This window comes from Phyllobates terribilis, unplaced genomic scaffold, assembly GCF_046119375.1.
Source record: "Phyllobates terribilis strain yellow unplaced genomic scaffold, ASM4611937v1 Scaffold_3__8_contigs__length_932513732, whole genome shotgun sequence".
In the NCBI taxonomy this organism is placed as follows: Eukaryota; Metazoa; Chordata; class Amphibia; order Anura; family Dendrobatidae; genus Phyllobates; species Phyllobates terribilis.
This window is the reverse complement of record NW_027362763.1, coordinates 769,830,198-769,974,376: the sequence shown is the minus strand read 5'-3', so window position 1 is coordinate 769,974,376 and position 144,179 is coordinate 769,830,198. Positions and strand designations below refer to the sequence as shown.

Sequence of the window (144,179 nt, the reverse complement as noted above, 5' to 3'; positions counted from 1 at the left end):
TGCAGCCTGCCACCCACCCACCCCCAGGCTGCAATACCATACTGCTTGCTTGCTTCCACTTTAAATTGGGCCTTTTAGGCATGTGGAGGCGGAATCTGGCCACCATGCCATGGCTGTGTCAGCGGCCTGGTATCCATACTCAGTCCCCAGCCGCCTGGTGGCCAGGTGTCCCCGCATGCTCCCCAGCCTCCAGGGGGTGGCCGGGTGTCCATACTCGGTCCCCAGCCACCCCTATTTGTCCCGGTAACCTTTCCCACACTTTTCTTAGCCTGGCCTGCTTTAGGGCAGCATTGACCGAGCCCACCGGACTATCAGACTCCTCCGGTGGGCCCTGGCTTCTCCATCAGGGGAGTTGAGAGTGCCAAGGTGAGGAGCATGATGAGGATGATAGAAGTTAGCATCTGCTTTGTTTTGTTGTAATGCAAGCGCATGTATGTAGTAGCGGCTAGGCCTGAGGTGGTCAGCGTTTTGGCGCATATCCTACCTCCTCCGAGGATTGCTGGATGTTTTCCTGCTACTATCCAAGTTCTATGACTCCCGTTAAAACAAAGCTTCAGGTGATAAATGATGGATGAGGTAGTGGCAAAGGAGAAAGAGCAGGAGGAACAGGGACCATTCACATCAATATCAGGCCAGTCAACCAGATATGTCTTGTAGGATATGTTTCTGTAACAAAAGGAGCGGTTCGGCTACACAGTTATAGGGCATACAGTGAGTGCAATGCCTACCAAAAATTTTGAGCCACTCCAATGCCCCTTGGAAATGACATGGAGGTCAGAGGGCGTTAACTAAACCTTTTTTTCCATTTATAGCAACTGGGTCTCCTGTGCACTGTTGGCCTAAGCAGTGAATGGAAGGCTTTCCAAAAATTATGAGGAACTGCAATGCCCCTTACAAGAGCCATGTGTGGCACCCCAGGGGTCTGGTCACCACAGTAATAGAGATATTACGTCGGAGAGCAAGTGGGAGGTTTCCTGGTCAGGATCCCTTAAACATGCAACATCCTCCTGCCCCAATCCTGGGAGGGGAGAATTCTGCCCTTATAAACTGGATCTGGGGCGGGGTTGAGTGAGTCAGAGAACAGTCAGAGTCAGAGTGAGAGCAAGGGAAAGTAACAGCAAGGAGCTCTGTAGGAGCTAGGAGCTAAAGACCAGGGGCTGGAAGCTGAGCAGAGCTCGCCCTGGAAGAAGACAATAGGAACCGGACACAGGAGTCCGAAGCTGTGAGGACTTATATATCCAGCAGCAGAAACCAGCCGGCAGGGGATTTCAGGTCCTCTGGCCATAGAAGCCCGGAGGCTCAGTCACAAGCAAGGGACCAGCACCGCTGTCGTGGAGCAGAGGCTAACAGAAGGCCCCAAGTCACCAGCCATACGGGTGAGCACTACACGGTACACTCAGGGACGTGGCCTACTTCTACCCGCTTACAGCAAGGTAGCCAGGAAGAGTGCAGACAGACGGGGTGGCCTACAACTCCACCTGGACAGGGGAACTCCTGCTTGCTCACAGACTGACCAGGCCTCTTATGCTAGCCAGTACTCCCGGGAGGGTCTACCTTATAATCATCAGAAAAGACGCTGAACTGCACTGCAAAGACTCTGAGTCATTCCTGCTGCGCTCGTGCACCATCACCCCCAACATCCACACTCACTGCCCTGAGGCTATACTCCTCCCGAGGGGAGATATCCCATTCTATGCTGCCCACACAACACCAGCCTCCGCAGTCTGCCTCGCAGCGGTGGTACTCCCTGAACGCAATCCACGGGTGGCGCAGTCAGACAATTAACCTCAAAACCTAAGAAAGACTGCCACTGGTTTGACCAGCCTGAGCCACGGGACCGGGTCACCGCCACGGAGACTACAGACCCCAGAGACCCGGCACCAGGTATCCCACACACGTGTACACACGGCCCAGGGGGCGCGTCACATGCAGTACAGCATATTACAAACATAAGTCCCATTATTGGGGAGTGGGTGTCCCATAGTATTTGCTTATGCTTTCCCAGCAAAAGCTGCCAAAAATTAGGACGGAGCAACTTGCAATGCCCCTTACAAGAGCCATGCAGTACAGCATATTACAAACATAAGTCCCATTATTGGGGAGTGGGTGTCCCATAGTATTTGCTTATGCTTTCCCAGCAAAAGCTGCCAAAAATTAGGACGGAGCAACTTGCAATGCCCCTTACAAGAGCCATGCAGTACAGCATATTACAAACATAAGTCCCATTATTGGGGAGTGGGTGTCCCATAGTATTTGCTTATGCTTTCCCAGCAAAAGCTGCCAAAAATTAGGACGGAGCAACTTGCAATGCACCTTACAAGAGCCATGCAGTTACAGCATATTACAAACATAAGTCCCATTATTGGGGAGTGGGTGTCCCATAGTATTTGCTTATGCTTTCCCAGCAAAAGCTGCCAAAAATTAGGACGGAGCAACTTGCAATGCCCCTTACAAGAGCCATGCAGTACAGCATATTACAAACATAAGTCCCATTATTGGGGAGTGGGTGTCCCATAGTATTTGCTTATGCCTTGCAAGCAAAAGCTGCCAAAAATAAGGACGGAGGAACTTGCAATGCTGGCACCCTGGTGGTATAGTGGTGGTGGAGGCTGAGGATAAGGAGAAGAAGATTAAACAGCCAAAACGAGGAAGCGTATACCCATGTGTGTGTGTGAAGCGGTGCATGTGAATACACCTCCCGAAATAACACAGTGGATTTGACTTTATGTTACTCTGCTGTCATTTGGTGGTGATGAGAAGTCTGGCCCAATCCAGCCCTTGTTCATTTTGATAAGGGTCAGCTTGTCAGCATTGTCAGTTGACAGGCGAGTGCGCTTATCAGTTATAATTCCCCCAGCGGCACTAAAAACACGCTCCGATAACACGCTAGCGGCAGGGCAGGCCAGGACCTCCAAGGCGTACAGAGCGAGTTCATTCCAAGTGTCCAGCTTGGATACCCAATAATTAAAAGGCACAGAGGAATCACGGAGGGCGCTGGTACGATCGGCAAGGTACTCCCGCACCATCTTTTGAAACTTTCCACTCCTTGTGAGAGTACCCCACGCCTCAGGGCCTGTAAGCTGGGCGGGTGTCAGAAAACTGTCCCAGAACGTTGACAGTGTTCCCCTGCCTCTGCTGGATTGGAGTTGCATCTCTCTCGCCTGTACGCCTTGGTTGGGCAACGAACTGTGACCTCTGCCGCTAGCGTGTTCAGATGGGAATTTTTTTAAGAGTTCTGCAGCAAGGGCCTTCTGGTATTGCCCCATTTTTGTAGACCTCTCCACCTCAGGAATAAGAGAGTGAAAGTTCTCCTTGTAGCGGGGGTCTACAAGTGTCACCAACCAGTAATGACTGTCACCCAACATTTTGACAACGCGAGGGTCACGGTTAAGGCAGCGTAACATAAGTCAGCAATGCGTGCCAGACTGGTAACGGGCAAGATTTCCGTGTCCTCACCAAGATGACGACTGACCATGCTCTCCTCCTCCTCCTCCTCTTCCTCCTCCCCCCTGTCCTCAGGCCACCCACGCTGAACCGACGGTATGACACTTGTACAGGTACTACCGTCTACAACGCATGATAGCAGCTCCTGTTCTTCCTCCTCCTCCTCCTCCTCCTCCTCCTCTCCCTCATTGTCCCCCAATGCACGTTGGGGTGAGATGGGGCTGGGCTGTGTGTAATCGCCCGCTACGGCTTCTTGATCCATCTCATCATACTCTGGCTGCAAAGCCTCCTCTTTAATTCTCTGCAGAGAGCATTGCAAAAGACAGACAAGTGGGATGCTGACACTAATGATGGCGTCATCGCCACTCACCATCTTGGTGGCCTCCTCAAAGTTTGTCAGGATGGTACATATGTCAGATATCCAGGTCTACTCCTGAGGTCTTATGTGTGGAGTCTGACCTGAATATCGACGGCCTTGTTGCAGCTGGTACTCCACAACTGCTCTCTTCTGCTCACAAATCCTTTGCAACATGTGGAGGGTAGAGTTCCAACGTGTGGGGACATCACAAACCAGTCGGTGTGCCGGAATCTGCAAACGCTGCTGCAACACAGCAAGGGCGGCGGAAGCTGTAGCCAACTTGCGAAAATGAGCTGACAGGCGGCGTACTTTCACGAGCAGATCTGGCAACTCGGGGTACGATTTAAGAAACCGCTGAACCACGAGGTTAAGCACATGAGCCAGGCATGGTACGTGTGTGATCTCACCTCGTCTCAGAGCCGCCACCAGGTTACGGCCATTGTCACACACGACCATGCCGGGATGTAGGTTCAGCGGTCTCAGCCACAGATCTGCCTGCTCTTTCACAGCTGTCCACAACTCACAAGCAGTAGGTTTATCACCTAAGCTTATGAGTTTCAGCACAGCCTGTTGCCGCTTGGCGGAGGCAGTACTGCAATGCTTCCAGCTTGTAACTGATGTGGTGATATCTGAGATGGAGGCTGAACATGAGGAGGAGGAGGAGGAGGATGCGCAGGAGCTGTACACTGTGGGGGCAACTCTGACATAGGGCCCGCAATCCTCGGTGTGGGGAGGATGTGTTCCGTCCCAAGGTCCGACTGGGTCCCGGCTTCCACTATGTTTACCCAGTGTGCCGTCAGAGAGATGTACCGTCCCTGGCCACAAGCACTTGTCCACGTGTCCGTTGTCAGGTGGACTCTCCCAGTAACTGCGTTGTTGAGGGCACGGCAGATGCTTTAGGACACTTGCTTGTGTAGTGCGGGGATGGCACACCGGGCAAAATAGTGTCGACTGGGGACCGAGTACCGAGGGACGGCCACCGCCATAAGATTGCGGAAGGATTCCGTCTCCACCAGCCTAAAAGGCAGCATTTCCAACGCAATCAATCGTGAAATGTGCGAATTTAGGACTGTGGCCTGTGGGGCGTTAGCTGCGAATTTCCGCTTTCGTTCAAAGGTCTGGGATATGGACAATTGAACGCTGCGGTGGGACGTGGACGTGGACGTTGATGCTGTTTCTTGAGAAACTGCCATAACAAGTGAAGACTGAGAGGAGGGGGCATCTTTACATGCAGTATGGACAGGGGATTGCCTTGCACACACAACAGGGGGTTCTATTGCACGCACAACAGTGGAAGAAGCAGTGGTGACACCCGCTGACACTGGTCGTGGACCCTGGGTTTCGCCCCACAAAGTCGGGTGCTTTGCTGCCATGTGCTTGATCATGCTGGTGGTGGTCAGGCTGGTAGTTTTGTCACCCCTGCTGATGCTGGCATGGCAGGTGGAACATATGGCCTTTTTGGGGTTATCAGCAGAGTCTTTAAAAAAATTCCAGACTCTGGAAGACCTACCGCTTGTACTGGCAACGTCCCTCGTGTTGGTGTTACGGGGAACGGTTGCCTGCCTTCTGTCTGCGGCCACCACACTGCTTCTTCCTGCCTGTTGGGGTACTCTGCCTGCCTCCCCCTCTGTGCTGCTGGCCTCACTCTGCATGTCCTCCTTCCACGTTGGGTCAGTTACTAGATCATCCACCACCTCCTCCTCTTCCACTTGCGCACCACGATCCTCCTCCTCACTTCCTGGCAATTGTGTCTCGTCATCGTCCACCTCTTGTGACAGATTGCCAACGTCGACTTCCTGTGGCCGTGGCTGTTCAAATATTTGGGCATCGCAACATGGGATCTCCTCTTCCACCACTTCAAGCGTATCAGGCGAGGGGCCCAAATATGGAAATGGACCAGTGAACAGCTATTCAGAGTGTCCAAGTGTGGGATCACTTGCTGTCTGACGACACTCGGCATGGTGGGAGGAAGGAGCATCAGGGTGAGGAGGAGTATGCGGTCGAGACTCACGGCTACTAAGAGTTGACCGTGTGGAAGACAGACCGGAGGTGGTGGTGCCCAGGTAACTGGAAGTATTATCTGCTATCCAATTAATAACCTGTTCACACTGATCAGTTCTCAATACTGGTGTTGTTCTGTGCTTCCCTAGTATTTCGGTCAAGAAGTGGGAGCGAGAAGATGTGGCTGTTGGTTGTGGCACATTTTCACCTTGGCCACGGCCCCGTCCTCTGCATGAACCATCACCAGAACGTCCACTTCCACGTCCCTTGCCACGCGCCTTGCCCATTGTAAATGAAGTAAAATAGCTTACACTTGCACTATCAATGGAAAAAGGGTAAAAAGAGTAGATTAGAACCGTGGAAGAGGAAAACCACAGTTATTGTTTACTGGGGTATACCACACTTTTTTAAATAGAGATATTTGCAGCTGAACAGTGAGTGACACACTCAAACTGCTTTTTTTTTAGATACCAAAGGCCCAAAACTGGATAGTACAGCGATTTGACCCGTGGAACTGCGAAACCACACTGGGATGTCGGGCCTACACAAGACTATTTTCAACAGATATATTTTTGTGTCACAACAGTCAGGAGACACTACTGTTTTTCTTTACGGAAAAAACTACCAAAACCTGAATAATAGAGATTTTTTACCGTGGGATGGCAAAACCACAGTTATTGATTACTGGGGTATACCACACTTTTTTAAATAGAGATATTTGCGGCTTAACAGTGAGCGACACACTCAAACTGCTTTTTTTTTAGATACCAAAGGCCCAAAACTGGATAGTACAGCGATTTGACCCGTGGAACTGCGAAACCACACTGGGATGTCGGGCCTACACAAGACTATTTTCAACAGATATATTTTTGTGTCACAACAGTCAGGAGACACTACTGTTTTTCTTTACAGAAAAAACGACCAAAACCTGAATAATAGAGATTTTTTACCGTGGGATGGCAAAACCACAGTTATTGTTTACTGGGGTATACCACACTTTTTTAAATAGAGATATTTGCGGCTGAACAGTGAGCGACACACTCAAACTGCTTTTTTTTTAGATACCAAAGGCCCAAAACTGGATAGTACAGCGATTTGACCCGTGGAACTGCGAAACCACACTGGGATGTCGGGCCTACACAAGACTATTTTCAACAGATATATTTTTGTGTCACAACAGTCAGGAGACACTACTGTTTTTCTTTACGGAAAAAACTACCAAAACCTGAATAATAGAGATTTTTTACCATGGGATGGCAAAACCACAGTTATTGTTTACTGGGGTAAACCACACTTTTTTAAATAGAGATATTTGCGGCTGAACAGTGAGCGACACATTCAAACTGCTTTTTTTTTAGATACCAAAGGCCGAAAACTGGATAGTACAGCGATTTGACCCGTGGAACTGCGAAACCACACTGGGATGTCGGGCCTACACAAGACTATTTTCAACAGATATATTTTTGTGTCACAACAGTCAGGAGACACTACTGTTTTTCTTTACGGAAAAAACTACCAAAACCTGAATAATAGAGATTTTTTACCGTGGGATGGCAAAACCACAGTTATTGTTTACTGGGGTATACCACACTTTTTTAAATAGAGATATTTGCGGCTGAACAGTGAGCGACACACTCAAACTGCTTTTTTTTAGATACCAAAGGCTCAAAACTGGATAGTACAGCGATTTGACCCGTGGAACTGCGAAACCACACTGGGATGTCGGGCCGACACAAGACTATTTTCAACAGATATATTTTTGTGTCACAACAGTCAGGAGACACTACTGTTTTTCTTTACGGAAAAAGCTACCAAAAGCTGAATAATAGAGATTTTTTCCGTGGGATGGCAAAACCACAGTTATTGTTTACTGGGGTAAACCACACTTTTTTAAATAGAGATATTTGCGGCTGAACAGTGAGCGACACACTCAAACTGCTTTTTTTTTAGATACCAAAGGCCCAAAACTGGATAGTACAGCAATTTGACCCGTGGAACTGCGAAACCACACTGGGATGTCGGGTCTACACAAGACTATTTTCAACAGATATATTTTTGTGTCACAACAGTCAGGAGACACTACTGTTTTTCTTTACGGAAAAAACTACCAAAACCTGAATAATAGAGATTTTTTACCGTGGGATGGCAAAACCACAGTTATTGTTTACTGGGGTATACCACACTTTTTTAAATAGAGATATTTGCGGCTGAACAGTGAGCGACACACTCAAACTGCTTTTTTTTTAAGATACAAATGGCCCAAAATGGATAATACAGAGGTTTCAACCGTGGAAGTGCAAAACAACACTTCTGTTTCTCTAGCCTACACCAGACTATTTTCAATACTTATATTTGTGTCTGAAAAATCAGAGACACGCTTTTTTTTTTCGGGGGGGGGGGGGGGGACACCAAAAGGTTAATAAGATGGGTATTTGTACAGTGTGAAGGAGGAAAAAAAAAGGAGGATTTAGATGAAAAAAAAAGGATTTTTCCTGGCCCCCGACACCTGGTGCTAAGTCCAGCAATTTCAGCAACAGGAGCACACAGGACTGTAATGCAGCGTTTGCTGGTATAACCACTGTGTCTCCTATACAGCCTGCCTGCCTGGTATCTGGGATGGATATTAGTCCTGAAAAGGACTGTTTGTTTGTTCTGGCAGCCTTTACAGACCCTACACTAACTATTTCGCAGTTTATATCTCTCCCTAAATCAGCAGCGCTGTCCCTACACTGTCTAATCCGGAGCGACTGTGTCCAAGATGGCGGCGCCCCGTTTTAAATACTCGAGGAGACGCTGTGCGGCCAGCCAATCACTGTAATGCCCACAACCAACATGGCTGCAGCATTACAGTGACTGGCTGGCAATCCCTGCATGTTCATTGGCTCTGTAAAGAGCGCCAAACATGCAGGGCGGAGACCCGAGCTCCCGCCCGAGTAACCCGGAAATGCTCGGTGCTCGCCGAACATACCGAGTAGCGTGATGCTCGGGCGAGTACCGAGCAGTGTCGAGCATGTTCGCTCAACACTAGTGTTCACCAAATGGCTTAAATATTGTAAAAGCTTTATAGCCTGGGTATTTCCAGACTAAATTATATAAATTTAGTCTGACGCGCCCCCTGGGTCTAGTGTGGACGTGTGTGGGATACCCGGAGCCGGGTCTCTGGGGGTTGTAGTCTCCGTGGCGGCGACCCGGTCCCGTGGCTCAGAGTGGTCAAACCAGTGGCAGTCTTTTAGGGGTTTTAGGTTAATTGTCCGACTACACCACCCGTGGATTGCGGTCAGGGTGTACCGCCGCTGCGAGGCAGTCCGCTGAGGCTGGTGTGGTGTGCGCAGCAAAAGATGGGATAACTCCCCACGGGAAGAGTATGGCCTCAGGGCAGGGAATGTGGATGATGGGAGTGATAGTGCGCGGGCGTCCCAGTACTAATAGTGCTGTATGTGGTGAGCACGCAGGAACGACTCAGAGTCTTTGCAGTGCAGTTCAGGGTCTTTACTGGTGATATTAAGGCAGACCCTCCCAGGAGTACGGGCTAGCATAAGGGGCCTGGTCAGTCTGCGAGCAAACAGGAGTTCCCCTGGCCAGGTGGAGTTGTAGGCCTCCCCGTCTATCTGCACTCTTCCTGGCTACCTTGCTGTAAGTGGGTAGAAGTAGCCCACGTCCCTGAGTATATCGTGTGGTGCTCACCCATATGGCTGGTGACTTGGGGCCTTATGTTAGCCTCTGCTCCTCGATGGCGGTGCTGGTCCTTTCCTTGTGGCTGAGCCTCCGGGCTTCTATGGCCAGAGGACCTGGAATCCCCTGCCGGCTGGTTTTTGCTGCTGGGTGAATATACGTCCCCACAGCCTCGGACTCCGTTGTCCGGTAGTAGTCTCTTCTGCCAGGGCGAGCTATATCTCTGCTTAGCTTCCAGCCCCTGGTCTTCTGCTCCTAGCTCCTACAGAGCTCCTTGCTGACACTTTCCCTGTGTCTGGAACTGTCTCCAGGCCCTGACTCAACTGACTAATCCCGCCCCAGACCCAGTTTATAAGGGCAGATTCCTCCCCTCCCAGGTCTGGGCAGGAAGTGTTGCATGATTAAGGGCTCCTGACCAGAGAAAACTCCCACCTGCTCTCAGACGTAATATTTCTATTACTGTGGCAACCAGACCCCTGGGGTGCCACATTCCCCCCTAGTAAATTTTAGTACTCCGGGACTAAACACATTTTTAAGAAAACACAAATATAGGGTATAAACAATAATGCAATAACATATATACAAGAAACTTTAGTCTTTAGAGGTCACGGCGTGTCCGTGACAGGGTGTCCATATCACCCAACAAGGTGAAGTCTTGGCACAGAGTAGGGGACCTGTCCAAAGGAAACCCCAAGCGTTGGCCCTGGGCATGGCTGCAAGGCTGAGGCTAGCTACTTTGGGCCACAAGGAGGCCACGCCAGACAGGTTTTCTCTTCCGCGGCCATCTTCGCAAGAGGCACCAAGGTGCAACTATCTACATGTAGTTCCGGTTACTCAGCGTCCATAACCTGTCAGTCCAAATAAACCTGAAGGGTAACTAGAGAAACATAATTAGTAACCAGGTAACAAAAACATAAACCTTTTTCAACATTGGCAATTTACAAGCAAATTCACATTACATTTTAGATTCTCCAGCGAGCGGGCATTTGTCCTCTAGTGCTCCTGGTGGACCTACGTAACCCACTATCTGGTTCTGCACTACAGGGTGTAGGAGGTGTTGCAGGTAGGCCTGGCAGCTTTCTGCATACCCTTTGGCTCACTAGGGGCACGGCAGGCTCACTACTAGCAGAGGGTTGATTCTCCTGGGCTGCTGGTATGGATTCTTCTGCCTCCTGGGCCGGCTGCTCTTCTGACACTACCTGTTCTTCTGTAGGCCCTTGAGGGGCTGGCTGGAGAAAGGTGAGGACGGGTACCACGACTGTGTTGTTGATTTGAGTCCAGGACCGGGGAAAGTCTTCGAGTACGGTACTGATCATTTTTTCCCTTTCCTCTGCGGGTTGAGGGTTCTCTTGATCTTCTTCAGGGCTTTGCAGCTGCTCGGGACACTTCTTCAGGTGGTCTCTGGAGACAATGGCTGTGGTCTCTCCTCCATCCTTACTGATGACACAGACTTTTGGGTTCTCATGGCTTGAGGGCAGTACGGTGTACGGGTCCTTCTCCCACTGGTCGTCCAACTTGTGGAGCCGCCTCTTTCTCTTCAAGACCTGCTCTCCAGGCACCAGGGGAACAGCGGGAGCATACTGGTTATAAGCCTTCTCTTGCCTTTCTCTTGCTTGAGACAGACTTCGCTCGACGCTCTCCTGTACTTTCCGATACTGCTGCTGCTGTTCTGTATCCCAGTCTGCCTCTGGCGAGGTGTCCTCAGGTGTCAGGACTCCCATATCCCGGTCAATAGGCAGCTTACCAGGTCTTGCTCTCTTTAGGTAAGCCGGGGTACAGTTGGTGGAGCCTACGGGGATGTGATTGTACAAGTCCACCAAATCAGGCAGTTTTTCAGGCCACAGACTGCGTTCCTCCAGGGGCAACGTTTTCAGCAAGTCCATCACCACCTGGTTCATTTTCTCACATAGTCCGTTAGTCTGAGGGTGATAGGGCGTTGTTCTTATTTTCCTGCAGCCATACAGATTGCAGAACTCTTGGAAGACCTCCGCTTCGAAGGCTGGTCCTTGGTCCGTCAGCACTTGCTCCGGATACCCGTGTGGACGGCAGAAGTGCAGTTGGAAGGCTCTGGCTGCTGTTTGGGCCATTAAGTCCTTGACAGGGACCACCACTAGGAACCAGGAGTAGTGATCTATGATGGTAAGGGCGTAGACGTACCCAGATTTGCTTGGAGCCAGTTTCACATGGTCCAGGGCTACCAGTTCCAGTGGCTGCCTGGTGATGATGGGCTGCAGGTTACTCTTCTGGCTGGCACGGTCCTTTCTTCTTAGGTTGCACGGGCCACAGTCTCTGCACCACCTCTCGATGGCTCCTCTCATGCCTACCCAGTAGAACCGTTCACACAACAAGAACTCCAGCTTTTTCCATCCGAAGTGTCCGGCTCCGTCGTGGTACGCCTCCAGAACCATATCCGCGTCTCGTCTTGGGACCACTACCTGCCAGGTCAGCTCATGTGTTCTAGAGTTGACCATTCTCCGGCACAGCTTCTCCTTGTAAAGAAACAGTCTGCTTTTCTCCTTCCACAGTTGCTTGGTCTCTTCCGGAGCGTCCGGGTCAAGACGGGCATCAGCCTGTGTCAGCATTTCCTTCACCAGACGGACTGCGGGATCACTGTCTTGTGTCTCTGCCCAGCTGTAGTGGGGTAAGGGATTTAACGTAGCAGAGAGCCTGTCCCTCACACGGTGGGAATACAGGGTAATCCCATGACGGTGGAACGCAGGGAGTTCGATTTCTTCCAGTTCTTCTGGATCTTCCCCGACGTCCGGTAAGTTTGGCATTCTGGACAGGGCATCCGCGTTGGCATTTGAGCGTCCCGCCCGGTATTTGATGGTGAATTCATAGTTGGACAGGCGGGCCATCCCTCTCTGATCCAGGGCACCAAGTTTTGCAGTGTCCAGGTGTGTCAACGGGTTGTTATCCGTGTACACGGTGAACTTGGAAGAGGCAAGGTAATGCTTGAAACGTTCAGTTACTGCCCACACCACCGCCAGGAGCTCTAGCTTGAATGAGCTATAATTCTCAGGGTTTCTTTCTGTGGGCCGTAGTTTTCGGCTGGCGTAAGCGATTACCCGTTCTTTCCCCTGCTGGATCTGGGACAGTACGGCTCCTAGCCCGATGTTGCTCGCGTCCGTGTGGAGGACAAAGGGCTGGCCGTAGTCAGGGTACGCCAGAATTTCATCCCCCGTGAGGGCCATCTTCAGCTGGCAGAAGGACTCCTCTTCCAGCTTTTCCCATCTGAAGGGCGGCTTCTGTTTTTTGGCCTTCCTGGATTGACCTATCAGGAGGTCCTGCATAGGGGCTGCCATTTTGGTGAAACCGGGAATGAATCTTCGGTAGTAGCCTACCAACCCGAGGAACTGCCGCACTTCCTTTATGCTGTAGGGTCTTGGCCAGTCCTTAATCACGGTGATCTTATCGGGGTCGGGAGCCACTCCGTCAGCACTCACCACGTGTCCCAGGTACTGCACCTTTGGTTTCAGGAGGTGACACCTGGAGTGTTTCACCTTTAGGCCGTTGCTTGCCAGGGCGTCAAACACTTCTGCCAGGTGTTTCAGATGGTTCTCGTAGGTTTTGGAATAGACGATGACATCGTCCAGGTATAACAGGACCGTCTCGAAATTCCGGTGTCCCAGACAGCATTCCATCAACCGTTGGAAGGTTCCTGGTGCGTTGCAGAGCCCAAACGGCATACAGTTGAATTCGCTGAGACCAATCGGGGTGGTGAATGCGGTCTTCTCCTTGTCTGCCTCTGCTACAGGAACCTGCCAGTACCCGCTAGTAAGATCCAAAGTGGAGAAGAAGTTAGCAGATTTTAATGCAGCTAAAGATTCTTCTATTCTAGGTAACGGGTACGCATCTTTGTGTGTGATACATTCTCATTGTGTTGTCCTTCTTTTTCACTAGAACTAGTGGAGCTGCCCAGGGGCTACAGCTGTCCCTGATTACCCCAGCCTCCTTCATGTCCCGCATCATCCCCTTTGCATGCTGATAGTGTGCAGGGGGTACAGGTCGGTATCTTTCCTTTATGGGTGGATGGTATCCTGTGGGGATGTGATGTTCTACCCCCTTTACTCGCCCAAAGTCTAGCAGGTATTTACTAAAGACCCTCTCGTACTCCTGAACCACCCGGTAGACTCCCTGTTTTTGGTGTGAGGGAGTGGAGTCAGTACCCAAACGCAGTTGCTGACACCAGTCCTCCATTTGTTTCTTAGAGCCGTTACCTTCCTCTGGTTGAGATGGAGGCAAGGGTTCTACGGCCCTTACAGAATTTTGGTTTATGGTGAACAATTTGGCTAGCGTGGCATACCGGGGCAGGTATACTTCTCTCTCCCCGATATTTATGATGCGGACGGGCACCCTCCCATGGCGTACATCGACCACCCCCCGTGGTGTCAAAATGGTGGGCCTACTGTCTGAGTAGACGGTTTCTACCATTGCTTGGTAGTCTCTACCTCTTAGGCCAATAGCTGCCCGGCACCAGATCATCATTTCACTTTTCGGGGGCATGGCAATAGGGAACGGGAACATATTCTCACGCTACCTATCTCACCACCAGATAATTCCACTTGTTGCCGCTTCATCAGTGCCCGGATCTCTTTTTGGAGAACACGCTGCTGGCTGGAACTGGCGTTCTTGGCAACCTGCTGTAAAATGAGAATCACCTCTGCAAGACAATTTTCAATCACGTTAGTCCCTAAGGTTATTTTAGGGTGACTCTCATGACGGTCAATGTCCACAATAATCAGTCCTTGTGCCGCCAGTTCGACTTTACCAATCTTAATGGTCACCTCCTTGAATCCCACCTGCGGCACGGGCTGACCATTGCTGGCGATGATACTCAACCCGCTACCCAGATGACGACCTATGTCCGAGTCATTCCAGTACCGCTTAAAGAGCACGTACGGGATGGTGGTCACCTGTGACCCAGTGTCCAGTAGGGCACTCATAGGAATGCCATCCAGTACCACAGGCAAGACCGGACGTCCCCCTACGTATTTATCATGCCAGTTCGATGGGCCTGATGATCTTATGCCTGGGGGTTGGCCCTCTACCCCAGGTTGTGCCTGTTTAAATGACAGTACCTTGCCATATGTCCGGGTTGATTGCAGCGGCGGCAGATGGGTTGTCCGTCCTCGTTGTATCTGTCGCTGGGTCTTCCTCTGGACGTTGGGATCCTCCTCTGTCGGCGCCACGGGACGTCCTCCGGTCCGGATGCCAGCTGGATCTTCCCTGGAGGAGAGACCTGTAAAGACTGCACAGTTCTGATTAGCGCGGCTACACTTTTGGTTAGCTCTTGGACCTGATGGTGCAGGTCGGTAGCCGGGTTGGTATCCAAAGCCTGCGCACCAGCTCCTACAGACTCTGTAGACAAGGGCGCCGCCTCCTGGTGATAGGTAATAGCAGGACGCCGGTGGGTTACAGCGCTACCCGGTGCCGGTTCTCGGAGCACCCGGATGGCCCTGTCTTTGAACTTTGCAAAGTCCAAACCAGGGTTCTGCAAGGCCATTGCACGTAACTGGGTTCGGTGGGCATTGGACAGCAGACCCTCAATGAATTGCTCAGTTAACAGTTCATCTGCATTCCGCACACTGTCAGGGTCTGCCTGTTTAATGGCTCCCAGGGCCTCTTGCAAGTTCAAAGCATATACTGTCTTGGGCCCGCTGCTTGCACCCATAAAATTTCATTTTGATCTCTGCTGAGGTGCGGGTATCAAAAGTGTCTCTCAGATGGGTTAAGATCTCTTTTACAGTCTCCTTGTCCCGGACTGACCAGGACTTTACTTCACGTTGTGCTGCCCCGGTTAGCTGGTCTACCGGTATGCTCACTTTTTGGCCCTCTATCAGGGAGTACACCTTAAACAGGCTGTACAGTCTCTCTTTAAAGTCGCTTAGGGTATGCGACTCCCCTGAGTACTGGGGCAGCCAGGCCGCTCCGGGGATATAGGGCATTGTAAATGGCATTACTGCGGCAGCGGCCGCGCTGGTGGTAGAGGGTCCCTCCGTATCCGTCATCTTCCTCCCCCCTAGTTAAGTGTGGCCTACCTTCTGTTGCTTCTTCTCCGTAGGCCGCGGCTCCGCAGACGATCGTCAGGGTGGAGGACCTTGCGTCGCGCTCTGGTGACGTCAGCGTCTCTCTCTCTCCCTTCCAGGACCTTGCGCAGCGTCGGTGCGTAGGGCGGAGCTTCAGGTCTCGCGCGCTTTTGGCGTCCACGCCCCTCTTCTTCCCGCGCGGCGTCCCGAAGATGGCGTCCAATGGCGGGAAAACGACTTCGGATGGCGGGAAAACAGCTGAAGATGGCGGGAACCGACTGAAGATGGCGGGAAACAGCTCCGGATGGCGGGAACCGACTGAAGATGGCGGGAGACGGCTCCGGATGGCGGGGACCTTCACCACGGCAGGTATGACAGTCTTTTGAAGGCGCGCAGTACCCGGTGGTTGCGGGCACGAAATCCTGCCGACTACGCCAAAGCTGACGCGCCCCCTGGGCCTAGTGTGGACGTGTGTGGGATACCCGGAGCCGGGTCTCTGGGGGTTGTAGTCTCCGTGGCGGCGACCCGGTCCCGTGGCTCAGGGTGGTCAAACCAGTGGCAGTCTTTTAGGGGTTTTAGGTTAATTGTCCGACTACACCACCCGTGGATTGCGGTCAGGATGTACCGCCGCTGCGAGGCAGTCCGCTGAGGCTGGTTTGGTGTGCACAGCAAAAGATGGGATAACTCCCCACGGGAAGAGTATGGCCTCAGGGCAGGGAATGTGGATGATGGAAGTGATAGTGCGTGGGCATCCCAGTACTAATAGTGCTGTATGCGGTGAGCACGCAGGAACGACTCAGAGTCTTTGTAGTGCAGTTCAGGGTCTTTACTGGTGATATTAAGGCAGACCCTCCCGGGAGTACTGGCTAGCATAAGGGGCCTGGTCAGTCCGCGAGCAAACAGGAGTTCCCCTGGCCAGGTGGAGTTGTAGGCCTCCCTGTCTATCTGCACTCTTCCTGGCTACCTTGCTGTAAGCGGGTAGAAGTAGCCCACGTCCCTGAGTATACCGTGTGGTGCTCACCCGTATGGCTGGTGACTTGGGGCCTTCTGTTAGCCTCTGCTCCTCGATGGCGGTGCTGGTCCCTTCCTTGTGACTGAGCCTCCGGGCTTCTATGGCCAGAAGACCTGGAATCCCCTGCCGGCTGGTTTCTGCTGCTGGGTGAATATACGTCCCCACAGCCTCGGACTCCATTGTCCGGTAGTAGTCTCTTCTGCCAGGGCGAGCTATATCTCTGCTTAGCTTCCAGCCCCTGGTCTTCTGCTCCTAGCTCCTACAGAGCTCCTTGCTGACACTTTCCCTGTGTCTGGAACTGTCTCCAGGCTCTGACTCAACTGACTAATCCCGCCCCAGACCCAGTTTATAAGGGCAGATTCCTCCCCTCCCAGGTCTGGGCAGGAAGTGTTGCTTGCTTAAGGGCTCCTGACCAGAGAAACCTCCCACCTGCTCTCAGACGTAATATTTCTATTACTGTGGCAACCAGACCCCTGGGGTGCCACAAGTGCACTTTATTTTTAAGGAAAACCTGCATTTTTAATGGCTAAACATTTTTTCAGGGGTTTGTGTTTTATTTTTTTTACATCTGTACATTTTTTTTCACTTTTTCTTATTTGTTTACCGCTATGTGGCTAGAAAACTGAATAGTTTTTTTAGATATATATTTTAGTAGTTAAAACATTTTTGGAACTTTTAAAAAAAACTGTGTTTTGTGTTGCCATTTTCCAAGAACTGCAACTTTTTTACTTTTCTGTTGATAGACCTGCGTCAGAAGATATTTTTGCTTGGTGAGCTGTTGTTTTAATGATACTGTTTCGGACACTTTAATCACTTTTTATTGCATTTTGGAGGGAATTGAAGAGACCAAGAAATTGTAATTCTGATGTTTTTTTTTCTTTACGCCCTTTACTGTAGGGAATAATTTTATATATTCAAAGATCGGACATTTACGAATATCAAAATGTGTTTATTTTCAACTATTTTTAGATGGGGAGAAGAGTGGTGATTGAAACTTTTTTTTATATTTTATATTTTTAACAACATTATTTATTATATTTGACTTACACAAGTGGTCAAAATTGTTGGTACCCCTCATTTAATGGTAGAAAAACCCACAATGGTTACAGAAATAAGTTGAATCTGACAAAAGTAATAATAAATTAACAATCTTTGAAAATGGGGGCGTGGCCTGGCCATGAAGCAGAGCAGTCGCACTTAGAGAGAGCTTGTGCTTTCCAGAGCCCTTACAGCAAAGCATTAGCCAGCACAAGCAGATCCCAGCCTCTAAATGAGAAGAAAATCCGGTCTCCGCTCCCAGGTCATCTCTGGACCCACTGACCCTGGCATCACTCGGTATTTATCAGTCTCAGGCAGCGCGGGAAAACAGATCACACGTGCAGATATGGTTGCTGCTGTGGGAGGACCCAGTGTGCAGAGCCTGAGGGAAGCAAGCTTACCTGCTGCTGAGGCCAGATTATCACGGGGAGGCCGCACTCCGGGGAGACAGACACAGGGAAAGGGGGGATGCAGTTCAAGTGGGATCCGGTGTTAGTGACAGTGGTAATGCAGGCATGCAGAGAGTGCAGAGCTCCGGGTCCCACCCCTTCCCCTCCAAGTCAGCTTCACCATCTACTCAGTTAACCCATTCCTCTACCCCAACTGAATCTTTGAGGAGCGCAGGAGCTACAAGCAGCACAGTTCTGGGACCCCTTGCATTTGACTCTGACACTGGTGTGACTGAGAATAGCAGTATGATTACCAAGGATAGCCCTGGGACCCTTATTAGCTTTGCAAACCTCGGGGATCCCTCGCTCCTGACTATGAACGCTGGGGAATTACGGGCCCATTTAAATGCTATCCCCACTAAGACCGATATGGAGGGTTATATCCAGCGATTGGAGGCCGTATGCAAGGGGGAAATTGGCTCCCTCAAAGAGGATGTTTCTAATATAAACTCTGCCGTCACTGCACTTGAAGCTAAAGTGGATGAACTATCTACCCAGCTCCACACCCAGCAGCATATTTTGGATCAGCACTCCCAGAATTTTGATCTAGTTCTGGATATGCTAGAAGACTCCGAAAACAGAAATCGGAGAAACAACATTAGACTCCAAGGTCTCCCGGAGTCGGTGGCTCCACGGGACCTGAATTCAGCCATACAGCACCTTTTCAACTCATTGCTGAGTAGATCCACGGAGGAACATCTCGAGCTGGACAGAGCTCACCGATCCATCTAGACCTAGAGACGTCATTTGCAGGATCCATTTCTTCCAAATTAAAGAAGACATTATGCGTAAAGCTAGAGAGAACGATGCCACATAGACTTTAATGGCACAATTATTCAACTTCTAGCGCACCTTTCCCCTATAACTCTGGCTAAAGGAAGGGCTCTCCGACCTCTTTTGGAGGCTCTGCGTGCGAAGAACATTACTTACAAATGGGGATACCCCTTTCAGCTTCATGCTTGTGGGGACACTGGCACGGTGACTCTGAGATCACCATTGGATCTTCTGGATTTTTCATCGTCTCTGGGGTTGCCACCAGTCACCCTGGGAGAGTGGCTCCGTTTATCCTCTTTTGGGTTCGGAGGAGCAAGGAGAGGTGGAACAGTGACAATGGGAACTGAGAGGAAGAGGAGAAGATACCCACGCAGTGACTCCACTGGTCCCTCTGGTGACTCCTGAGCCTTAGGAGTCTGTCCTATCGTAGTCACTCGCTCTCTCCACTGTCTTTTTCCTCATGTCGGAGTTTATTAATTTTAATATTAGTAGATTTCTTATGGGGGGCTTTGCAGTCCTTGGGTGGAACCTCACTATGCATTGCATTGGCTTATTATGTCTAGAAAATAGCCCACAGGGATTCCCACCACCTTTTAGTTGCCTCTGGTTTTATGTAGTGTTAAAGGGAATTTCGATAAGTCAGGGGCACTGGATTTGTTTAGTTGCATAAATTAATTAACAATGTATAATTAATTTGCTGTGGGGGCCTGGCTGATTGCTCGTGTTTTAGGGTACAGTCACCTCCCAAATTAGGGTGTGTCTTTGATACTACTTACAGAGATTTCTCTGTTTAATCTTAGTCCATAGGGGTAGCTACCTGTGGTCTAATAAGACGGAATTTCTTTCTCCGTCTGAACCTTTTATTCATGTTCTGTCCTTTCTAATCTTCCTACTGATTTTTCTTCCATTTCTTCTTTCTTAAGGGCTTACTCTTCTACACCCAATACCTCTTTCCCTCATACCACCACTCGGTCCCATCACTGATTCTTGTATTAATTCACGATGTCCACTTTGAAACTTTGTTCTCTGAACATTAGAGGGTTTAATACCCCAGAAAAACGCTCACAGGTACTTTACCATATGCATAAGAAACGGGTTCATATAATACCTCTTCAGGAGACACACTTTAGGCCAGATCGGATACCATCACTCAACCATAAATATTATTCACATTGGTTCCACAGCAGCAACCCAGACTCAAAATCTAAAGGGGTCAGTATTGCCCTACACAAGTCGCTACAGGCTCAAGTACTTGCCTCTAAACCTGATACGCAAGGAAGGTATTTGTTCCTAAAGATTAAAACTATCAGAGATGTATTTACCATCGCTAACTTATCTCCCTAACCAGGATCAGATTAGAACTTGTAAAGCATACTTACGCGACCTTGCAGCATTCGCCGAGGGTGCGGTAATAGTCAGAGGAGACCTCAATTTCACGCTGGATCGGGTCCTGGACTCATCTACGGGTAGGTCGGCCGTCCCCCCTTCCCAGTTGGAGAGCCTGAGAGCTAAACTAACGAAATCTAGATTGGTCGATGTTTGGAGACTGACCCACCCCTCCACACGTGACTATACTTTTTACTCCACTTTTAATGATTCATATAGCAGAATAGATTATTTTTTAATTAGTCACAGACTGCTCTCGTTTCACCCGTTGACACAAATTGACCCAATGATGTGGTCGGACCATGCCCCGGTTTTACTATCCTTGACATTACCAGAACTCTCATCGAGCGAGTGGACTTGGTCCTTGCACCCGGGGCTTCTTAAAGATCCCACTTGCCAAGAGGAAATCAGGACAGCCATCTCAGATTTCTCCAATAATCATAAAGATGACCCCACAGCTTTACTATTTCAGTGGGAGGCCCTAAAGGGAGTCATATGGGGAGTACTCATCCAACAAGGGGCACGATTGAAGAAGGATAGGGCTTCTGCCATTACTAATCTGCTGACGCATATTCAGGCTTTAGAGTTGGATCATAAAAGATCACAAAATCCACAGGTCATGATTGATCTGTTGAAAGCTAGAACTGACTTGAGCTCATTGCTAGATACAGCAACAGCGAGACAGAGAGACCGCTTCCGTAGATATCTATATGAATACTCAGACATGCCTGGTAGAGCTTTAGCACGATTTTTACATCCTTTAATTCCTACTACATATATACCCATCATTAAATCTAAATCAGGTAAATCTCTTCATTCCCCTCTGGAGATTGCAGACTCATTTAGCGATTATTACAACTCCCTTTACAACCTAAGGGGACCTTTGGCAGAGATGGCTGTGTCCGACTTCCAGGAAAGAGTGGATGATTATGTAAATTGCACTCTGATTCCCCCTCTGCCATCCGAGGAAGTGGTGGCCCTTGAGACCCCGTTCTCGGAACAGGAGGTACTGGATACGGTCAAGTCTTTGGCAAATGGCAAAAGCCCCGGCCCGGACGGATTCCCGGCTAATTTTTATGAATTATTTGCACCAAACTTAATATCATTTATGACGAAGCTCTTCAATTCCATCTCTGAGAATTGCCATTTTGCCCCTCAAACCTTAGCTGCCATGATTGTCGTTATTCCGAAACCAGGAATGGACCCCTTGGTATGCGCAAATTATCGGCCTATCTCCCTAATTAACGTAGATGTAAAAGTATATGCCAAAGCCATTGCAAACAGACTAAGCTCACTACTTCCTAGCTCTATTCATGGAGATCAGGCTGGTTTTGTACACCGCAGAGAGGCTAGAGATAATACTATAAAAACATTGCCCCCTCCCATATGCATAAACATAAGATCCCAGCATGTCTATTATCTATTGACGCAGAAAAGGCATTTGATCGCTTGGGGTGGAGCTTTCTGAGGTCTGCCTTGACACAACTTGGGTTGGGTCCGGACATGCTGGGTAGGATTATGGCACTATATCGCGGTCCCACAGCCCGACTTAAAGTTAATGGTATTTTCTAATCCCCTTTTCATATAGCTAATGGCACAAGACAGGGGTGCCCTCTTTCTCCCTTACTCTACATCATTGCAATGGAGCATCTGGCGGTAGCACTGAGGAACGCATCAGATATCAAAGGCGTCAATGTTGGTCAGAATCATTTCAAATTATCCATCTATGCAGATGACCTTTTGATTTACATCACTAATCCGACCATTGCCTTCCCAGTGCTGATGAGAGAGTTCCAACGGTTCGGAGAAGTATCTAATTTTAAAGTTAACTATTCCAAGACAGAGGCCCTAAATATATCTCTCCCTGACGATTTAGTTTGGAGACTTCAAACTTCCTTCCCATTTAAATGGGAGGATAAAGCAATAAAGTACCTGGGAGTTTGGATTCCCAGAGATGGGGTAGACCTGTTTTCATTGAACTATGTCCCACTTTTACACAAAACGTTTTTGGATCTTAAAAAATACAGTAGACCTCAGCTTTCATGGTTCGGCCGTATAAACGTTATTAAAATGGATATTCTCCCTCGTTTCCTTTATCTTTTTCAAACTGCCCCAATAGCAATACCTGATTATTTCTTTAATCGTTTACAATCTGCTATCAATAGTTTTGTTTGGGGCACCCGTAGACCCCGAATTAGGCTCTCGGTTTTGACTAGATCCAAGACACCTGGGGGCACAGGTCTCCCTAATTTCAAACGATACTATCAAGCTATTCTCTTGTCTAGATTGGTTGATTGGAGATATAATGACTTGCACAAAAAGTGGGTGACTATAGAAAAACTCCTCTCCCCTGGCTCTCTGTATTGGGCACCATGGTGTGGTGCCAATTCTAGGCCCCCGATCTCAGACTTTCCACCACTTACGCAGATAGTGCTGAGATTTTGGGATAGAAATCGGGGGGAAACTGAAACTCAGCAATACACCGTGCAGACTGAGCCCCCTCTTCGACAACATTGATTTCCCCCCAGCGGTGGATAGGACTACGTTTTTATGTTGGAGGTCTGATGACCGGGTGAGATTGGGACAGGTGGTGGACAGGCTCTCTGGGCTCTCTGATGTGGGGGAGTTAGGGGACATATGCCGTAGCAGGCCACGGTCTTGGCTTGAATTCACCCAGTTGAAGGACTTCCTCTCAGGTATTTTTTTTAACAGATCGACCCGATTTGAGTCCTTGATGCTGTCTACTGAGGGCCCTACCCACACAGTCTCCTTGCTTTATAATTTGATCCTGGAAACAGTATCTATTGACACCCCTAGCTTTATTACAGCATGGGAGAGAGACTTGCAGACTACCCTCTCTGAAGCTGATTGCTTGAAGATCTTTACCCTTACACACAAGATCTCTGTCTCTTGCAGATCACAAGAGAAAAATTATAAAATTTTAACACATTGGTATAGGTGTCCTGTGCTTCTCCATAAATTCAATCCTGCAATCCCGAATACATGCTGGAGATGCGACAATGAGGAAGGGTCTATGCTTCATATATGGTGGTCTTCTAGGCTTCTGCATCCATTTTGGGGTGCGGTTTTTAATGCCTTTCGCTTGATGATGGGTGTCCACTGTGAACCATCCCCTCAAATTGCCCTCCTTTCATTGATTCCTGGGTCTATAACAACCATAAAGAAAGGAATTCTGAGGTTCTGCTTAGTGGCGGCCAGAACAATTATCCCCCGATACTGGAGAGCAGTGAAGGTTCCATCTGCAGCTGAGTGGGTGTCCGAAATGGATAGATTGGGCAGCATGGAGTCGATGATGGCTCAAGATAGCGACTCTGTGACCATTCAGGGCCAAACATGGTTCCTTTGGGAGACATTCAAGGTGAGATTAGAGTTTCGGGACTGGCTAAGTGAGTCCTCTAACCCCCATATAAGGTAATTGGGACCAAGGATGGTTTAGTCCCTCCCCCCTTTTCCCCACTTCCTATCTTTTTGTCTCTGTTTCCTTTCCTTTCTCTTTACCTGACTTTATCTCTTCTTCACTGTCCTTTTCCTACACCATTTAAGAATGTTTAGTTTAAAATTTACTAAGTGGTGTTTGGGCAAGATGAGTCCAATCTGAGATATCTTGGATTACAAGTTTGATTGTTTCTTTATAAAGTTGCATTATACCTGAATGTGAATTCATATGTATTCATATGTATACTATTTTTCTTGGTTATTTTTCCTGATTGTTGTACCTTATCTTTGACAAAATTTTAATAAATATATTTACAGAAAAAAAAAAAAATCTATGAAAATGAACAAATGAAAGTCGGACATTGCTTTTCAGCCCTGTTTCCACAGAATTTTTAAAAAAAATTAAACTCATGAAATAGGTCTGGACAGAAATGATGGTACTCTTAACTTAATATTTTGTTGAACAACCTTTTGAGGCAATCACTGCAATCAAACGATTCCTGTAACTTTCAATGAGACTTCTGCACCTTTCGACAGATATTTTGGCCCACTCCTCAAGAGCAAACTGCTCCAGTTGTCTCATGTTTGAAGGTTGCCTTTTCCAGAAGGCATGCTTCAGCTCTTTCCAAAGATGCTCAATAGGATTTAGGTCAGGGCTTATAGAAGGCCACTTCAGAATAGTTCAATGTTTTCCTCTTAGCCATTCTTGGGTGTTTTTAGCTGTGTGTTTTGGGTCATTATCCTGTTGCAAGACCCATGGCCTACGACTGAGACCAAGCTTTCTGGTCAGCACATTTCTCTCAAGAATTCCTTGATAGTCTTGAGATTTCATTGTACCCTGCACAGATTCAAGACACCCTGTGCCAGATGCAGCAAAGCAGCTCCCAAACATAACAAAGTCTCCTCCATGTTTCACAGTAGGGACAGTGTTCTTTTCTTGATATGCTTCATTTTTTCGTCTGTGAACATAGAGCTGATATGCCTTGCCAAAAACTTCCATTCTTGTCTCATCTGTCCATAGGACATTCTCGCAGAAGCTTTGTGGCTCGTCAACATGTAGTTCGGTAAATTCCAGTCTGGCATTTTTATGATTTTCTTTCAACAATGGTGTTCTCCTTAGTCGTCTCCCATGAAGTCCACTTTGGATCAAACAACGACGAATGGTGCGATCTGACACTGAAGTTCCTTGATCTTGACGTTCACCTTTAATCTCTTTAGAAGTTATCCTGGGCTCTCTTGTTACCATTCGTATTATCCATCTCTTTGATTTGTCATCAATTTTCCTCCTGCGGCCACATCCAGGGAGGTTGGCTACAGTCCCATAGATCTTAAATTTCTGAATAATATGTGCAACTGAAGTTACAGGAACATCAAGCTGCTTGGAGATGGTCTTATAACCTTTACCTTTAACATGCTTGTCTATAATTTTCTTTCTAATCTCCTGAGACAACTCTTTCCTTTGCTTCCTCTGGTCCATGTTGAGTGTGGTACACACCATGTCACCAAACAGCACAGTGAGAATCTGTAGCCCTATATACAGGCCCACTGACTGATTACAAGATTGTAGACCCCTGTGATGCTAATTAGTGGACACAACCTGATTTAACATGTCCCTTTTGTCACATTATTTTCAGGGGTACCATCATTTCTGTGCAGGCCTATTTCATGAGTTTAATTTTTTTTTTAAATTTGTGGAAGCAGGGTTGAAAATGTCTGACTTTCATTTGTTCATTGTCATAGATTTTTAACTTATTATTACTTATGTCAGATTCAAGTTATTTCTGTGACCATTGTGGGTTTTTCTTTCATTAAATGAGGGGTACCAACAATTTTGACCATGTGTGTATATTTGTAGTCCCTCTAGGGGACTTGAACCTGTGATCGCGTGATAGCTTATACTATTGTAGGGGATCAGCCCTTACCGCACATTGAATGCACTGTGGCTTTAAGAAACCATGCTCCCCGCTGGGTTTTCTGCTTTTGGACTAGTCGCCTCCTCCCTCAGGTTGTGTGCCTGGAGAAATGAAGAACCAGGAAACAGACAGAGAGACTGCTGCGGGTTCCCTGATAAGGAGAGGTTATAAAAAGAAACTGTTAATCTATGAGAGAAAAGAGTATGCACTTTAGCAAGACTTGTTGCCAGGATTGTGTCAAAGAGTAGAGAAATTCATCACTTCTTGAATAACGGTTTCCCTGAAGACTTGTGATCTGATGCAACAGACAACACAGAGTGGCAGTCATTCCTCAATAGTGAAAGTGAAACAAGATTTCCCTGCCTGCAGAGGAAAGAGATCCAATATACAGGAGAAAGGACTCAAGTGAATTGATTCAGGACAGTTACACCAGGAACAAGTGGAGGCCGCCAACTGCGTCTGATCTGCACAATTGTGAGTGACCTACCGGTGTTGAACTGTGGTAGGGTTAAGTGTAGTTTTCCCTTAGAACGCTGTAGCAGTGTGGCTCGAATTGCGGGAAGCCAGATAGCGGATAATTGAGAGTAGTTTGTGAAACTTGATGTGTACTGTTGTATTGAGATTTCATTGCCATAGCTGGAGCATAGTTTTTTGACTCGCTTCAACTACTTTTCCATATGTTCATGTTGTTAGTATTGTCATTGTAAATACTGTTATTCTCATTTCCCGGCGTATATCTATTGATCTCGGTCTGCTCACAGACCACAATGCACAGACTGTATGCGGGTCTCTCGACCTGAGCATGCTTCTTCAAGAGGAACAAGACTTGAATAGTGGAATAGTGATGAGCGAGCACTAAAATGCTTGGATACTCGTTGCTCGGGCGGAGCAAATTGGAATGCTCGAGTGCTCGGTCTGAGCAACAAGCCCAATGTAAGTCTATAGGAAACTCGAGCATTTTCCCGGAAGCCCCTCCCGGTGGTCTGCAGGGGGCCTAAAAATTGCCCAAATCGATGGGAACAGTGGTCAAATGACATGGGAACAGCATGGGGAAGACCCCTGGAAGCATCTCTGACTACCAGGTAACTGCTGTCAACAATGTTGTCACAGTATTACGCCACTTTTACGGACTCACAATAAAACAAAAAAACTAAACCAAAATGGATTTCCCTGGGAAAAATGTTAAGGAACATCCTTTCCAGGGTAATGACTTGTATATAAGGCAAAATAATTATTCAAAAACAAAAATGCTCCTTCACACCTTGGGCTATGTTCACATATAGCGTTTTTGATGCGTTTTTGCACTTTTGCATTGCTTTCAACGGTGAAAAATACATTCACCGGTAAATGTAATTTTAACATTTTACTACCTTATCTTGCCATGTGGTGTGTGAGACATCATCAGACACATTCTGTTTCATTTATGAAGGAGGGTCTTCAAAAGTCACAAACACTATTTTTATAGGGCCATCAGGCGGCCCTTACTATTCTTAAAGGGTCAGCAGTCAGCTATGCTTTGTTGTTCCCATTATTAAAGAGTGGGTCTCCTATACTGTTGTTGCATATGCAGTGACTGCAAGGGTTGCCAAATTTTGGGAAAAACCCCATTAACAATTTAAAGACACATAGAGGTGGGCCACAGTAACGACATATTCCCATTAGAAAGGAGCTGGTCTGCTATACAGTTATAGGGTATACAGTGAGTCCAATGGCTGCCAAAATTTAGAAAAAACCTCAATAACAATTTAAAGACACATTGAGGTGGGCCTCAGTAACGACATGTTCCCATTGGAAAGGAGCGGGTCTGCTATACAATTATAGTTGTTTGTTTTTACCATCTTGTGTTTTGCAGTCACGTGACCAGCTGCCTATATATTCCAGCTCCCCTCTTTTCGCTGTGCTGGACTTCAGTGTTGTTTGACTGTTTTGCTAGCCAGGTGCTTCTGTGCCTATCTCTGTCAGTTTGCTTGGTCCTTCTGGGACCTCTAGTACATTTTTGTCAGTTTATCTTTTTGTGTTCTGCAACAACCTTCTTTGTTCAGGAGGTGTCCCATTTTTGTTCCAGTCCTTAGTTCTTTTAGGGACCCCTTCCTTTATGCTATAGGTCTTCGTTCAGACTAGCCGAGGACTAAGGTGGGTCTGTTTGCAAGGAACAGGCAGCCCGCTACATCGTAGGGATTCAGCTTAGTCTTACTGTAGGGATAGCTCTCCCCTTTCTTTCCTTAGTACTTGTTGCAGATCATAACAGTAAGTCCAGCCCCCAAAAAAACTAAAGGAAAGAAATTCGGGGATCAGTATGGCTTCTGTCCAGGATTTGGCTCAAAGCTTGCAGGGATTGTCTCTGGAGGTGGCCGAGCTCCAGCAACACGTGAGTAGCTGTTCTGGAGCGCATTTTGTGGAACCCAAGGTAGGACTGATGATTTTTATGGTAAACAGCAAGATTTCTTTTCCTTTAAAAATGCTTGTTTGTTATATTTTCGTTTGAGACCAAGGTCCTCTGGGAATGAATCACAGTGCATTGGTTTTATTATGTCACTTTTGCGCAATGAACCACAAGGGTGGGCCTTTTCTCTCCAACCTAATGATCCATGCTTAAGGTCGGTAGAAGAATTTTTTTCTGGTATGGGTCTATTATATGACGATCCTGATTGAATCTCATCTGCTGAGGCAGAACTCAGGTGTTTGAATCAGGGGTCAGGTGATGTTGAAAATTATTGCACACACTTTAGAAGATGGGCTTCAGAAGTCAAATGGAATGATCCTGCTCTGAAATGTCTATTTCTTGCAGGTCTGAGTGAAAGGGTTAAGTATTTGCTAATTGCATTCCCTGCACCTGAGACTCTGCAGGATGCCATGCAATTAGCTGTTCATGTGGATAGGAGGCTGAGATCTAGGCAGAATGAGGTAAAGACTCCTGTAATGCCAGGTCCTAGTCCCCAGAAAATCTGCTCAGACGGCGGAGAACCGATGGAGGTTGGGGCGATGTCGCTCCACTCTCAGGAAAGAGACCGGAGGTTCGCCGAGGGATTGTGTCTTTATTGTGGTAAAGCTGACCATTTGATTAAGTATTGCGAGCTTCATTTAAATAAAGAAAAAAAAAGGTCAGGTACTCCCGTATAGCTTGTTTATGCTCTGCAGGAGTATTTCTTTCAGGGAGTGCTACTTTGCAGGAACATTTGATTGAATTTCAGGTATTTGTGGATTGTGGTTCAACACTTAATGTGATTGATAAAGGGTTTTTGGAAAAACTTAAATTGAAATCCAAACCTTTGTCATCACCTATTTCTGTTATTGCAATTGATAACACTCCCTTGAAAAGTATTACTCACAAGGTTGCTGCATTTTCCCTCACTATCAATGGATTTCATCAAGAAATTTTGGACTTGGTTGTATTAAATAATTTACTCTCTCCGGTCGTTCTAGGATTGCCTTGGTTAAAACTGCACAATCCTTTGCTGGACTGGTCTACTAATATGATAAAGTCTAGGAGTCCGAAGTGCTATGATAAATGTTGTAATGGCCGCATTGCGGCTGTGGAAAAAGGGGAATTACCTGTACCTATTCAAGATTTTTGGAGGGTTTTTTCAGAGGAGGAGTTGCAAGTTTTCCCTCCTCATAGGGATTATGATTGCGCCATTGAGTTTGTTCCGGGAGCTACTCTTCCCAAGAGTCGCTTTTTTAATCTGACTATCCCTGAAAGAAAGTCCTTGGAGGAGTACATACAGACTAGCCTGGCTGCTGGTCACATTAGACCTTCTAAGTCGCCTGTGGCAGTTGGATTTTTCTTTGTTAAAAAAAAAGGACGGGGGTTTATGTCCATGTCTGGATTTTCGTGAAATTAATAAGATTACCGTACGCAATTCCTACCCATTGCCGTTAATGTCTGACTTGTTTAACCAGTTAGTGGGGGCCAAGTGGTTCTCTAACATTGATCTCCAGGGGGCATACAATTTGTTACGAGAGAAGGAGGGTGATGAATGGAAAACTACTGTTAACACTCTGGTAGGTCATTTTGAGAATCTGGTGATGCCTTTTGGTCTTACCAAAGCACGTGCATTTTTTCAGAACCTTATTAATGACATCCTGAGACCTTTGATTGGTAAGAATGTGGTTGTGTATTTAGATGACATTTTGATTTATTCACCAGATCTGGAGTCCCATTGGCAGAGTGTACGTGAAGTTTTGCAGTTATTGAGTGACAATTCACTCTTTGCTAAGCTGGAGAAATGTGAGTTCGCTGAGCAGAAAATTAGTTTTTTTGGGCTACATTGTCTCCAGCGAGGGCTTTGAGATGGACCCGGTGAAGGTTCAGGCTGTCCAGGAATGGCCTAGGCCTATTGGTTTGAAATCTATACAGAGATTTTTGGGTTTTGCCAATTATTACAGGAAATTCATTAAGAATTTCTCTGTAATTGTTAAGCCTCTAACCGATCTCACCAGGAAAGGTGCGAATACGGTCCAATGGACTACTGAGGCCATTGAGGCGTTTAAGCATCTCAAAGAGAGGTTCAGTTCTGCCCCTATCCTTATGCAGCCTGATGAGACCAAGCCTTTTTTGGTCGAGGTCAATACTTCATTGGTGGGGGTCGGAGTAGTTTTGTCTCAGGAGAACAGGGATGGAGTACATCCTTGTGCCTTCTTTTCAAATAAAAATTCGGAAACCGAACTGAATTATGATGTTGGAAATCGGGAGTTGCTGGCTATTAAACTCGCGTTTGAACATTGGCGTCATTTTTTGGAAGGCGCTAGATTTCCTGTTCAGGTTTTCACAGATCATAAGAATTTGATCTATCTGGATGCTGCCAAGCGCTTGAATGCCCGTCAAGCTAGGTGGGCACTTTTTTTTTCTCGGTTCAATTTTTCTGTTACCTATATCCCTGGTACTAAGAATGTTAAAGCCGATGCTTTATCTCGCAGCTTCTCTCCTACGGTCGGTGCCGAGGAGGAGGAGAGCATTTTACAGAAAGGAGTTGTGGTGGCGGCATTGGACTCCGCTCTGGAGAAAGGGATTCTGAAAGCTCAAGATGATGATCCATCTAACACTCCCCATGGGAGGTTGTTCGTACCTAGAACCTTTAGGAGAGATATGTTTGTGGAGTGTCATGAGTCTCGGTTGGCAGGTCATCCAGGAATTTCGGAGACTAAGAGACTTATCAGTCACAGTTTTTGGTGGCCTGGATGGCAGAAAGAAGTCTTCAAGTGAGTGCGTCAATGTACTGTGTGTGCTAGGTCAAAGACTTCACATACTCCTGCAGCGGGGTTGCTTTGCCCTCTGTAGGTTCCTAGTGTGCCTTGGACGTATCTCACAATGTATTTTATGGATTTTATTACTGATCTGCCTGTGTCCGAGGGTTTTACTGTCATCTGGGTGGTCGTGGACCGTTTTAGTAAGATGTGTCATTTGCTTCCATTCATTAAGTTGCCCTGCGCCAAGACACTCGCAAAGGCGTTTATAAAGGAGATTGTCAAGCTTCATGGCGTTCTCACGGATATTGTTTCTGATAGAGGACCTCAGTTTGTGGCTTGCTTTTGGCGAGCTTTTTGTGGCAGGTTGGGAGTCCATTTGTCATGTTCGTCTGGGTATCATCCTGAGTCTAATGGACAGACTGAAAGTAAGAACCAGGATGTAGAACAGTTTTTGCGTTGTTTTGTGGCGGACAATCAAGAGGTGTGGTCTGAGTTTCTGCCTCTCGCAGAATTTGCTCTTAACAGTCATACATCCTCCTCAGCTGGGGGTTCTCCTTTTTTTTGTTGTACTGGGACACAGCCCTTTTGACTGTGCTGGACTTCAGTGTTTGACTGTTTTGCTAGCTAGGTGCTTCTGTGCCTATCTCTGTCAGTTTGCGTGGTCCTTCTGGGACCTCTAGTACCTTTTTGTCAGTTTATCTTTTTGTGTTCTGCAACAACCTTCTCTGTTCAGGAGGTGTCCCATTTTTGTTCCAGTCCTTAGTTCTTTTAGGGACCCCTTTTTTTATGCTATAGGTCTTCGTTCAGACTAGCCGAGGACTAAGGTGGGTCTGTTTGTAAGGAACACGCAGCCCGCTACATCGTAGGGATTCAGCTTAGTCTTACTGTAGGGATAGCTTTCCCCTTTCTTTCCTTAGTACTTGTTGCAGATCATAACATATAGAGTATGCTGTGAGTCCAATGGCTGTCAGAATTTAGGAAAAACCCCAATAACAATTTAAAGACACATAGAGGTGGGCCACAGTATCGACATGTTTCCATTAGAAAGGAGCAGATCTGCTATACAGTTAAAGAGTATGCAGTGAGTACAGCGACTGCCAAAATTTAGGAAAAACCTCAATAACAATTTAAAGACACATAGAGCTGAGCCACAGTAAAGACATGTTCCCATTAGAAAGGAGTGGGTCTCCCATACTGATCTTGCATATGCAGTGACTGCAACGGCTGCCAAAAATTTGGAGGCACTCTAATGCCCCTTGCAAAAGACTTAGAGGTTGGATGGCCTCCTGAAAACAATGTTCCCATTATTAGGAAGTGGGTCTCCCATACTGTTTGCCTATGCAGTGAATGTAACGCCTGCCAAAAATTTGGAGGAACTCCAAAAGACGCTAGCCGCAGGGCAGGCCAGGACCTCCAAGGCGTAGAGAGCCAGTTCATGCCATATGTCCAGCTTGAATACCCAATAATTATAAGGCAAAGAGGAATCACGGAGAACGTTGGTACGGTCGGCAAAGTACGCCCTCAGCATCTGCCAAAACTTTTCCCTCCTTGTGAGAGTACCCCGCGCCTAAGGGTCTGTGTGAAGGGAGGGTCTGACAAAACTGTCCCAGAACTTTGACAGTGTTCCCCTGCCTCTACTAGATTGCATTTGTGTCTCTCTCGCATTTACTCCTTGGTTGACCTCTGCCGCAAGCGTTTTCTGATGGGAATTTTTAAAATAATTCCGCAACAAGGGCCTTCTCGTACTGCCCCATTTTATTAGGCCTGTCTGGCACGGGAATAAGAGACAGAAAGTTCTCCTTCTTGCGTGGGTCTAGAAGTGTCACCAACCAGTAATGACTGTCACCCAAAATTTGGACAACGCAAGGGTCACGGGAAAGGTAGCGTAACATAAACTCAGCCATGTGTGCCAGATTGCTAACAGGCAAGACTTCCGTGTCCTCACCAAGAGGACGACTGACCATGCTCTCCTCCTCCTCCCTGTCCTCAGGCCATCCACGCTGAACAGACGGTATGACAGTTGTGCAGGTAGTACCATCTATAGCGCAGGAAACTAGCTCCTGTTCTTCCTCCTCCTCCTCCTCTTCTTCATTGTCACCCAATCCACGTTGGGATGAGATGAGGCTGGGCTGTGTGGAATCACCCTGTATGGTTCCTTGCTCCATCTCATCATGCTCCGCCTGCAATGCATCCTCTTTGATTGTGAGCATAGAGCGTTTCAGAAGACTAATTATAGCGTCATCGCCGCTCCCCATCTTGGTGGAGTCCTCAAAGTTTTGGAGGATGGTACAGATGTCTGACATCTTTATCCACTCCTGAGGTCTTATGTATGGACTCTGACCTGAATACCAACGGCCTTGTTGATGCTGGTACTCAACAACTGCCCTCTTCTGCTCACAAATCAAATCCTCCCAACATCTGCAATGTAGAGTTCCAACGCGTGGGGAAATTGCGTAACAGTCGGTGAGATGGAAGCTGCAAACGCTGCTGAAGCACGGCAAGGGCGGCAGAAGTTGTAGCTGACTTTTTAAAATGGGCAGACACGCTGTGTACTTTGACAAGCAGATCCGGCAGATCTGGGTAGGTTTTGAGAAACCGCTGAACCACGATATATGGGCCAGGCATAGGACATGTATGAGCTCGCCTCGCCTCAGAGGCGCCACCAGGTTCTGGCCAATGTCACACATGACCATACCTGGCTGTAGGTTCAGCGGTGTCTGCTCTTTCAAAGCTGTCCAAAACTCTTCAGCATTGTGCGGTTTGTCACCTAAGCATATTAGCTTCAGCACAGCCTGTTCCCGCTTGGCCGAGGCAGTGCTGCAGTTCTTCCAGCTTGTGACGGATGTGGTCATTTCGGAGATGGAGGCTGAAGAGGAGAAGGAGGTGCAGGAGCTGTAGAATGTGGGGGCAACCCTGATTGACCCAAGGCCCGCAATCCTCGGCGTCAGGAGGATGTGTTCCATCCCAAGGTCCAACTGGGTCCCGGCATCAACTATATTAACCGAGTGTGCCATCAGTGAGATGTACCGTCCCTGCCCACAAGCACTTGTCCACATGTCCATGGTTAGGTGGACTTTTCCAGTAACTGCGTTGTTGAGGGCACGGCTAATGTTGTGGGACACGTGCTCTTGTAATGCAGGGATGGCACACCGGGAGAAATAGTGGCGGCTGGGGACCGAGTACAGAGAGATGGCCACCACCATCAGGTTGCGGAAAGCTTCCATCTCCAGGAGCCTAAAAGGCAACATTTTGAGAGCAAGCATTGTAGAAATATGTGAATTTAGTAATGTGGCCTTTGGGGCGTTGGCTGTGTATTTGCGCTTTCGTTTCAAGGACTGGGGTAGAGACAACTGAATGCTGCTCTGGGCCAAGGATGTGGACGTGCTTGCTGATGGTGCTAGTTGAGAATGTGCAACGACACGTGCAGGGCGGGAGGCATCTTCGCATACGCCATGGACAGGGGATTGGCGTGCACGCACAAGAGGAAAAGAAGCAGTGGTGTCACCCGCAGACACTGTTTCTGGACCCTGGGGTTCGGTCCACTTAGTCGGGTGCTTTGCTGCCATGTGCTGGTCATGCTGGTGGTGATCAGGCTGTTAGTTTTGCTACCCCTGCTGATGCTGGCCTGGCAGGTGGTGCAAATGGCCTTTTGGGGTTATCTGCAGAGTCTTTAATAAACAACCAGACTCGGGAATACCTAACAATTGTACTGGCAACTTCCGTCGTGCTGGCGTTACAGGAAATTCTTTCCCGCCTTGTGTCTGCAGCCAACACACTGATTCTTCCTGCCTGTTGTGGTGCTGTCCTTGCTCTGCATGTCTCCCTACCAGGTTGGGTCAGTTACTATATCATCCACCACCTCGTCTTCCACTTCCGCACCCTGGTCCTACTCCTGACTTTCAGGCAATTGTGTCTCATCATCATCATCCACCTTTTGCGTCAGTAATTGCACTTTCCCACCGTTGCCTTCGTATGACCGTGGCTGCTCAAATATTTGGGCATCGCTACACGTGTTCTCCTCTTGACTCGCTTGAATCTAGCTGGGAGAGAGGTCCGAATCTACACATGGAAAAGTGAACAGCTCTTCTGAGTGTCCAAGTGTGGGATCAGTTATCTCCGGGCACTCGGCATGGTGGGAGGAAGGAGGATCAGGGTGAGAAATATGCAGTCCAGACTCACAGCTACTGAGACTTGACCGTGTGGAAGACAGGGTGTGGTGGTGGTGGCAAAGTGACTGGAAGCATTATCTGCTATCAAACCAACAACCTTTTGACACTGCTGTTTCAATAGTGGAGTTCTGCAGTCCCCTTGTAATTGGGACAGGAAGGTCGAGCGAGAAGATGTGGGTGTTTGTTGTGGCACAATTTCAGCTTGCCCATGGCCACGGCCTCGGCCTCTGCATGCACCATCACGTCCATTTCCACGTCCCTTGCCACGCACCTTGCCCATTTTAAATGGAGGACAATATTTTCCACGTTCACTAGAAATGGCTGATTTTGGAACGCAGTTATATGTGATACATCTGACAGAGAACCACGGTTTTAAATAGCAGGCCTATAGTTTACGAATACTATTCTTCACAGCGACCTTGTGTGAATAGCTTGACCGACACACTGCAACAAAATGGAAATGGATGCCAATATTTTCCACGTTCAGTCCAAATTTCTGGATTTTTATTGCTGTAATATGGAAAAGATCTGTCTGTATTCTGCAGTGCTAACAAGCAAATGGAGCTCTAAAATGGTGTACTCTGTATTGCTTTTTAGCAAATAATCAGGATTAAGATAAAAAAAAAAATTAGCCCTGGCCCCTGATAACTGGGGCAATGTCTACAAATATTTGTCACAGCAGGGTCAGTCAGAAGTTGAATGTGCAATGGACCCTCTTGTGCTGTATCATGCACTGCAGTCTGTCACATACCCTGCCTGCCTAACTCCTGCTGTCACCTTCACCACTGAAAATATGCAGCTGAATTAGTCCTCATTAGTTCAGATGGAAATACAGTGGGTACGGAAAGTATTCAAACCTCTTTAAATATTTCACTCTTTGTTTCATTGCAGCCATTTGGTAAATTCTAAAAAGTTCATTTTTTTTCTCATTAAAGTACACTCTGCACCCCATCTTGACTGAAAAAAAACAGAAACGTAGAAATTTTTGCAAATTTATTAAAAAAGAAATACTGAAATATCACATGGTCATAAGTATTCAGACCCTTTGCTCAGACCCTCATATTTAAGTCACATGCTGTCCATTTCCTTGTGATACTCCTTGAGATGGTTCTCCTACTCCTTCATTGGAGTCCAGCTGTGTTTAATTAAACTGATAGGACTTGATTTGGAAAGGCACACACCTGTCTATATAAGACCTCACAGCTCAAAGTGCATGTCAGACCAAATGAGAATCATGAGCTCAAAGGAACTGCCCAAGGAGCATAGTGACGCCAGGTCTTATATAGACCTGATGATGCTGTGCGGCCAGCCAATCACTGTAATGTCCACAACCAACATGGCTACAGCATTACGATGCATGGCAAGCAATCCCTGCATGTTCATTGACTCTCTAAAGAGCGCCAAACATGCAGGGCAGAGACCCGAGCTCCCGCCCGAGCAACCCGGAAATACTCGCTGAGCGCCGAGCTTGTCGAGCACCGTGATGCTCGGGCGAGTACCGAGTAGTGGCGAGCATGTTCGCTCATCACTAGATTTGAACTCTAGTGCCAACTTTTGGAAGCAGCAATCCTAAAAGTCAATATCAGCCCTTTATCGAGCCTTGCCACATGACTAATTCCAATAGGTGGCACTAGAGTTTAAGTCCTCTTCCTCTCTGAAGAGTCAATTTGCATATTAAAGGGGACCTGTCCCTTGTCATAAATATGCAGTTCTTTACCTGTCACTGTTCTTCTGAAGCTGGCATTGTTTTTCTCTTGTTCCCGCACCTCTTTAATCCTGAAATATAGTATGGCCCCCTATTCCCTATGTCTAAATCTAGTCTTCTTATCCAACTAGGAATGATCCTCAAGTCTCCCATAGAAAAAATTGGGGCGCTACACCCACAAAAGACTACATTTATATACAGAGAAGAATGGGCTACATCTCAGTAACGGAGACGTACAGGAACAAAAGTAAAACGACACCAGATTTAGGAAAGCTGCAGCATTTACACTAAGCAAATAAAAACAAATTTTTAGCAAGAGATAGATCCTCTTTAAGGCGCAGGTTTATAACATTGTAATTATACAGCTATACTGCTTCCAATAGTAGAGGATTGACCGCTGACTATATGGAGCTGGGAGTCAGAGTTATAGTTATGTTGCCGCGCAGCTCCATGTTAGTTCTCATTTACAGGCTGTACTGATATGTCTGTGTAATTGGTCAGCAGCCAATAGATAATGCCTCCAATGTTCATATATTAGTGCCCAGACACAGGTTGAGTTGGCTTTTTTTTTAATGATAGTATCTGATTAAATGGAGAAGACTATGAAAAAAAAATGAGAACCCCCGACACATTTCCTCAGAAGTACTGACATCTCCAGGCTAGCACAACACAATATCATTAGTGATGAGCGAGATTTACGAGTATGCTCGGGTGTTTTCCGAGTATCTTCAGCGTGCTTCTTAGGCATTCCTCACATGTATTAAAGCTGTCAAACAGTCGCAAATCATGAGCATGGAGTGACTGAAACATAACACCCGAGCACGCTGAAGATACTTGGAAAACACCCGAGCATGCTCGCCGAAATGGTTAACAGAACATACTCGCTCTTCACTATTCATTATCAGTAACTCATGCCATGAAAAATAGCATATATAGCAGTACACAGAGCCGGTACGCAATGGCGCTTTTCACAGAATCATCCAAAACAGAGGCATAATATGGCCGTGTGCATTACCCTGTATGGCACCTGTAACAACACTGCCACTGTGCCGTCTAATAATTGGAAGGATTATAGCTATATTTGCAAAATATACCACTTTTCTTTTGCGTTCTTCATTGTGTTCCTCAAAATCTCAAGAGAAATAAAGATGGAAGCGCTATGCAACCATGTAATCATCAGTCACCATGAATGACCAGGATTACGCAATCTCCTTCCTCGACAGACCATTTACCTCGTCTGACTCTATCTGTTGTTGTTAGAGGCTAAGATTATCTCCATCTCAGCCTCAATAATGGATTACAGTGTGCAGCTTCTATTTTAGAACACTACTGTTGAATAGTGTACTTGTCGCTCAATGACTCAGACGTTTTATTTAAGTCCTTCTGCATCAATTCTGAAGATGGAAGAATGTCAAGAAATGGCAGTCTCCTACATGAAGGGCTAATGAATACCTGACTTTATAAATGTACATAATTGCCCCATAAATTCACCACTGACCAAGTAGAATCTGAGCTTTTAAAATAAATATGTAAATCCCTTATTCAGATTAATTATACAATAAGTATTGACTTCATATGATGCTTAATATGATGCTTAAATTCTTACCTCCATTCAAAATTCTATATATTTTTTTAATGAAAGAATAAAACAGCATTCACTGCCACAATCTCTCCCCTCTGCTCTGAAGTGAAGGCTTTAGTGGTCTTCTGGTTGGATGCTACAGCTGTCACTCAAGAGCAGAAGGGCGGAATAGTAGCCCTTTAGTGACTAGTCCAAGTTTTTCAAATCTGACGTGTCTCTTTATGTGGCAATAACTCTAGAATATTTCAACATATTCCAGTGATTTTGAGATTGTTTTTTCGCGACACATTATTTTTTATGTTAATGGTAAATTTAGGTCGATATTTTTTGCGTTTATTTATAAAAATATCAGAAATTTGACAAAAATTTAATGCGGATAGTCACAGCACAAAATAGTTAATGAATAACATTTGCCTCATGTATGCTTTACATCAGTACCATCTGTAAAATGTTCTTTTATTTTGTTTGGATCTTGGAAGCTTTAAAAATGTAGGAGTAATATTCAATTTTTTTTTCAAGGAAATTTTTTAGGGACCTATACAGTTTGAAATTACTTTTGGGGGCATATATGTAGGAAAAACCCCAGAAGTGATACTATTTTAAAAACATCATCCCTTAACATATTAAAAACTACTGTCAGGTAGTTTATTAACCCTTCAGGTGCTTTGCAGGAATTAACGCAAAGTGGTATAACAGGAAAGAAAAGTGATATTTTTACCACCTAAATGTTGCTAACTTCTGAACAGGTCACTATAGTCGGCAGACTCTAAGGTCGTTATTTGGCTGTGAATTGTCATGGCAAACATCAAGATCACAAAATCATTATCTCAGGGTGCCGATGGAGTTAAAGAGGGAGCCTCCACACTCTGTTAACCATCTAGATGTCATAGTCACTTTTAACAGCAGCATCTAAGCATCTAAGGGGTTAAATGGCCATGGTCATTGTCAACACTGATCATGACTGATGCAGCAGGGTGTCAGCTATGCATTTTCTTCTATTGAGGGATGCTATTCACTTATATCTCAGGTAGTCACTAAGGGGGTAGAGAGCTTTTTGCAGACGTCCGTGCAAATTGGACTGAGTTCGGACTGCAATGTGTAGCAGTACCTGATTAACACGCCGGTCAGGACTCAAATACGGTACAGTAGATGAGGAGGCATAAACAAAACACCGGCTTTATTGAAAGACAGAGGATTACATGCCGGAAAATAAGACTAACAGTTATTGTAATGATAACAGGAATAATAGATGCAAAGAGAGATAGCTGGAGCGTGTCACAAAAGCTGTGCTACCAGATATGGCAATGCAAAGTTCAATACAAACAATATAAACAATTTCTACAAACTACTCTCTTCTAACTTCCTACCTGGCTTCCGATAATCAGGTCGCGCTGCTACAGCGCCCTAGCTAAAGAATCCTGCTCTAAACCCGGACACAGTTGAAGATCTTTATTCAGGGTAACGGATCCGTCTTCTTCCGGATCCTGGCAAGATTCGTTACCACTTTCAATGTTGAGCGATTACTGGTACAACAGAGTTGTTTCCTGTCTCAGGTTACAGGTGCTCGGCGAGAACTTCCCTGGCTGAGGTATGTGCCTCTTTCCTTCTGACACAGTCTTGGTGATCGTTCATGCGGTAACCGGTCACTATCTTCTCCCTTGTTAGGACAGACTTATTGTCCTGTTTGTCTCTCACAGGCACGAGTCTCTCTGTTCACTCCCTGAACCAACACTTCTTGCTTCTTGTTCAACCAACACACAGCAAGCTGCAGGGGAGAAAAGACTAGTCCAAGGGCACACAAATCAGAGGGGAGCATTGTCTCTTAAAGTCAGTGTAATTCAGTTGTTAGCAGGGGCTGACCCCCTACAAATGCATGGACCGGTTGCGGGTCTCCCAACTCAAGCATGATAGCTTTATAAATTTTTATGAAGCTGTCATGCTCGGGTCGAGATACCTGCAGCCAGACCGTTCATTGCTGTCTGCTTTTCTACCGATTTGCAAGGACGTCTGAATGCGCCCGCCCATCCAGCCATATATCCATCATGTACAGTCCTGCTCATCGTTATTGGCACCCATGAAGCTTAAGTACATAATGTGGAATATCTCCTGAAAAAAATTAATCAAGTGTATAGAGCACTCGTGTTAAATAGAAAAGAGCAAATGATAAACAATAATTTAAAACAAAAAATAATGGGAGAGAAAAATAGGAAAAGCTTGCTGTGACACTGGTATTGGCACCATTTACATTAATTTAGTATGGAAACACATTTTGACTCGCCTGTGGTAAATCACAAAAGAGATTCACCTGTGATTAATTGTTGGTGCCCATGTGACATGAATTAGCCAATGAATGATGACTTCAGTGTTTTAAAAAGCCACATGGTAGGCCCTGTTCCTTTGTCACAATAGTGAAGACGAAGGAGCAGTCTGAGGACATCAGAACTGCTATTAGCAAACACAATACTTCCAAAGGGTTTAAGGTCATCTCCAAAGACCTTGGTATCCCTGAAGGCCCGCCTGGAACAATCTGGGGTGGGTTCAACAAGTACCATACGCCGCACACTAAACCAAGCAGAGCTTTATGGGTGAAGGCCAAGGAAGAAACCATTGCTGAAGAAAAGTCATAAAAAGGAACGACTGATCCTTGCCAAAGAGTACCTTGACAAACCACAATCCTTCTGGGAAAATGTTGTGTGGACAGATGAAACAAAAATAGAGCTTTTTTTGCAATGCAATGCAACAGTTTGTTTACAGAAGGTGCAATGAAGCTCATAAGGAAAACAACACCTTACCAACAGTTAAGCATGGTGGAGGATCCATAATGCTGTGGGGTTTCTTTGCTGCGTCTGGTAGTGTGGACCTTGACAGTATCACAGGAATCATGAAATCAGAGAATTATCAACAGATTTTAGAGTGAAATGTCCTACCCAGTGTAAGAAAACTTGGTTTGAATCGAAGATCATGGGTCCTCCAGCAAGACAATGACCCAAAGCACACATCCAAAGGTACACAGGAATGGTTGAAAAAGAATAAAAGGACTGTTTTAAAATGGCCACCAATGAATCCTGACCTCAATCCCATTGAAAATCTTTGGGGTGAGCTGAAATCTGGTATTGGGAAAAAGAACCCTGCAAACATTCAAGACCTTGAGCAAACTGAAAAAGGAAGAGTGGGAGAAAATTTCAGCTGAGAAGTGCAAGAAGCATATAGATGGCTACAAGAAACGTTAGGAGGCTGTCAGCAATGCCAAAGGGAGTGCAACCAAGTATTAACTAGGTGTGCATTTATTGCTGCACATTCTGTTTATTCTGTTGTTTTTTTTTTCTTTGAAATTGCAACATGGAAGTTGAAAAACAATGTTTTATTGTTGTATTACTTTGGACCACTAATTAAAAAATCCCAAGGATATAACTTTGGTACATTTCTATTTATTTCTGAAGATATTGTACAGTCTATAAAAAATGAAGGGGTGCCAATAATGGTGAGCAGCACTGTATTACTGAACTACATGAGAAAAATCTGAAACTAGGGGTTGGCTTACAAATCCTAGGTATAACATGGGGTGTCGCCTCATTAGAACCTCACTGAGAAGGTAATGCTGATTTCAATAATGGTTGTAGGGCATCTGTCCCCAGATTTCACAATACACACTACCTATATTACTAAATAGATCCATTACTCCTGATGAAACTAGTAACTTACTTTGAAAATTCATGTCAGAATGGCTGCATAATTATTTGTAAAAGTTTACTTGTCTCATATCAAAGGGGTTGTCTGGGCCAATTTTTTTTTTACGATGGGCCTAAAAAATAACATACAGTTGATTGCTAACAGAGGCAACTACCTTCTTGTTCTACCCGGTCACCGACTGCTCCTGCCGGCGATTCAGCTGCTCCACATCAACAGAGCAGCTCTTCCTCTTCCGCTCCGTTCTGTCGATGGGGTGTGACTGCCGATGTCATGCTGATTGACAGCTGGTTCCCCAAACTTAGGCAGTGAGGAACCAGCTGTCAATTAGCATGATGTTTGCAGTCATTGCCTGTCGACAGAGCAGAAAGGAATTAAAGCTGCTGCTTTGTGGATGTGACGTCAGCAGAAGCTGCTGAATTGCTGGCAGAAGCGGTCAGTGATCACTCTGTGCAAGCAGAGATCAACGCTTGACACAACAGGCAGATAGTTAGCAACTACCCACCTGTTAATTCTTAGGCCTGTAATAAATAAGCATTTTATGAGTCCAGCTCTAGAAATAGGATTTACACAGCCATATTGACATGAATTTTCAAAAGTACACCAAGCTCATTAGGTGTAATAAATCTATTTAATGAATTTTGCAATCTGTATTGTGAAATCTGGTGACTGATTCACTTTAAAAATTACAAAAAACATTATGAAATTGTACGTAATATTCTAGAATTTACTATAGTGCCGCTCGCTGCACAACTAAAAAAGACACTGAACTGGAAACATAAGTGCAGAAAGTAAGGATTAGTCAGTCAGTAGATTAGAGCTTTGTAGTTCAATCACAAAACCTGATTTCTGCTGATTTATACGAGGGTTTTCATTAATATTTCATAGTTATAAATAGTGTGCAGTTATATAAAGAACAATAAGTTACCATAAAGCTCTAGAAATTGTAATAAAATTGACTACAAAGTCACAGAACCAAATGAAAACTGACATTTATAATAAGGGCCCTCTCAGACGTCCGTTCTTCATGCACGTGATTTTTCCATGCTTTCCACAGAGAGATCACATACCCATTATAATCTATGATGTCCGTTTTTTGCAGACTGAATGGTTCACACTAAAAAAAAACGTAGACACGTCTATTTTTGATCCAAATAATCTTTCATACAAATCTAGGGGTCCATGAAAATCACAGACAGCACATGGATGGCATCAGTGTGAAATTTGTGTGTTGTCCATTTTCAGCATTGTGATGGGTAAGAAAAGCTTTGCAATTTTTTTATTATAATTTTTTTTTACAGTGAGAAAATCACCGATAAAACCTATGATGGCCAAAGCTGACACACTGACCAAACACTGATGAAAATCGGATCCAAAACTCTGATGAGATTTGGTCCGTTTTTCTTAGGTGTAACTGCTCCAAGTGATCTAGCGATGACCTACAGATTCCGTAAAATCTCTGACATACTGGGATTGCAATTGTGCAAATGAATTAATGCAAATTATATTCTGAACACCTTACATAGAGAATAGAAGGTGTTATTCATTTGCATAAAATGCAGATTGAGATCTGGAGGTCAGGAATTTCACCTTCACCACCTTTGGGAAAAAGTGCTCCAAGATCAATGTGGGGAATACTTTATACAATAGCACCTTCATGATACCTGCTAAACTAACCTTTTTATGGGGAATCTGTTGCAAAGTTTTTGTGACCCCATCTTAGAGCTCTGTATAACCCCGTCCACATCACTGATTGGCAGCTTTCTGTGAACCTGTGCATAGGCAGAAAGCTGCCAATCAGTGGTGGGGGCGGGGTTATACAGAGCTCATGAATATGAAGGACTACATGGAAGCAGGTTTACTAGTTGTCTAATGATAATTTCCTGCTAATAAAACTGATTTTATCAAAACTACAGCAAACAGCCCACTAAGTGACACATCACTGGAATAAGGATCTGTGTTCTATGTTATGGTGCTCTTAGATTAGATGGAAAAATCCTGATGACAGATTCCCTTTAAACATGTGGTCCGGGATTTGAAATATTAGACTAACAGCAAAAAGACGCTTAAATTAAAAAAAATCAACATGAGGCCAAATTCACATGTGGCACCCCTGCGGGGGATTACCACAGGATCCATAGGTGCAGGGGGAGATGTACACTTGGGCACACACAACACCTTCCACCCCAGGTCTGAGGGGAGGAGTCAGTTTCCAGGGAGACAGCAAAAGCGGCAGTTAGTCTTGAGACAGGTGAAGGAGGAGGGAGAGACAGAGAGCTGTTGGCTGAGTACCAGTTAAGCCCTGAACTAGGAAATAGGTCTGTGTTGTGAAGCGTCCTAGAGAGAGGGACGGAGGCTAGAAGGAGAAAGAGATAAAACTATTATCCCTTTAGCTCACCCGGACACTGGAGACCGAGATTGCTATTAATTCAGGAATAGCATAGAAAACAGATCTATTCCCCCTGAAGAAGGGGAAAGAGGTGCTAAACTTGACCAAGTATAGGACCAGGGACCCAGAAAGAGAATTGGTAGCCCCAAGGAAAGGTCCTCATTGTCAGTTATGGAGAAGGACCCCAAAGAAAGTAAAAGGTGGCAGGTTCAGCTTAAGGCAGGACTGACCCCAAACAACGCACACATTGTTAGAGGAGGCCTCACAAATCTCCAGAGTGAATATCTCTACCTCCACCGAAAACCTGGTCACCCTCCTGAACTGTACCTGTTACCGGACATCAGTAAAAGAAAGGTACTGAAACAAAGACTTAATGTGTATGTGTGCCTACTTTGACATTACTGCCTATAGCGTTCGTACAAGCCGTATGCCGATCACCTCAGCAACCATGCACAGCGCAGGTCACCGATTTTACCAGTTACCACAGGAGGTGTCAGGACACAATACTCCCATCATCCTCACCCCCATCCCTTTACTGACGGTCCAGGAACCGACCAACCGTGATCTCCACAGAAGTAACCCATCCATCCCGGTATCAAAGTACCCCTACCCTGTCGACCGAATCAGTCTGGCGTCACGAACAGGATCCCGGGCCCGGTAGAACTGGGTACTGTGTGCTTAAATTGGACTTTATTTATTTAAAGTTTCTGTACTGTAAAACGGGCCGTCATTACTGCGTCATAGAGAAATTAAACTGCGTCACAGAGCGGAGAGAGTCGCGGTTGCACGGCTAAAGAAGCGTGAGGATAGCCCCGCCGTTTTGTTTTTTTAGAGTCACCGGTTACTGAAGGAGTTGATCGTAGCGGCTGGCAACGGTTAACTAGGGGGGCACCATCATGAGTGAAGCAAACAATATCCGAGACCTTGAGGGAGGGGATGCCCAAGACTACAGCAGCTTGCACTCCACCAACGGCAGGGAAGGAGCTACCCGGAGCACACACAGTCCCATTCCCTGACACAATGGCTAGACTCATCTCCCTGGAGGCGGTGAAGAGGAAGATCCAGGCTCTCCAGCAGCAGGCCGACGATGCTGAAGACCAAGCGCAGGGGCTGCAGAGGGAACTGGACACTGAACGGGAGATGCGTGAGAAAGCAGAAGGGGAGGTTGCTGCATTAAACCGTCGTATCCAGCTTGTAGAAGAGGAGTTGGATCGCGCTCAGGAGCGTCTAGCTACAGCATTACAGAAACTGGAAGAAGCAGAAAAGGCGGCTGATGAGAGTGTAAGAGGAATGAAGGTAATCGAAAACAGGGCCATGAAGGATGAGGAAAAATGGAAATCCAAGAAATGCAGCTTAAGGAAGCCAAACACATTGCAGAAGAAGCAGACCGTAAATATGAAGAGGTTGCCTGTAAATTGGTCATCCTTGAGGGAGAGTTGGAGAGAGCAGAGGAACGTACAGAAGTATCTGAACTAAAATGCAGTGATCTGGAAGAAGAATTGAAAAATGTGACTAACAACTTAAAATCTTTGGAAGCTCAGTCTGAAAAGTATTCTGAAAAAGAAGATAAATTGCTTGCAGAACAGTTCATGAATGGGTTCATGAATGGGTTGAGATCAGACTTTCACCATCAGCAGGTGCACATGTGGGTCCTAGATCATCCAGATGTGGATTTTAATACCTTAAAGGATCGTGCTATAACTGTACTACGAGACCCATTACCTGCAAAACATGCAATCCCATCCTGGCATGTTAATACCTCTCACATGAACTTAGAGCCTACCCCTAAAGACTCTGTAAAAGCGGTAGGACAAGCTGTCGTACCCGAATCTGCTGATGACCTACGTAATCAAGTGTTACAACTAACCAAAAACATGGACTACGTGCTAAAACTCTTATAAGCCAGACCGGAGGCACAACCACCAAGCAAAACCCAGTTAGCTGAATCCCCTGAGGATGTTCCGTGGATGAGAAGAAAGCTCATGTCGCCCGTGCAGGGGACCAACGCACCATTCCGATGCAGAGCCATGTCGCCCATGGAGGAGATCAACAAGTCGCCCGTTCAGGGGACCAACGCACCATTCCGACGCAGAGCCACCGACCACACAGATTCTTCAGGACAACCCGTTTGCCTTCGTTGCAACAAACCGGGCCACTTTGCAGGAGGATGTCGTTTAAACCCGAGATTCCTGGGTCCACGGGCCAATCCCCAGGAATAAAACGGCAGGGCCCATATGACTGGCATAGTCGGTATGTGGGAGGCCGCCCGTACCTCAACATTACGCTAGAAGGAATCCCCACATCGGCCCTATTGGACACTGGGTCACAAGTCACCACCATCCCACATATCCTTTACAAGCAATTTTGGTCTGATGCTGATGTTAGCCCCCCAGACTCTAGTCTTGTCATTTTAGCAGCTAATGGTCAACCACTGAATCAGGTGGGGTTTAGAGAGGTGACAATAAAGCTGGGGAAGGTGGAGTTGAGAGGCCAAGGGTTATGTGTGCTAGAAGATGACCCCAATAACAAATGTCCTTACATGGTGCTTGGTACTAATGTGATTGAAAACTGCCTTGAACAAGTGCTGTTTTTACTCCAACAGATTACAGAGACTGCTGGCATTGGGCGGAGGAGAGTCCTTCAAAGAGAAATCCGTGCCTTAATTCACAAGCAACAGGTACATCTGTCTGGGGGGGAGATTGGCAGTGCGCGGGTAACAGATCCGTTTCCCATTGTATTACCACCAAACAGTGAAATGATGATATGGTGTCAAGCAGCTATGGGTATCAGAAGAAAGGAATACCAGGCAATTGTAGAACTGGTATATTCAGAGCATAGACCTACACTGCTGACAGCTAGAGGGGTGGTGGATGTACGCAGGGGAAGAGTACCAATCCGTGTGTTGAATTGTGGTGAGGAAGAAGTGAAACTACCCCGGTATGCTACTGTAGCAAACCTGTACACTGTCAGTAATAACAACATACAGACATTAGAGCCCTTGCCCCCGTCAAGTCAGGCGGAGGACAACAACCCCAAGGGACAGCTGGAGGAGTGGTGTCAGCAGTTGCACATAGGGACTGATGCCACTCCCGACCACCAGAAGCAAGGAGTTTACCGGGTAGTACAAGAGTTTAGCCAAGTGTTCAGTAAGCATCCATTAGATTTTGGGAGGATAAAAGGGGTACACCATCACATACCCACAGGAGATCATCCCCCGATTAAAGTGAGACATAGACCCATCCCACCAAACCACTACCAGTGTGCTAAAGAGATGCTGCAGGACTTGAAGGAGGCCGGGGTTATAAGAGATAGCTGTAGTCCCTGGGCGGCCCCCCTTAGTTTTAGTCAGAAAGAAGGATGGCACTATGAGGATGTGTGTGGATTACAGGGAGGTCAATAAGATCACTCACAAAGATGCTTACCCGTTACGCCGGATAGAGGAGTCTCTTGCTGCATTAAAGACTGCTAAGTATTTCTCCACATTAGATCTCACTAGTGGGTATTGGCAGGTCTCCGTTGCAGAAGAAGACCGGGAGAAAACAGCATTCACAACACCAATGGGCCTATGTGAATTCAATAGCATGCCATTTGGGTTATGCAATGCACTGGGGACGTTTCAGAGACTCATGGAGTGCTGCCTGGGACACCGGAATTTTGAGATGGTACTTTTATACCTGGATGACGTCATAGTGTATTCCAAAACCTATGAAGAACATCTGGAACACCTGGTGGAGGTATTTACAGCTCTAACAAAGTATGGAATGAAGCTCAAACCATCTAAATGTTACCTGCTGAAGCCAAAAGTCCAATACCTAGGGCATGTGGTCAGCGCGGATGGCGTAGCACCAGATCCGGAAAAAGTGACAGCTATCCAGGACTGGCAGAGGCCGACCACCGTCAGAGAGGTACGTCAGTTCTTATGTTTGGTTGGGTATTACAGAAGATTTATTAAGGGCTACAGGAAGATGGCAGCGCCCCTACAAGATCTTCTAGTAGGCCAAGCTAAGAAGAGAAGGTCTTCAGAGCCGCCGTTGGAATAGGGAAAGAAACAAGAAGACTCCTTCCAACAAATGAAACAGGCCCTGACCGGTGAGAAAATCTTGGCGTACCCAGATTATAACCTACCATTTGTCCTCTACACGGATGCAAGTAATGTAGGCCTGGGAGCAGTACTGTCGCAAATACAAGAAGGCAAGGAAAGAGTAATTGCCTATGCCAGTAGAAGACTTCGACCTACCGAGAGGAACTGGGAAAATTACAGTTCCTTTAAGTTGGAGTTCCTGGCCTTGGTCTGGGCAGTCACGGAGAAGTTCAAGCATTACTTAGCAGCTTCAAAATTTACCATCTTTACGGACAATAATCTGCTAACACACTTGGATACTGCAAAGCTTGGTGCATTGCAGCAGCACTGGATGGCCCGGCTATCGAATTACGACTTTACCATCGAGTACCGAACAGGCCGTGGAAATGCAAATGCTGATGCCCTCTCCAGAAACCCTCAAGTACATTTGTCTGTGTTGTGAAGCGCCCTAGAGAGAGGGACGGAGGCTAGAAGGAGAAAGAAAGAGAAAAAAGTATTATCCCTTTAGCTCACCCGGACACCGGAGTCCGAGATTGCTATTAATTCAGGAATAGCATACAAAACCCGGACAGATCAGGAAGATCTACTCCCCCTGAAGAAGAAGGGGAAAGAGTTGCCAAACTTGACCAAGTATAGGACCAGTGGCCCAGAAAGAGAATTGGTAGCCCCAAGGAAAGGTCCTCATTGTCAGTTGTGGAGAAGGACCCCAAAGAAAGTAAAAGGTGGCAGGTTCAGCTTAAGGCAGGACTGATCCCAAACATCGCACGCATTGTTAGAGGAGGCCTCACAAATCTCCAGAGTGAATATCTACCTGCACCGAAAACCTGGTCACCCTCCTGAACTGTACCTGTTACCGGACATCAGTAAAAGAAAGGTACTGAAACAAAGACTTAATGTGTGTGTGTGCCTACTTTGACATTACTGCCTATAGCGTTCGTACAAGCCGTATGCCGATCACCTCAGCAACCATACACAGCGCTGGTAACTGATTTTACCAGTTACCACAGGAGGTGTCAGGACACAATACTCCCATCATCCTCACCCCCATCCCTTTACTGACGGTCCAGGGCACGGAACCAGGAACCGACCAACCGTGATCTCCACAGAAGTAACCCATCCATCCCGGTATCCGAGTACCCCTACCCTGTCGACCGAATCACAAATATTAGTTTCTTGTCGTATGTCTGGTTTTGATTTGATTTGATCTGTTGTTCTCGTATGAAAAAAAAAATTGTTGGAGGCTTTCTAAGCTTCTCTTAGCAACCAGACAGTGAAAACAGACAGCACATAGATGCCACATGGATGGAATCTGTGTGCTGTTCTTTTTTTTCCCCTTATCCGTTCACTTAAATGGGTGAATTTCTTCTGTAAATTGGATGTGTCCATTTTCTTTTTGTATACCAATGGTCAACAAAAAAAGCCCATAACCCTCACTCTTAGGGGTCATTAGTACGTCTGTTTTTCATGTACATGTTTTATCCAATTTTGTTTTTTAGATAGAACATATACTCATTATTAGAGGTGAACATAGACAGTAGAGGGCCCTGTGCAAGAACTCTATATGAGCCCCATCTTACCCCAGACCTAATCAGAAAGTTATTATTTCTCTCTAACAATCCACCAGTAATTGAAAGCTATGAAATGTATTAGCTCATACTCATATGTGTAATCTAATTAATAGTTGAACAATGATTTTAAGAAGACAGTATACAAATATTCAGAGGCGGACAGTGCACCAGTGGTATGTAAGCCTCTGACCATTATACTCATTATACAGTATCCGATAGGCAAAAAACTGAGACATAATATTTTTGTCCAATTTGCAAATTATGCTCGCCAATTGGTTGATGGGTCTGCGGAAAAAACAGCATAAAGATGACATCCGAGTGGCATTCTTGTGCTGTGAATTTTCACTGTCTGGTTTCTAAGAGAAGCTTAGAAAACCTCCATCAGTTTTTTACTCATACAATAAAAACGGATGACACATGGATGGCAAAAATGGACACACAAACCAAAAATGGATGAAAATCTCCAGCAGTCCAAATGCCAATGTTCTAGTGGTCCCTGTTGATCTTTACTTTCTTTGATACAGGGATAACTTGCCATAAGTCTGCTGCAGCCAATAACTGCTAATGCTTGCCAGTAATTGCCCGCTCCATATGGATGTAAAGCTTGTCATTACTGAAGCAAAATTAAGAAAAACTGATGGACACGCCTGGTACTAGACATGCTATGAGAGATATAAAATGGGCTGGGAGACTTTTGTGATTATTTTTTTTTATTTTCAATTTTGATGAGTCACCACTCACCAGTACTCAAATATATAACTGGTAGAGGTAGTTTAAAGGAGATTAAGAAAACATGGCTGCATTCTACATCCATAGACGCTAGAGTTCAAGTCCTCTTCCTCTCCAAAGAGACTATTTGCACCAAAAACTACATGGCTCCAGTTTCCACTTCTATGGACCTGAGTTGTAGTACCAGACATAACCTGTCCATGTGATGGTATTTTTTTGAAGAAGGCAACTGTTACGTTGCACGACCTGGGAATCATACAGCATTGTATTGTATTGCCATTGCATTGTTGCTGCTATGCTACAGGTTTGCCTCTTAGAGGTTTGTCCCGTCTCTCTCCCTGTCTGTCTCCCCAAGTCTGATGTCAGTTAACCGTCCCTTCCTCCTGTGTTAGCCATATTTATGTGAGGATCATCTCTATACATCTCTAGTTCAGAATAGTCTTTTTCACCTACTGTAATTGTGCATATCTACAAGAATTCAGCTTGAAAATAAACCTTCTTCTGGAATCTCAATACGTGCGTCCTGCAGTCGAGTTATGAAATCTCTTCGTGAGAGTGCTGGTCCATACAGACATCCATAGAAACGGTGTCTCAAATGCCCTACACTCACATCCTAGTTATGGAGTCAGAATAGCAACCATGTATTCCCAGTCCTGAACAACCCCTATTGGGTGTGTTCTTATCAAGTTTTGACAAGGATTTTTCTGGCTACAAATAAATCATTTCAAAATACATGAAAACTATTTTTTGGGCTTGTATATGGGTCATTTTTTTTCTTCTACTTTACTTAGTGTCCAAATTTATGGCTATGTTCACTCCATTATTCACAGACTAGGAATAAAATGTAAAAAATAAAATGGAAATCATAGGGAATCATAGCTTCAATGCAAATTTGGAAAGATTCCTTAAATCTTTATGGCTACCTTACAATTTCTTGAATATATTTTCCTCTAGAGCAGGGATGTCAAACTCAAAATGATAAACTGAGACAAAGTCGCAGGCCAACCAGTATACAGTAAAATGGGCCCCACATAGTCCTCCATGCAGAATAATGGCCCCACATAGTCCTCCATACAGTATAATGGGCCCCACATAGTCCTGCATACAGAATAATGGGCCCACATAGGCCTCCATACAGAATAATGGGCCCCACATAGTCCTCCATACAGAATAATGGGCCCCACATAGTCCTGCATACAGAATAATGGGCCCACATAGGCCTCCATACAGAATAATGGGCCCCACATAGTCCTCCATACAGAATAATGGGCCCCACATAGTCCTCCATACAGTATAATGGGCCCACATAGTCCTCCATACAGAATAATGGACTCACATAGTCCTCCATACAGAATAATAGGCCCCACATAGTTCTCCATACAGAATAATAGGCCCCACATAGTCCTTCATACAGAATAATTAGCCTCACATAGTCCTTCATACAGAATAATGGGCCCCACATAGTCCTCAATACAGAATAATAGGCCCCACATAGTCCTGCATACAGAATAATGGCCCCACATAGTCCTCCATACAGAATAATGGGCCCCACACAGTCCTCTATACAGAATAATGGGCCCCACACAGTCCTCTATACAGAATAATGGGCCCCACATAGTCCTCCATACAGAATAATGGACTCCACATAGTCCTCCATACAGAATAATGGGCCCCACATAGTCCTCCATACAGTATAATGGGCCCCACATAGTCCTCAATACAGAATTATAGGCCCCACATAGTCCTGCATACAGAATAATGGACTCCACATAGTCCCCCATACAATATAATGGGCCCCACATAGCCCTCCATACAGAATAATGGGCCCCACATAGGGGTGGCAGTTCTGGTGTCGAGGGCCAAATATAACCACCCTGCGGGTCAGAATTGACTCACGGGCCAGAGTTTGACATGTATGATCAAAAGCCATCACCATAAGTTGTTACACTGGCATAGTACAATAACTTTGCTTGTATAAATAGATTAATACAGATAAGATATATTTTCCTTGGCAAAACCCATGAGTATCCTGCTGGGTATTTTGTTTCAAAGTCCCATGTAACAATTTATCTTCCACTGTCCTAAACCAAAGGAATAGATACTAAGCTCCCTTGACAGAGAAGTCAAGATACTAGATTTCAAGGTTTCTTCTTTTAGCAAAATGTAATAATAATGCAGATCTGTTATAAAGAAAAAGACGTTTCAGAATGGTATAAAACCCAGAATAACATATACATAATTAAATGCAGGAGGGGATTTGGAAGTCTCAACAGGAAGCGATGTGTGAGTACTGGAGTAGCATGGCAAATCTGCTGGAAGCTAATTGCTACATTTAACATTGAATAGTTGCGATGTATGGGTCTGCATGAGGTGACTATTGCAGATGGGATAATTGCAGAGCAAATGGAGAGGTAGAAGTAGATGATGCACAACATGGAAAAATATTGTATAAAACAAAAGGACCACAAAACATGAATTAACACATTACTTGCAAAAGATTTAGAGGAATCAGGCATACATGAATAATATTTTCCATTATACAATTTTTCCCATGAAAATTAATTTGTGTTAAGAAAAATAATGTGCATTTGCATTTTACGACAGGTATTGTCACGGACAATAGTAAACTAAAAGCTGAAGCTAACAATTATCACTAATGACTGTGATATAATTAAGATGATAAATGATAGTCACTATGTCTATGGCCGGCTAAACTGATGTCTGTATAACGTGCTTGATAAAATAATTCATAGTTTGGAAGAAGAAAAAAAAACAACAGTTTAGTCAATAAAAAAATGATCTTTTGGGCTCCACGCTGATCGGGACTGGCTGCATCATTCATGTTCTTCGTGTAATATTGTCCTTTCTGCTTTCATTTTTTAGATGCTATTTCTTGTTCAAGGGCTCGCTCACACAAGTGCTATCCGATGTTTTATTGCTTAGCACTCAGACCAATGTTATTCTATAGGGCCGTGATGATCAGCGTTTTTTTGTCATACTAATTAGGCATGAGAATAAAAAATCGCAGCATGCTGTGATTTGCAGCACCCATCAGATGGCACATACTCATTAAAGACTATGGGTGCGTGGAAAACATCAGACTACACTCAGATGACACCCGATTGCAGTCCAATCTCCACACACTTACACAGTGGAGAAGATGGAGAAATTTTGTTCTCCATCTTCTCCTCACCTGTGATACGATTCTCTTCACTGAGAGAATCGGATCACACTAAGCTGACACTCAAACTCGGATTAGAGTTTGATTGGAGTATCATTATCATAATTGACCCAATTCTCTCGCATGAGAGAATCTACCCTCGTGTGACCCTAGCCTAAAACTGAGGACCTCTGTCATATATTCAAACTGTTAGGCTATTTTCACACAAGGTATTTTTTCAGCATTTTTTTTCTGCAGCAAAACCTGATCTCTTGGCAGGAAAGAAGCTGGGTCAAAAATGCAGGTTTTGGTGCGTTTTTTGTTGCATTTTTCAGGATCCCAAAATTCAGCTTTGCTTCCACCACAGAAGCATGAACACAGGTCAGCAATGCAAGACATATGTGAAACCATATTAACCAGAATTACAAATGTAGGACACTATTCATTTTTACACAATGGTCTATCATTGAGTTGTTCAGAGATTGTTAAATATCACACCTCCGTGGGCCACAGGTATTGTTCAGTCTCACACCTAGCTCAGGCAATGTTTACACCATACGCATCTCTAATTTAATTAAACCGTCCTAATCCAAACTGCCATCTCAGGTGAATACTTTTTGTGTCAAAAAACCAATGTGTGTGCATGAGATTTCTGAAATCTCATAGACTTTGCTGGTACTGTAAAACACAGCTTAAAATTTGCATAATAAAAAGCTGAAAAAACACCTTGTGTGAACATGGCCTTAGGTTATATATATATCCCAAATATTGGAAAAATAAACAAAAATAGAGTATTACGCCATGTTCACACTAGCCGTTTTTTCAGCGTTTTTATGCAAATTTTCAGCTGCGTTTTACAGTACCAGCAAAGTTTATGCGATTTCAGAAATCTCATGCACACATTGTTTTTTATGTCATCAGTATTTTGTGCTTCGTATGTTTTTTGCACAATAGAGCATGTCACTTCTTTCAGCATTTTTCAGTGTTTTTACAGCGTTTGTCACCCATTGAAAGTAATGGTGGTGAAAAAATGCTGAAAAAAATGCCTAGTGTGAACATAGCTATCAGATTTTGCTGCATTTTTAGTGAAAAAAAGCAAGTACAGCAGTATGTGAAACTCATTTATTTTTGTAATTTTACCATCTCATCTTGGCCACCTGAGATGGAAGTTTGGATTAGGACAGTTTAATTACATTAGTGATGTGTACACAGTAAACATTGGCTCATCTAGGTGTGAGATTGAACAATGTCACAAAGTAAATCCAGCTCACCACCTGCAGTCCCACACTTCTGGAGCACAGATAGCACCTGGGCAGGGCGCAACAACCAATATAGAAAGCAGAAAAATCCAGCTCACAGATAAAATCCAAAAAAGTGCATTTTATTTTACAAGGTACATGAAGCAAAGATTAAAATTGCGTGTTAATAAAAAAAAGAGAATACAGGCATCTTTTGACACGTTTCAAGCGACAAGCGCTCTTTGTCAAGATACTATCCAAGTGAACTTACAAGATTTAAAAACAATTTAAACATGTGTAAACATCAATTTCCTGATTGTCAAGCAAATAAATTAAATCACATGTGGGAATTCTCTGCAGCTAAACATATATTAGAATTTCCCATGCATTGATACAAAAGATTTAAATGTGTTAATTTCTGTGACACAGAATAACATTATACACAGGGACATTATGATAATAATAGTAAGCTGGTAATTTCTACTTTCTCTATTGACATTGAACAATACCTGTGGACCACGGAGCTGTGAAATTGAACAATCACTGAGCAACTCAATGGCAGACCATAGTGTGAAAATGAATAGTGTCCTACAAACTAAATGCACTGCCAATGTAAACTATTCCTGAACAATTCTCCTCTCCCCACTGTTACATTTGAAATTCTGGTTAATATGGATTCAGATATGTCTTGCATTGGTGATGTTATGATCTGCAACAAGTACTAAGGAAAGATAAAGGAAAACTGTCCCTACAGTAAGACTAAGCTGAATCCCTACGATGTAGCAGGCTGCCTGTTCCTAGCGAACAGACCCGCCTTAGTCCTCAGCTAGTCTGAACAAAGACCTATAGCATAAGGAGAGGGGTCCCTAAAACAACTAAGAACTGTAACAAAAATGGGACACCTCCTAAACAGAGAAGTTGTTGCAGAACACAAAAAGACAAACAGACAAAAAGGTACTAGAGGTCACAGAAGGACCAATCGAACTGACAAAGGCAAAGAAGCACCTGGCTAAAGAAACAGTCAAATACTGAAGTCCAGCACAGCCAAAAGGGCGGAACTGGAATATAAAGGCAGGTGGTCACATGACCGCAAAATACAAGAAGGAAAAAAAAAAAAACAGGAGGGTTCTAACAGTACCCCCTCTTTTATGAGGATCCTCCGGATCCTCCAGGCCTATCTGGAAACCTCCTGTGGAAACCTCTAACAAACCTAGGAGCAGAGACATCATCCACCCTTACCCAGGAATTATCTTTGGGACCGAAACCCTTCCAGGAGATAAGATACTGTAATCTCCCTCTATGCCATCTAGAATTCAAGATACGAGAAATTTCATATTCGCCGTCTTCCACCACGGGAGGAACTGTGACAGTGGAATCCTTATCTGATACATCAGCCTTTTTCAACAAGGAAACAGGAAACACAGGATTAATTTTCCAGGAAGTAGGGACATCCAACCTAACCACAGACGGGTTAACAACCTGAAGCACATTAAATGGACTCACAAACTTAGGACCCAGTTTTTTAGAGGGAATCCTCAACCGCAGGTTCCTTGAGGAAGACCAAACCATGTCACCCACTATAAACAAAACCTCCTTACGTTTCCTGTCAACATACTTCTTGGACTTCTTGTTAGCCTCTTGAAGGTTGCAACGTACATTAGTCCAAACTCTCTCCAAATCACCGGAAAAATTCTCCTCCTCCGACACCGCCGACCCCTATTTGGAGAACGAACCAAAAGACGGATGTCTCCCAGTAGAACAAAAAAAAGAGAACACCCAGCAGAGGAGGATGTATGATTGTTAAGAGAAAATTCTGCGAGAGGCAGAAACTCAGACCACACCTCTTGATTGTCCACCACAAAACAACACCAAAACTATTCAACATCCTGGTTCTTTCTTTTAGTCTGTCCATTAGACTCAGCATGATACCCAGACGAAAATGACAAATGGACTCCCAACCTGTCACAAAAAGCACGCCAAAAGCGAGCCACAAACTGAGGTCCTCTATCAGAAACAATATTCGTGGGAACGCCATGAAGCTTGTCAATCTCCTTAACAAACGCCTTAGCGAGTGTCTTGGCGCAGGGCAACTTAATGAATGGAACCAAATGACACATCTTACTAAACGGTCCACGACAACCCAGATGACAGTAAAACCCTCGGACACAGGAAGATCAGTAATAAAATTCATTGTGAGATGCGTCCAAGGCGCACTAGGAACCTCCAGAGGGCAAAGCAACCCCGCAGCAGGAGTATGTGAAGCCTTTGACCTAGCACACACAGTACATTGACGCACCCACTTGATGACTTCCTTCTGCCCTCCAGGCCACCAAAAACTGCAACTTATAAGTCTCTTAGTCTCCGAAATTCCTGGATGACCTGCTAACCGAGACTCATGACACTCCACAAACAAATCTCTCCTAAAGGCTCTAGGCATGAACAACCTCCCATAGGGAGTGTTATATGGAGCATCATGTTGAGCTTTCAGAATCCCATTCTCCAAAACAGAGTCCAAAGCCGCCACCACAACTCCTTTCCGTAAAATGCTCTCCTCCTCCTCGGCACCGACTGTAGGAGAGAAGCTGCGAGATAAAGCATCGGCTTAACATTATTAGTACCAGGGATATAGGTAACAGAAAAATGAAACCAAGAAAAAAAAGTGCCCACCTAGCTTGACGGGCATTCAAGCGCTTGACAGCATCCAGATAGATCAAACTCTTATGATCTGTGAACACCTGAATAGGAAATCTAGCACCTTCCAAAAAATGACGCCAATGTTCAAACGCGAGTTTAATAGCCAGCAACTCCCGATTACCAACATCATAATTCAGTTCGGTTTCCAAAAATTTTTTCAAAAATAAGGCACAAGGATGTACTCCATCCTTGTTCTCCTGAGACAAAACTGCTCCGACCCCCACCGATGAAGCATCGACCTCGACCAAAAAAGGCTTGGTCTCATCAGGCTGCATAAGGATAGGGGCAGAACTGAACCTCTCTTTGAGATACTCAAACGCTTCAATGGCCTCAGTAGTCTATTGGACAGTATTCGTACCTTTCCTGGTGAGATCGGTCAGAGGCTTAACAATTACAGAGAAATTCTTAATGAATTTTCTGTAATAATTGGCAAAACCCCAAAATCTCTGTATAGATTTCAAACCAATAGGCCTAGGCCATTCCTGCACAGTCTGAACCTTCACTGGGTCCATCTCAAAGCCCTCGCTGGAGACAATGTAGCCCAAAAAACTAATTTTCTGCACAGCGAAATCACATTTCTCCAGCTTAGCAATGAGTGAATTATCACTCAATAACTGCAAAACTTCACGTACACCCTGCCAATGGGACTCCAGATCTGGTGAATAAATCAAAATGTCATCCAAATACACAACCACATTCTTACCAATCAAAGGTCTCACGATGTCATTAATAAGGTTCCGAAAAAATGCAGGTGCATTGGTAAGACCAAAAGGCATCACCAGATTCTCAAAATGACCTACCGGAGAGTTAAAAGCAGTTTTCCATTCATCACCCTCCTTCACTCGTAACAATTTGTATGCCCCCCAGAGATCAATTTTAGAGAACCACTTGGCCCCCACTAACTGGTTAAACAAGTCAGGAATTAATGGCAATGGGTAGGAATTGCGTACAGTAATCTTAGTAATTTCACGAAAATCCAGACATGGACGTAAACTCCCGTCCTTCTTTTTAACAAAGACAAATCCAACTGCCACGGGCAACTTAGAAGGTCTAATGTGACCAGCAACCAGGCTACTCTGTATGTACTCCTCCAAGGTCTTTCTTTCAGGGATAGTCAGATTAAACAAGCGACTCTTGGGAAGAGTAGCTCCAGGAACAAACACAATGGCGCAATCATAATCCTTATGAGGAGGTAAAACTTGCGACTCCTCCTCTGAAAAACCCCTCCAAAAATCTTGAATAGGTACAGGTAATTCCCCTTTTTCCACAGCCGCAATGCGACCATTACAACATTTGTCATAGCACTTCGGACTCCAAGACTTAATCACATTAGTAGACCAGTCCAGCAAAGGATTGTGCAGTTTTAATCAAGGCAAACCTAAAACGACCGGAGAGGGTAAATTATCTAATACAACCAAGTCCAAAATTTCTTGGTGAACTCCGTTGATAGTGAGGGGAAATGCAGCAACCTTGTGAGTAATACATTTCAAGGGAGTGTTATCAATTGCAATCACAGAAATAGGTGATGACAAAGGTTTGGATTTCAATTTAAGGTTTTCCAAAAACCCTCTATCAATCACATTAAGTGTTGAACCACAATCCACAAATACCTGAAATTCAATCAAATTTTCCTGCAAAGTAGTACTCCCAGAAAGAAATACTCCTGCAGAGCGTAAACAAGTTATACGGGTGTAACTGACCTTTTTTTTTTCTTTACTTAAAGGAAGCTCACAATACTTAATCAAATGGTCAGCTTTACCACAATAAAGACACAATCCCTCGGCGAACCTCCGGTCTCTTTCCTGAAAGGGGAGCGATTTCGCCCCAACCTCCATCGGTTCTCTGCCGTCAGAGCAGATTTTTTGGGGACTAGGCATTACAGGAGTCTTTACCTCATTCTGTCTAAATCTCAGTCTCCTATCCACACGAACAGCTAATTGCATGGCATCCTGCAGAGTCTCAGGTGCGGGGAATGCAATTAGCAAATACTTAACCCTTTCACTCAGACCAGCAAGAAATAGACATCTTAGAGCAGGATCATTCCATTTAAGTTCTGAGGTACATCTTCTGAAGTGTGTGCAATAATTTTCAACATCACCTGACCCCTAATTCAAACGCCTGAGTTCTGCCTCAGCAGATGAGATTCGATTAGGATCATCATATAATAGCCCCATAGCAGAAAAAAATTCTTCTACAGACCTTAAACATGGATCATTAGGTTGGAGAGAAAAGGCCCACCCCTGTGGTTCTTTGCGCAAAAGTGACATAATAAAACCAATGCTTTGTGATTTATTCCCAGAGGACTTTGGTCTCAAACGAAAATACAACAAACAAGCATTTTTAAAGGAAAAAAAATCTTGCTGTTTACCATAAAAAACATCAGGCAGTCCTACCTTGGGTTCCACAAAATGCACTTCAGAACAGCTACTCACGTGATGCTGGAACTTGGCTACCTCCAGAGACAATCCCTGCAGGCGTTGAGCCAAATCCTGGACGGTAACGAAACTGATCCCGAATTTCTTTCCTTTTAGGTTTTTTTTTAGCTGGACTTACTGTTATGATCTGCCACAAGTACTAAGGAAAGATAAGGGAAAACTGTCCCTACAGTAAGACTAAGCTGAATCCCTACAATATAACGGGCTGCCTGTTCCTAGCGAACAGACCCACCTTAGTCCTCGGTTGGTCTGAACGAAGACCTATAGCATAAGGTGAGGGGTCCCTAAAAAAACTAAGGACTGGAACAAAAATGGGACACCTCCTAAACAGAGAAGTTGTTGCAGAACACAAAAAGACAAACAGACAAAAAGGTACTAGAGGTCCCAGAAGGACCAAGCGAACTGACAGAGAAAGGCACAGAAGCACCTGGCTAGAGAAACAGTCAAACACTGAAGTCCAGCACAGCAAAAAGGGTGGAGCTGGAATATAAAGGCAGGTGGTCACATTACTGCAAAACACAAGAAGGAGAAAAAAAAACAATGAAGATGGTTCTAACAGGTGACATGTGTTCATGCTTCTGTGGTGGAAGCAAAGCTGTACTTTGGGATCGTGAAAAAAAAGTCCCAAGAACGCAGCAAAAACTGCACCAAAACTTGCATTTTTCACGCAGCTTCTTTCCTGCCAAGAGATCATGTTTTGCTGCAAAAAAAACACTGAAAAAAAGCCTAATGTGAACATATCCTAAGACTCTATTTTCTTGGGGCATTTACAGTATCTTAGAGTGTAAGAAAGTATCACATGTATGCTACTGTAAAAACATAAAATGGTACTTCGCTATGGCACAGGGTATTCGACTACACTAGTCCATACAGTAGATTGTGAGCCCTCGCGGGCAGGATCCTAGCTCCTCCTGTACCAGTCGCTGTCACATTGTGTTCAAGATTATTGTAATTTTTCTTGTATGTATGCCCCCTTTTCACATGTAAAGCGCCATGGAATAAATGGCGCTATAATAATAAATAATAATAATAATACAGCTTAAAAAAAATAGAGATTTATGGATACATTCTGCTTAAATGCTGGCATATGTGAATAGGTACAAAACACTATTCCAAAGACATACAGTACAGACCAAAAGTTTGGACACACCTTCTCATTTAAAGATTTTTCTGTATTTTCATGACTATGAAAATTGTACATTCACACTGAAGGCATCAAAACTATGAATTAACATATGTGGAATTATATACTTAACAAAAAAGTGTGAAACAACTGAAAATATGTCATATTCTTGGTTCTTCAAAGTAGCCACCTTTTGCTTTGATGACTGCTTTGCACACTCTTGGCATTCTCTTGATGAGCTTCAAGAGGTAGTCACCGGAAATGGTTTTCACTTCACAGGTGTGCCCTATCAGGTTTAATAAGTGGGATTTCTTGCCTTATAAATGGGGTTTGGACCATCAGTTGTGTTGTGCAGAAGTCTGGTGGATACACAGCTGATAGTCCTACTGAATAGACTGTTAGAATTTGTATTATGGCAAGAAAAAAGCAGCTAAGTAAAGAAAAACGAGTGGCCATCTGTAACATACCTGGCGGCGTCCTTGCATGGTGGTCCATCTCCCACTGTGCAAGAGGGCGCACTTGATCTCATGTCCAGAATGTCTCTCTGGCTTCCCTCCATGCTGTCTGTTTGTGTCTGTTTCTGCTGCTTAAGGGCGGCGCCCGATCACTTCCTGCCTTTTGTACCTGCTGTGGGTCACACCCCTTGTGCGTCCTCAGCCTATTGATGTCTGTCACTTGGTATATAGCTCAGCAGCTCCCTTATATCCCTGCCTGAGCATAGTGTTTCCTTCAGTGTGTGCTTGCACTCTGAAGGTGCCAGGTCCCGTCTCTTGTCTCCTGCTTTTTGTATCAGTTCCCGTGTCTGAACTGAGTCCTGTATGTCTCCTGCTTTGCGGTATCAGCTCCCGTGTCTGAACTGAGTCCTTTCTGTGTTCTCTTGTCTGTCCTGTCTGAACACGCTCCTAGCCTGTTCCTCCTGCCTTCTAGGGGCCGATTACCTAGACCCGTTCCTGTATCTTGTCTGATCTGTCTGAACACGCTCCTAGCCTGTTCCTCTCGCCTTCTAGTGGCCGATTTCCTAGACCCGCTCCTGTGTCTGGTCTGTCCTGTCTGAACACACTCCTTGCCTGTTCGCTCCGCCTTCTAGTGGCCGATTTCCTAGACCCGCTCCTGTGTCTGGTCTGTCCTGTCTGAACACGCTCCTTGCCTGTTCGTTCCGCCTCTCTGGGGGCCGTATTCCCAGACCCGCTCCTGTATCCCTCTGCAGTGTCGGTCTCCTCCGTACACTCAGTTCCAGTCTGAACTCTCTCCTGTCCTTTACCTGTTTTGCCTCTATGTCCGTTCCCTTCCTTTTTCTGCAGAGTCTGAACTCGTACCTAACTCCTGCTTGTTGTCTCTGCAAGTACTGTGTGAGTATCTGGCTCTGTCTTTCCCTTCCTGTCTGTTCCGTGTGAACAGAGCCCTGTCCTCCCTGCTCAGCCTTGTCTGCACTCTAGCAGTGCTTGCCTGTAACCCTCTGCCTGTATTGTTCCTGAGTCCCGGTGTGTACTGGGTCCTATCCCGCCTGTGTTCCTACCTGCTAGTGCCTCCCTGTCTGCACTCTAGCTGTGCTTGCCTTTACCCCCCTGCCTGCATACCCGCCTGCCTGCATACCAGTCGTGCCTGCCTATACCCACCAGTCTGTGTGCCAGCCTACCAGCCTGTTCCTGTATTCCCCTGTGTGGGTCAACAGCCGTGTCCGGGGTCTGTCCTGGAGTAGCACCTGGTCCCTCTGCTCGGTTCCTCCTTGGTGCACTGGCGTCGTATGCCGTCGTGCGACCCTGGTCGGATCGGGTGAATACTTAGTCACGCCCCTCCAGGCATTCACTCTCCGGCACGGTCCAGTGGAATCACTACCAATCACACGCACACGCCGCTTAGCCTGGGCGTGTGCATAACAGCATGCTCAGGCCATGGTTCCCGTTGAGCCCCACGGCCTTCGCTCTTTGAGAAGTTTTTCCAGCGAATACATGCATTAAAATAAAATAAATAAATTTTTTTCCCCCTTTAGCTGAGTTCCAGGCGAATTACGCACCCGTCCAGATGGATCTATCAGCCCTCGTTCCTGCGGATCCGCCACGTTACTATGGGGATCCAAGACAGTGTCGTGCATTTGTGGAGCAATGCATGCTACACTTTAAGGCCTACCCTCTCTATTTTCCTTCCGATTGGGCTAAAGTGGCCTTTATGATTGACTACCTAGCGGGTGATGCCTTGAAATGGGTCACCCCCCTATGGGAAGCATGGGATCCTGTCATCCTTGACCTGCAGGCCTTCCTGGTGGCCTTTCGTATGGTCTTCGAGGACCCTAACTCTGAAGCCCCTGCTGAAGCTTCACTTCCCAATATCCCGGAGCAGCCCCGACGGGTAATGTGTGTGGGTAGCGCAATAGTCCTCCAGCCCAATGAGACTACTGCCCACCCAGAATCCTCACAGGGTGACTACGCTTTCCGGAATACTTCTCTCAACCTCAAGAGGCAGCCCAGACGTGCTAGACTTAGAGGCAAGCCGTCACGCCAGGGTCTGTCCTCCCTGAGACCTCCTGACCCCAACCTTGAAGTCCCTACTGAAGCTTCATCTCCCTGTATCCCGGAGAAACCCCAATGGGTAATGTGCGTGGGTAGTGCACCAGTTCTCCTGGCCGAAGAGACTTCTGCCCATCCAGACTCCACACAGGAGAACTTCCTGCACCCGGCATCAGATGCTTCTTTCTCTTTAACCGGTGTGCATGTCCAAGGATGCTCCAAAGCTGTGGTTACCTCAGAGTCTGTGCACCTCTACTACCTGGCGGAGGATCCCCTGTTGCCTCCTGAACCCTCCGGGATACCACTCGATGACAAATGGAGAGAGACTTCTCTACACCCGGTACTCAATACTTTGTCCGCTTCGTCCTGTGAGCCTGACAATGGGTACCCCAAAGTGGTAGTTACCTCCGAGTCTCTACACCCCTCCGACCAGGCGGAGGATCTCCAGTTGTCTCCTGAACCCTTCGGGGTGCTACCTGGTAGCGAAAGGACAGAGACTCTCCTATACTCTGTACCTGATACCTCGCTCGCTTCGTCCAGTGAGTCCAACTTAGTGTACTCCGAAGCAGAGGTTACTCCTGAGTCTCTACACCCCTCCGACCAGGCGGAGGACCTCCAGTTGTGTTCAGAATCCTTCGGGGTGCCACCTGGTGGTGAATGGACAGAGGCTTTCCTATATCCTGGATCTGATACCTCGCTTGCTTCGTCCAGTGAGTCCGACCTAGTGTTCTCTGAAGCAGAGGTTACCCGTGAGTCTCTACACCCCTCTGACCAGGCGGAGGACCGCCAGCTGTCTCCAGAACCCTTCGGGGTGCCACCTGGTGGTGAATGGACAGAGACTCTCCTATACTCGGTACCCGATACCTCGCCTGCTTCCTCCAGTGAGTCCGACCTAGTGTACTCTGAAGCAGAGGTTACCCGTGAGTCTCTACACCCCTCTGACCAGGCGGAGGTCCGCCAGCTGTCTCCAGAACCCTTCGGGGTGCCACCTGGTGGTGAATGGACAGAGACTTTCCTATACTCGGTACCCGATACCTCGCCTGCTTCCTCCAGTGAGTCCGACCTAGTGTACTCTGAAGCAGTTGTTTTCTCTGAGCCTCTGCACTCTTCTGACCCGGCGGAGGACCTCCAGTTGTTTCCTGAATCCTCCGGGATACCACCAGATAACAAAGAGACAGTGACTTTTCCTCATTATGTACGTGATAACCCGTCTATTTCTTCCTGTGAGCTTGACAAGATGTACCTCGAAAGAGAGATTACCCTTAAGTCTCTGTCCCCCTCCAACCCAGTGAACGACTGGCCCTCGAATTCCCTGCGGAAGATTCTGGCAGGCCTGAAGAAGAGGGGGCGTAAGGGGGGAGGTACTGTAACATACCTGGCGGCGTCCTTGCATGGTGGTCCATCTCCCACTGTGCAAGAGGGCGCACTTGATCTCCTGTCCAGAATGTCTCTCTGGCTTCCCTCCATGCTGTCTGTTTGTGTCTGTTTCTGCTGCTTAAGGGCGGCGCCCGATCACTTCCTGCCTTTTGTACCTGCTGTGGGTCACACCCCTTGTGCGTCCTCAGCCTATTGCTGTCTGTCACTTGGTATATAGCTCAGCAGCTCCCTTCTATCCCTGCCTGAGCATAGTGTTTCCTTCAGTGTGTGCTTGCACTCTGAAGGTGCCAGGTCCCGTCTCTTGTCTCCTGCTTTTTGTATCAGTTCCCGTGTCTGAACTGAGTCCTGTATGTCTCCTGCTTTGCGGTATCAGCTCCCGTGTCTGAACTGAGTCCTTTCTGTGTTCTCTTGTCTGTCCTGTCTGAACACGCTCCTAGCCTGTTCCTCCTGCCTTCTAGGGGCCGATTACCTAGACCCGTTCCTGTATCTTGTCTGATCTGTCTGAACACGCTCCTAGCCTGTTCCTCTCGCCTTCTAGTGGCCGATTTCCTAGACCCGCTCCTGTGTCTGGTCTGTCCTGTCTGAACACGCTCCTTGCCTGTTCGCTCCGCCTTCTAGTGGCCGATTTCCTAGACCCGCTCCTGTGTCTGGTCTGTCCTGTCTGAACACGCTCCTTGCCTGTTCGTTCCGCCTCTCTGGGGGCCGTATTCCCAGACCCGCTCCTGTATCCCTCTGCAGTGTCGGTCTCCTCCGTACACTCAGTTCCAGTCTGAACTCTCTCCTGTCCTTTACCTGTTTTGCCTCTATGTCCGTTCCCTTCCTTTTTCTGCAGAGTCTGAACTCGTACCTAACTCCTGCTTGTTGTCTCTGCAAGTACTGTGTGAGTATCTGGCTCTGTCTTTCCCTTCCTGTCTGTTCCGTGTGAACAGAGCCCTGTCCTCCCTGCTCAGCCTTGTCTGCACTCTAGCAGTGCTTGCCTGTAACCCTCTGCCTGTATTGTTCCTGAGTCCCGGTGTGTACTGGGTCCTATCCCGCCTGTGTTCCTACCTGCTAGTGCCTCCCTGTCTGCACTCTAGCTGTGCTTGCCTTTACCCCCCTGCCTGCATACCCGCCTGCCTGCATACCAGTCGTGCCTGCCTATACCCACCAGTCTGTGTGCCAGCCTACCAGCCTGTTCCTGTATTCCCCTGTGTGGGTCAACAGCCGTGTCCGGGGTCTGTCCTGGAGTAGCACCTGGTCCCTCTGCTCGGTTCCTCCTTGGTGCACTGGCGTCGTATGCCGTCGTGCGACCCTGGTCGGATCGGGTGAATACTTAGTCACGCCCCTCCAGGCATTCACTCTCCGGCACGGTCCAGTGGAATCACTACCAATCACACGCACACGCCGCTTAGCCCGGGCGTGTGCATAACACCATCATTACTTTAAGAAATGAAGGTCAGTCAGTCCGAAAAATTGGGAAAACTTTGAGAGCGTCCCCAAGTGCAGTTGCAAAAACCATCAAGCGCTACAAAGAAACTGGCTCACATGAGGACCGCCCCAGGAAAGGAAGACCAAGAGTCACCTCTGCTTCTGAGGATAAGTTTATCTGAGTCACCAGCCTCAGAAATCGCAGGTTAACCGAAGCTCAGATTAGAGACCAGGTCAATGCCACACAGAGTTCTAGCAGCAGACACATCTCTACAACAACTGTTAAGAGGAGACTTTGTGCAGCAGGCCTTCATGGTAAAATAGCTGCTAGGAAACCACTGCTAAGGACAGGCAACAAGCAGAAGAGACTTGTTTGGGCTAAAGAACACAAGGAATGGACATTAGACCAGTGGAAGTCTGTGCTTTGGTCTGATGAGTCCAAATTTGAGATCTTTGGTTCCAACCACCGTGTCTTTGTGCGATGCAAAAAAGGTGAACGGATGGACTCTACATGCCTGGTTCCTACCGTGAAGCATGGAGGAGGAGGTCTGATGGTGTGGGGGGGCTTTGCTGGTGACACTGTTGGGGATTTATTCAAAATTGAAGGCATACTGAACCAGCATGGCTACCACAGTGTAACATACCTGGCGGCGTCCTTGCATAGTGGTCCATCTCCCACTGTGCAAGAGCGCGCACTTGATCTCCTGTCCAGAATGTCTCTCTGGCTTCCCTCCATGCTGTCTGTTTGTGTCTGTTTCTGCTGCTTAAGGGCGGCGCCCGATCACTTCCTGCTTTTTGTACCTGCTGTGGGTCACACCCCTTGTGCGTCCTCAGCCTATTGCTGTCTGTCACCTGGTATATAGCTCAGCTGCTCCCATCTATTCCTGCCTGAGCATAGTGTTTCATTCAGTGTGTGCTTGCACTCTGAAGGTGCCAGGTCCCAGGTCCCGTTCTGTGTTCTCTTGTCTGCCTATCCTGGAGGCTGTATTTCCAGGCCTGTCTGAACACGCTCCTAGCCTGTTCCTCCTGCCTTCTAGGGGCCGATTACCTAGACCCGTTCCTGTATCTTGTCTGACCTGTCTGAACACGCTCCTAGCCTGTTCCTCCTGCCTTCTAGGGGCCGATTACCTAGACCTGCTCCTGTATCTTGTCTGTCCTGTCTGAACACGCACCTTGCCTGTTCGTCCTGCCTCTCTGGGGGCCGTATTCCCAGACCCGCTCCTGTATTCCGCTGCAGTGTCGGTCTCCTCCGTACACTCAGTTCCAGTCTGAACTCTCTCCTATCCTTTACCTGTTTTGCCTCTATGTCCGTTCCCTTCCTTTTTCTGCAGAGTCTGAACTCGTACCTAACTCCTGCTTGTTGTCTCTGTACTCCCGTTTGTGAGTTTGTGGTCCACTCGCTACTTCTCTGCTAGTACCCTGTGGGTGTCTGGCTCTGCCTTTCCCTTCCTGTCTGTTCCGTGTGAACAGAGGCCTGTCCCCCCTACTCAGCCTAGCCTGCTCTGACTCCTTTGCTTACCGCTCCGGCGGTTCAAGCCTGCCCTGCTTCTGCCCACTGCTCCGGCAGTCCTGTCCTGCCCTGCTTCTGCCCACTGCTCCCGCAGTCCTGTCCTGCCCTGCTTCTGCCCGCTGCTCCGGCAGTCCTGTCCTGCCCTGCTTCTGCCCGCTGCTCCGGCAGTCCTGTCCTGCCCTGCTTCTGCCCGCTGCTCCGGCAGTCCTGTCCTGCCCTGCTTCTGCCCGCTGCTCCGGCAGTCCTGTCCTGCCCTGCTTCTGCCCGCTGCTCCGGCAGTCCTGTCCTGCCCTGCTTCTGCCCGCTGCTCCGGCAGTCCTGTCCTGCCCTGCTTCTGCCCGCTGCTCCGGCAGTCCTGTCCTGCCCTGCTTCTGCCCGCTGCTCCGGCAGTCCTGTCCTGCCCTGCTTGTGCCCGCTGCTCCTGCAGCCCCGTCCTGCTCTGTTCTTGCCCACCGCTTCGGGCGTTCCCTCTCTGCTGTGGTTGTCTACCGCATCTGCGGTTCTGTGACCCAGTCTGTACTGGGTCTTAACCTTTCTGTGCTCCAGCCCGTCCTTTCGGCCAGTACCTCCCTGCCTGCATACTCGCCTGTATCCACCCATCTGCATACCTGCCGTGTTTGCTTATATCCACCAGTCTGTGCCAGCCTAACCTGCCTGTTCCTGAGTCCCAGTGTGTACTGGGTCCTATCCCGCCTGTGTTACTACCTGCTAGTGCCTCCCTGTCTGCACTCTAGCTGTGCTTGCCTGTACCCCTCTACCTGTATTGTTCCTGAGTAGTGTTGAGCCACCCCCATAGTGTTCGAGTTCGGTTCGGTTCGTCGAACACCCGTGTGTTCGCCGAACTGTTCGTCGAACTGTTCGTCGAACACCTTCGAACACCGTTAAAACCAATGGCAGGCAAACAAAAACACATAGAAACACATAGAAAACACCTTCAAAGGTGTCCAAAAGCTGACAAACTGCTCAGAAGACACAACTAACACATGGAAAAGTGACAAGTACATATAGTCATGCGAAAAGAAAAGAGGTGGAGGAGTAAAAGGAGGGGGAGACACAGATATAGGCATGTCATGCCCTTCTAAAATCCAAAAAGTGAGAAGCCGAGACGGCCAGTCCGCTCCTGCCCGTGCCACCTCCGTGTCGCCGGGTTTGTGCCAGAGCCGCGGTGAACCCTGACGGCCAGCCCCCCTCTCCCAATACTGGTGCCTGTCCGCTGGTGGGTCGAGAGAGCCCCCCTGTGGTGGAGGCAGCTCTAAGCTTTTTAATTTAAATTGTCCCTCTAATTTGAATGAATACACTTTAAATCCATTTACAAGGATCTATTGGAGGGCAAGTCTCATGCCAGCAGCCGCGTAATTCCAGCTCCAGTAGCGTCCACTAAAGCTGCTGCAGTTAAAAAGCTTTTATAAGGATCGAGCTCGGCTGTCCACCGCAAGGCATCCTAGTGCCAGTCCCAGCCCCTATGCCTTGGGGTGCCTCCTGATGCTCTTCACTAAGTATCCCGTGGTCCCGAAGCATTTCCTTTGAAAAAATTAAGTGTCCAAACTACAGGTGGTGTAGCTTGCTTAACAGCCGGGATAATCCGCTGACTAGCAGACACTGCTACTAGGCACAAAGTATTTCCTGGGCTAGATGCAGTTAAAAATTTGTAAGTAGATACTCTCGTTGGATGCTGAGAAAGCATTCCATAGAGTCTCCTGGCACGCCATATATGATTCTCTTAAAAAGCTTGGGGTAGGGGTCTAGGGGACCCTTTTATAGCCAAAATCACGGCCCTGTATCACAATACGTCACCTAGGCTGAAGATAAATGGAACTGTAGCACCGAGGGCTCGGTTGCTACAGACGTATTGCACCTCACCCAGAGGTGTGATATCTCACTCTCAGATAAGGATGGAGTGTGGATCAGGACCCGACACCTGCATGCATTACACCACATTGCCGTGGGGCAGGGCGACCAATATGCCCCTGAGATGGGCACGACAGTCCCTGTCCCTGGCTGGAGTGGGGGGAGGGAACACTGAGGAAGGGGAACCCTGCAGTGCAGGAGCAGGGAGGAAGCAGTTCCTGGGTGCATTGAGAAGGGAGTATAAAAGGTGGGCACCATCTTAGTTCAGTGCAGAGAAGTCTGAGCAGAAGTGGCAGGGAGCAGGGGCTCTGCATGAGCTCTGCTCCGGAGGCGGGCCTAGTAACAGAGGCCCAGGCCTGCAAGAGGGAGAAGGAAGGAAGAGGAGCGGAGAAGGCTCCAGGAACGAGGAATGAAGGGATCCCAGGGGTGCGGACGGGCGAGTCGCCACCACACGCCCGAATCCACCTGCGTGGAGGGGTCAGGCCAAAGGGGGAGACCGGTCCCCGAACTAGTGGAGGCAGGAAACGACCCTCAGCTAGAAACCGGAGGCTCTGACATTTTATGTGGCGCAGCCCCTTGCTCCACCCGCTAGGAAGGCACCACATAGGGTCAGGGAAACTGGCGCCAAGTTTACCAAGAGGAGGCCCGAGGCAGCCGGACAGAAGTGTTGGTAAGAAAGGCCAGACAAAGGACACACAAAGGGGGTCCTGTGAAGCGCTCCAAAGTTATCTGGGAGTTGTCTGAGCCCCTCACCTGGTGAGCACAGTACGACGTGGGCAGCCGTTACCTGCAGACGTGGTCTGGATAATAAGAACTGTGAGTAAAGGCCCTGAACTGCATCACTGACTCCGTGTCGTTACTGCTGCTGCCCTGCACCATCACCCCCATCCTCCGCATACACTGCCCTGAGGCTATACTCCTCCCGTGGGGAGTTATGCTACGCTCTGCTGCACCCACAACACCAGCCTTAGCGGTCTGCCCTGTAGCGGCGGTTCACTCTGACCGCAATCCACGGGTGGCGTAGTCGGACATTTAAACATCAAAACCACATAAATAGTTCCGCCACTGGTTTGACCGCCCTGAGCCACGGAACCGGATCGCCGCCACGAAGACTACAACCACCAGCATCCACCAAAAAGGGTCCGGCTCCGGGTGTCCCAAGGCCCAGGGGGTGCGTCAGAACATTTTCATCACCTTTCACAATCACCAATGGGACAAGGCAGGGATGTCCTCTGTCCCCTCTCTTATACATCCTAGTGACGGAGCACCTGCTCTCATCAATTCGCCATAACCCCAATATTAGGTGGATTGAGGTGGGAGGCACCGAGTACAAGTGCTCCCTATTTGCTGATGATGTCCTAGTATATATCACTCAATCACATATATCCATCCCTGCTGTTATGGCTGAAATAGATCACTTTGTTACATGGTAAAATTTTAAAATCAATGCAGCGAAGTCTGAGGCCCTCGATGTCTCCCTCCCTAAATCCATATAGGATTCCATCCAGTCCAACTTTCCCTTTGCCTGGCCCTCACAGGGTATCAAATACTTAGGAATTCCTATTCATAGAGACCTCTCCCATCTATGTTATCTTAATTTTGGGCCCTTTATTGAACAATTCCATACAGATCACGGTTGGCAAGTTAGAACTGTAAGATTCACTACGTGAACCACTGGTGTTTTGTGGAAAAGCACATGTACACCGCGTTCCAAATTATTATGCAAAAAGTGTTTAGGAGTGATAAGGGAAGAATTTGTTTGTTTGTCAGTTAAACTCATTGATGGTGATGTGTGTCAGGGCTCTTTATATCACTGTAAGCAATTGCAGACACCTGTGCTAATTAGTTTGGCAGGTGTGTCCAATGAAAGGCAAGACTACTTAAGAAGGCTCTCTCACATTATTAAGCAGCCTACATTTTCTGCCAAAATGGGAAAGAAAAAGGATGTGTCGGCTGCTGAGAAGCAACAAATTGTGGAGTGTTTAGGTCAAGGCATGACTACAATCAACATTGTGCGATGATCAGGATGAAGTGTCTTGGCAATCAAGAAGTATGTAGCTGATTCACAGTACACACGTGTGCGTGCTGATAAGGGCAAATTGAGGACTCTTTCCTACAGGCAATTACGTCAGGTTGAAAGAGCAGCGGCAAAAAAGCCTTGTCATAGCAGCAGACAAGTTTTTGAAGCTGCTTGTGCCTCCAACGTCCCCCGAACAACAAGATGCATGGTCCTTCAGAGGTTTGCAGCTGTGCATACGCCATCCTGTCGACCTCCTCTATCCACTTCACACAAGCAGAAACGGCTCCAGTGGGCCAAACATTACATGAAGACTGATTTCAAAACTGTTTTGTTCACGGATGAGTGCCGTGCAGCGCTCGATGGTCCAGATGAATGGAGTGGAGGATGGCTGGTTGATGGACACCCCACGCAAACACGGCTACAGCGCCAACAAGGAGGAGGTGGAGTAATGTTTTGGGCTGGAATCATGGGGAGAGAGATTGTCGGCCCCTTTAGGATCCCTGAAGGCGCTAAAGATGAACTCCATAATGTATGTGGATTTTCTCAAACAGCACTTCCTGCCATGGTTCAAGAAGAAGAACCGTGTATTTCACAGCAAGATCATTTTTCTGCATGATAATGCACCATCTCATGCTGCACATAAAACATCTGCATCTCTGGCTGATATGGGCATAAAAGGGGACAAACTTATGGTGTGATCCCCATGCTCCCCTGACCTCTACCCCATTCAGAACCTTTGGAGCATCATTAAAAGGAGTGTCTATGATGGCGGGAGGCAGTTCACATCTAAGCAACAGCTCTGGGAGGGTATTCTGTCCTCATGCAAAACAATTGAAGCAGAAACCATCCAAAACCTGACAAATTCAATGGACGAGAGAGTTCAGAAGCTCCTTTCGAACAAGGGGTCCTATGTGAAAATGTAACATCACCTAGAATAAAGTTTTGAGTTGAAAACTGTTTGATTTCAGTTTCTAACAACCTGCTAATGCTTATAATTTCAAAAATGACCATTTTTTTGGTCTTTATTAAAATGAAAAGGTTGATCGAAAAGTTTGGGGGATCTAAGAGTGTGGCAACCCAGTAGTCATGATTACTTCGAATTCTGACAATATGAGGGTCATGCTGCAGGTAGTGCAGCAAGAAGGCACTTATGTGTCTTGCGCATCTCGGAGCCCCAAAATTATTTTCCGGGCTAGATGCAGCTAAAAATTATTTTTAATTTTAAATCTGATGAAGCTTATTATAGATGGCCTAATAGGATCAGTGCTGCACACTGCTACAAAGCCCAAATTATTTTCCAGTCAAGATACAGATAAACATGATTAGTAATTTGAAAGCTTAAAACGGTTGGTAGGGTGATTTTAACCAATCATCAAGCTTTTACTCTCCCCAGGATGACACAGGGGTAGAAAAGTCGTTTCGGATCCATGATTTGTTCATCTTTATGAACGTGAGTCTGTCTACATTATCAGTGGAGAGCCGCGTGCGCTTATCTGTCAGCACACCACCAGCAGCGCTGAACACACGTTCAGACAGAACGCTGGCTGCGGGGCATGACAAGATCTCCAAGGCGTAAGTGGCTAGCTCCGGCCATTTATCCAGATTGGAAGCCCAAAAAGAGCAAGGGTCCAGTGACACAGTCGTGGCTTCAATGTTTACTTGGAGATACTCCTGTACCATCGTCTCTAGGCGTTGACTATGTGTCAGACTTCTTGTCTCCTGTGGCCTTGCAAAGGATGGGCTAAAAAAGTGGTGAAATGATTCCGCAAAATTGATGTTACCAGCAGATACTGTGGTTCTGTTACGGTTTGAGTGCTGAACACTTGACGGTCCCACGGTTGGCAAGTTGGAACTGTGAGATTCACTACGTGCACCACTGGTATTTTGTGGAAAAGCACATGTAAGATTCTGCAACAGTCTCTGCTGATACTCCTGCATGCGTGCATCCCTTTCTATGGCAGGAATAATTTCTGCAAATTTACTTTTGTACCGGGGATCTAACAGTGTGGCAACCCAGTAGTCAGGATTATTTCTAATTCTCACAATTCGAGGGTCATGTTGCAGGTAGTGCAGCAAGAAGGCACTCATGTGTGTTGCGCATCCAGGAGCACCAAGTCCCTGTTGTGTTGGTGGCGAGGTAACAATCATGCTTCCTTCCTCTGTCCTCTCCCCCCAACCTCGCACAACAGAAATGTGATCAAGGTCTCCCTCATCTGATGAGTCTTCCATCAGTTCGTCCTCCACTTCTTCCTGGGCTCCTGCACCTTCCTCACTAGTTTGGCTGCTACCATGCGCCCTGGTAAAATCATCTCCCCCACCCTCACATGCCTGCTGCCCTGGTGCTGCCGACCGTCTGGACCTTGCAGATGTTAGCCCTTCCGCATACAACTCCTCCTCCTCTACTTCCTCCACCTCCTCTTGTGCCACCACCTGACTCCGAATTCTGTTTAACATGTGCTCCAGCATGTAAATCACCGGAATAGTCATGCTGATAATGGCATCGTCAGCACTAAACATCTTCGTCGCCATTTCAAAACTGTGCAGAAGGGTGCATAGGTCCCTGATCTGAGACCACTCCTCCAGCGTGATTTGCCCCACCTCTGAATCTCGTTGGCCCAGGCTATACGTCAGAACGTATTGCACCAGGGCTTGTCGGTGCTGCCACAGTCGCTGCAACATGTGCAGAGTTGAATTCCACCGGGTAGGCACATCGCATTTTAGCCGGTGAAGTGGCAGGCCCAACGACTTCTGTAGAGATGTAAGTCGCTGAGCTGCGGGATGCGAACGGCGGAAGTGAGCACACAGCGACCGTGCCCTCTGCAGAAGGCCATCTAGTCTGTGATAGTGGGCTAAAAATTGCTGGACAACCAGGTTCAACACGTGAGCCATACAAGGCACGTGTGTGACATTGCCCCGGCGAAGGGCCGCACCCAGGTTTGCAGCATTGTCGCACACGGCCTTCCCTGGTTTCAGGTCCAGTGGAGACAACCATTCATGAAATTGGTTCTCCAGAGCTGACCACAACTCCTCAGCTGTGTGACTCACATTTCCCAGACATTTCAATGTAAAAACCGCCTGATGACGTTGAGCCCTACTGCCAGCATAGTAAGGAGGTGTGCAGGATCCCTTCTGCGCAGTTAGAAAGCTTGTGGCATGACCAGACAGGCTTTGGGTGCAGGTGGAAGACCGAGAGGAGATTGAGGAGGCAGAAGCAGTGGAGGAAAAATGACATAAAGAGGATTGACGCACAACTCGTGGGGACGGCAAGACTTGGACAGCAGCCCCTTGTCCTGCTGTCACCATAGTTACCCAGTGCCCAGTCAGCGACATGTAACGCCCCTGTCCATGCCTACTCGTCCAAGTGTCTGTGGTGAAATGCACCCTGTCACACACAGAGTTTCTCAAAGAAGCGGTGATGTTGTGTGCGACATGCTGGTGGAGCGCAGGCACACCTTTCTTTGAGAAGTAGTGCCGACTGGGCATCTGGTACTGGGGCACTGCGACGGACATAAGGTCTCGAAAATCCTCTGTGTCCACCAGGCGGAAAGGCAGCATTTCTGTAGCCAAGAGCTTGCAGATGGTGAAATTCAACCTCTTAGCTTTCTCATGGCTAGGAGGAAATGGTCTTTTACTTGTCCACATCTGAGGGACCGAGGGCTGGCTATTGTGCTTAGACGGGGTTGATAAGGGTGTCCCCGGCAAACTGCCGGTCTGTGAGGAAGATGCAGGCGGACATGTTAGGTTGCCTTGATCCAAAGGTGGTGCTATCGATGTCGGACAGCGCTCAAGACCAGCTGGTGTTACCACCTCCAAAGAAAATGATGACCTGCCAATCACGCTGGCTGTTGCGGGTAAAGAGGTGGCAGGTCTGCGCCCCAAAACAGGTGTGACTGCTGTCCCCCCAGTCACAGAGGATGAAGAGGCCGCGGATGCACAAGATATGGCAGACGGTGGTTGGCCCGGCCGGCTAGACCGCATTGTAGCACACTGAGCTTCCCACTGCAACTTATGCTTCATGTCCATGTGCCGGTTCATGCATGAAGTACTCAAACTATGTATTTTTTGGCCTCTACTTAGCTTTTGCTGACAAATGTTACAGATAACACGAGTTGGGTCATCTTTATCGATCTGAAAAAATGCCCAGGCTATGCAAGGCTTAGCACCCATGCGACCTGAAGAGCCACCACGACTTGTGGTGAGAGGCAGAGTTGTGTTTGAGGATGCAGTTGTTGACGTGCTTCCAGTACTACGTCTCTGTCCAGGAAGGCGCAACCTGACCTCGTCGTCACTAGCATCTTCCTCCACCTCCTCTGCTGACCTCATCTCTTGGCTGACTGTGGGTTGACAGTAAGTGGGATCTCCGACCTCATCATCATCACCCTGTGCGTTATCACACCCGTCGTCCTCAGAGCCAACCTGTTCCTGCCCTGACAAAAAACTAAAGTTGTCGCTCCAATCAGGTATTTGAGTCTTATCATCGTCTTCCTCATTGTCTCCACCAACAGGAGTTACAGTTTGGGAATGAGGGTCTACATTATGGTCAGAACCTTCTGCGTCTGGTCCTGGATCCGACTCATAAAGATTCTGGGCATCAGTGCAGATCATTTCCTCGTCTGGATTCACAGAAGCGCTGGAGTCGACCTCTGATTCCCAGGCTATAGTATGAGTAAACAGCTCTGCAGACTCAACCATCTGTTCTACCTCATACTCAGACGGGCAGCTGGAGATTTGGGAGCTGTGAGGAAGCAAGTGCGATTTGGGTGACACCTTTGAGGACTGGAGTATTTGTGATGTTGAAGTTGATGTGGAGGAGAGCCCACTTAAAGGAGCACTTGATATCCGTTGAAGCACCTGCTGTTTTTGTGCCTCATCTGGAATTTGTAGCGATTGGCGTGGCCGTAAGAAAGGGATCTTATCACATTGTCCGCTAAAAGAAGTAGACATTTTAGTTTGGCTGGAAGATGGTCTTTCTTCTGCACCTACCCCACGGACACAACCTTTTTTCCCCTTCCCAACACGCCTATTCCCCTTTCCACCATCAGCAGGCCTTTTTCCACTCATTTTGGTGGTTAACTAATTCACAACTCTGGAGTTGTTTGCACAAAAAAACAATGGATGGTAACCGAGCAGAGCTGAGTGGCCAAACTGTGGTATTAGGCCAAAACTATTGGCTGGGTTAGATGCAGAAAAAAATTATTTTTAATTTGCAACCTGATGGAGGTCAGTATAGATGGACTAATAGACCAAGTCCCACACACCGCTAGAAGCCCAAATATTTTTTCAGAGCTAGATGCAGAAAATTTTTTTATTCAATTTGCAACCTGATGGAGGTCAGTATAGATGGACTAATAGACCAAGTCCCACACACTGCTAGAAGCCCAAATATTTTTTCAGAGCTAGATGCAGAAAAAAATTATTTTTAATTTGCAACCTGATGGAGGTCAGTATAGATGGACTAATAGACCAAGTCCCACACACTGCTAGAAGCCCAAATATTTTTTCAGAGCTAGATGCAGAAAAAAATTATTTTTAATTTGCAACCTGATGGAGGTCAGTATAGATGGACTAATAGACCAAGTCCCACACACCGCTAGAAGCCCAAATATTTTTTCAGAGCTAGATGCAGAAAAAAATTATATTCAATTTGCAACCTGCTGGACATCAGTATAGAAGGACTAATAGAACAAGTCCCACACACTGCTAGAAGCCCAAATATTTTTTCAGAGCTAAATGAAGAAAAAAATTATTTTTAATTTGCAACCTGATGGAGGTCAGTATAGATGGACTAATAGACCAAGTCCCACACACTGCTAGAAGCCCAAATATTTTTTCAGAGCTAGATGCAGAAAAAAATTATTTTTAATTTGCAACCTGATGGAGGTCAGTATAGATGGACTAATAGACCAAGTCCCACACACCGCTAGAAGCCCAAATATTTTTTCAGAGCTAGATGCAGAAAATTTTTTTATTCAATTTGCAACCTGATGGAGGTCAGTATAGATGGACTAATAGACCAAGTCCCACACACTGCTAGAAGCCCAAATATTTTTTCAGAGCTAGATGCAGAAAAAAATTATTTTTAATTAGCAACCTGATGGAGGTCAGTATAGATGGACTAATAGACCAAGTCCCACACACTGCTAGAAGCCCAAATATTTTTTCAGAGCTAGATGCAGAAAAAAATTATTTTTAATTTGCAACCTGATGGAGGTCAGTATAGATGGACTAATAGAACAAGTCCCACACGCTGCTAGAAGCCCAAATATTTTTTCAGAGATAAATGAAGAAAAAAATTATTTTTAATTTGCAACCTGATGGAGGTCAGTATAGATGGACTAATAGACCAAGTCCCACACACTGCTAGAAGCCCAAATATTTTTTCAGAGCTAGATGCAGAAAAAAATTATTTTTAATTTGCAACCTGATGGAGGTCAGTATAGATGGACTAATAGACCAAGTCCCACACACCGCTAGAAGCCCAAATATTTTTTCAGAGCTAGATGCAGAAAAAAATTATATTCAATTTGCAACCTGCTGGAGGTCAGTATAGAAGGACTAATAGAACAAGTCCCACACACTGCTAGAAGCCCAAATATTTTTTCAGAGCTAAATGAAGAAAAAAATTATTTTTAATTTGCAACCTGATGGAGGTCAGTATAGATGGACTAATAGACCAAGTCCCACACACTGCTAGAAGCCCAAATATTTTTTCAGAGCTAGATGCAGAAAAAAATTATATTCAGTTTGCAACCTGATGGAGGTCAGTATAGATGGACTAATAGAATGATGCTATGCCCAAAAGATTTTACTTCACTAGGTGCAGTAAAAAAATTGGTATTCTATACACAGGTGGTATATCTTGCAACACAGATAGGCTACTCCACTGACTAACACACTCTGCAATAGGCCAAAAAGGATTAGCTTTGCTAGATTCAGCCAAATGCTGTGAAAAAAACTTGCACAGCACTGGCACAGACCTGCCTGGCAAAAACTGATAGGAACTGATGTAACCTAGTCCTGAAAAGGACTCCAATTACAATTAGTCTTTACTCCCACAATCTATCTATTTAAGAGCACAGACCTGCCTGATAAAAGTCGTAGGAAATGCTGTAACCTAGTCCTTAAAAGGACTGCAATCACAACTATTCCCTACTCCCAAGCTATCTGTATATTTGTGCGAAAATTGGCTTGAAATTAACAAGGTATAGCGCACACAGCAACAGCGGTGCCGTCTAACACGCAGCTGCAGCAGTGAGAAAATGGTGGCGACGGGGAAAATGGCTTGGTCTTATAGGGCAAGGACATGTGACATACACTGCCAATCACACATGCCCTTGCTTGTGTGAAAAAAAGCACTTCGCTCCGTGTGTGCGCTGCTGATAGGCTGACAGATTGCACCTCCCCACTGCAAATGCGGGAAAGAGAAAAAAAAATGGAGATCTTCATTGTTCCTGCAGAGATCCATCCCCTGCCCCTCCCCCCGCCCCGCTGTACACTCAAACTGCGTATTAACATTAATTTTCATCATTACTGAGAAAAAATCCAGTTATGATTTTGGTGCACGAACAGTTATCGAACATAACCTCGAACAGCCGAATTTTTCTCAAATTGTTCGTGTTCGCCGACCGGCTCGAACACCGCCCATAACAGCTCGAATTTGAGATTGGCGAACAGTTCGAGTAGAACAACGCTCATCTCTATTCCTGAGTCCCAGTGTGTACTGGGTCCTATCCCGCCTGTGTTCCTACCTGCTAGTGCCTCCCTGTCTGCACTCTAGCTGCGCTTGCCTTTACCCGCCTGCCTGCATACCAGTCGTGCCTGCCTATACCCTCCAGTCTGTGCGCCAGCCTAACCTGCCTGATCCAGTAATCCCTGTGTGGGTCAACCCCCGTGTCCGGAGTTTGACCTGGAGTAGCACCTGGTCCCTCTGCCCGGTTTCTCCCTGGGGCACTGGCGTCGTATGCCGTCGTGCCATCTTGGTCGGATCGGCCAGATACTTAGTCACGCCCCTCCAGGCACTCTCCGGTTCATGGTCCAGTGGAATCACTACAATCACACGCACACGCCGCTCAGCCCGGGCGTGTGCATAACAGCATGCTCAGGCCATGGTTCCCGTTGAGTCCCACGGCCTTCGCTCTCTGAGAAGTTTTCCAGCGAATACATGCATTAAAATAAATAAATAAATTTTTTTTTTCCTTTAGCTGAGTTCCAGGCGAATTACGCACCCGTCCAGATGGATCTATCTGCTCTCGTTCCCGCGGATCCGCTACGTTATTATGGGGATCCTAGACAAAGTCGTGCATTTGTGGAGCAATGCATGCTACACTTCAAGTTCTACCCTCTATGTTTTCCCACCGATCGGGTTAAGGTGGCATTCATTATGTCTTACCTGGCGGGTGATGCCTTGGAATGGATCAACCCCCTATATGAAACACAGGATCCGATCCTCCTGGACCTAATGGCCTTCCTGGTGGCCTTTCTAATGGTCTTCGATGATCCTAACCCGGAGGCTCCTGCTGAAGCTTCACTTCCCAATATCCCGGAGCAGCCCCAATGGGTGATGTGTGTGGGTAGCGCAATAGTCCTCCAGCCCAATGAGACTACTGCCCACCCAGAATCCTCACAGGGTGACTACGCTTTCCGGAATACTTCTCCCAACCTCAAGAGGCAGTCCAGACGTGCTAGACGTAGAGGCAAGCCGTCACGCCAGGGTCTGTCCTCCCTGAGACCTCCTGACCCCAACCTTGAAGTCCCTACTGAAGCTTCATCTCCCTGTATCCCGGAGAAGCCCCAACGGGTAATGTGCGTGGGTAGTGCACCAGTTCTCCTGCCCGAAGAGACTTCTGCCCATCCAGACTCCACACAGGAGAACTTCCTGCACCCGGCATCAGATGCTTCACCCACTTTAACCGGTGTGCATGTCCAAGGATGCTCCAAAGCTGTGGTTACCTCAGAGTCTGTGCACCTCTACTACCTGGCGGAGGACCCCCTGTTGCCTCCTGAATCCTCCGGGATACCACTCGATGACAAATGGAGAGAGAATTCTCTACACCCGGTACTCGATACTTTGTCCGCTTCGTCCTGTGAGCCTGACAATGGGTACCCCAAAGTGGTAGTTACCCCCGAGTCTCTACACCCCTCCGACCAGGCGGAGGACCTCCAGTTGTCTCCTGAACCCTTCGGGGTGCTACCTGGTAGCGAAAGGACAGAGACTCTCCTATACTCTGTACCTGATACCTCGCTCGCTTCGTCCAGTGAGTCCAACCTAGTGTACTCCGAAGCAGAGGTTACTCCCGAGTCTCTACACCCCTCCGACCAGGCGGAGGACCTCCAGTTGTCTCCTGAACCCTTCGGGGTGCTACCTGGTAGCAAAAGGACAGAGACTCTCCTATACTCTGTACCTGATACCTCGCTCGCTTCGTCCAGTGAGTCCGACCTAGTGTACTCTGAAGCAGAGGTTACCCGTGAGTCTCTACACCCCTCTGACCAGGCGGAGGACCGCCAGTTGTCTCCAGAACCCTTCGGGGTGCCACCTGGTGGAGAATGGACAGAGACTTTCCTATACTCGGTACCCGATACCTCGTCTGCTTCGTCCAGTGAGTCCGACCTAGTGTACTCTGAAGCAGATGTTTTCTCTGAGCCTCTGCACTCTTCTGACCCGGCGGAGGACCTCCAGTTGTTTCCTGAATCCTCCGGGGTACCACCAGAAAACAAAGAGACAGTGACTTTTCCTCATTATGTACCTGATAACCCGTCTATTTCTTCCTGTGAGCTTGACAAGATGTACCTCGAAGCAGAGATTACCCCCAAGTCTCTGTCCCCCTCCAACCCGGTGGAGGACTTCCAGTTGTCTCCTGTACCCTCTGGGGTGCCACCTGAAAATATGTGGAGAGAGACTTCCTTGTGTGCTGTTCCTGGTACTCCACCCGTTTCGTCTGTTGCTAAGGGTGGCTGGATGGGAGGTAGCATCCTAGCTACCCAGAGGAGACCAGTTTTTCCGGTGGACAGGGGAAGTGATCTCTTCGAAGTGAAGAATTGGCCCTCGAATTCCCTGCGGAAGATTCTGGCAGGCCTGAAGAAGAGGGGGCGTAAGGGGGGGGGTACTGTAACATACCTGGCGGCGTCCTTGCATAGTGGTCCATCTCCCACTGTGCAAGAGCGCGCACTTGATCTCCTGTCCAGAATGTCTCTCTGGCTTCCCTCCATGCTGTCTGTTTGTGTCTGTTTCTGCTGCTTAAGGGCGGCGCCCGATCACTTCCTGCTTTTTGTACCTGCTGTGGGTCACACCCCTTGTGCGTCCTCAGCCTATTGCTGTCTGTCACCTGGTATATAGCTCAGCTGCTCCCATCTATTCCTGCCTGAGCATAGTGTTTCATTCAGTGTGTGCTTGCACTCTGAAGGTGCCAGGTCCCAGGTCCCGTTCTGTGTTCTCTTGTCTGCCTATCCTGGAGGCTGTATTTCCAGGCCTGTCTGAACACGCTCCTAGCCTGTTCCTCCTGCCTTCTAGGGGCCGATTACCTAGACCCGTTCCTGTATCTTGTCTGACCTGTCTGAACACGCTCCTAGCCTGTTCCTCCTGCCTTCTAGGGGCTGATTACCTAGACCTGCTCCTGTATCTTGTCTGTCCTGTCTGAACACGCACCTTGCCTGTTCGTCCTGCCTCTCTGGGGGCCGTATTCCCAGACCCGCTCCTGTATTCCGCTGCAGTGTCGGTCTCCTCCGTACACTCAGTTCCAGTCTGAACTCTCTCCTATCCTTTACCTGTTTTGCCTCTATGTCCGTTCCCTTCCTTTTTCTGCAGAGTCTGAACTCGTACCTAACTCCTGCTTGTTGTCTCTGTACTCCCGTTTGTGAGTTTGTGGTCCACTCGCTACTTCTCTGCTAGTACCCTGTGGGTGTCTGGCTCTGCCTTTCCCTTCCTGTCTGTTCCATGTGAACAGAGGCCTGTCCCCCCTACTCAGCCTAGCCTGCTCTGACTCCTTTGCTTACCGCTCCGGCGGTTCAAGCCTGCCCTGCTTCTGCCCACTGCTCCGGCAGTCCTGTCCTGCCCTGCTTCTGCCCACTGCTCCGGCAGTCCTGTCCTGCCCTGCTTCTGCCCACTGCTCTGGCAGTCCTGTCCTGCCCTGCTTCTGCCCACTGCTCCGGCAGTCCTGTCCTGCCCTGCTTCTGCCCGCTGCTCCGGCAGTCCTGTCCTGCCCTGCTTCTGCCCGCTGCTCCGGCAGTCCTGTCCTGCCCTGCTTCTGCCCGCTGCTCCGGCAGTCCTGTCCTGCCCTGCTTCTGCCCGCTGCTCCGGCAGTCCTGTCCTGCCCTGCTTCTGCCCGCTGCTCCGGCAGTCCTGTCCTGCCCTGCTTCTGCCCGCTGCTCCGGCAGTCCTGTCCTGCCCTGCTTCTGCCCGCTGCTCCGGCAGTCCTGTCCTGCCCTGCTTCTGCCCGCTGCTCCGGCAGTCCTGTCCTGCCCTGCTTGTGCCCGCTGCTCCTGCAGCCCCGTCCTGCTCTGTTCTTGCCCACCGCTTCGGGCGTTCCCTCTCTGCTGTGGTTGTCTACCGCATCTGCGGTTCTGTGACCCAGTCTGTACTGGGTCTTAACCTTTCTGTGCTCCAGCCCGTCCTTTCGGCCAGTACCTCCCTGCCTGCATACTCGCCTGTATCCACCCATCTGCATACCTGCCGTGTTTGCTTATATCCACCAGTCTGTGCCAGCCTAACCTGCCTGTTCCTGAGTCCCAGTGTGTACTGGGTCCTATCCCGCCTGTGTTCCTACCTGCTAGTGCCTCCCTGTCTGCACTCTAGCTGTGCTTGCCTGTACCCCTCTACCTGTATTGTTCCTGAGTCACAGTGTGTACTGGGTCCTATCCCGCCTGTGTTCCTACCTGCTAGTGCCTCCCTGTCTGCATTCTAGCTGCGCTTGCCTTTACCCGCCTGCCTGCATACCAGTCGTGCCTGCCTATACCCTCCAGTCTGTGCGCCAGCCTAACCTGCCTGATCCAGTAATCCCTGTGTGGGTCAACCCCCGTGTCCGGAGTTTGACCTGGAGTAGCACCTGGTCCCTCTGCCCGGTTTCTCCCTGGGGCACTGGCGTCGTATGCCGTCGTGCCATCTTGGTCGGATCGGCCAGATACTTAGTCACGCCCCTCCAGGCACTCTCCGGTTCATGGTCCAGTGGAATCACTACAATCACACGCACACGCCGCTCAGCCCGGGCGTGTGCATAACACACAGCATCTTGCAGCGGCATGCTATTCCATCCGGTTTGCGTTTAGTTGGACCATCATTTATTTTTCAACAGGACAATGACCCCAAACACACCTCCTGGCTGTGTAAGGGCGATTTGACCAAGAAGGAGAGTGATGTGGTGCTACGCCAGATGACCTGGCCTCCACAGTCACCAGACCTGAACCCAATCGAGATGGTTTGGGGTGAGCTGGACCGCAGAGTGAAGGCAAAAGGGACAACAAGTGCTAAGCATCTCTGGGAACTCCTTCAAGATTGTTGGAAGATCATTTCCGGTGACTACCTCTTGAAGCTCATCAAGAGAATGCGAAGAGCGTGCAAAGCAGTCATCAAAGCAAAAGGTGGCTATTTTGAAGAACCTAGAACATAAGACATATTTTCAGTTGTTTCACACTTTTTTGTTAAGTATATAATTCCACATGTGTTAATTCATAGTTTTGATGCTTTCAGTGTGAATGTACAATTTTCATAGTCATGAAAATACAAAAAAATCTTTAAATGAGAAGGTGTGTCCAAACTTTTGGTCTGTACTGAATATGATGCATATTGGCTGGAGATCAACTTGGTCATACCTCCCCATTTAGTAAATATGGACAAAACTTTGCAGTGGATCCCTAATGATACAACCTAAACTTGGAATAAATCCAAATACCACCTGCAATTAATATAACAACGATCTTTATTGAAAATTTTTTTTAAAAAAATTCTTATTACAAAACCACAAATGATTAAAAAAATTCAAGAGGAAAGGATGAATCAAAAGAATGTGGGCACATGTGGACCAGGATACATCCCCGATGTTGAGATCTCATGCATATAAATTAGTAGTCATGGGAGGGGTTTTCTTTCCAATATAGGCCCCACCTCTCTACCCAGTGAACAACATAGGGTGTAAATATGCAAAAAACTTCCCTACATAGGGCTCAGCTCGATATAAACCTTGCTGTTAAATATACTAATACAACTCCTGAAATAATATGAGTCTATGCAAAAGAGTTAGAAGCTAATGCCCTCCCAAATAGGAGCATTGGTTTAAGTTTATCGAACATACCCATCAGGAATGTAAAAATGCCTGGTCCCGCACCACAAGTAACGCCCCGACGCACGTTTCGTACACTCAGTGCTTTCTCAAGGGGAGTGTGTAATGTAAAGAGTCATGCCTCACTGCATTTATACATATCCCCGTCCAATGTCCGCCAATTATTGCACTGCATGTCCGCGCTGTCATAGCGTCTCCGGAAGCACGAGATCCGGCTCTCCTTTCAGGCATGCATCCGGGGAAATCCCCATCTGACGTCATTGGTGCATGCCGGAAATGACAGAGGCTTTTGCCCGTCCATGGACAACCTGTTTCAGCGCGCATGCACCTGCCGGCGCCATTTTACCAGAGTCTCATCTCATCATACATTCCGCTGTGAACTTGGACCACTCATACAAACACAGACAGAAAGCACTCCAGCAAGCATCCGCCCCGGAAAGCACCGCCACAAAGTCAATGCACACAGCGCCCACATACAGAAGAAGATAAGGGCCATTCATTCTATAGATGAAAGCCCACAGTGGGCATACCGCAGAGAAAATAACCAACACGGTGCCCCCCAACACAGATCATAGTATCATCCAAAAGTATTACATAAAAATAAAAATTGAAAAAGATGAAAAAGAGAAGAGGGAGGGGAGATAGACTTGGCTTACAATTAGATAAGTAAGCACACATATGCACATATGTCACATATGTCAATATATACAGATAACAGTCTAGAACAATATACATCAAGACATATATCAAGAAGTGTGCCACATATAATTTATACAAGAGAATCCTTTCCAAATCAAGGAGTGTCCATGACTATAGGAACAATATTTCCATTCTTTTTCCATTCTTTATACGAACTGGAGGGATGACTGCACACCGGAAGGCCACAGCGAGCACACCAAAAAGAATGGGACGTACATCTCCAACGAACTGGCGGACCCAGGTCCCAGCGGGGTGACGGTGAAATAAAGGAAGGTCCTTACTAGGGTGTAGAGGTAAAATTGAAAAGAATTAAAACCACACAGATATAAAATCAGGGTTAAAAATGTAGAGATCATAGGAAAGGTGAGAAACTAAGTTTCTCATTTAATCCGGTTGGTGACATAGTTCCCAAATTAACAATCCATTTAAGCTCAAATTGAGCCAGAGCTTTCTTAGTGTCCCCTCCCCAAAGTCCACAATGAATTCTGTCAATCCCTCTTATTTTAAAACCATGGGGATCAGAGTTGTGAAAGAGCTTAAATTGCTTGGGGATGGTTTTCAGAGACACAAAGTCCTCCACCTCCCTTGCCGCAACAAAGTCCCTAACATGCTCTCGAGTTTGAATACATAGCTCCCTAGATGTGAGCTCAACGTAGATTTTATCACATGGACACACCCCATAGTACACTACATATGATGTGCTGCACGATATGTAGCTGGTGACCGTGAAAGTCCGAGTCTCATCTGCTGAGGTGGAAGAGTTAGCTCTGATAATGTTACCTTTTGTACAGGCAAGGCAATCACCACAGAGAAAGCATCCCCACCTCTGTTTGCTATACCCAAAATAATTTCTCGATTTAACCATGTAGTGGCTCCTTATAAGATGGTCACGAAGAGTTTTACTACGTCTTGCAGTCATGAGTTAGACCTCCGGAATCTCCTTTCTAAGGACTGGATCAGTAAGCAAGACAGGCCAATACCTATTAAGAATATTTCTCATTGAGTCCCACTCACAATTAAAGGTGGAAATAAATCTCACCTTTGGGTTATTTGTTGGTTTCTTTTTTACGTTAGTGAGTAGTTTCTCCCACAGTATTGCCCTTGCTCTGCTGAATCCCTTTTTAATCATTCTGTGACTATAGCCTCTATCCAAAAAACAATCCTGTACATCGCGTGCCTGCTGTTCGAAAGTTGTTATTGTAGAGCAAGTTCTCTTAGCTCTCAAAAATTGGCCAATAGGGAGATCTCTAATGGTCAAAGGGCACATGCCGCACCCATGGCAGTACCGCGCTTCTGCAGGTAAAATCGATCCTTAAAGACAAAAAAGTTATGTTTTAGAATGAATTCCAACAGATCTAATATCAAATTGACCATGGGCCTGTCCAGACTGCTCATCTCCAAGAAGAAGCGGGTTGCTCTAATTCCATCCTCATGATCTATACATGTATAAAGGGACTCCACGTCCGCGGTCACCAGCCACATATCCTCATCCAATGAGATACCATCCAACCTCCCAAGGACGTCCAAAGAGTCCCTTACATAGGAGGGCAGCATCTCAACCAGCGGTTTGAGATAGCAGTCAATAAATTTGCATGCTGGTTCACACAGCCCCCCCATGCCAGAGACTAGTGACCCGCTGGTTGAGACGCTGCCCTCCTATGTCAGGGACTCTTTGGACGTCCTGGGGAGGTTGGATGGTATCTCATTGGATGAGGATATGTGGCTGGCGACCGCGGACGTGGAGTCCCTTTATACATGTATAGATCATGAGAATGGAATTATAGCAACCCACTTCTTCTTGGAGATGAGCAGTCTGGACAGGCCCATGGTCAACTTGATATTAGATCTGTTGGAATTCATTCTAAAACATAACTTTTTCGTCTTTAAGGATCGATTTTACCTGCAGAAGCGAGGTACTGCCATGGGTGCGGCATGTGCCCCGTCGTATGCAAATCTCTTCCTCGGCCTTTGGGAGGGAGATTTTTCGGAGCGAGGGGGCATGTGCCGCTGACCATGTGCAGTACTGGTTCAGATACATCGATGATCTGCTGATCATATGGCAGAGAACTGAAATTGAATTAAATAACTTTATTGAAGATCTAAATATGAATGAATATAACATCAAACTCACACATAAATATAGTAAAAAGATCGATTTCTTAGACATTGCTATGACAGTTGACCAGATGGGCCTGATCCAGACTGATATTCATCGTAAGACTGCATCTGTAAATTCTGTGCTATATGCCTCATCTGCTCACTTACCTTCGACCATTAGAACTCTCCCTATTGGCCAATTCTTGAGAGCTAAGAAAACTTGCTCTACAATAACAACTTTCGAACAGAAGGCACATGATTTACGGGATTGTTTTTTGGATAGAGGCTATAGTCACAGAATGATTAAAAAGGGATTCAGCAGAGCAAGGGCAATACCGCGGGAGAAACTACTCACTAACGTAAAAAAGAAACCAACAAATAACCCAAAGGTGAGATTTATTTCCACCTTTAAGTGTGAGTGGGACTCAATGAGAAATATTCTTAATAGGTATTGGCCTGTCTTGCTTACCAATCCAGTCCTTAGAAAGGAGATTCCGGAGGTCTAACTCATGACTGCAAGACGTAGTAAAAATCTTCGTAGCCATCTTGTAAAGAGCCACTACGTGGCTAAATCAAGAAATTATTTTGGGTATAGCAAACAGAGGTGGGGATGCTTTCCCTGCGGTGATTGCCTTGCATGTACAAAAGGTAACATTAATCAGAGCTAACTCTTTCACCTCAGCAGATGGGACTCGGACCTTCGCGGTCACCAGCTACATATCCTGCAGCACATCATATGTAGTGTACTATAAGGTGTGTCCATGTGATAAAATCTACGTTGGGCTCACATCTAGGGAGCTACGTATTCGAACTCAAGAGCATGCTAGGGACATTGTTGCGGCTATGGAGGTGGAGGACTTGGTGTCTCTGAAAACCATCCCCAAGCATTTTAAGCTCTTCCACAATTCTGATCCCCGTGGTTTTAAAATAAGAAGGATTGACAGAATTCATTGTGGAATTAGGGGAGGGGACACTAAGAAAGCTCTGGCTCTATTATTTGAGCTTAAATGGATTGTTAATTTGGGAACTATGTCACCAACCGGATTAAATGAGAAACTTAGTTTCTCACCTTTCCTGTGATCTCTACATTTTTAACCCTGATTTTATATCTGTGTGGTTTTAATTTCTTTCAATTTTGCCTCTACACCCTAGTAAGGACCTTCCTTTATTTCACCGTCACCCCGCTGGGACCTGGGTCCGTCGGTTCGTTGGAGATGTACGTCCTGTTCTTTTTGGTGTGCTCGCTGTGGCCTTCCGGTGTGCAGTCATCCCTCCAGTTCGTATAAAGAATGGAAAAAGAATGGAAATATTGTTCCTATAGTCATGGACACTCCTTGATTTGGAAAGGATTCTCTTGTATAAATTATATGTGGCACACTTCTTGATATATGTCTTGATGTACATTGTTCTTGACCAGGGGTCTCAAACACGCGGCCCGCGGGCCGCATGCGACCCCTGAGGCTGCTTTATGCGGCCCGCAGGCACAGACCCCTTGATGATCCTGACCAGGTCCAGGAGGAGCCGCCGACAGCAGCGCTGAATTGCCACACAGTGACTGTCTCCCAGCACAGCATTTCCAATGACAGCCAATCAGAGGCCAGCAGCTGATATCTGCGTGTCGGCGCAGCGAGTATGATGTCATTGCCATACGCAGATGTCAGCTGCTGGCCTCTGATTGGCCGGCGGCTGGCATTGGAAATGCTGTGCTGGGAGACAGTCTCTGTGCGGCAATGCAGCGCTGCTGTCGGCGGCTCCTCCTGGACCAGGTCGGGATCGTCAAGGGGTCTGACTCTGTGGTGCCTGCGGGCCACATCTGCAGGAAGGATGCCGAGGGAACGGAGGACAGGTGAGAATCAACTTTTTTTTTCTATTTTATGTGTGTGAAGAACAGCACAGGGGGCACATAGCCACAAGATGGGGACCTGGATGGGGCACATAGCCACAGGATGGGGACCTGGATGGGGCACATAGCCACAAGATGGGGACCTGGATGGGACACATAGCCACAAGATGGGGACCTGGATGGGGCACATAGCCACAAGATAGGGACCTGGATGGGGCACATAGCCACAAGATGGGGACATGGATGGGGCACATAGCCACAAGATGGGGACCTGGATGGGGCACATAGCCACAAGATGGGGACCTGGATGGAGCACATAGCCACAGGATGGGGACCTGAATGGGGCACATAGCCACAAGATGGGGACCTGGATGGGGCACAGAGCCACAAGATGGGGACCTGGATGGGATGCATAGCCACAAGATGGGGACCTGGATGGGCTACATAGCCACAAGATGGGGACCTGGATGGGGCACATAGCCACAAGATGGGGACCTGGATGAGGCACATTAGTACAAGATGGGGGCCAGGATGGGGAACATTGCCACAAGATGGAGACCTGGATGGGGCACATAGCCACAAGATGGGGACCTGGATCGGGAACATTGCCACAGGATGGGGACCTGGATGGGGCACATAACCACAGGATGGGGACCTGGATGGGGCACATAGCCACAGGATGGGGACCTGGATGGGGCACATTAGTACAAGAAGGGGACATTACTACAAGATGTTTGCCATTATTACTATATGATGCTAATTGGAAGAACATTTTACTGTATGTGGCCAATTGGGGGAAACAAAATTGTAAAAATAAAAAAAATAAATAAATAAATAAAGCATGAAAAAATATTGGGCACTAAAAATGCTGTTTCATATGTAAACTAAAGTAAACACAAAAAAGTACACGTTTATTATCGCCACATCCATAACGACCCAAGCTATAAAAAAATAAACACGGCAAAAATGTTCAAAAGGTGTATACAAAAAAAAATGGTATCACTAAAAATGTCACATTGAACAAAGAATGCGGCCCCCCAAATTCAAATTTTTTCCATGTGCGGCCCATATACCCAGCCGAGTTTGAGACCCCTGTTCTAGACTGTTATCTGTATATATTGACACATGTGACATGTGCATATGTTTGCTTACATATCTAATTGTAAGACAAGTCTATTTCTCCTCCCTCTTCTCTTTTACATCTTTTTTCAATTTTTATTTTTATGTAATACTTTTGGATGATGCTATGATCTGTGTTGGGGGGCACCATGTGGGTTATTTTCTCTGCGGTACGCCCACTGTGGGCTTTCATCTATAGAATGAATGGCCCTTACCTTCTTCTGTATGTGGGCTGACTTTGTGGCAGTGCTTTCCGGGGCGGATGCTTGCTGGAGTGCTTTCTGTCTGTGTTTGTATGAGTGGTCCAAGTTCACAGTGGAATGTATGATGAGATGAGACCCTGGTAAAATGGCGCCGGCAGGCGCATGCGCGCTAAAACAGTTTGTCCATGGACGGGCAAAGGCCTCCGTCATTTCCGGCATGCACCAATGACGTCAGATGGGGATTTCCCCGGATGCATGCCTGAAAGGAGAGCTGGATCTCGTGCTTCCGGAGACGCTGTGACAGCGCGGACATGCGGTGCAATAATTGGCGGACATTGGACGGGGATATGTATAAATGCGGTGAGGCATGACTCTTTACATTACACACTCCCCTTGAGAAAGCACTGAGTGTGCGAAACGCGCGTCGGGGCGTTACTTGTGGTGCGGGTCCGGGCATTTTTACATTCCTGATGGGTATGTTCGATAAACTTAAACCGGTGCTCCTATTTGGGAGGGCATTAACTTATAACTCTTTTGCATAGACTCATATTATTTCAGGAGTTTTATTAGTATATTTAACAGCAAGGTTTATATCGAGCTGAGCCCTATGTAGGGACTTTTTTGCATATTTACACCCTATGTTGATCACTGGGTAGAGAGGTGGGGCCTATATTGGAAAGAAAACCCCTCTTATGACTACTAATTTATATGTATGAGATCTCAACATCGGGCATGTATCCTGGTCCACAGGTTCCCACATTCTTTTGATTCATCCTTTCCTCCTGAATTTTTTTAATCATTTGTGGTTTTGTAATTAGAATTTTTTTTAAAAAAAATTTCAATAAAGATTGTTGTTATATTAATTGCAGGTGGTATTTGGATTTATTCCAAGTTTACATATGTGAAAAGGGTCTGATCTACATTCCTCAACATTGAAATTGCAACACCAAGAAGGCAAAGTCATTGAGTTATGGAAATCACAGGATGGATAAAAATGTTAATGTTATGCAAATTATGAAAAAATGGAAATAAATTTTTCAAAACATCTCGATTTATTCAGCATGGTATATGACAGTTATATGCAAAAATACCCTAACTTAAATGCCTCGGTTGCTATCAATAAGGTTATTAATTGTAGTCTGAGGAATGTTCTGCCACTGTAAATGCATTTGCACACACAAATCATCAAGATCTGCTGCTGGCAGCTCCCTTTGCAATTGCCAAACAATGACGTTCCAGATTTGCTTGATGGGAGACAAGTCTGGAGACTCTATAGACCATGGTAGCACATTTCAACCACACAGGCTGCTCACATTAATATGAGCAACATGTGACCTGCACTTGTTCTGTTGAAAAATGGGTCCTGGGTATCTTTGGAGAAATTGGTGTACCACTGGTTCACCGACCAAATCAGTGTAACGCTGAGCTGTTAGTGTATTTGGAATGAAGACTAGAGGGGTCCGGCTACCATACATTATGCCACTCTACAAGTGTTCGAACAACAGCCAACATGCCAAAATGATTGTCTGGTGAGTAATTGATATGATGATGGAAGTCAATTAATAAGATCATAAAGAGTATAAATGAGGATCTCTATGACATTAAGCGTAAGATAGAAATTGTTTCTAAATTGTGCTTGTTCTGTTTGTCAGTAGCTGGCACAAATCCAGTTAATTCCTGGTCCACGTGAGCAAGCCAGCTACTGTACAAAGGAGTGGGAGTGCTTGGCTTCAGATGTCATTAAATGCTGTGTTGTGTTTTCCCTCAAGGTCTCCTTTCCTTGCGGCAGACTGATACATTTATTACACTTCATGAACAGAGTAAATAAAAGCTTCAAACTTTCACAAAAGAGCTGTGAGAGAAAAGAAAATCAGACGTAAAGATGCGGCTTGAATATAACACATATTCAAAAAATTACACTTTTAATCATTGCTATGTGTGTATTACATGATGTATAAAATTGTACATCATACAGGTGAGCATAAGATGTTGTTCGACGTTATTGGATATAGTGGATATGTTATTAGATTTTGTTTTATCTCTTTTTAGTTTCATAAATAAATGTATAAAATGGAAATATTATATCCTAGCGCTGGACAAAAAAAGTGGGACTCCTATTCAAATGAAATTTTAAATTCAAAAAGGCAAATGGCGCTCCTTCCCTTGCGGATCCTGCTGTGCACCCAAACAGTGTTTTTTCCCCATATATGGGGTATCGGCTTACTCAGGAGAAATTACACAAGTTTCATGGTACAATTTCTCCTTTTACCCGTATGAAAGTGCAAAATTGGGGGCTGAAAAACATTTTTTGGGGAAAAATGTGAAAATTTTATTTTTACAGCTCAATGTTATAAACTTTTGTGAAGCACCTGGGGGTTCAAGGTGCTCAGCACACATCTAGATAAGTTCCCTGAGGGGTCTAGTTTTCAAAATGGTGTCACTTTTGGGGGTTTTCCACTGTTTAGGCACATCAGGGGCTCCCTAAATGTGACATGGCATCCACTAATTATTCAATCAAATTTTACTTTCAAAAAGTCAAATGGTGCTCCTTCCCTTCCAAGCCCTGCCGTGCGCCCAAACAGTGTTTTTCCCCCATATATGGGGTATCAGAGTACTCAGGAGAAATTGCACAACAAATTTTGGTGTCAATTTTTTCCTGTTACCCTTGCGAAGATAAGAAAATTTGGGTCTAAAGTAACATTTTTGTGAATAAAAGATAAACGTTCATTGTTTTCTTCCACATTCCAAAAATTCCTGTGAAGCACCTGAAGGGTTAATAAACTTCTTGATTGTCGTTTTGAGCACCTTGAGGGGTGCAGTTTTTGGGTGTCACTTTTGGGTATTTTCTGTCATAAAGGCCCCTCAAAGTGACTTCAAATGTGATGTGGTCCCTAAAAAAAATGGTTTTGTAAATTTTGTTGGAAAAATTAGAAATCGCTGATCAACTTTTAATCCTTATAACTTCCTAACAAAAAAAATTGTGGTTCCAAAATTGTGCTGATGTAAAGTAGACATGTGAGAAATGTTATTTATTAACTATTTTGTGCGACACATCTCTCTGATTTAACGGCATGAAAATTCTAATTTTGAAAATTGCTACATTTTCACCAAATTTCCTATATTTTTACAAATAAATGCAAGTCATATCAAATACATTTTGCCACTATCATGAAGTACAATATGTCATGAAACAACATTCTCAGAATCAAGGGGATCCGTTGAAGCGTTCCAGAGTTCTTACCTCATAAAGTGACATTGGTCAGAACTGTAAAAATTGGCTTGGTCATTAACATGCTAACCACCTTCGGGGGTAAAGGGGTTAAATTAATCTCTGTTTATAGATAGTGTGGATTATTTTATTCCTTCGTTAACACAGTGAAGATCAGTTGATGATACAATTGCTTACTTAGAGAACACAGATGCAAAATAGAAATGTAAAAGTTTGGCCTTCTCAACATCATTTTTGACCACTTCACCCTTTTCATCCTGTAAAAATCCAATAGCAGTCTTTGACTTTTCTTTTGCTTTTGACATACCCCCAAAATCATATTTATTGCTTTTGGTCTCCCTTGCAAGCTTCACTTCATTATTGGCTTTAGCTCTTGTAACGTTTGCCCCGCATTCCCTACAGACAGCATTATATTCTTCTTTAGATATGCTACCCTCTTTCCATTTGATATACATTTCTTTTTTCCATTCTATCAAGTGCTTAAGTTCTGTGTTCATCCATCTTGGTCTCTTTAAATGCTTCCAATTCTTCCTTCTTTCCACGATTGTTGCTGATTGTGCAGTTGGAATTTCATTTAGCAAAAGCTCCCATCCTTCTTGGACATTTGTGTCGTTTAGAACATCCAGCCATTGGACCTTTCCTACCCTCTTTCTGAGTCCATTAAAATCTGTCTTTCTGAAGTCCAACCTTAAAGTTTGAGTCCTCGCAGGCCTTCCTGTTGTAAACGAAAATTCAAGGATAACACAATCGCTGCCTCCTAAATTGCAAGCCACCTTTACTTCCTCAACTATTTCCTCCCTGTTGGTAAGAATTAGGTCCAAGATGGCAGATCCTCTTGCTCTCTCTTTTACCTTTTGAAAGATAAAGTTGTCAACGAGAAAAGATAAGAATTTTCTGGACCCATTACTTTTGTCTGAGATAGATTCCCAACAAATATCTGGATAGTTAAAATCTTCCATGAACACTATATTTACTTTTTTGAGAACAAATACATCTGATATAAAAAGAGTTCATCCATATCTTCAGTCTGTCCAGGTGGCCTATACACTACACTACACTACAGTAGTGTCCTTTCTGTTCTTCTCTACTTGTATTCTTACCCAAACAGTTTCTACAGAGCTACCATTGTCTGAAGCTTGGATCTCTGTGGAGATATACGCTTTTCTAACATACAATGCAACACCTCCTCCCCTCTTGTTAAGCCTGTTTCTAATAAATAAGTTGTAGCCTCCAAGGTTTGTATTCCAATCATGTGTATCATCCCTCCAAGTTTCAGTGATGCCTATGACATCGTATCTCTCTTCCTCTGTTAGCAGCTATAATTCTCCTTGTTTGTTTCCCATGCTCTGTGCATTTGTATAGACACATTTGAATTTGTAGTTGGTTTCTTTTGCTCCTCTATTTTCCTTCTGAATTTGTTGTCTTTGTTCTTTAGTTCCACTTCTAATAGCAGGGTTCTCAAAAGAATTCATTAGCTGCATACTTTTTCCTGGCTGTATATTTCCCATCCCATATTGCTCTAGCTTAAAGCTTTCCTGATGAATGTAGTAAGGAGTCTACCAAATATGTGTTTTCCTGTTTTCGCAAGATGCAACACATCTTTAGCAAGGAGTCCATTATACAGGTAATTCACTCCATGGTCAAGAAACCCAAAACGTTGCTGACGACACTGTGGCACCCCAGGGGTCTGGTTCCCACAGTAATAGCAATATTACGTCTGTGAGCAGGTGGGAGGTTTCCTGGTCAGACATCCTATGCATGCCACACCTCCTGCCCAGTCCTGGGAGGGGAAGAACTTCCCCTATATAAAGCTGGGGCTGAGGCAGGGTTAAAAAAAAAGAGCAGAGAACACAGAGACACAGTCTGGTCTGTAGTGGAGCAGCTATAGGAAAGAAAGATCAGGAGCTCTGTGGGAGCTGTGCTAAAAGAGGTCAGGGGCTGGAAGCTGTAGAGCTCGCCCTGATTGAAGAGTTCTTACCGGACCCGGAGTCCGAGGCTGTGGGCACTAATCCTTACCCCGCAGCAGAAACCGCCCGGCAGGGGATTTCAGGTCCTCTGGCCAAGAAACCCGAAGGCACGGTCACACGCAAGGGACCGGCACCGCGACGTGGAGTGGAAGCTACCAAAAGGCCCCGAGTCACCGGCCATACGGGTGAGCACCACACGGTACACTCAGGGACGTGGGCTACTTTTACCAGCCTCTAGCAAGGTAGCCAGAAGAGTACGATTAGTTGGGGAGGCCTACAACTCCGCCTGGCCAGGGGAGATCCCATCTGCTCGCGGACTGACCAGGCCCCGATCGCTAGCCAGTACTCCGGGAGGGTCTACCTTTGCCACCAGTAAAGACCCTGAACTACACCGCACCGTCTCCGAGTGTTTCATCATCCACGTCCGCTGCCCTGAGGCCATACCCCTCCCGTTGGGGGTTATACCATCCCCGCTGCACAACCGTATCACCGGCCTCAGCGGTCTGCCCTGCAGCGGCGGTCTCATGACCGCATTCAACGGGTGGCGTAGTCGAACATTCTAACATCTACTGCTAAATACTGCCGCTCAGTTTGACTCCCTGGGCACGGACCGGGTCACCGCCACCAAACTACTACCCCTTTCAGATCCGGCTCCGGGTAGGCCCCCGTGTGCGCAACGCTACTCAGCACAGGCCCAGGGGCGCGTCAACTTTGGCGTAGTCGGCAGGATTCCGTGCCCGCAACCACCGGGTACTGCGCGCCTGAAAAAGACACTTTTAAACTTACCTGTGGTGAAGATTCCCGCCATCCGACGCCATCTTCTACCTCCTTCCCGCCATCCGTGGAGTTTTCCCGCCGTTGGACGCCATCTTCTGCCTTCTTCCCGCCATCCGTGGAGTTTTCCCGCCGTTGGACGCCATCTTGAAGACGCCGCGCGGGAAGAAGAGGGGCGTGGACTCCGAAAAGCCCGCGAGAACTGAAGCCCCGCCTCACGTCCGGACGTTGCGTAAGGTCCTGGAAGGAGCCCAGCAGACGCCGACGTCATAGGAGCGCGACGGAAGGTCCTCGACCCTGACGATCCACTGCGGAGCCGCGGCCTACGGAAGAGGATCATCGCAAGGTAGGCCACGGTCCACTAGGGGGGAGGAAGATGTCGGATACGGAGGAGAGCTTCACTGCCGCAGCCACCGCCAGCGCCACCGCTGCTGCGGTCATGCCTTTCACTATGCCCTATATCCCGGGGGCAGCCTGGCTACCCCAGTACTCAGGGGAGTCACATACCCTGAATGACTTTAGAGAAAAGCTGGATAGCCTCTTCCAGGTGTACCCCCTCACAGAAGAGCAAAAAGTGAGCATCCTGGTGGCCCAACTAACCGGGGCAGCCCAAAGGGAGGTAAAGTCCTGGCCACCTGGGAGGAGGACTGTCGCAGGGATATTAACCCGGCTGAAGGACACCTTTGATACCCGCACCTCAGCTGAGATTAAGCTTAGATTCTACGGGTGCAAACAGCGAGCACATGAGAATATAAGAGACTATGCTTTAAACCTACAAGAGGCCCTGAGAGCCATTAAGCAGACCGACCCTGACGGCGTGGGAAACGAGGACAGGCAGTTGACCGAACAATTTATAGAGGGACTATATTGCAATGCCCACCGAACCCAGTTGCGGGCAATGGCCTTACAGGATCCTCATCTGGACTTTGCACAGTTCAAGGACAGAGCCATCCGGGTGCTCCGAGAACCGGCACCGGGTGGCGTTGTGACCCACAGGCGCCCTACTACCGCTTACCACCAGGAGGCGGCGCCCTTGTCGGCAGGGCCTGTGGGAGCTGATGCGCAGGCTTTGAACAATGACCCGGCTCCAGACCTGCACCATCAGGTCCAAGAGCTAGCTAAAAGCGTTGCCGCGCTAACCCGAACTGTGCAGTCATTACAGGTTTCTGCTCCAGGGAAGATCCAGCTGGCATCCGGCCCGGAGGACATCCCGTGGCGTCGACCAAGGAGGACCCCACCGGCCAGAGGAAGACCCAGCGACCGATACAACGAGGACGGACAACCCATTTGCCGCCGCTGCAATCAACCCGGATATATGGCAAGGTACTGTCCTTTATACTGGCACAACCTGGGGTAGAGGGTCAACCCCCAGGAATAAGATCACCAGGCCCATCGAACTGGCGTGACAAATATGTGGGAGGACGTCCAGTCTTGCCTGTGGTACTGGATGGCATTCCTATGAGTGCCCTACTTGACACCGGGTCACAGGTCACCACCATCCCGTACGTGCTCTTCAAGCAGTACTGGAATGACTCGGATATAACCCGCTACCCTGACAACGACTTGAGTATCATCGCCAGCAATGGTCAACCCGTGCCACAGATCGGATTCAAAGAGATGACCATTAAAATCGGTAGAGTCGAACTGGCAGCACAGGGACTGATCATTGTAGACATTGACAAGCGCGAGAGTCACCCAAAGATAACGCTAGGAACTAATGTGATTGAAAATTGTCTTGCAGAGGTGATTTTCATTTTACAGCAGGTTGCCAAGAACGCCAGCTCCGGCCAGCAGCGACTGCTCCAAAAAGAGATCCGGGCACTGATGCGACGGCAATAGGTGGAACTCTCCGGTGGTGAGATTGGAAGCGTGAGAATGTGTGACCCTTTCCCTATTGCCATGCCCCCAAAAAGTGAAATGATGATTTGGTGCCGGGCAGCTATTGGTCTAAGAGGTAGAGACTACCAAGCAATGGTAGAACCCGTCTACTCAGACAGTAGGCCCACCATTTTGACAGCACGGGGGGTGGTTGATGTACGCCATGGGAGGGTGCCCGTTCGCATAATAAACATCGGGAAGAGAGAAGTACACCTGCCCCGGTATGCCACACTAGCTAAATTGTTCACCATAAACCAGAATTCTGTACAGTCCGTGGAACCCTTGCCTCCATCTCAACCAGAGGAAGGTAACGGCTCTAAGAAAACAATAGAGGACTGGTGTCAGCAACTACATTTGGGTACTGACTCCACTCCCTCACACCAGAAAAAGGGAGTCTATCGGGTGGTTCAAGAGTACAAGAGAGTGTTTAGTAAACACCCGTTAGACTTCGGGCGAGTAAAGGGGGTAGAACACCACATCCCCACGGGAGACCATCCTCCCATAAAGGAGAGATACCGACCCGTACCCCCTGCACACTACCAACACGCCAAGGGGATGCTTAGAGACATGAAGGAGGCTGGGGTAATCAGGGATAGCTGTAGCCCCTGGGCAGCTCCACTAGTCTTGGTTAAAAAGAAAGACAACACCATGAGAATGTGTGTAGATTACCGGAAAATCAACCGTATCACACACAAAGATGCGTACCCCTTACCAAGGATAGAGGAGTCTTTGGCTGCTTTAAAATCTGCTAACTTCTTCTCTACTTTGGATCTCACTAGCGGGTACTGGCAGGTTCCTGTAGCAGAGGCGGACCGGGAGAAGACCGCATTCACCACCCCGATGGGACTTAGAGAGTTTACCTGCATGCCGTTCGGACTCTGCAACGCACCCGGAACCTTCCAACGGTTGATGGAATGCTGTCTGGGACACCGAAACTTCGAGACGGTCCTATTATACCTGGACGATGTCATCGTCTACTCCAAGACCTACGAGGACCACCTGAAACACCTGGCAGAAGTGTTCGAAGCCCTGGCAAACTACGGCCTAAAGGTGAAACCCTCCAAGTGTCACCTCCTGAAACCAAAGGTGCAGTACCTGGGACACGTGGTGAGTGCTGACGGAGTGGCTCCCGACCCTGATAAGATCACCGCAATTAAGGAATGGCCAAGCCCCTCCAGCGTAAAGGAAGTGCGGCAGTTCCTCGGGTTGGTAGGCTACTACCGAAGATTCATTCCCGGTTTCACCAAAAAGGCAGCTCCTATGCAGGACCTCCTGATAGGCCAGTCCCGGAAGGCCAAGAACCAGAAGCCACCCTTCAGATGGGAGAAGCTGGAAGAAGAGTCCTTCCGCCAGCTGAAGATGGCCCTCACGGGGGATGAAATCCTGGCGTACCCTGATTACAGCCAGCCCTTTATCTTCTACACCGACGCAAGTAACATCGGGCTAGGAGCCGTACTGTCCCAGATCCAGCAGGGGAAAGAACGGGTAATTGCTTACGCCAGCCGAAAACTGCGACCCACCGAAAGAAACCCTGAGAATTACAGCTCATTCAAGCTAGAGTTCCTGGCAGTGGTGTGTGCAGTCACCGAATGCTTTAGGCACTACCTCGCCTCTTCCCGGTTCACCGTGTACACGGATAACAACCCGTTGACACACCTGGACACAGCAAGACTCGGTGCCCTGGAGCAGAGATGGATGGCCCGCCTGTCCAACTTTGAGTTCACAATCAAATACCGGGCAGGACGCTCCAATACCAACGCGGATGCCTTGTCCAGAATGCCAAACCTACCGGACGTGGGGGAAGATCCAGAGGAACTGGAGGAGGTTGAACTTCCCGTGTTCCACCGGCATGGGACTATCCAGTATTCCCACCGTGTAAGGAGTAAGCAATCCGCTACGTTCAACCCCTTACCTCATTACAACTGGGCGGAAACGCAAGACAGTGACCCCGCCGTCCGGCTGGTGAAGGAGATGCTGACTCAGCCAGATGCCCGCCTTGACCCAGACGCTCCGGAGGAGGCCAAGCAACTGTGGATTGAGAAGAGTCGACTGTTCCTTTACAAGGGGAAGTTGTGCCGCAGAATGGTTAACTCCCGGACGCATGAACTGATCTGGCAAGTAGTGGTGCCAAGAAGAGACGCGGCTATGGTACTGGAGGCATACCACGACGGAGCTGGGCACTTCGGGTGGAAGAAGCTGGAGTTCCTGCTGCGCGGGCGGTTCCACTGGGTAGGCATGAGGGGAACCATCGAGAGGTGGTGCAGAGACTGTGGACCGTGCCACCTAAGAAGGAAGGACCGTGCCAGCCAGAAGACTCCCTTGCAGCCCATCATCACCCGACAGCCACTGGAACTGGTAGCCCTGGACCATGTGAAACTGGCTCCAAGCAGATCTGGGTATGTCTACGCCCTCACAATCGTAGATCATTACTCCCGATTCCTGGTGGTGGTCCCGGTCAAGGACTTAACGGCTCAAACAGCAGCTAGAGCCTTCCAGCAGCACTTCTGCCGTCCACACGGATACCCGGAGCAGGTGCTGACGGACCAGGGACCTGCCTTTGAAGCGGAAGTCTTCCAGGAGTTCTGTACTCTGTATGGCTGCCGGAAGATAAGAACAACACCCTATCATCCGCAAACCAATGGGCTCTGCGAGAAAATGAACCAGGTGGTGATAGATCTTCTGAAAACATTGCCCCTGGAGGAACGCAGTCTGTGGCCTGAGAAACTGCCTGATCTGGTGGACCTATACAACCACATCCCGGTAGGTTCTACCAACTGTACCCCGGCTTACCTAATGAGAGCAAGACCTGGTAAGCTTCCTGTTGATCTGGAGATGGGAGTCCTGACACCCGAGCACACTTCACCAGAAGCAGACTGGGACACAGAAAGGCAGCAGCAGTACCGGAAAGTACAGGAGAGCGTGGAGCGAAGTCTCTGTCAAGCTAGAGAAAGACAGGAGAAGACTTACAACCAGTATGCTCCCGCTGTCCCCCTGGTACCTGGAGAGCAGGTCTTGAAGAGGAAGAGACGCCTCCACAAGTTGGACGACCAGTGGGAGAAGGACCCGTACACCGTACTGCCCTCAAGCCATGAGAACCCGAAAGTCTGCATAATCAGTAAGGATGGAGGAGAAACCACAGCCATTGTATCCCGAGATCACCTGAAGAAGTGTCCCGAACAGCTACGAAGCCCTGAAGAAGAACAAGAAGACCCTCGACGCGCAGAGGAAAGGGAAGATATGGTTAGTACTGTGCTCGGAGACTTCCCTCGGTCTTGGACTCAAGTCAATGGCGCAGTTGTGGTACCCGTCCTCACCTTCCTCCAACCAGCATCTCAAGTACCTACGGAGAAACTGGTAGAGCTGGAAGAGCAGCCGGTCCAGGAGGCAGAAGACCCCACACAAGCAGACCAGGAGGATCAACCCTCTGCTTATAGTGAGCCTGCCGTACCCCTAGTGAGCCAAAGAGCCCGTAGACAGCTGCCCAGTTTATCTTTGACAGTTCCTACACCCCGTAGCTCAGGACCAGTCAGTCAGCTCCGTAGGTCCACTAGAGCCACTAGAGGCCAGTTACCCGTACGTTGGAGGATCTAAGTGTTTAGACTGTTTATTTGTATTTACCTGTTTTCTGTTACTTGTAAATAATTGTGTATTTCTAGTTAGTTTATAGGTGTCGTTTATGGATTATCCGGAATCCTTTGTACATATGTTTGGAGCGTAACCCAGGAATGGACTAAAGACTGTTAAGGACTCGGGGTAGGACAGACCCCTACCTGGTTACGGCTCCCTGTTTCTTGGTGAAATGGACACCTTTGTTTTCTTTAAAAACTGCACCCGGTTGCGGACACGCCGTGACCATCATAATGTGTTTTTCTTTATTGTACTGTTTCTGTTTTTACTTGTTATGTTTTACAAAAATATGTTTAGTCCCGGAGTACTAAATTTCACTAGGGGGGAATGTGGCACCCCAGGGGTCTGGTTCCCACAGTAATAGCAATATTACATCTGTGAGCAGGTGGGAGGTTTCCTGGTCAGACATCCTATGCATGCCACACCTCCTGCCCAGTCCTGGGAGGGGAAGAACTTCCCCTATATAAAGCTGGGGCTGAGGCAGGGTTAAAAAAAAAGAGCAGAGAACACAGACAGAGACACAGTCTGGTCTGTAGTGGAGCAGCTATAGGAAAGAAAGATCAGGAGCTCTGTGGGAGCTGTGCTAAAAGAGGTCAGGGGCTGGAAGCTGTAGAGCTCGCCCTGATTGAAGAGTTCTTACCGGACCCGGAGTCCGAGGCTGTGGGGACTAATCCTTACCCCGCAGCAGAAACCGCCCGGCAGGGGATTTCAGGTCCTCTGGCCAAGAAACCCGAAGGCACGGTCACACGCAAGGGACCGGCACCGCGACGTGGAGCGGAAGCTACCAAAAGGCCCCGAGTCACCGGCCATACGGGTGAGCACCACACGGTACACTCAGGGACGTGGGCTACTTTTACCAGCCTCTAGCAAGGTAGCCAGAAGAGTACGATTAGTTGGGGAGGCCTACAACTCCGCCTGGCCAGGGGAGATCCCATCTGCTCGCGGACTGACCAGGCCCCGATCGCTAGCCAGTACTCCGGGAGGGTCTACCTTTGCCACCAGTAAAGACCCTGAACTACACCGCACCGTCTCCGAGTGTTTCATCATCCACGTCCGCTGCCCTGAGGCCATACCCCTCCCGTTGGGGGTTATACCATCCCCGCTGCACAACCGTATCACCGGCCTCAGCGGTCTGCCCTGCAGCGGCGGTCGCATTCAACGGGTGGCGTAGTCGAACATTCTAACATCTACTGCTAAATACTGCCGCTCAGTTTGACTCCCTGGGCACGGACCGGGTCACCGCCACGAAACTACTACCCCTTTCAGATCCGGCTCCGGGTAGGCCCCCGCGTGCGCAACGCTACTCAGCACAGGCCCAGGGGCGCGTCAACTTTGGCGTAGTCGGCAGGATTCCGTGCCCGCAACCACCGGGTACTGCGCGCCTGAAAAAGAGTTCACATTTACCGTAAAAAGGAGTCTCCCGCCAATTCCGGAGGGTCCCCGCCATCGGACGCCATCTCGGATCGTTTCCCGCCGTTTGCCCGCCATCTGCAGCCTTTTCCCGCCATCCACGGAGTTTCCCGCCATAAGGAGACGATTCCCGCCATCTGAAACGATTTCCCGCCCTGGCAGAGCGGACTCCATTGTGGGCGTGCCAGAGGGTGGCAAGAGGCCACCTCCCATCGTGGGCCAGGTCCAGGAATGGCGCCAAAAGCGGAAACCGCCCCCACCAGCAGAGACTGCAATGATAGAAATGTCCATCAGCGTGAGAGGGCTGCCCCTGGAACTGACAATCACTAAGTTGCCACGGGACCACCCTCAATGGGGGCGGATACAGAACAAAACAGAGAAGATGGGTGCGGCCTGGAGGAGTCTAGACAGATCGCACCCGGGGATGGAGGAAGAGACAAGCGGTACCGACCCCGTGGTCCGGGCCTGCTGCAGGCCGCCACCCCAGAAGGCCTGGTGGAGATCCTGGCACAGCTCCCCAGAAATCGGGAGCGTGCACAGACCGCGCTGGAGGCCTTGGCCCGGAAGATGGCCCGAGTGCAGCAAGAAGCACTGGCCGAGTGGAGGAGAGAGATGGTCCAGCAGGCTGGAACCCGCCAGCAGAGGATGCCACCCGCAACGTGGAGCGTGTCTGCCCCTGAGGATGGTGCAGGAGGAACGGAGGCCGGAGACGACGCCGCGGAGGGAGCCGCAGAGATGGAAGCAGGTAATGGGGACGTCATCACCCCGAGCCCCGTAGCCGTAAGCCTGCCCCAGCTCCCCGTCGCAGAGCCCGAAGTTCCACTCACCGCGCCCGTTGCCGCACCGCCGCTGCTTCCAACTAGGCCTCAAGCGGCAGGAGCCGCGGTCGCACCCTCTGTTACGCCACGCCCCTTGACCCTGAGCGCGGCAAAAGAGGAAGTGCCCCCGGCCTGGTCGCAGGGCCGAGTACCCCAGGGCGCCGCCGTCTCCACAGTACCCTTCACCTTCAGAGTGCCACCGGCCTGGTCGCAAGGCCTGGTGAATCCGGGCGCCGCTGCCCCCACCGCGCCCTCAACCTCCACAGTGCTGCCCCTGGGCGAAGATCTGTTTGCGCAGCATACTAGCCCGGACGGGCTGCCTTTCGTTTGGCCACCGGAGTACGTCAACCCCCGACTCCGAAAGGAATGGCCTCTGTGTGAGCCTCTGATCCCGGCTCCGGCACCCGCCAAAATTGTTCCGCTCCCGCTGGAGGAGGCCCAATTTGTATGGGACCCCACCGGCGAAGACCTCATGGGGTTCACCCAAGAGACCCGGGCGGCCGCAGCCCAACGTGAGGAGTGTTGCCGACAACAACTGGAAGTCTTTCAGAGGGAACGGCGAGAGAGGCGGGTCCGCGAGGAGCGGCTGCAGGTCCAAAGCGCGGAGCAGAAAAGCCGGACCCGACGAAGCCGCCGTGCGGCCCACGGTCCCCGCGCCACCGGGACTGTAATAAAGTTTCAAATGGAGCACGGCTGGGGCTTTATCCGGGATCACCGAACCCCCGGCGACGTCTTTGTCACCCGCAGGGATGTCGAGAGCCACCTGCCGGAGGGACATCGCGGACGTGACCTCTACCCGGGTGATGAGGTCACCTTCACCCGGCATCAGTGTGCCAAAGGACCATACGCCCTTCATGTGCACCGGTTGACGGAGGAGGAGTTGCAGTATGGGGAAGATCAAGAGGACCCGGACGGGTCTGAAGACTACCCTCAGGAGGAGACAAGGAGAGGACATCGCTACTAAAGGGGAGTAGCATAAGCAAAGTACGGTAGATAAGTTACCCGTATGGGTATTTGACATGTTGCTAAATGGAGTGTGGTCCCCGTTGGGACTAGTGTGGGACTGTTAAAGAACTGTTTCCTGTGTGCCCCTATCCATTACCAGGCTGAGGACTGTGAGCAGCCATTCCCCTATCCCCACTGGCCGAGGACTGAGAGCGGCCATACCCTGTAAATAGTTGCGCTTCCTAAAGTGCCCCCTTCTGGTTTTATAAAGAACTGTTTTTCTCTAGTGACTGTTGCACTTACCTGGTCACAAGTTGCACGGTGGCCAGGGATCACGGACGTATTAGTCAAGAATGTTTTATATGAAAAGGTTTTATATTATGCTAAAAAAATTGATATATTTTATATGTAAGTGCACTTTAAAAAAAAAAAAAAATTTTGTATGTTTTGTTTTATTCTTTTACAGCCCGAGGACGTGCTGTGATTTACCAGGGGGGAATGTAGCACCCCGAGGGCTCGGCTGCTACAGGGGTATTGCACCTCGATCCAGAGGTGTGGTATTCCACTCCCGGGTAAGAATGGAGGGTGGGACTGAGCTCAGCTAGTTGCATGCACTACACTCATCCCATTTCCGGGGGACAGAACAACGGTACTCCCACCAGATAGATGTGCAGGTACGACAGCGTCTGTCCCTGGCTGGAGTGGGAGGGGGGGAGGAACATCCCAGTAGTGTAGGAGCAGTCAGGGGAGGGACTCTGGGCATAGGAGGAGCCCATTGGTTGCATTGTGACCTGGGCTCGGGTGTCAGAGGGAGTATATAAGGTGGGCACCATCTTAAGACAGGGTCTGTTCAGCCTGGAGGAGTGGAGAGAGGAGCTCAGCCAGAGAGGGCTGAGGGGGAGCTGTGGCTCCGTCTGGGCCCAGCTCCAGAGCCAGGCCTGAAGCAGAGAGAGGAAGAAAGAGGAACACTAGGAAAGGCCCAGAGACGCAAGCAGAAGGAACCCTGAGATCCCATGAGTGAACTAAAACGGGTGAAGGGTTGGCAGAGAAGGGTACCGGATCCCAAGCTGGTGGAGGCAAATCATCCTTAGCCAGGAACCGGAGGTCGTGGTCAAGCTTTGGCACAACCCCTCGCCACATCCACCAGGAAGGCACGCCACATAGGGTCAGGAAAACCGGAGAGAGGTTTTGCCCCATAAGGCCCGAGGAAGCCGGACATAGGTGGGTCCCTGGTGAGGACGGCCAGTAGGAAGGAAGAGAGGGGAGCTCAGGACCACGCTCTGGAACTGCCTGGGAGTTGGCCGAGTCCCACACCTGGTGGACGCAGCACGGCTCGGGTGGTCACTCTTGGCCGAAGTGACCGGAGCAACACCTGTGAGTAAAAGCCTTGAAACTGCACCACACGTCTCTGAGCTTCCTTGCTGCACCATCACTACCACTATCATCCACATCTGCTGCCCTGAGGCCATACCCCTCCCGTTGGGGGTTATACCATCCACGCTGCACATCCGTACCACCGGCCTCAGCGGACTGTCCTGCAGCGGCGGCTTCATAGCCGCATTCAACGGGTGGCGTAGTCGAACATTCTAACATCTACTGCTAAATACTGCCGCTCAGTTTGACTCCCTGGGCACGGACCGGGTCACCGCCACGAAACTACTACCCCTCTCTGATCCGGCTCCGGGTAAGCCCCCGTGCGCGCGATGCCGCACGACACAGCAGGCCCAGGGGCGCGTCAACACCATCGACGTAGACAGTTGATCACCTGCAGAATCCTGTCCATCTATGTAGTCGGTTATCTTGGTACAGCAGAGTTGAGTGTCCAGACTGTGCCATGGAACAGTAAAGTTGTATAGGCAGACAGATACCTTGACATTGCAGAGGTGAGTGTGTGAGCAGCACCTTGGACCCGTAGAACTGTGTTGGCAAGCTGGCATCTTGGTATCAAAGAGCTGAGTGTGCGAACAGCACCCTGGAAGAGTAGAGCTGTATAAGCAGACACCATGTTATTGCAAAGCCAAGTGTACAGATTAGCAGGGGCGTGCTCTTCAGGTGGCTCAGCAAAGGTTAACTGCATGTGGAAGTGGGCTTATTACCTAAATATTCAGGTGGCGCACAGCTGCCTGAGCCAGTCTTAAAAGGCCTAGGAGAGTCACACCAGAGGTGCACGCAGTTTTATCATGGTAACCCAACGTGCACAAAAGCAGAGAGAACCAGCTGCTGTGGAGACTGGAGCTGGAGCCAGGAGAACTAGGTAACACAATGGAAAATGGATTCCGGTGTATTATGGAGCAGAAGGTTGTTAGAAAAGTGACTGAGATAAATTCTGTTTGTGTACAACATGTTGTGATTAATTTCTTCTTTTGTGCATTAACCTTTTACAAGCATCTATGCCTGCTTCTTGTAGATTAACCCTTTAGGTGTAGACAGGTTCTCCTCTTACAGATTAATCCTTTAATGGCTGTATAATACACAAGGACGTCTTAGAATATGGCTGATAACAGTATTCTGTATGTATTGATATTCTAAATTCTGTCAGTAGCTGAGGAAAATTTTCATATGATTTGCATTTTGTTGACTAACTTCCAATTGGGATTAGAGATGAACAATTCAATTTGTGCTGCCGGGATCCAGTCTAGTTCCCTGTGACATTTCCGTGCCCAGCATCCATGGCCTGGAACATTGGACTTTTCTGGCACTTGCTAGGCCTCGCATCCTTCATGATGTCATGTGAGGCCTAAGATTAAGGTCTCACATGATGCCATGGCATAAAATACACATGATGTCTTGATACTGAGGATGTCAGGCATAGTAGTGCAGACCAGCTGCCAATGAGAACCATACAGGACGTCGGACCAGGGCAGCCTGTAATGAATTGCTCTTATATAATTAGCATACGTATTGGAAATAGTCACCAAGTTGGTGAATTTATGAGAAAAAAATATATCAATTAGTTCTCAGAAAGTATTCTCCCAGAGCAGACTTACCATGGTAAAATAAAAAACTGAATCTCAGTAAAACTGCTAAAAATAATCTAATTTGCTAATGATATAATTTGATCCACCTCTTTTAGGGTATGTGCACACATTAAGTATTTGGTGCAGCAATTTCTGCACCATTTCTACATCTCCTGGCAGGAAAAGCACTGGGAAAAAATGTGCGTTTTTTACCTGCAGTTTTGGTGCAGAATTTAGTATAGGTAAAATCTGTAGCAAAACGCTGAAAGAATTGTCATACTGCAGATTTAAATCTGGACCAAATCTGCAAATCACAAATAAGCCATGTGTGTATGAGATCTCAGGATTTTCATTCACTTTGCTGGCATCAGGAAACCCTTCAGGTTTTGTGACAAATCTGCACTGAGAAAACGCAGCAAAAACGCAACGTGTGCACACAGCCTTATGCTTTTTTTTTCCATAACCAACAGGTCTATTATAGAACACAGATTATCAATGAGCGATGTTGTTATGACGTCATCTCAGTGCAACATGGTTTGTAAAGCCAATGAACAGAATATGGAAAACAGAGCATATGTAAATACAAGCACAAGGCAACGGCCTTTTGCAAACACTGAAAACACAAATTGCACATTTTGATCAAAGTGAGTGAGCCCATGTGATAACGACAAGAAAACCTTTTTTAGATGAGAACATATACAATATAGACTGACCTCTCTGTGTATTTAAGTTTCAAGAAACAGATAAAAATAGGATCCAGCTATACTTCGGTTTAGTTGTGGCTGCCTCCATTTTGGTTGTGCACCCTATCCCACATCTGTCCACAGCTGGTTTTAATTAAAGCAAAGTATAGTTGGATTCTATTCTTTTCCAGTCCATTCAAGATCTTAGCACAAAGAAACGTGAGTCTGTTGTGTTTACTATAGGTTTCCATCATCTTGCCTTGTCACTGGTAGAATGGACTCTCAGGCTGAGTTCACACGATGTGTTTTTCATGCATTTCCGCGGCGTTTTTGCAGTTGCGGAAACGCATGAAAAACGCATGGTAGAAGGGAAGCAATGTTCCCCAATTGAAATCCGCATGTGCTGTGCCCATGATGCGGATTTTTCCGCAGCGTAAACGCTGCGGTCAAAAATCCGCAGCATGTCAATTAATTTTGCGGAAACGCTGCTCTTTTGCCGCCATTGACTTGCATTAGACCGCATGGAATCCGCATCACTGTATATGTTGATGCGCTTTTCATGCGGTCTAATGTGCGGATGGTACCCGGGTGTGGAGGAGAGGACTCTCATCCAGACCCAGGTACCATTAAAAAAAAAAGAATAAAATAAAAAATATATATATTCTCACCTTCTGACGGCCCGCGCAGCGCTCCTGCTTGATTCCCCGCACTTCGCGGTTGAATGAAGAAGGACCTTCGCTGACGTCAGAGTCATGTGACGGGTCACGTGACGCTGACGTCAGAAGGTCCTAAAGTCTTCACTGTCGGCAGCCGGGACCGAGCGAAGCAGGACACCGGGGGCCATCAGAGGGTAAAGTATATATTTATTTTTTATTTTTTGACATTCACATACTATATAAATCCATGCCGGTTGCATGGATTTATATAGTGTGAAGTTGACAAGCACTTTCCAAGTGATGCTAAAATCGCTTGGAAAGCGCTTGTCAACCCGCATGCGGAAATGAAAGTGAAGAACGCTTCATTTCCGCATGTCCCTGGCAGGAAACCGCATGTACAATCCGCATGCGTTTTTTCCTGCCAGAGAGATGCAGAAACGCTCAGGAAAAAATCCTGAGCATTTCTGCATCGTGTGCACATACCCTCAAACGCAGATCAAAATATGTGCTAAGAACCTCATATTTTTTGTGTGTAAAAATATTGTTAAATGCATAGTGTTGGTATTTCCATTTGTACTGCAGCCACGGTGTGCATACACCTACGTTCTTGTGAAGGAGATAGTGCAGGTGGTAATTAAATTATGTATTGTCCACCCAACAGCTATCCTGCTGAACTTTAGAGATTGTGAACATGACTCATTCTGAAAACCCTTGCCAAGTGCACCGAGACAGATTCTCTCTTCACTTATTATGACATCATCAAAAGAAAAAATAGCATTGAAAATAGCTTAAAAAAAGAGTTCTCACACTTTTTGGACATCTAAATGAAAATGCAGGTTATTGTGACATCATTACAAACAGGGTGTATAATTAAAAGTTAATGTTACATTGCACTATCACACTAGAAATAGCAGGGGAATGAAGTCTTTCTCCACATCATCACAACCCCAATGTATACATAAAAATGCATTTTATTTTACATTTTCTAAAAATTGAACACATTTTAAAAATGAAGACATAAATCATCATCATAGAATATTGTTATTCTAAGAATAAAGAATAATACTATTGAGATATCACCACAATAAATACAAGTTAGGAATAAATACATATGCAAAAGGGTTAAAAAACAGACGTGTGCACAACTCTTAATGAATCAGGAGAGCCTGAAGAGTGGCATGCACCTCTATGCACATAGGCGTACATAGAAATCATGAGACCCCATAGCAGAAGTTCTAATTGCGCCCCCCCCCCAAAAAAAAATAATAGTAATAATTAATATTTGGCGGGGTAAAGTAATTTTCCTCCTGCTGAAGCCCTAAATTCCCCTTTCATTGCACCCATAAAGTATGATGCTAACAAAAGTGCCTTGCACATGCACAGTATGATGACCCAATGAACCCCACTTCAACTCTCCCAGCAAAGTATGGTGACCCCAACACAGTATGATCCCCTGTGACCTCCACACTACCCTCCATGCAGTATAATTGCCCCACACCTCTCCACACTGCATAATGGCCCACACTAGCCCTCCAAACAGTATAATGCCCCTACACAGCCCTCCGCACAGTACGATGGACCCCACATAAACCTTCATACTGTATAATTGCTTGTATACAGTATAATGGTCCCCATATAGCCCTCTAAATATTATAATGGCCCCCACACAGCCCTCCAAATATTATAATGGCCCCCACATAGCCCTCCAAATATTAAAATGGTCCCCACATAACCTTCCATATAGTATAATGGATCTTACATTTCCCTCTATACAGTATAATTGTCCCCACATTGCCTTCCATATAGTATAATGCACTTCCTATAGTCCTCCATATAGTATAATGCACTCCCCATAGTCCTCCATATAGTATAATGCACCCCATAACCCTTGTAGTAGATGGACTCACTCGGCTTCTTAAAGAAGCAGACACAGGAACCGTTTCTATTTAAAGTGCGGCTGATTTATTGCAGTCCTCATAAATCACGTCCCCAGAAAACGTAAATACAGCCTTTGTCTGGCAGAAGGTAAAACATAAAATAACAAGTCCATACAATAGTGTTGTTTATCCCACCAGGCTTAGAGTCCAGCTTCCATGTCCTTTAACAAAAGGGATTCACACCAGCAGACCTGCAATCTCCATACATCCAGCATGTGTGAAACAACTCAGAGCTTTCACCTCCAGGCCCACCCCACACCAAATGCTCTGAAAGGCTGTGTATTTTATCCTCTGAGTTCCTCCCTTTCTACGAGTGTTCAATCACCCCAGCACCAAGATGGCTGCTTAACCCACTCGTGTGCTGAAACCTTTTTCCTATGCATAATCACCGCAGCTATCAATCTTAGTGCTACATATCTCCCATCTAGTACTTAGCCAGTGACTTTGTCACACCCTCCATATAGTATAATGCATCCCCATTGTTCTCCATACAGTATAATACACCCCTATAGTCCTCCATATAGTATAATGCACTCCCCATTGTCCTCCATATAGTATAATGCACCCCATAGTCCCAAATATAGTATAATGCACCCCATAGTCCTCCATATAGTATATTGCGTCCCATAGTCCTCCATACAGTATAATGCACTCCCCAAAGTCCTCCATATAGCATAATGAATCCCATAGTCCTCCATATACATAATATGATGCACCCCATAGTCCTCTTACAGTATTTTGCACTCCCCATAGTCCTCCATATAGTATAATGCATACCCCATAGTCCTCCATATAGTATCATAGTATGATGCACCCCATAGTCCTCTTATAGTATTTTGCACTCCCCATAGTCCTCCATATAGTATAATGCATACCCCATAGTCCTCCATATAGTATCATGCACTCCCCATGGTCCTCCATATAGTATAATGCACCCCATAGTCCTCCATATAGTATAATGCATCCCATAGTCCTCCATATAGTATAATGCATCCCATAGTCCTCCATATAGTATAATGCATCACATAGTCCTCCATATAGTATAATGCATCCCATAGTCCTCCATATAGTATAATGCATCCCATAGTCCTCCATATAGTATAATGCACCCCATAGTCCTCCATATAGTATAATGCATCCCATAGTCCTCCATATAGTATAATGCATCCCATAGTCCTCCATATAGTATAATGTATCCCATAGTCCTCCATATAGTATAATGCACCCCATAGTCCTCCATATAGTATAATGCACCCCATAGTCCTCCATATAGTATAATGCACCCCCAGTCCTCCATATAGTATAATGCACCCCCCATAGTCCTTAATATAGTATAATGCACCCCATAGTCATCCATATAGTATAATGCACTCCCCATAGCCCTCCATATAGTATAATGCATCTCATAGTCCTCCATATAGATAGTATGATGTACCCCATAGTCCTCCTACAGTATACTGCACTCCCCATAGTCCTCTATATAGTATAATGCACTCCCCATAGTCCTCCATACAGTATTATGGCCACCACAATGAATTCACTGATTAAAAAAAAAATACCCACCTCTCCTCTTCATTCCTCTGCTGCTCCAGTCTCTGCAGCGAGCGTTCTGAAGCGCTGCACATCTCAGCGCAGCAGGCGCCATGTAGTGGGGTCATCGCGCCTGCTGTGCTGAGATGCCAATACAGTTGAATGTGGGCTGATGGACGGACGGGCCCCATAGCAGCCACGTGGCCTGCCGCCTTTGACGGTACACCATTATCCATGCGCCACGCCAGAAATCTTACTTCTGTTCCCAACTGGACTAAGATTTCTGGCATAAGGAATGCTACAGCTTGTCATGGATTAGACAAGCTGTGGCGTCATGCCCCCTTCCCACCCCAGCTCTGTTGATTTCGGAGGAGCTGGGAGAAACTAACGTAAAAGCATCAAAAGTTAGGAGAATTCTGGATAATTTCTTTGATGAATTGAGGCCAACAACTCATTATAAAAGGTACATTTTCTAAATGGGATAAAGTCAGTAGTGGGGCACCGCAGGGATCAATGTTACGCCCAATTCTTTTTAATCTCAATTATTGACATTATGGAGGAAATTGAGAAAGAAGTGTTAGTGTTTGTTGATGTCACAAACACAAAACTTTGTACAAGAGTAAAAATTTAACTAAATTGTATAATTTACAGAAAGAATGGGCAAAAACATGGAAATTTAATTTGAATGAGTTTGATGTTGATAAATGTAAACAAATACACTTAATCCGCAGTAAACGTATTGCTGAATTTACATGGAAATATATTGGGAATTACAGACCAGGAGAAGGACTTAGGTTTTCTGGTTACAAGTAGGCTATGTGCCCACGATGCAGAAATGCTGCATATTTTTTCCGCTTCTCCCTGGCGGGAAAAACGCATGCGGATTTTACATGCGTCTTTCCCGCCAGGTAGAAGCGTTTGTCAAGCGTTTTTGCATGCATTTCTGCATGCGGGTTATCAAGCGCTTTTCCAAGCGATTTTAGCATCACTTGGAAAAGACCTTGACAACTTGGTCACACTATATAAATCCATGCAACTGGCATAGATTTATATAGTGTGACCAAGAAATAGTTTAAAAAAAAGAATAAGAATGGTAAAAAATAAAAAATAAAGATTATACTTACGTTCCGATGGACCCCGGTCTCCTCCGCTCCGTCCGGTGTGTTGGGCGGCTCACGGTTGTGTAAAAGGACCTGCCATGACGTCATTGAGTAATGTGACAGGTCACGCGACCGCGACGTCTGCGGTCGCGTGACCTGTCACATGACTAAATGACGTCATGTCAGGTCCTCACACCACCGCGAGCCGCCCAACACACCGGACGCAGTGGAGAAGGAGACCGGGGGCCATCGGAAGGTAAGTGTAATCTTTATTTTTTTATTTTAAATTCTATTTTTTACAGGTACTTATGGTACCTAGTAGTGTTGAGCCACCCCCGTAGTGTTCGAGTTCGGTTCGGTTCGTCGAACACCCGTGTGTTCGCCGAACTGTTCGTTGAACTGTTCGTCGAACACCTTCGAACACCGTTAAAACCAATGGCAGGCAAACAAAAACACATAGAAACACATAGAAAACACCTTCAAAGGTGTCCAAAAGCTGACAAACTGCTCAGAAGACATAACTAACACATGGAAAAGTGACAAGTACATATAGTCATGCGAAAATAAAAGAGGTGGAGGAGTAAAAGGAGGTGGAGACACAGATATAGGCATGTCATGCCCTTCTAAAATCCAAAAAGTGAGAAGCCGACACGGCCAGTCCGCTCCTGCCCGTGCCACCTCCGTGTCGCCGGGTTTGTGCCAGAGCCGCGGTGAACCCTGACGGCCAGCCCCCCTCTCCCAATACTGGTGCCTGTCCGCTGGTGGGTCGAGCGAGCCCCCCTGTGGTGGAGGCAGCTCTAAGCTTTTTAATTTAAATTGTCTCTCTAATTTGAATGAATACACTTTAAATCCATTTACAAGGATCTATTGGAGGGCAAGTCTCATGCCAGCAGCCGCGGTAATTCCAGCTCCAGTAGCGTCCACTAAAGCTGCTGCAGTTAAAAAGCTTTTATAAGGATCGAGCTCGGCTGTCCACCGCAAGGCATCCTACTGCCAGTCCCAGCCCCTATGCCTTGGGGTGCCTCCTGATGCTCTTCACTAAGTATCCCATGGTCCCGAAGCATTTCCTTTGAAAAAATTAAGTGTCTAAACTACAGGTGGTGCAGCTTGCTTAACAGCCGGGATAATCCACTCACTAGCAGACACTGCTACTAGGCACAAAGTATTTCCTGGGCTAGATGCAGTTAAAAATTTGTAATTAGATACTCTCGTTGGATGCTGAGAAAGCATTCCATAGAGTCTCCTGGCACGCCATATATGATTCTCTTAAAAAGCTTGGAGTAGGGGTCTAGGGGACCCTTTTATAGCCAAAATCACGGCCCTGTATCGCAATACGTCACCTAGGCTGAAGATGAATGGAACTGTAGCACCCTGAGGGCTCGGTTGCTACAGACGTATTGCACCTCACCCAGAGGTGTGATATCTCACTCTCAGGTAAGGATGGAGTGTGGATCAGGACCCGACACCTGCATGCATTACACCACATTGCCGTGGGGCAGGGCGACCAATATGCCCCTGAGATGGGCACGGCAGTCCCTGTCCCTGGCTGGAGTGGTGGGAGGGAACACTGAGGAAGGGGAACCCTGTAGTGCAGGAGCAGGGAGGAAGCAGTTCCTGGGTGCATTGAGAAGGGAGTATAAAAGGTGGGCACCATCTTAGTTCAGTGCAGAGAAGTCTGAGCAGAAGTGGCAGGGAGCAGGGGCTCTGCATGAGCTCTGCTCCGGAGGCGGGCCTAGTAACAGAGGCCCAGGCCTGGAAGAGGGAGAAGGAAGGAAGAGGAGCGGAGAAGGCTCCAGGAACGAGGAATGAAGGGATCCCAGGGGTGCGGACGGGCGAGTCGCCACCGCACGCCCGAATCCACCTGCGTGGAGGGGTCAGGCCAAAGGGGGAGACCGGTCCCCGAACTAGTGGAGGCAGGAAACGACCCTCAGCTAGAAACCGGAGGCTCTGACATTTTATGTGGCGCAGCCCCTCGCTACACCCGCTAGGAAGGCACCACATAGGGTCAGGGAAACTGGCGCCAAGTTTACCAAGAGGAGGCCCGAGGCAGCCGGACAGAAGTGTTGGTAAGAAAGGCCAGACAAAGGACACACAAAGGGGGTCCTGTGAAGTGCTCCAAAGTTATCTGGGAGTTGTCTGAGCCCCTCACCTGGTGAGCACAGTACGACGTGGGCAGCCGTTACCTGCAGACGTGGTCTGGATAATAAGAACTGTGAGTAAAGGCCCTGAACTGCATCACTGACTCCGTGTCGTTACTGCTGCTGCCCTGCACCATCACCCCCATCCTCCGCATACACTGCCCTGAGGCTATACTCCTCCCGTGGGGAGTTATGCTACGCTCTGCTGCACCCACAACACCAGCCTCAGTGGTCTGCCCTGTAGCGGCGGTTCACTCTGACCGCAATCCACGGGTGGCGTAGTCGGACATTTAAACATGAAAACCACATAAATAGTTCCGCCACTGGTTTGACCGCCCTGAGCCACGGAACTGGGTCGCCGCCACGAAGACTACAACCACCAGCATCCACCAAAAAGGGTCCGGCTCCGGGTCTCCCAAGGCCCAGGGGGTGCGTCAGAACATTTTCATCACCTTTCACAATCACCAATGGGACAAGGCAGTGATGTCCTCTGTCCCCTCTCTTATACATCCTAGTGACGGAGCACCTGCTCTCATCAATTCGCCATAACCCCAATATTAGGTGGATTGAGGTGGGAGGCACCGAGTACAAGTGCTCTCTATTTGCTGATGATGTCCTAGTATATATCACTCAATCACATATATCCATCCATGCTGTTATGGCTGAAATAGATCACTTTGTTACATGGTAAAATTTTAAAATCAATGCAGCGAAGTCTGAGGCCCTCGATGTCTCCCTCCCCAAATCCATATAGGATTCCATCCAGTCCAACTTTCCCTTTGCCTGGCCCTCACAGGGTATCAAATACTTAGGAATTCCTATTCATAGAGACCTCTCCCATCTATGTTATCTTAATTTTGGGCCCTTTATTGAACAACTCCATACAGACCACGGTTGGCAAGTTAGAACTGTAAGATTCACTACGTGAACCACTGGTGTTTTGTGGAAAAGCACATGTACACTGCGTTCCAAATTATTATACAAAAAGTGTTTAGGAGTGATAAGGGAAGAATTTGTTTGTTTGTCAGTTAAACTCATTGATGGTGATGTGTGTCAGGGCTCTTTATATCACTGTAAGCAATTGCAGACACCTGTGCTAATTAGTTTGGCAGGTGTGTCCAATGAAAGGCAAGACTACTTAAGAAGGCTCTCTCACATTATTAAGCAGCCTACATTTTCTGCCAAAATGGGAAAGAAAAAGGATGTGTCAGCTGCTGAGAAGCAACAAATTGTGGAGTGTTTAGGTCAAGGCATGACTACAATCAACATTGTGCGATGATCAGGATGAAGTGTCTTGGCAATCAAGAAGTATGTAGCTGATTCACAGTACACACGTGTGCGTGCTGATAAGGGCAAATTGAGGACTCTTTCCTACAGGCAATTACGTCAGGTTGAAAGAGCAGCGGCAAAAAAGCCTTGTCATAGCAGCAGACAAGTTTTTGAAGCTGCTTGTGCCTCCAACGTCCCCCAAACAACAAGATGCAGGGTCCTTCAGAGGTTTACAGCTGTGCATGCGCCATCCTGTCGACCTCCTCTATCCACTTCACACAAGCAGAAACGGCTCCAGTGGGCCAAACATTACATGAAGACTGATTTCAAAACTGTTTTGTTCACGGATGAGTGCCGTGCAGCGCTCGATGGTCCAGATGGATGGAGTGGAGGATGGCTGGTTGATGGACACCCCACGCAAACACGGCTACAGCGCCAACAAGGAGGAGGTGGAGTAATGTTTTGGGCTGGAATCATGGGGAGAGAGATTGTCGGCCCCTTTAGGATCCCTGAAGGCGCTAAAGATGAACTCCATAATGTATGTGGATTTTCTCAAACAGCACTTCCTGCCATGGTTCAAGAAGAAGAACCGTGTATTTCACAGCAAGATCATTTTTCTGCATGATAATGCACCATCTCATGCTGCACATAAAACATCTGCATCTCTGGCTGATATGGGCATAAAAGGGGACAAACTTATGGTGTGACCCCCATGCTCCCCTGACCTCTACCCCATTCAGAACCTTTGGAGCATCATTAAAAGGAGTGTCTATGATGGCGGGAGGCAGTTCTCATCTAAGCAACAGCTCTGGGAGGGTATTCTGTCCTCATGCAAAACAATTGAAGCAGAAACCATCCAAAACCTGACAAATTCAATGGACGAGAGAGTTCAGAAGCTCCTTTCGAACAAGGGGTCCTATGTGAAAATGTAACATCACCTAGAATAAAGTTTTGAGTTGAAAACTGTTTGATTTCAGTTTCTAACAACCTGCTAATGCTTATAATTTCAAAAATGACCATTTTTTTGGTCTTTATTAAAATGAAAAGGTTGATCGAAAAGTTTGGGGGATCTAAGAGTGTGGCAACCCAGTAGTCATGATTACTTCGAATTCTGACAATATGAGGGTCATGCTGCAGGTAGTGCAACAAGAAGGCACTTATGTGCCTTGCGCATCTCGGAGCCCCAAAATTATTTTCCGGGCTAGATGCAGCTAAAAATTATTTTTAATTTTAAATCTGGTGAAGCTTTAGTATAGATGGCCTAATAGGATCAGTGCTGCACACTGCTACAAAGCCCAAATTATTTTCCAGTCAAGATACAGATAAACATGATTAGTAATTTGAAAGCTTAAAACGGTTGGTAGGGTGATTTTAACCAATCATCAAGCTTTTACTCTCCCCAGGATGACACAGGGGTAGAAAAGTCGTTTCGGATCCATGATTTGTTCATCTTTATGAACGTGAGTCTGTCTACATTATCAGTGGAGAGCCGCGTGCGCTTATCTGTCAGCACACCACCAGCAGCGCTGAACACACGTTCAGACAGAACGCTGGCTGCGGGGCATGACAAGATCTCCAAGGCGTAAGTGGCTAGCTCCGGCCATTTATCCAGATTGGAAGCCCAAAAAGAGCAAGGGTCCAGTGACACAGTCGTGGCTTCAATGTTTACTTGGAGATACTCCTGTACCATCGTCTCTAGGCGTTGACTATGTGTCAGACTTCTTGTCTCCTGTGGCCTTGCAAAGGATGGGCTAAAAAAGTGGTGAAATGATTCCGCAAAATTGTTGTTACCAGCAGATACTGTGGTTCTGTTACGGTTTGAGTGCTGAACACTTGACGGTCCCACGGTTGGCAAGTTGGAACTGTGAGATTCACTACGTGCACCACTGGTATTTTGTGGAAAAGCACATGTAAGATTCTGCAACAGTCTCTGCTGATACTCCTGCATGCGTGCATCCCTTTCTATGGCAGGAATAATTTCTGCAAATTTACTTTTGTACCGGGGATCTAACAGTGTGGCAACCCAGTAGTCAGGATTATTTCTAATTCTCACAATTCGAGGGTCATGTTGCAGGTAGTGCAGCAAGAAGGCACTCATGTGTGTTGCGCATCCAGGAGCACCAAGTCCCTGTTGTGTTGGTGGCGAGGTAACAATCATGCTTCCTTCCTCTGTCCTCTCCCCCCAACCTCGCACAACAGAAATGTGATCAAGGTCTCCCTCATCTGATGAGTCTTCCATCAGTTCGTCCTCCACTTCTTCCTGGGCTCCTGCACCTTCCTCACTAGTTTGGCTGCTACCATGCGCCCTGGTAAAACCATCTCCCCCACCCTCACATGCCTGCCGCCTTGGTGCTGCCGACCGTCTGGACCTTGCAGATGTTAGCCCTTCCGCATACAACTCCTCCTCCTCTACTTCCTCCACCTCCTCTTGTGCCACCACCTGACTCCGAATTCTGTTTAACATGTGCTCCAGCATGTAAATCACCGGAATAGTCATGCTGATAATGGCATCGTCAGCACTAAACATCTTCGTCGCCATTTCAAAACTGTGCAGAAGGGTGCATAGGTCCCTGATCTGAGACCACTCCTCCAGCGTGATTTGCCCCACCTCTGAATCTCGTTGGCCCAGGCTATACGTCAGAACGTATTGCACCAGGGCTTGTCGGTGCTGCCACAGTCGCTGCAACATGTGCAGAGTTGAATTCCACCGGGTAGGCACATCGCATTTTAGCCGGTGAAGTGGCAGGCCCAACGACTTCTGTAGAGATGTAAGTCGCTGAGCTGCGGGATGCGAATGGCGGAAGTGAGCACACAGCGACCGTGCCCTCTGCAGAAGGCCATCTAGTCTGGGATAGTGGGCTAAAAATTGCTGGACAACCAGGTTCAACACGTGAGCCATACAAGGCACGTGTGTGACATTGCCCCGGCGAAGGGCCGCACCCAGGTTTGCAGCATTGTCGCACACGGCCTTCCCTGGTTTCAGGTTCAGTGGAGACAACCATTCATGAAATTGGTTCTCCAGAGCTGACCACAACTCCTCAGCTGTGTGACTCACATTTCCCAGACATTTCAATGTAAAAACCGCCTGATGACGTTGAGCCCTACTGCCAGCATAGTAAGGAGGTGTGCAGGATCCCTTCTGCGCAGTTAGAAAGCTTGTGGCATGACCAGACAGGCTTTGGGTGCAGGTGGAAGACCGAGAGGAGGTTGAGGAGGCAGAAGCAGTGGAGGAACTTTGACATAAAGAGGATTGACGCACAACTCGTGGGGACGGCAAGACTTGGACAGCAGCCCCTTGTCCTGCTGTCACCATAGTTACCCAGTGCCCAGTCAGCGACATGTAACGCCCCTGTCCATGTCTACTCGTCCAAGTGTCTGTGGTGAAATGCACCCTGTCACACACAGAGTTTCTCAAAGAAGCGGTGATGTTGTGTGCGACATGCTGGTGGAGCGCAGGCACACCTTTCTTTGAGAAGTAGTGCCGACTGGGCATCTGGTACTGGGGCACTGCGACGGACATAAGGTCTCGAAAATCCTCTGTGTCCACCAGGCGGAAAGGCAGCATTTCTGTAGCCAAGAGCTTGCAGATGGTGAAATTCAACCTCTTAGCTTTCTCATGGCTAGGAGGAAATGGTCTTTTACTTGTCCACATCTGAGGGACCGAGGGCTGGCTATTGTGCTTAGACGGGGTTGATAAGGGTGTCCCCGGCAAACTGCCGGTCTGTGAGGAAGATGCAGGCGGACATGTTAGGTTGCCTTGATCCAAAGGTGGTGCTATCGATGTCGGACAGCGCTGAAGACCAGCTGGTGTTACCACCTCCAAAGAAAATGATGACCTGCCAATCACGCTGGCTGTTGCGGGTAAAGAGGTGGCAGGTCTGCGCCCCAAAACAGGTGTGACTGCTGTCCCCCCAGTCACAGAGGATGAAGAGGCCGCGGATGCACAAGATATGGCAGACGGTGATTGGCCCGGCCGGCTAGGCCGCATTGTAGCACACTGAGCTTCCCACTGCAACTTATGCTTCATGTCCATGTGCCGGTTCATGCATGAAGTACTCAAACTATGTATTTTTTGGCCTCTACTTAGCTTTTGCTGACAAATGTTACAGATAACACGAGTTGGGTCATCTTTATCGATCTGAAAAAATGCCCAGGCTATGCAAGGCTTAGCACCCATGCGACCTGAAGGGCCACCACGACTTGTGGTGAGAGGCAGAGTTGTGTTTGAGGATGCAGTTGTTGACGTGCTTCCAGTATTACGTCTCTGTCCAGGAAGGCGCAACCTGACCTCGTCGTCACTAGCATCTTCCTCCACCTCCTCTGCTGACCTCATCTCTTGGCTGACTGTGGGTTGACAGTAAGTGGGATCTCCGACCTCATCATCATCACCCTGTGCGTTATCACACCCGTCGTCCTCAGAGCCAACCTGTTCCTGCCCTGACAAAAAACTAAAGTTGTCGCTCCAATCAGGTATTTGAGTCTTATCATCGTCTTCCTCATTGTCTCCACCAACAGGAGTTACAGTTTGGGAATGAGGGTCTACATTATGGTCAGAACCTTCTGCGTCTGGTCCTGGATCCGACTCATAAAGATTCTGGGCATCAGTGCAGATCATTTCCTCGTCTGGATTCACAGAAGCGCTGGAGTCGACCTCTGATTCCCAGGCTATAGTATGAGTAAACAGCTCTGCAGACTCAACCATCTGTTCTACCTCATACTCAGACGGGCAGCTGGAGATTTGGGAGCTGTGAGGAAGCAAGTGCGATTTGGGTGACACCTTTGAGGACTGGAGTATTTGTGATGTTGAAGTTGATGTGGAGGAGAGCCCACTTAAAGGAGCACTTGATATCCGTTGAAGCACCTGCTGTTTTTGTGCCTCATCTGGAATTTGTAGCGATTGGCGTGGCCGTAAGAAAGGGATCTTATCACATTGTCCGCTAAAAGAAGTAGACATTTTAGTTTGGCTGGAAGATGGTCTTTCTTCTGCAGATGTTACTGTTGCTTTAACACCTACCCCACGGACACAACCTTTTTTCCCCTTCCCAACACGCCTATTCCCCTTTCCACCAGCAGCAGGCCTTTTTCCACTCATTTTGGTGGTTAACTAATTCACAACTCTGGAGTTGTTTGCACAAAAAAACAATGGATGGTAACCGAGCAGAGCTGAGTGGCCAAACTGTGGTATTAGGCCAAAACTATTGGCTGGGTTAGATGCAGACAAAAATTATTTTGAATTTGCAACCTGATGGAGGTCAGTATAGATGGACTAATACAAATAGTCCCACACACTGCTAGAAGCCCAAATATTTTTTCAGAGCTAGATGCAGAAAAAAATTATTTTTAATTTGCAACCTGATGGAGGTCAGTATAGATGGACTAATAGACCAAGTCCCACACACCGCTAGAAGCCCAACTATTTTTTCAGAGCTAGATGCAGAAAAAAATTATATTCAATTTGCAACCTGCTGGAGGTCAGTATAGAAGGACTAATAGACCAAGTCCCACACACTGCTAGAAGCCCAAATATTTTTTCAGAGCTAGATGCAGAAAAAAATTATATTCAGTTTGCAACCTGATGGAGGTCAGTATAGATGGACTAATAGAATGATGCTATGCCCAAAAGATTTTACTTCACTAGGTGCAGTAAAAAAATTGGTATTCTATACACAGGTGTTATATCTTGCAACACAGATAGGCTACTCCACTGACTAACACACTCTGCAATAGGCCAAAAAGGATTAGCTTTGCTAGATTCAGCCAAATGCTGTGAAAAAAACTTGCACAGCACTGGCACAGACCTGCCTGGCAAAAACTGATAGGAACTCATGTAACCTAGCCCTGAAAAGGACTCCAATTACAATTAGTCTTTACTCCCACAACCTATCTATTTAAGAGCACAGACCTCCCTGATAAAAGTCGTAGGAAATGCTGTAACCTAGTCCTTAAAAGGACTGCAATCACAACTATTCCCTACTCCCAAGCTATCTGTATATTTGTGCGAAAATTGGCTTGAAATTAACAAGGTATAGCGCACACAGCAACAGCGGTGCCGTCTAACACGCAGCTGCAGCAGTGAGAAAATGGTGGCGACGGGGAAAATGGCTTGGTCTTATAGGGCAAGGACATGTGACATACACTGCCAATGACACATGCCCTTGCTTGTGTGAAAAAAAGCACTTCGCTCCGTGTGTGAGCTGCTGATAGGCTGACAGATTGCACCTCCCCACTGCAAATGCGGGAAAGAGAAAAAAAAATGGAGATCTTCATTGTTCCTGCAGAGATCCATCCCCTGCCCCTCCCCCCACCCCGCTGTACACTCAAACTGCGTATTAACATTAATTTTCATCATTACTGAGAAAAAATCCAGTTATGATTTTGGTGCACGAACAGTTATCGAACATAACCTCGAACAGCCGAATTTTTCTCAAATTGTTCGTGTTCGCCGAACGGCTCGAACACCGCCCAAAACAGCTCGAATTTGAGATTGGCGAACAGTTCGAGTAGAACAACGCTCATCTCTAGTACCTAGGTCTGGAGGAGAGTCTCATCTTCTCCAGACCTGAGTACCATCCGCACATTGAATCGCTTCATATCCGCATGTGCACATGTAGTGATGCGGATATCAAGCATTTCAATGCAAGTCAATGGCGGCAATTACGCTGCGTGTCTGCAAAATTAATGGACATGCTGCGTATTTTTCCGCAATGATAATCCGCAGCGTAAATTTCTGCAGCATGTGAACAGCACATGCGGATTATCATTGGGGACCATGGGGCACATATTACCAAGCATTTTTTAAGCGTTTTCGCAGCGGAAGTTCCGCGGCAAAAACGCTTGAAAAACGCATAGTGGGCACTCAGCTGTAAGCTTAGCAGCAGTACTCAATGTCAGGCAGCAGCTGCAAAAGCAAATGAGATATCAGAATGGGTAAAAAGAAATATAATATCCCAATATAATATTACCCTTTTATAAATCCCTTGTAAGGTCAGATCTTGAATATGGAATTCAGTCTGGCTCCACATTCTAAAATAGATGTGGCAAAGTTCTGTCATAATGTTTAGTGGACTTTCCCAGGAGCAGTCACTAAACGCAGGGGTAGTGTTCCACCCCATACACTGTTTACATCTGGGATAACGTTTCTTGTGGAGAGTGACATGCCTGATGAGGGGCAACACCCCGAAACACAGTGTCTACAAATTGAGATTCTGGTTTGGTTTTTATTCCAAGAAGTCATATGGCAAGGCTTGTAAAAGAGACGATATTGACTTTTAGCATTGCTACTTCCAATAGGTGGTACTAGAATTCTTGTCCTCTTCCTCTCTGAAAAGGCAATTTGCATATTTAATTTCCCAAAGGAGCATTTCATGGCCTATAAGTCTTCTTACCCTGGCATGTCAGGCATGTCACTCTCCACAAGTAGAAACGTTAACCCAGGGGAACCCTTTCACTTTAAAGCTAAGTGCCCACGATGCAGAAATGCTCCAGATTTTTCCTGAGTGTTTCTGCCTCTCCCTGGCAGAAAAAAAAGCATGCGGATTTTACATGCGTTTTTCCTGCCAGGGACAAGCGTAAGTGAAACGTTTTTTACATGCGATTTCGCATGCAGGTAGTCAAGCGCTTTCCAAGCGAATTTAGCATCACTTGGAAAGTGCTTGACAACTTGGTCACACTATATAAATCCATGCAACCGGCATGGATTTATATAGTGTGACCAAGTTATAGTAAACGAATGGTAAAAAATAAAAATAAACAATATACTCAACCTTCCGATGGCCCCACGGTCTCCTCCGGTGCGTCCGGTGTGTTGGGCGGCTCGCGGTGGTCTCAAAGGACCTTCCATGACGTCATTTAGTCATGTGACAGGTCACACGACTGCCGACGTCAGCGGTCGGGTGACCTGTCACATGACTAAATGACGTAATGGAAGGTCCTTTTAGACCATCGCGAGCAGCCGGGAAGCCAGGACGCATCGCTATGGAGACCGGGGGCCATCAGACGGGTGAGTATAATGTATTTTTTATTTTAAATTCTTTTTTTTTACAGGTACTATGGTACACGGGTCTGGAGGAGAGTTTCCTCTTCTCCAGACCCGGGTACCATCCGCACATTGAATCACTTAATATCCGCATGTGCACATGTAGTCATGTGGATATTAAGCGATTCAATGCAAGTCAATGGCGGCGAAAACACCGCGATTACGCAAAATAATTGGTGGGGCTGCAGATTTTTCTTCAATGATAATCCACAGCGGAAATTTCCGCAGCATGTGCACAGCACATGCGGATTATCATTGGGGAACATAGCAGACCTTCTACCAAGCATTTTTTAAGCGTTTCTGCGGCGGAATTGTCGCTGCGGAAACGCTTAAAAAACGCATAGTGGGCACACAGCATTATAGTATATTCAAATGAAGTAGTAGAGGCTGTGGAAGACATCTGTACCATTACTGGACCACCGTGAAATGATTATCAGGGATTTGTAACAGGCACAATCAAAACATTTCACTTGAACCGAGTCCATTTATAAATGATTGCCTGTTTAAACATACCTTAAAGGGAATCTGTCACCACCTGGCACTTATCTGACCTCTAATATGGGCATACAGGTGATAGAAATGTAAATCTATACATAACTGTATGCCTCATATTAGAGGTCTGGTTGCTGTGAAATGTCTTTTTATTCCTACAAGTTTCTGATGTGTTGCAGTCCCGGGAACAGGAAGAAATCCCGCCTCCTGTGCGAATTACAATGTGTCCCTCCTCCCCTGCATATCACAGTGACTGGATTTGGCTGCTACAACTACACATCACAGGGCACTGTGACATACAGGGGAGGGAGGAAGCATTATAATTCACACAGGAGGCGGGGATTTCTTCCCATCCCCCGGCCTGCAAGCATCAGAAACTTGATTGAATAAAAAGACATTTCACAGCAACAAGACCTCTAATATAATATGAGGCATACAGGTAGGTATAGATTTACATTTCTATCACCTGTATGCCCATATTAGAGGTCTGATAAGTCCCAGGGGGTGACAGATTCCCTTTAAAGGAATAGAAGGAGAATATTCGAAGCGTACCTAGCACTAGCCCATTTGCCAGCTCCAGCTGCACCCACTACACCTTCTTACCGGTTTCAGCTCATCCACTCCACCTTCCATCTACATTTTTGAGACAAGTCACTTGCAGTCCTATCATTGACCGCTCCACTCCTCACCCTCACTCATCCGGTGCTCATCGCATCTACTGATCGCCACCGTTTGCATTGAAATCACCGGGAGGGTGTCATGACATGATGATGTGCGCCGTGCCCATGTGCTTGCATGCGCACAGCCATCCTAGGGCCAGTGAGGTGAGAAGTAAGGCGAGTATAAATATTTGTGTCTTTTTAACCATTTGATGGCCCTTTACAGTTCAGAAAAATTATGGCCAGCAGCCGCCATTTTGCAGAGTTCGCACAGAAGAAAATTACAAAAAAATCCGCATTTTGGTGAATGTGGAATTTTGTAAAATACAAGTAGAATTCAATTCCACTCAAATATGTTCGCTCCTCTCTAATTATAAGTATTATTATTTGTAAAATCATATGGCTACAAGGTGTCATGTTATTTGACATACTGCATAATAGAATATATGATGTACAGTATATTATAGAGATCTGTGCAGCAGTACAAAGTAGCATGTAAATTTTAAAGACAAAGCATTCGCATGTTGTAGCACACCTAGATAATGGATGAGTAAACTACATAATCACTGGGACATTTACCATCATCCTGAGAACTTACTTCTTTCAGAAGCAAATAATTCTTGCTACAACGATTATCATCTGTCATGTTAGATTTCAAGAAATATCAACCTTAGTCTCTTTTAATGAATTTTACAAATATCTGCAACTGGAAATGAAAAGCCTTGTTATAAATTTCAGTGATACTAATTAATTTGACCAAATTGTATTAAAATAATAGGTCTCATTATCCTCGGCATACGTGTAAAGCAATAGCATATCACAATATTGCATAATTTACATGGCAATAGTAGACGCTATGGAAACAGGCTTGTCTATGGGATTACTGTACAGCTAAAATAATCAGCTGCTCCTGTCCTCATTTATGCCTGGAACTGATGGACGTAAATGAGATTATGACTCAAGACGAGACTCGGTTTTCATAGATAATTTCTTTCGTGTCTTGGGAAAAAAAACAGGCAGTATAACCGGTTTGGTAACTTCTCAATGTAAACTATCCTGTCTAATAAAAATGAATCCTGTTCAGTAATTTATTTCAGCCTTTCCATTTATTATGTTTAATGCCATGTGAGTTTTTCAAAATCTGTACTATTAATTTTACCAATATATTTAAAAAAAAAAAAATGTTAAACTCTCTAACTTTTCATATTTGCTATCTATATCAGTTCTCTTATTGTACTGTATATTGTGGACATTGTTACATTAACTTTTTGAACTATGTTATTAAATACTCTTTAGGCCTGGTTTTAGCACATTTATGGAAAATTGTCCCTTTTTTATCCAGAAAAAAATAGCAATTTTTCATCCGTATGATTTTCCAAATTCCTCCAAACTATGATAGGGGCTTGTTTATCTTTCCTTTGAGGACTGTTCCCTGCTTATGATTGGTCAGCATCATACAGGGAGAACAAGTACACGCCCTCAGTGTAAACTGTCTGATAACACCTCCTTGGAAACAGAAAAAAAGTTAACTGATTAGGTGACAAATACTTTGATAGCTAATATCTTCACAACAAAGAGGCGAAATAGAAAAAAATATATCTTTTATTCCGCTCTGCAGGCACTATTAAATCCTGCATCCAGTTCAACATAAAAAAATCGGTGAAAGGCCCTCTTTAACTGTGATAATGTCCACCACCTGTGATAATGTTCTCAATTACAAGGTCACTGGGATCAGTGACATCATTTTTGACGTCATCAGACCAAATAGTCATACTCACTGATGGTCAGTACAGAGGCTATGGTCCATTAGACAATAAAAAGATCCTCATATCACTGGGTTCTCTCCTCTGTAGCTTTTAAAAAAGCAAGGTGGCTCAGTGGTTTGTGCTGCTATGTTGCAGTACTGGGATCCTGAATTCAAATCTGAAGCTTCTATGTCCTTACACTGTGGCATTGATCATTTAATTTTCATAACCATGCTAATAGTTTATTTGACTTTCTATTAAATGAGCCATAGTGTTTGAGATTAGATTGGCAGACCTTTAGGGGACATGGATTGATATAAATGGCTACAATCTCTGCATAGCATTGCACAATATGCAGGTGCTATATAAGGAGAACATTCTAATAATATCAAAATATTTGAAATATGGAATGATTTATCTGAGACAAGATCTGCTGTTTATTATCATACTTTATGACTAGTGTTGAGCATTCCAATACTGAAATATCGGGTACCGGCCGATATTCGCGGTATCGGAATTCCGATACTTAATTCCGATACTTTTACAATATCGAATACCGGAATCGGAAGTTCCCATAATGCCTGCGCTCTGCAGTGTCTCTGAAGGATGACAAGCTGGATGGCAGCGCTCAGCTGCGATCCAGCCTGTCATCAGAATGCCATCCCAGCGTGAGAGAATTCTCCTGATTGTTTAAAAGCCGGCGGGCGGTAAAAAGCCGCCGGCTTTTAAACAATCACACAGCCCCATACTGCTTCCCCGCAGCCTCCCACCCCGATCCTCCGCTCCCCTCGCCACCTCCCATCCCGATCGTAAGTTAGGACCGGGCGGGGAGCGCAGCACCAAGGAGTGGGGAGCGAAGGACCCGGGCGGGGAAGCCGGCAGTGAAAAGACTTCACCGCTGGCTTTCCCGCTCTGTGCTGCGCTTTCCCGCCGGTTATTTCAAATGAACAGCTGAGGTATCAGGTGATGCCGATCGTTCATTTGAAGTAGCCGCGGTGCCCTCGGAGGGTTCATGTGAGTTCATGCTTGATTGCATTGCATGAACTCACATGAACTTTCCCACGGTCGCACAGGTCAGCCTCACCTCCCAGACCCGTCATGATTAGTGTGTGTGGGTGTCTGTGCGATGTGTGCGGGTGTGTGCGATGTGTCTGTGCGATGTGTCTGTGCGATGTGTCTGTGCGATGTGTCTGTGCGATGTGTCTGTGCGGGTGTGCGCGATGTGTGCGATGTCTGCCGGTGTCTGCGTGCAGGCAAACATAGGCCGATGTGACACTACTGCTCCCATCGGCCTATGTCTGTCCCCCGTCCACTCGTGCCAGCAGGATCAGCTCGATGGGAGCAGTAGTTCCCATCAGCCTGATCCTGCTATTTAAACTGCCCCATGGTCCCCAATAAATATTAAATACATGTCATTGGTGGCCAGTGGTTACCTACAATAAATTAGTTTATACATTACCTGTCCCCGCCGATCGCCACCTAAAATAAAGTAAAAAATAAAAAACTACACCTATACTCACCTAGACACCTAATTCCCCGAAGCCATCGATCTCCTGTAATAAAATATAAAATAATAAACCACAACTTTATCCTTACCCCTCCGTAGTAGTCCACGAGTGTCCCACGATGATCTCCAGTTTAGAGCAGCCACATAGAATGTGACCGCTCTGAACCGCTGCCGCCGCTAGAATGATGGGGCCGTAAAGCAGCCCCGTCATTGCATAAGCGGGTTCGCTGGAGTTCAGGCAGCGCTGCTCCGGTTAGCTGCTTTACGGCCCCGCTGTACCGTGAGAAATTCCCACGGTACAGCAGTGCCGTAAAGGAGGTCTCCGGAGCTGCGCTGACTGAATGCACTCCGGTGACCTCAGTCAGGGGCTCCCGCTGCCGGGAGCGGACGTGTTCCCGGCAGTGTGAGCTTACAGCAGCAGTGACAGCTGTCACATCTCCAGATGTGACAGCTGTGCATGGGAGATCGTGGACAGGTAACTATTTTTTTTTTTGTAAACTAAGAATTAAATAAAATGGTGTTTTATTTCAAATAAATTATTTTTTTCTGGGTGCAGTGTGTGTTTTTTATTTTTAACACTTTGTAGGTTAGTAATGGGGGTGTCTTATAGACGCCCATCATTACTAACCTGGGCTTCATGGCAGCTGGCGCTGACATGAACCCCACCACTATTACCCCCTGCCACCGCACCAGGGCAGCGTGGAAGAGCGAGGCTAAGTGCCAGAATTGGCGCATCCTATGGATGCGCCATTTCTGGGGCGGCTGACGGATGGTGTTTCTAGCCTGGGAGGGGGCCAATATTCATGGCACCCTTCCTGGGCTATTAATATCAGCCCCCAGCTGTCTGCTTAGCCTTTGCTAGCTATTAAAATAGGGGGGACCCCACGTCATTTTTTGGGGGGGTCTCTCATTTTAATAGCTAGTAAAGGATAGGTATTCAGCTGGGGGCTGATATTAGTAGCCTGGGAAGCTCCGTGGGTATTACCCCCTTCCCAGGCTTCAAACATCTGCCCCAGCCATCTGCTTAACCTCCGCTAGAGACTAAAATTATGGGGGATCCCACGCCAATTTTATTTTTAATAAATCCTTTATTTTAACACTAAATGACACTTGAGGGGTTAATAAAGATGCAGTCCCTAAATTATTATTTATTTTTTAATTAATTTTTCCCAAAAATTTTGACGTGGGCTTTGCCATATTTTTGTATGCCAGCCAGGTACAGCAGGCAGGAATGGGCTGCCCCCATCCACCAGCTGCCTATTTGTACCTGGCCGGACACAACAATATAGGGAAGCCCTTTTTTTTTAATTATTTCATGAAATAATTAAAAAAAAATTGACGTGGGGCTTCGCACTATATTTGTGTCCAGCCAGGTACAGCAGGCAGGAACGGGCTGCCCCCAACCACCAGCAGCCTATTTGTACCTGGCCGGACGCAACAATATAGGGAAGCCCTTTTTTTTTTAATTATTTCATGAAATAATTTTAAAAAAATTGACGTGGGGCTTCGCCCTGTTTTTGTGTCCAGCCAGGTACAACTAGGCAGCTGGGGGCTGGAATTCGCAGCGCTGGGAGGCCCAAGCTTTCTGGCCCATCCGCGCTACAAATTGCAGCCCGCAGTCACCCCGGAAAATGGCGGGTTCATAGAAGCGCCATCTTCTGGCGCTGTACCCAACTCATCCAGGGCCCTGGTGCGGTGGCTCACTGGGTAATAAAGGGGTTAGGGCCAGCTTGGCATTATCAGCTGGCCCTAAGCCCGAAAGTCATGGGGTCACGCCAATATTAGACATGACCACCATGAATTTCTAGCAAAGTATTTAAAAAAAACACAACACCCAGAATAAAATCCTTTAATTGAAATAAACACAAAATTCTTTATTGTTCTAAATTAAACCATACTTACCATCACGCCCATTTCAGCTGAAGCCAACGATCTCCTGCAATAAAAGAAAAATAATAAAGCAACCTCATCCTTACCTTTCCATGGCTCACCTCATGCACTTCACTGACAGGGTGGGAGAATTCTCACGCTGAAGCGCTGAGTGCAGGAGAATTTTCCCACGCTGTCAGTGACGTGCATGAGGTGAGCCGAGTTCATTGGACATGACCTCGGCTCATCTTTATGCCGTCACAGCGAGACACTGAGGAGCGCAAGCATGCCTGCGCTTCTCAGTGTCTGCGGGATGACAGGCTGGATGGCAGCATTCTGCTGCGGTCCAGCCTGTCATCTCGATGTAGCAGAGCTGAAGCTGTCGTGGGAACCATGGAAAGGTAAGGATGATGTTGCTTTATTATTTTACTTTTATTGCAGGAGATCGTTGGCTTCAGCTGGAATGGGCATGATGGTAAGTATGGTTTAATTTAGAACAATAAAGAATTGTGTGTTTATTTCAATCAAAGGACTTTATTCTGGGTGTTTGTGGGTTTTTTTAACTTTGACTATGGGGTTAGTAATGGGGGTGTCTTATAGACGCCTCTCCATTACTAACCTGGGCTTGATGTCAGCTGGCATTATAAGCTGACATCAACCCCAGCCCTATTACCCCACTGCCACCGCTACAGGGCAGTGGGAAGAGCGAGGCTAAGTGCCAGAATTGGCGCATCCTATGGATGCGCCATTTCTGGGGCGGCTGACGACTGGTGTTTCTAGCCTGGGAGGGGGCCAATATTCATGGCACCCTTCCTGGGCTATTAATATCAGCCCCCAGCTGTCTGCCTAGCCTTTGCTAGCTATTAAATTATGGGGGACCCCACGTCATTTTTGGGGGGGGTCCCCCATTTTAATAGCTAGTAAAGGCTTGGTATTCCGCTGGGGGCTGATATTAGTAGCCTGGGAAGCTCCGTGGGTATTACCCCCTTCCCAGGCTTCAAACATCTGCCCCAGCTGTCTGCTTAACCTCCGCTAGAGCCTAAAATTACGGGGAACCCCACGCCAATTTTTTTTTAAATAAATCCTTTATTTTAACACTAAATGACAAGTACAGTAATCAACACTGTCACTGTACTTCATATATATGTGACTGACCTGTTTCTATCTTTCTAATCTATGTGTGAAGCTCTATTCTGTCTGTTATAAATTGTCGGGTACCGCTGCTGAATTGCCGGCCGGCTTTTTTAAAGAGACGGTGAATGAAAACACTATTATTTTTTTAAATAAATCCTTTACACTAAATGACAAGTACAGTAAGCAACACTGTCACTGTACTTCATATATATGTGACTGACATGTTTCTATCTATCTAATCTATGTGTGAAGCTCCATTCTTTCTGTTGTAAATTGTCGGGTACCGGTGTATGCCGCTGATGAATTGCCGGCTTTTCGCGTAATACATTCTACATTATTGTTAGTTGTTTTCCTTCATGTAGAATTAACCTACAAGGAAAGAAAGGGTTTATTTTCATTCCAATGTTTGTGTCCCATTGACTTGCATTGGTTTCCGGTATCGGAATCGGCGATATCCGATACTTTTTGGGTATCGGTCCGATCCAATCCGATACGATATTTCCTGATATCGGAAGGTATCGCTCAACACTATTTATGACATTTAGATACAGTGGTGACCAAAAATTTTGCATTTTTTTTAAAAGTGTGATTACTTCTGTCTGGTTGCTGTGATGCAGTTTCCCTGGTGATGAATTGAAAGTGCATGAAGTTGACATCATACAAGACCTTAATTTTAACCAAAATGCTTTTGAATATAGGTATGGTCATTTAATTAAAGAAAACTGCCTGCCAAAAGTTTTGCATATACTATTTAATGATCACTAAATAGAGAGTAATTCATTGTTTACAATGCCATAGCTTAGTATTTTGTAGCATAACCTCTTGCTTTAATTACTGCACCGCACAGACGGGGCATTAAAGCCACCAGGGTATTCAAGGCATCTTGAGGGATATTGCTCCATTCCATTTGCAAATCTGCAAACATTTCATCTTTATTGCTATGGGTATGGGTCCCAACTCATCGCCCTAACTCATCCCAAAGGTTCTTTATAGGGTGTAAATCAGGTGCTTGGCTTGGCCATTGCAATAGGCAAACATTTTTCTTTGCTAACCAATTTTTTACTAAATTAGATATGTGCTTAGGATCATTGACTTGCTGGAATTTCCATCCCCTGCCTACTTTGGTTTTACAATGTGGCAGCATTACATTCTTCAGTATATCCTTGTACATGGTAGCATTCATAGTTCCATCAATTCTATGCAGAGGGCCAATGGCAGCTGCAGAAAAGCAGCCCCAAACCATGACATTGCCACCATCATGTTTCACTGTGGGTGTTTGGTGCCTTACATCATTATGTTTTCCAATTGGGTGGTATATATTGTGCTTGCCATCACTACAAAACAGATTGAACTTGGATTCATTCAACCACAACACCTTAGACCAATCTGTCTCTTTCCATTGGCTGTGTTCTTTGGCAAACTCAAGTCTGACCTTCCGGTTCTTTGCAGAGATGAAAGGCTTCTTGACTCGTGCATTCAACGCTACTGCTCTTAGCCATCGCACCAAAGTTTTGCGACTCACTTTGACCCCATATTTTTCGTTCATTTTGTGCGAAATCTGTACAGCACTTTTATGGACATCAGATACTGACCTTTTCTTAATAATGTGCTCATCTCTGGAGGAAGCTTTCATTGTCGTCCACTTCTAGGTTTGTCAGCTTTTCCATAACCTTCTTTTTCTTTCTTTAATATATGTGACACTTGACTCTGAGAACAGTTGAATTCCATAGCTACTTCTTTTTGGATTTTGCCTGACTTCACTCTCAGAATAATAATGTTCCTGACATCTGGTGATAAATTTGGCTTTGTCTTTGCCATGTTTTAATGTAAAAACACACACATAAAAAAAAAAATTAGGCAAAATTCGACTACCCATGAAAAAATTTGCAGAATATTTGGCCCAGCAAATGTTGAAAACTAACACATAAAGGGATAAAACAACGTCAAACACAATTTTCGTCCTTATAGCTGACAACCATTTGCTTCCAGTTTACTAAAATCACCAGGAAAATGGCATCACAACAACCAGACAGATGTACACACTTTAAAAAAAAATGCTAAACTTTTGGTCGCCACTGTATGTCTTGGGTAGAAGGATATAATTTAGCTGGTGCTGGGGCGACACGGTAGAACATGGTAATTGTTAGATCAGCTTCACTTTGAAGGTGGGAGATGGCACCATGAGAGAACGTGCTCAGGAATTGAGCAGGTTAACACTGGATAGAGGAATGGGCGAGATAGCGGTGTACAGTCCAGGACATAGGATCCTGTCCGGAACCGAAAACCAGTTTGTGATCTGTTAATTTGAGTACTTCAATAAAGGTAATAATATTCACAGAATATTACACTGTATATATTCCCTTGGCAGTGCACTGTCACTTCGCTGATTCTTCTATTTAGATAAGTCTAGCATAGAAGTTAAATGCAAATCAGGCTTTAAGTGCATTTGGAAGAAACAGTTCAAGTGCATTGACACACCTTCAGTGCATTTCCTGCTTAATTTGCCTATAAACCATTGTAATTTATATGTATGGTATAAAAAATATGTCTTGTCCAAGTCCCCATATCTTCCACTGTCTCCCGAATGTCTAATGATCCTTGTGAAATGTAAATGTGTCTCTTATCCCGCTTGGGGTAAAACAATTTGCAAACAACTTCCACCTCACACACCACCTTTACTATGTTGAGGCTGCTAACTCAAATGAGAGACATCCAGGACATCCTGCGATTGTAACCTCTTTCATGCAAGAGTCATATCTTATAAACCTACAAGAAGCAAAATGAACATAAACCCTGCTGTAAATAAATAAAAAGCAAGTGCATTTAAATAAAATAGGGTTCTTAGTAACACTGTTATTGATCAAAAATAGTATATAAGCCATCCCACCATCGACAAGGTGAACCCGTTCGGGATAGAACCTACTCTGTCTAATATTAAAAACCTTACCATGTGTCAAAGTTGACCTCAATGTGTGAATAAGGACAGACAAAAGGACTGGGTCCCAAATTGTGAACACCAGCCTAGGGAAGCTTTAAATGTATTATCCAGCTCTAGGAAGGGAGGCCACACCCAGGTTTGCACAGAATGCAAAAAATACAAAGAAAAAACACAAAATTTGAGCTTGGTTTAAGTTGGCATACATGCAGCACATAAATGCATGTTTCACAATGGCCATGAATCAGAAAAACCTACAAGAAGCAAAATGAACATAAACCCTGCTATAAATAAATAAAAAGCAAGTGCATTTAAATAAAATAGGGTTCTTAGTAACACTGTTTTAGATCAAAAATAGTATATAAGCCATCCCACCATCGACAAGGTGAACCCATTCAGGATAGTCCTACACTGTCTAATATTAAAAACTTTACCATGTATCAAAGTTGACCTCAATGTGTGAGAGTCATATCTTATGTGTAATATATCATATATATCATAGTTGAAGGGGATAAGGGTCGGTGTGCATGGGTAATAAAAAACCCTCCCCTGAGTGGAACAAGGGAGGAGAATAATGTTCCACACCATCCCCAAGGATGGACTATATAATGAATGGATTATCTCCCTTATGTTGACACAATTTGGGGACCCAATCTAATTGGACTGTGCACCTTCTATCCCATGTCCCTGGGTGAAAAAAACGATTTTATTACAGAGAACTGATTAGTACAGAACTTTCCCTTTTTATCACCTTTTATTTTATAACTGATCTTGCACCTTTTATGTATGTCTGTTATTTTCCTTTTTAATATACATATTAAGCATTGTACTTTTTCTGAATTAAAGGCTAAAACTTTAATAGCTTCGCCTTGTTGCCCAAAAGAACCTAAGTGTCTCTGTAAAAACTAAGAGGTAGTTTGTGCATGTGACTTGTGTATGGCCTGCGTGCAGTGAGTACATTGAGAGCATGACATTGTGACTTATCGCCTTTTCGGTAAGCGATGACAGCATTCAGTGTCTTGACTGTGTGGACTGGTTGGGGGATCATTCTGTGTTCAATCTGTAGCCTGGGTGAGGGGTGAGTGTGAGATTAAGCTGTAAAGTGATGTTGACCCCTTATAGTGGGTAACCCACCCCATGTCACAAAGTAGGCTGAGTGAGGACCATGACAGCTTCTACTCTAGATTTCTCATGACTGGGCATTTCGAAACCTCTGCAAAAAAGATGTAGGTTTTATTGGGTCACCAGCACCTGTACAGCCATACATCTACTTCAATATTTAATTCCTTTAGTAAATAAATGTAATTCTGCAATGAAGCATTCAGTTCGGCTATACCTGTATGTGCATATAAAACTGCTCCCATTTCACAATTTCCAATTAAAATAATACCTGTAGAGCTATTACACACATGAATACAATAAAAACCTTCAAAAATGAGGTAAACTATTTATATTTCATTTCACAAGTCTGGCCTAAAATACAGTAACTATACAAAAACATGCAAAAACGCTGATTGTTTTTTGCAGACCCTGGGCACACACTAAATAATTCATCCCTATTTTGGTGCTAAAAGCCATTAAAATCATCATTGGTTTGAAAATCAGGCCACATAAAACATGGTGTTAAATGTGCAACAATAAATTCCCTGAGAGACATGAGCTGCCTCTTTTCGAGACGCTATACTTGGTATATTTAAAAAAAAACAGTATAAAAAAAAATACATACTTGAACAATAAGGCTTCTTGGACATTACAACATGATTAATATGTGCTGTAGCCTCCTACGGGCACATGCTGTGACTATGATAAATTTTCATTGCCGTATTTTATTACATCACATCCCAATTTACAGAAGTATTCCCTCCTAACAGCTGTCTTATTTATTACCATCAGTTTTCTATGTTATGTATACTATCCCTAACAGAGAAAAATAAGTTTGATGCCAACTGCTTCCAGCTACTCTACTCCATTCATAACTACACCCAATAGAATTTTAGATTTCAGACCTTTTCAATTGGTGGATGAATAGTTTTTCTTAAAAAAAAATTCTCTATGATGGTGGAGTCCGAGGCTGAAGAAAATACATGGTGTTTAATTGATACCTGAGAGGGCATGTGCACACAGCGCTACAAATAATTCCCCATAAAATGAACATAATGCAATATGAAAATGATATTGCTGTGCACATGTTCCATCTTATGTCACTTATGTCGGAAATTCTGACTTGGTTAAAAGAAGTGACATGCTGATCCTCTTGGCGGCATCCTTCAGGATGCTGCCACCCGCTCTGTATACTTGACAGTATAAAGTTAAAGTTGTAAGCAGTGGATCCGCCACAAGAGCAGTGGAAAAACCACTAGGAAAATTCAGCAGCTGCACTGGCATCTAGATGATGTCGTGTGCACATACCCTAAGGCTACATTCCCACAAAGAGTTTTCAGTTAGTTTTTGATGCTGCATATTTTTATTTTTAAAAAAATGCAAGTAACCTATTTTACTTATTGGGTATAGAAATGCTGCCGAAAATCTGCAACATCAAAAACTCACCAAAAAGCTCATAGTCGGAATGTAGTCTTAGGGTATATTTTATACGTGAGCAAATCTTTAGAAATTCTAATTCGCTAGCTGCCAAATTTTTCAGGTAAATATGATTTGAAGTGAATTAATTTAAAGCAAATTAAAAGTACTATTAAGCCTCCCAATGCCCTGCACACGTTTGTGTGTCGACGTCATCAGGTTCCAAAACATTTGCTCACCTCTAGTATGTTCACATGATGTTTCGTTACTGGCATAGCACTGCTGGAATCCAGTGGCCGAAGGAGCACAAGCAAGACACGGCAGGCAGTAGTAGAAGTTCTTGCAAGTAGCAGTAGGAGCTGTAGCAACAATCTGTAGAGAAGTGGGAACAGTCTGGGTAAGTTAGTTCTCAGAACAAGGAGCTGGAGACTGAACTAGACTAAACAGCTAGACACAATACTCAAGCAATGAGTGAGGGATTCATGTGCCTTTAAGTAGGCCCAAACAGGAAACAAGATGGATTCAACAGGTTCAGAATCTGGCATCTTAGTAAAGGACAATTGCAGGACACAACAGCAGCCTACAGTGGTAAGAGGTGAAATTGCAGCATAATATCAAGGTGAACAATAGCAGCCACTATTGGTCTAAATGTAGAAGGACAACAGGAATTCTAACATTACTCCCCCCTTTCAACAGCGGCCTCCTGATGATGCTTGACTTGGTTTATGTGAGTATTTTTGGTGAAACTCTTTAAGAAGTCGAGGAGCAGTGATTTCTACAGGTTCACAAGTGTTATCTTCAGGGCCGTGCCCTTGCCACTTTATTAAGTATTGCAACTTGTTTCTGAAAATTCGGGAGTCCAGGACGTTTTTAACTGTGTAATGTTCTTGCCCACCCACTTCAATAGGATCAGGAGGAGGTAGACGACGCCCTGGAAAAGAATTTGGAACAAATGGCTTTAATAAGAAGACATGAAACACTGGATGTATCTTCCTGAGCTAACTTGTCCAATGATTTTGAAAGGACCAATACATTTTTGGCCCAGTTTTGGTGAGTGAATATGGAGTTTCAAATTCTTGGTGGAAAGCCATACTTCATCACCCACTTGGAAGCCTGGAGAATGTCTGCGAGATTTATCTGCTGCTTCCTTATATTTCTCCAGGGCAATTCTTAAAGTATCTTTTAGAATTTCCAGATTTTGTTGCAGGGATTGTATTCTGTCAGTGACAGCAGGAATAGGCGTTTCTCTGGGAGAATTAGGAAGAATATTTGGAGGGTAAGTTACCCAAATTTGCGAAAAATGGTGTTTGTTTGGTCGAAGCATTTTGAGAATTGTTGTATTAAAATTCTGCCATAGGAACCAAATCAACTCAGTTATCCTGAAGATGGAAAATGTAGCATTTGAGATATTACTCTAATGTTTGGTTTGTGTGTTGTGGTAAAGCAACTTGCTCAGCTCTCGGCAGACACGGGACACACGGCTCGGGTAAACTTCCTGCAGGTTTATTGTGCAGTATAAACTCCAGCAGCGTCCCATAAAAATAAACAGGCCCTCTCGGGGTTAACAGGAAAACAGAAGATAAGGTATAACAGAGTCCATTTAGCAAGAGAGGCTTCACCCGCTCCAGGTAGCCCAGTAAAGTCTCACCAACACCAGTCCTCCGGTGTTGCTCTCTGGCTTCACCCAAAACACAGCCTGGAGACAGAGAAAAAACCTGACTGAGCATTTAAACCCTGCTCAGCCACACCCTGAGGGGAGGTAGGGGAATGGCTTTAAACCCTCTTTGCCATTCTCATAAAACCACACCCTTTAAGAGAGTTAAACCCCTAGCATATAACATGCTGGCAGAAATTTAGTAGGTTTCAGTTCACACAGGAGAGCGAGCAACCTGAGTGACACATACCTTACCCGCATATATCACACCAGTGACTCTGTCACAGTTTTCAGTCTGACCATTAGATTGGGGGTGGAATGCAGGAAAGAAGCTGACATCAATGTTCAATGCTGCACAAAAATTCTTCCAGAATGTAGGTTGTGTTCCACGATCAGAGACGACTTCATCTGGAACCCCATGAAGACGAAACACATTTTGAATTACGAGATTAGCAGTTTCTTTAGCAGAAGGCAAATCAGTGCACGGGCCAAAATGTGCTGCTTTTGTGAGTCGGTCCACCACTATTAGAATGCAACTCTTCCCCTTTGAAACTGGTAGTTCAACAATAAAGTCCATAGATATAGAGCCCAAGGACGAGATGGAATTTTCAGAGGCTGCAATAATCCCATTGGTGATGTGCCGAGAGTTTTGTACATGGCACAGGTGCTACATATTTTTTAACATATTTTTGGCAATTGGGCCACCAAAATAAGCGAGACAGAAATTCTTGTATCTTTTTAAATTCATTTGGGTCCGGCTAACTTGGAGTCATGGATTAGTTTTAATACCCTTAGTCTCACAGTTTCTGGAACATATACAGTGGGTACGAAAAGTATTCAGACCCCTTTAAATGTTTCACTCTTTGTTTCATTGCAGCCATTTGGTAAATTCTAAAAAGTTCATTTTTTTCTCATTAAAATACACTCTGCACCCCATCTGGACTGAAAAAAAACAGAAATGTAGAAATTTTTGCAAATTTTAAAAAAAATAAAAACTGAAATATCACATGGTCATAAGTATTCAGACCCTTTGCTCAGTATTGAGTAGAAGCACCCTTTTTGAGTTAGTACAGCCATGAGTCTTCTTGGGAATGATGCAACAAGTTTTTCACACCTGGATTTGGGGATCCTCTGCCATTCTTCCTTGCAGATCCTCTCGAATTCCATCAGGTTGGATGGTGAACGTTGGTGGACAGCAATTTTCAAGTCTCTCCAGAGATGCTCAATTGGGTTTAGGTCAGGGCTCTGGCTAGGCCAGTCAATAATGGTCACAGAGTTGTTCTGAAGGCACTCCTTTGTTATTTTAGCTGTGTGCTTAGGGTCATTGTCTTGTTGGAAGGTGAACCTTCGGCCATGTCTGAGGTCCAGAGCACTCTGGAAGAAGTTTTCATCCAGGATATCTCTGTACTTGGCCACATTCATGTTTCCTTCAATTGCAACCAGTTGTCCTGTCCCTGCAGCTGAAAAACACCTCCAGAGCATGATGCTGCCACCACCATGTTTCACTGTTGGGATTGTATTGGGCAGGTGATGAGCAGTGCCTGGTTTTCTCCACACATACCACTTAGAACTTTTTGGTGATAATTCTATCTTTGTCTCATCAGACTAGAGAATCTTATTTCTCATAGTCTGGGAGTCCTTCATGTGTTTTTGAGCAAACTCTATGCGGGCTTTCATATGTCTTGCACTGAGGAGAGGCTTCCATCGGGCCACTCTGCCATAAAGGTCCAACTGGTGGAGGGCTGTAGTGATAGTTGACTTTATGGAACTTTCTCTCAACTCCCTACTGCATCTCTGGAGCTCAGCCACAGTGATCTTGAGGTTCTTCTTTACCTCTCTCACCAAGGCTCTTCTCCCACGAGTGCTCAGTTTCGCTGGACGGCCACGTCTAGGAAGACTTCTGGTGGTCCCAAATTTCTTCCATTTAAGGATCATGGAGGCCACTGTGCTCTTAGGAGACTTGAGTAATGCAGAAATTCTTTTGTAAGCTTGGCCAGATCTGTGCCTTGCCACAATTCTGTCTCTGAGCTCCTTGGGCAGTTCCTTTGAGCTCATGATTCTCATTTGGTCTGACATGCACTGTGAGCTTGTGAGGTCTTATATAGACAGGTGTGTACCTTTCCAAATCAAGTCCTATCAGTTTAATTAAACACAGCTGGACTCCAATGAATGAGTAGAACCATCTCAAGGAGGATCACAAGGAAATGGACAGCATGTGACTTAAATATGAGTGTCTAAGCAAAGGGTTTGAATACTTATGACCATGCAATATTTCAGTTTTTCTTTTTTAATAAATTTGCAAAAATTTCTACATTTCTGGCTTCTTTTACTTAAGATGGGGTGCAGAGTGTACTTTAATGAGAAAAAAAATGATTTTTTTTTAGAATTTACCAAATGGCTGCAATGAAACAAAAAGTGAAAAATTTAAAGAGGTCTGAATACTTTCCATACCTACTATATACTATGATTGTGAGTCCGTACTTTATTTGGAAAAGTAACAGATATACTGTATCATCTGGTGGATGCAGAAGAATTGGATCTGTCTCATATGCTTCCCATATATCGTCCAGCAAATCTTTGTTATGGATCACCCCCAGGAAGTTGGACTCAACCAGAATAGTTGTTGATGGTGCTGCTGTAGAAGAATCTTTGGAGAACATCCTAGATAAGGTATCAGCCTTACCATTAGCCAGGTCTGTAAGAGATAACAAAGTTGATTTTGTTAAGAAAAAGACTCTATTGAGTTTGGTGAGGGGACGAACATTTGACTGACCTGATAAATTCAAGGTTACGATAGTCAGTTACAAAAACAATTTGTTGAGCTGCTCCTTCTAGATCAGGGGTCTCAAACTCGGCTGGGTATATGGGCCACAAATGGAAAAAATTTGAATTTGGGAGGCCGCATTTTTTGTTCAATGTGACATTTTTAGTGATACCATTTTTTTTTTGTATACACCTTTTGAACATTTTTCCCGTGTTTATTTTTTTATGGATGTGGCGATAATAAACGTGCACTTTTTTGTGTTTACTTTAGTTTACATATTAAACAGCATTTTTAGTGCCCAATATTTTTTCATGCTTTATTTTTATTTTTTTGATTTTTACAATTTTCTTTCCTCCAATTGGCCACATACAGTAAAATTGTCATACCATTAGCATCATATAGTAATAATGGCAAACATCTTGTAGTAATGTCCCCATCTTGTACTAATGTGCCCCAACCAGGTCCCCATCCTGTGGCTATGTGCCCCATCCAGGTCCCCATCCTGTGGCTATGTGCCCCATCCAGGTGCCCATCCTGTGGCAATGTTCCTGATCCAGGTCCCCATCTTGTGGCTATGTGACCATCCAGGTTTCCGTCTTGTGGCAATGTTCCCCATCCTGGCCCCCATCTTGTACTAATGTGCCTCATCCAGGTACCCATCCTGTGGCTATGTGCCCCATCCAGGTCCCCATCCTGTGGCTATGTGCCCCATCCAGGTCCCCATCTTGTGGCTATGTGCCCCATCCAGGTCCCCTCTTGTGGCTATGTGCCCCATC

At 46.5% G+C, this 144,179-nt stretch overlaps 1 pseudogene; it reads left to right on the top strand.

Moving 5' to 3' along the window:
- The first annotated feature begins 45,199 nt into the window (after window positions 1-45,199).
- On the top strand, window positions 45,200-114,398 carry LOC141258627 (tropomyosin alpha-4 chain-like; annotated as a pseudogene).
- Window positions 114,399-144,179: the final 29,781 nt, after the last annotated feature.